The sequence below is a fragment of the Ascaphus truei genome, chromosome 7, assembly GCF_040206685.1.
Source record: "Ascaphus truei isolate aAscTru1 chromosome 7, aAscTru1.hap1, whole genome shotgun sequence".
Classification (NCBI taxonomy): domain Eukaryota; kingdom Metazoa; phylum Chordata; class Amphibia; order Anura; family Ascaphidae; genus Ascaphus; species Ascaphus truei.
In genome coordinates, this window is record NC_134489.1 from 89,447,338 (window position 1) to 89,591,516 (window position 144,179).

Sequence of the window (144,179 nt, forward strand, 5' to 3'; positions counted from 1 at the left end):
TGACATCGGGCACAGGTTTATGAGATTTTAGCTGTGGCCTCCTAAATGTGTCATATCTTTAATCCCATAAATATATCAATGACCGAGATTCTTCTTAATAATACGTGAACAAGAAGCCATGAACCCCCCCTCCCCCCCACCAGAAAAAATAATATACAGTATATACATATAGTGCAAACAAAAACTCATTGTTATTCTGTGCAGTTTTCAGGAAATTTGCCATTAAGAATTCATCAGGGGGAATGCAGTCCAGCAAAAAGTGGAAACAAAGGCCCCATCCTTGATTATTTAATAAAGAGCTACATTACACAAACACATTAATAAGATATACATTATTTTCTATACAACAGACTTTTATGAGCATCTTATTTGGTGTGTACAGACGCCACTCCATTATACAAGTAGCAGTATGCCTTTTCAAGTCATTCCGTTTTTTATTTTAATTACAATTAAACATGGTATTGTCATGTCAATGCCTCGCCCCAATATACCTGCCCAAAAAAACTAAATCACCTTCCCAGGACAATAGCGCCAGGCAGGACACAGGCTGAAGGGATATGCATCAAATTGGTGCAATTTGCACCAACATGTGGAGCAAATATTTGCATTTGCATCAATTTATGAGCAGCGATGTGTGTATGAATCGTCTTCTTCCATTTGGTGAAGATCTCTTTGAAGCGGAGAGGAATGCCACCTAAAACTGCCGCATTTATTTGGTACAAAGAGAGGGAAACGATACAAAATGAAGGTGCAACTATTGATACCTCAGAATATTGCGCTGTCTCCTCCCCATACGCCTCTTATAACCACTCTCTAAAATGCTCGTGGAGCACATTGGGACAAAAAATGGAGCAAAGCACATTGATACATTGAGGCAGTGTTAAACAATTTGAGTTCGTTTGGGAGCAATGCGCCAAAACACGATACATAACCCGTAAATTACCTCTGTAAGTGTACCCCCTTCTCCCTCTATTCTTAATACTGAGAAGCGATAGAAAGTAGTGTGAGTTGCATCCTGCATCTTATTTACGGAGCAGATTAAAGATGTTGGAAACACAAGTTCACGAACCATGCAAAATGTGCCAGGTTTTGTGTAAAGTTGGATGGGAGACGATTTAGAGATCGACTTGGTAAAGATAAGAGGAAGCCCAGAGTGACAAGGATGGGGACATTTTGACATAATCTAATATGGTACAATACTGTATGCCAAGTCACAATTACCAGTGGTAAATGTCATTATTGCCCAACTGCTATGTTATATACGTAAAGGAGGCACAATTGCTACAATAAACAGGAATGCAAACACAATAAAAGTGGCCACATCAAAAAGTGTAAAACAGTCAAATAATTCTACAGATCATCAATGGAGAACTGTATAAAATGTGCGTTGAACAATGCTAGTCGTTACAAAGTGGGCATTGACAACAAGCCCTCTAGTTACTCTTTTTGAACATATTGGTTGTCACATAAGAGAAGAAAGGTCCCCCCCAAAACACGTTTTTCAGTAATCTTGTTGGAGGGGGAGAGGACGTGGAATCAAGCCGTGAAAAGGGAGAGTAAAAATAAATAAAGATTTACACTGATACTTATTTTAGCTCTTCTGCAAAGTTCTTATTGGATTGGTGGTTTTCAACAAAACTGCATTTATCAAAGGCAAAGTCTAAGAGAAATTTAAGACTAATGTGAGAGGCTTGACGAGACGGAGCAGGAAGCTCATGTGGAATGGTTGCCACTGGCAACTGAGCAATGAACAGCAAGGCCTGTGTTCAGGAGATATAGTTATTTTCAGATTAGGCTAATTTGCTCATCTAATCAGATTTTACGCTTGTGTTATTGATCTGATTCGTTTCTCTTTCAGTCAGAGGTGAACTCTCACATTTGTAAAAGCATCAGGTGTATTTTAACAGAGTAACAGAAGTAAACAGATCCATCTAGAACTTGTGGTACCAAATTAACTACAAGAAAAAAAGGATAAATATATTGGGATGTTGCTGGATCTCTCCTGGAAACATTCTCTAGCCACTCAAAGTTTAGCAGCTGATGTAGCTCATATCATTTAAAAATATATAATATTTAAAATATATATTTTTCAAACAAACTCATTCAAATGAGTCTGCCTATATAAAACGTAGATACTGTATCATGTATCTGTGGATCTCAATGTAATGTTACATATTGCGTTCTGATAACATAATTCACTATCGTTGAATTATTGATAGCAAAAATACAAAAGTTATTAGTAGATGACTCAACTATAATAAGAAACAAAAAGACAAACATTGGAAAAATGGAAGAAAATTTTGAAATAGAAAGAATGTACTTTTCCATTTTGCTTCCAGAAAAAAAGTTACACATTGAAATCAATAAAGTAATTGAAGACTATGGGACTTATTCGCCTAGGTACAGGCTCTCACACCCGCTTTGGCTTCAATGCTCATTCAAGTCAGTGGGAGTTAACTCCAGAACGGGCACTTGATGAGTTGCCCCTAGATGTGATAAGTTGAACAGGAAATGTTGTTGTTTTTTAGAGCCATGGTTATGTAAAGTTTCTGTAACCAAATCAATCTGTATTTAGGACAAAGAGAAGCAAACAGCATAATTTGATTAATAATTCATATTTATGGTCAAGGAAGGAGTCTTAGGTCGCGCTTATAGTGCTGGCGATGGCAACGCGAAAGATGACGTCACCTATCGTCGTTGCCACCCGCGAAAGTTGCTATTTGTTTTTTTAGCAACGGTCGCCAGTGACGTCACTAAAGGGGGCGTGTCGCACAATTTGATTGGTTTAGAGACAGTCATATGTGGCAACTGTCTTTAAAAAATCAAATAGACCCGACTACCAATTTTCCAGACGCTCCGTTGCTCCGTCGCGCTTACTAATAAGCGCTGGCGACGAAGTAAATTGTTTTGATTTCGAGCGACATCACGGGCACTATAAGTGCAGCCTTAAGCCTCGTCCCCACTACTCGCGGCTGCGCGTGCTATGGCGCGAATAAGATATGGCCCTCTATGGAGCCGGCCCCAGTCACTACCTGCGGGTGCCTGACTTTTGTCTTTTTGCGACGCGGCCGAGCAATGGCCACATCACAGCGACGGTTCAGCCAATGAGGGCGAACCAGCCGCGTGACGTCATGGCCGCGCCCCCGCCATGCCTCCCCATCATGAGTGAGCTGAAGTCCTCAGGTGCGCTCACTGCAGCCGTAGCCTTAGGTACTTATTCTACATCAACCAAAGCAGCCAGCAGGGCCATTTTCGCCTGAATATCTCTAGTGAAGTCATATAGGATACGTCCCTTAGCTTTGTATGCAGTGGTTGCAGACCATGTTTTTTTGTCTTCCTCTAAATCAGGGGTCTCCAAAATATGGCCCATTTTATCCGGCCTGCAGCAACTTGAAATATATATATATTTTTGATCATTATATATTATTTCCCAGTGTAAGCATGGCATCCTTTCTTTGTTATTGTCACGTTTCTCTTTTGTTCTGAATCATATCATGCTGATTACCCCGAAAATATTCAAATAAAACTTATTTATTCATTTATAAAATATATTAATATATAAATATCTAAAAATTATAAAAAGATTTTTTTCCCCTTTGGCTCACGAAAATGTGTAGAATATACGATGTGTCCCTTGTACTGAAACGTTTGGAGACCACTGCTCTAAATCATCATAATAGGAAAGTGTAGGAGTCCAAATAGTCTAAAAGGGCTTATAGTGAAGTACTGTATACTAAATAACAATGTGCTTTACTATCTACTTGTTACTTATTTGCAAATCTGGGGATGTGTATCTGAGCATTATTTGCACAAGAGCTAAAGTCATTAGTCTTATACTGTACATTTTGTGTCCTACCGATTGTCAGATGTTTCGTGTCAAGCCCTGTCTCCTTCTAGCTCAACAAATAAAAGTAAACTTTCTGCCAAAACAGTTTTCCGTGGTTAATGTAACTTCAGAAAAAAAACCTTTAAAGAATGGCAATTTGTATAAAGTTATAAAGGGACAAGATTAGCACCAAGCTGGCGTGGGATGCAGCTGTATGTAATTCTAACCTAATAATCCTATTAGTATTTTCTCTGTCGGGACATGAAGTGATTTAGTGTTTTGTGTACATCTCTTCAACCTGCGCCCATCGCCCCAAATAATACCTCTTTCATCAGTGTTGGTATTTCTTATTCCAAAGAGGAAATCTGATTTAGAAGCATCAAAAACCAATTTATTCCCTACTGACTTTTTATATTTAGAAATTTAGAGAGTACTCTTCTTTACAAATGAAAGAAAAAAGGCAGGAGTGTTTAGCTAAGTATACATGGTAAAGTTTTAGTGGGATATGTATCAAGATGAGGCATGTTGCTCCATAACACAGACCAAACATAGAACAAAGTTGTTATCACCTGATGTGGCATATTTAAAGCTGCAGTTCAAGCTGGCGTTTAAAAAAAATCTTTTTCCCCCCAATTCAATGTGTGCATCAATACAATCTGCACACTGACAAGTAATTAGCTAAGTTGCCGATCAATCCGTTCTCCTGTGATCGATCGCCAAATCGAGGGTTATTTAATTCACTGTTAGGGCTCCACAAGAGTACCCAGGATGCAAAGTTCTGTGTGTAAGATCATGTGAGCAGGCAGTCACTAGATACAATTGGTGCACTGCTAGAGGAAGGGCAGGGCTCAAGAACAAGAGCCTGTCTCAGAAGAGGAAGGGGGTGTGACTTTGTAAATGGTTTCTATAGAAACAAAAATGCTTTGTTTTAATGCTACAAATATTTTCTCATATTACAGAACTGATTTATTAAAACAAAAAAAACCATGTAGGATATTGCTTGATCTGCAGCTTTAACTGACACCATGAGCAAGGGAAAACTGGTCATTTACAGGCACACCATTTCTGTAGATATATACTATTACAATATTGCATTGAGCAAATCCTCCGTGACTGGTAAAAAAACAAAAAACAATTGTTAAACACACCTTGATACATTGTCTGGATGCAGAAAAGTATTGTGACTATGTAAATATAGAACACCTTTTTTAAACAAAGAAATATAACATAGTTAATAATGTTTATGACAGTTGTAATGCAAAATGTTATATATCCTTAATATCACAATTACGTTTTCTTTTCTTTCTTAAGTTTGATGCATCAATGGGTGTTCAAAGTAGGCCATCCTGGTGGATAAACACAGGAAAAAAATAAATGTTAATAGATAAAAAGACGACTGATTTATGGAAGCTATTAATCCAGAATTTGTCATTTCCAATCATGTCACTGTGAATCCCCCCATTAACGTTATGTGGCCTGGTTCAGGGATTTAACTACACCTATTGTGTTGTTTATACTGTAGTTATACTTTCGAAGCTAACATATAAAATTTACCAAACTTAAATGATTAAACTCACATTGGAGCAAAAATGAAAATGTATCACATGTATAGGAGTAATTATAGTTTTATCCCTAATATCCAATGACGTGTGAGCCTAGTTCTTCGAACAGCTGGAAGCCTTTCAGTACGACAACAGGAGTTTGTTCCTTTATAATTGTAGGATCATTTTCCATTATCCAGGTACGTACTTTGCAAAGCCACTGAATTGATGAAGTAGCTGCATACAGTCTAAATAATCTTGGAAACCTACCAGTCAGCCATTTTCCTTTTTCCGAGTGCTTGTGTCTATTTATAGTTTGCCAGGGTTATATTTACAAGTGCGAAGTGCACACTCGTGATATGAAGCAGTCTTCAAGCATGGTGAGCTTCACAATTGGAAGGTATTTATTATGTAAGTGTCCTTTCTGCACTTTAAAGTAAATGCAGCAGAACTGAACAACGTGGCAGTATTCTGTCAAGGAAAATACAGTAACAAAAGGCAAGGTAAACAGTTTGAAGTGGCATGCTATGTGACACCATTTTGCACTATGTAAAGTTGTCACATTCCTGGACTCAATAAAGAATAGCATGAAACAGCTAATATTGATTCAGTTCAGTGTTCTTTTTTCCTTCTAATGGTGCAGAATTCATGTCACCACCACAGCTATAAAAAGTAAAGTGTAACTATGCAATTCTGACCATCTATTAAGCAGAGATTTCCCAAAAAACATGCTATACATGAAGGCCCGAAGGACACGGGGAAAAAAACATATTTAAATATAAAAATTCAAATGTATTTATGTGGGTAAAAAGTGGTACCTGAACTGCAAATAAAACGAAGTGGCAATGAGCTATGCCTGCAGAAATAGATTTGTGCTTTGAGATTTCCATGTCCTCGTGCTTGCGTATGCTGGATAATCTGCTATGTTTCTTCTGGAGCACGATGTTTGGGCACCAACAAGAAAGACAGTGGGACTACCTTCAGGTCTCCAGCATAGAGTATGTTACCCGGAAAAGCAGAGGCTTCCGATTCTTTATTCCCTCTTCTTAACCCTCCAGAAACGCAATGACAAAAAACACAATGTAGGGACGGAATCTCCTGCTGATTACTTTGAGTTACAGGCCAGTAGGAGTCAGCTATCAATGTTGCAGATCTGTCCACAAATTGCTTTTTGGGGTATTTTGCTATATTTTCTAGAAGGAGAATAACGTTTGGGGACTGATATTGTATATCGATTTTGAAAGTTGTCAACTATTTGTTGGCCTCCAAATTGTTCTAATGCTTGAACCCTTAATTTGCACAAAAACTCTGTTACGTTTGCAGGAGTCAAACGCTGTATATTTATACAAAATACTGTATATTTGTTCTGAAATTCACAGGGTTGATATTACTAGAGAGTTACTAGAGAGTTACTGGAGATGTGAAAATATCTACAACATCACAGTAATTTGCTTGGGTATCACCATCTGAACTCCAATAAGCATCTTAAGAGGACAGCCATATTTATGTTTTTATTTAAAAATGAAACCCACTTACATGTTAGAAAACAATGTTTCAAATTTATGATATATAACATATATATATATATATATATATATATATATATAATATATATATATATATATATATATATATATATATATATATATATATATATATATATATATATACAGTGTTCGACAAACCTATACATTTGCTCGCCCCGGGCGAGTGGATTTAACATCGTGGCGAGCTCCTATTGGCCCAAGCAGCACACGTGTGGTACTAGGTGGCGAGTAGATTTTGTTGTTCGGCGAGTAGATTTTTTGGTGATTTGTCGACCACTGTACCTATATATATATAGCGCCTCAGGAATGAAGAACATTCTCATACAAGATACAGTATACTGTATTTGATAAAGTTGGATGGACACTTCCAGTGAAGAGTCCGGGTGCAGGTAGTGAAGGAGAAACAGTATTTAACACTGGTAGTTGCTCACTGTTAGCCCTTATAGAGAGGCATGCAGTGATTACTATTGTTATAGATAGAACCCAAAATAAATTACCATTAAAAAAAAAACGATTTAAAAAAAAGATGCATAATGTTGAAATGAAACTCTTTGCTTCTGTCGATCTGAGAGCAGGTATAGTAACATTTCATACTGTGTCTCAGATTGCCTTCTGGCTGTATCCTCGTGGATGGTGCTTCGCTGCCTCAAATATGTCCAAACCTAAGCTCCTCATATTTCCTCCTAAATCTGGCCTATCTCCTTGTTCCGTCACAGTAAGCGGTAATGCCATCTATCCTGTCGCCCAAGACCGTTGCCTAGTAGTGACATTTAACTCCTCGCTTTCCTTCTCCATTCACATTCATGGCATGGCTAAAATGTGTTGCTTCTTCCTTCGTAATATTGCCAAAATCCGCCCTTTTCTCTGTCAATCAACTGCTAAAACTCTAATACATGCCCTTATTCTCTCCCATCTGGACTTTTGTAATATTCTGCTAACAGGCCTTCCTGCCTCACAACCTTTTCCTTTGCTATCTATCCAAAATTCTGCTGCTAAAATAATTTCACTTTCTTCCATAACAGTCCCATCTCGTTGTCTTCTTAAATTCCACTCCTGGCTTCCCATCAAGTTTTGGATAACCTACAAAGTTCTCCTTTTTGGCTTCAAGTCTCTCCACTCATCTGCTCTTCCCTACATATCAGCGTCGATCTCTCATTATTTTCCTGCTCTTCTTCTATGCTCTGCTCATGACTGTCACCATTCCACCCCCCGCTACGTCCACTGCTCTCTCTCGCCTTTTCCCCTCACTGTCCCTTATCTGTGGATCTCCCTCACACTCAGTATAAGCCAAGCACCTTCTATCCCCACCTCTTCAATGAACCATTTCAATAACCTAGACTCATGACTTCTGTCCCAAACCCACAGTCGCTCCTACCAACCATCATGGCCAAGCACTGCCATCTACTGCACTTACTTCCTCACCTGCTGTCTCTGTAAATCTGCCAACTTACTACTTAGATTGTAAGCTCTCAAGGGCAGGGATTTCCTTTCCTATTCTCTGATTTTGTTTAGTGCTCTTATTGTATTATAGTTCTTTGTATTGTATTGTTTCTTTTTTAAAGCACTGATTACACTGTGGGAGTTATATAAATAAACATATACATACATATATACAAACATACATAATACATGTTTATCTTCAGCTTTGCAAAAAAAAGTTCTGAAGCCAAAAGAAAAGGTTCATTTGAACTGCCCATTCTTATTTTGCTAAACACAAAACAAATAAACATATTGCTGCCACGTTTAGGATTTTAAAATGTATTTGTTTTATTTGATGCTACCTGTAACTTATTTAAAATATCTGTTTTGGATTTACATTTTGTATCAATGTATAATCTTCTTACCCCAAATAGTTTTTAATGGAAAGAGCGTGACATCCCTCATAATGAATGTCATTTATTTTCTACATAAGTGTGGTTCCTGCCATGATAACTACATTATGGTGGCAGCAGAGAGATTGCAAAGATATTTGTGAAAAGTCGAAAACAGGACCATGTTATGTTATGTTCTAAGGGAATGCTGCAGGGAAGGGAGGAAGCTGACAGAGACCATTTAAACAGGTGTCAAGAGTAAGAGCTATGGGAAGCCAAAGGTCACATTCCTGACTGAAACACTTCATTATGGAGAAAAGATGGATTTATGTCAGAACTAAAACAAGCCCACAACCTTTAAACATACTGTACATCTCCACACTAATGTATGAATTGTAAAACATCTGAAAAATTATATATTTAAAAATAAAAAAACACCTTTTAAATTGTATTAATTGGTTCAGGTTTGGGGGCTGTTTAAAACTTAGGTTTTATCAGTATATTGCGCACCTAATTTAAAATTATATGCAGTGTTAACAAGCAATTTAAAAAAAATGCTGTGTCTTTATATCGATAGTTTTGCATGTTTTGTGTCTGGACTGATGTTTTTTTGTGTGTAAATGAGTCACATTTTTCACATTATTCTTTATTAACTGCAACATGTAGAATATCCTTTTTTATTTCCTACTTGAACACCTTTATTAGAGAAGGAGTGAGATACTTTGTGGGTTATTATACCTTTTGATGCATCAACATATCAATTATACAAGGTTGTCGTGGGCACAGGGCCCTTGCAACCAACATGTGACTTAGGTGGCCGTCTAGGATGGCACATTTTCAGGGGCGACGGGAGTAGAGGAGGATGCGGCAGGATGGCGGGTGGTGGAACTGGAGTGGAGCAGGGCTGCAGGAGCAGAGGAGGACAGCGGGTGGTGGGAGAAGAGAAGGGCGGAGGAGGAAGAGGGCCAGGGAGGAGCATGACGCAGCAGTCCGACCGGGAAGTCTTCACTGACTTCCAGTGTCTGCCGCTGCTCCAGCGCAGACATCTTGAATTGAGTGGGGGAGTGGGAGAAAGAGAATGAGGAGGCGGGAATCAGAGAATGAAGAAGGGGAGTGAGAGAATGAGGAGGGGGGGACTGAGAGAGGACGAGGAGGCGGTGAAAGAGGATGAGCAGGGGTGGTAAGAGAGGATGAGGAGGGGGTGAAAGAGGATAAGCAGGGGTGGTAAGAGAGGATGAGGTGGGCTGGTGAGAGAGGATGAGGAGGGGGTGAGAGGATGAGGGGGGAGATTGAGTGGATGAGGAGGGGGTTGAGAGGATGACAAGGCGAGTGAGAGGATGAGGAGGAAGGGTGAGAGAGGATGAGTGGGGATGAGAGGGTGAAGGTGGGGTGATGAGACTGCAGAAGTCTATTATGCACAAGACAACCTTGTGTGATTGATATATTGGTCCATTAAAAGTAGTCTGGGAACAAGGGGACCTGCGGCACTCAAAATAAGAAGATGGGGGAAAACTGCTAGCAAAAATACAGAATGTATTATGCAGAGCGATGTGATACATGGAGAAAAGAGCACAACGTTTTGAGGTGAAAAAAAAGAGCGACTACCTGCAATAACCAGTGTCCTTAAATCCATTTAACCTAACATTGGAAACCCTCCTACTTCTCACAAAAGGCGCCAAAACGAATGCATTTATGATGTCACACTTGATTAGCATATTCACGCTACCAGGCCCCTGTAGCTGCAGTAAAAAAATATCACAGTAACAGAGTGCTTTCATGTTGATAATACAATTCATTATGCGTGCTGCACTCTATTGGATGTGTGCCCGCGGTTGCAGAAAGCATTCAATATAGTGATAAAGGTGCAGTACACTGTCAATGCCTGCAACTATGGGACGTCCTGGTGGGTTGACTAGATACTTATGAAGTTTGGGCAATAGGTATGGAACTGGTGTACATGGTGCTTTTTTGCTCGGGAAGTCGTGTTTGTTTATCTGTCAATTTGTTTTCAAAGGGTTGTTGTACCTTGGGTTTAATAATGGCCATTATTGTCTGTGTAGGGTCTCTCTCCGGTAAAGTGTAGCCATCTACTTTCTCAAGTTGTGTCTGTGCTTCTTTGATATACTTTGACTTTTCCCAAACAACCACAGCCCCACCTTTGCCCGCACTCTTGATTACAATTTAATCTTTTTTTTGTACATTTGTAATGGTTTCATAATTGTTTTTCGTCACATTATTTCTAGTTTTATCTGTCCATTTCAGTCTGGCAATAGCATGTTGTACAAGATTTAGAGATTGAGGAAGGGGGGATTGAAGTTGCTTGGGTTCCTGAGTGATACATCAAATGCCGGTCTAACTCTCTTCCCTCCACCTGTAGCAGTAATATCGTAAAAAACCGTAAATAGTTCAGACTGTAATAGGAAGGCGTCACCTTTAAGGGTTAATACAAAACCCAGTCCTATGTTTACTGTATACTTCTGTGTGGGCTTCCAGAACACCATCCAACCAGTAGCACTGCTCCTAAATTTTGCCAGTAGGTGAGTGCCAACCAGACCCTAGTTCTCCATTAAAAGTCATCCCAGCCCACAAAGTATCTTACTCTTTCTAGGTTCAATGTGGCTACCAGCAGCCATCAATTAACAGAGGAGCAAACCACCCTTTGTTGTGTCTCTGACACCAGAGAGGGTAACTTGTGCATTGCACTGGAGAACGACCAGTGAACAACCTGGCACCATTACTTGAATTCTTTACATCTATTTCAGGCCTTGCTGATTCCTTCAGGTAACTGCTTAACATTGCTAAAGGCCAAGAAAACACTGCGCTAAGGTAAATAACAACCCAGGATGCTCTGTCACTCCAGCAATATAAAGTCAGCAGCCTGTGGAATATATCTTATCGTAGTTTATCTCAGCTGAAGTTTTTTTTGTTTTGTGGTTAATCAAACTCAACCTGTATTCTATATGAAAATTCGAGCTAGTAACGATATGCTAAGCCCCAGAGTGCCTCTGGCACTCAGAAGGTGGAGTAAAAAGAAAAGAAAGTGACAGCCGCTCTTTACCAGAGCAAAGTAAAGACAAAAAGGCTCAAGTTCCTCCATGACAGGTTCACCAAGCCTGGTCCAGCCTCTCAAACACCATACAGTATAGTGTTTATACGGCAGATACCGGTACGAGGAATCGGGGTCTGGACATGTAAATGAACAGATGAGGTGACATTTTTTTAAACTTAAAACTTTTAGAGGGATTTATCTTAGGTCTTATCTTCTACAATTACTGTAAGTGTGGGCGAAGAGATCAGAGATCTATCAACAGATTTAGCTGTTTCATCTTTACGATATTTCAGTCTCATCTGGTTGCTCTTGCTCTGCAAAATCAAACTGTTAAACCTTACACAGTATATGTCACTGTATTACTCTATTGCAGGGGTGAAAAAGAGTAGAAAAGCCAGGCTGTGTGGTGCTCTAAAACGTAGACTCAGCAACTTCAATTGTATGTTGTATTGGTTGTATCCTTGAAGTATCCCACATATAAATGGTGACCACCTATAGCATAAACACCTAATTCCACTAGTTATCAATAAACCGGAAGAGTGTACCCAGATAGGTAACTACTCACACTAGCTAGTGTCCAGCCAATCATTGATTAGGAAAAACGGTGTATGATTGAGTAAATAAACTCACTTGTAGCAGATGGTCCTCCCGGGATTAACCTTCATTGGTGCGTGCATCCGGTACTCCATAGCAGTGTACACCTTGATAAAGAGCGGAAGCTCGAAACATGTCGGTGGGGGCCTGAGGGCTCATTTTTTTCTTGTTACCATGTACTGACGAAAAATAAACCTCTAACTTTTGGGACACACTCTCTAGCAAATTTATTTCATTTAGCTGTGCTCCAACTCTCCTTTCCGGATACCTGCTATTGCAGGGGTGGCCAGCTCTAGTTCAACACTCTAGGTATTAGGGATATCCGTGCTTCAGCATAGGCGGCTCAATCAATGGCTCAGTCTGACAGAGCCACTAATTGAGCCACCTGTGCTGAAGCAGGGATATCCTTAAAACCTGACCTGTTGGTTGCCCTTGAGGACTGGAGGTGGCCACTCCTGCTCTATTGCATTGATTATTTGGGCATTTTAACATTCTCAGTTGGAACATTTTGCAGTATTGAACGGGTTAAAACCATTCTGCTACTATTTACGGGTGAATGCAGCAGTGACTAGGTCAGTACTAAAGTGTCATTGTTTTGGATAAGTCAAATTGTTCATTTACTTTAGCTACATAATCCATCTTCATCCTTCTGAGCCCTGTCACTGTTGGACAGCTCCACAGGAACACATTGAAGTGAAATGAAGGTATCTTCCATAGCAAAGTGGCTTAGTGAAATATGCTCTCAGTAGTCAGTTCAGCAGCGTTCATCCGCTCTCTGCTCATTATCTTCTCAGAGAAGTCAGAAATAATTTCTTACCTGGAAGTCATAATATATCAGTGAACACCGCATATATATATAATATATCAGTGAACACCGCATATATATAATATATCAGTGAACACCGCAAAGCCTTTTTTACCATTTTATCAAAATGTTACTACCCACTTGACAAAAATGATTGGAATTCTAATACATTTCAGCTTCCCTAGCATCTGGTATACTTATGTACATGGTAAATACCTGGTGTATGGTGTATATCTGATATAATGGTATATATGGTGTATAGTTGGTGTATGGTGTGCTGTATATAAGTTTCTAATGGTGGCCAGTCTCAAAATTGTATTTTCATTTATATCGTCATTGTTTCCTATACATGTTGTAGTAAAGCTCAGTGCAGAGTATATGAGTACTTCAGTATTACTCTGCACTATCACACCTGGATTAACACGGCTATTTCTACTTATTTCATGTAGTAAAGATCAACATTTAAAAAGTAAATGAATTTCCCAGAAATATATTTGTGTATTAAAGGCCTCTTATATATTATTTAAAATATTTACGGCCCACAATCTGCTTTACCGAACTCTAACCATTATGAGCTTTTAGCTGTCAGCAGCTGCCCCACACTTGTGCCTTCTAATAATAATAATAGTACTAATTATATAGTATACTAAGCTTTCAAACCCCTATATGTTTCTTCTTCAAGTGTACTGTACTGTCACTTTTACAGTTTTACCAGGCATCATTGCTTGGAAAAAATGGAATAATATCATGCCGCACTATAAAACTGGCACACACTGCCAGTACACTGGCAGAAAGTCACCCCATTACCCAACACATTGCAAATAAGCATGTCACTGACCCCCTTACAGGGAGGGGATGAATATGAATACAGATGAATATAAACTATTGTGTGAAGGATGAAATTAAAATAAGTTAAACTTTATAGTAGTTTCAGTAAGTGAATTTACTCACACGTTACATTAACATAGACAAATTAGAGAATTAGAATGTGTGTTTAAAAAAACCTATTCTCTTTTACCCACAAGTTACTCTAAATTACTTTTCCATATAGTGGCAATGTGCTTAGGAAGTGTCTTATCATAGCATAACTGCAGTGTACCTATGTGCATTACACCAGATCAGTGTGTAACATAAATACCCCTTATTTTCATGCAAGCAAAAAAGAAATGCAACAGTTCTAAGTATATCACTTAGTATATACACAGTTGTAAATATTCCACTTGTGTTATTCTTTTAGGACATGGAAAATGTCTGCTGTCTGCTCCCGCAGAATGGATCTCTGTATGAAGAATTTGGCCCTGTGAAGAAAGGGTTGGAAATTCTGCAGTGATATAATGTTTGCTGTATTAGATTTACACTACTGGCTAAATGGAGTGGGTGGTTTACAGTAGGAAATATCATTCAATAGCTGGTGAGATAAATAATTACATACAAGCAGTAAGGAGGAAGAATGCAGGAGGATCACAGTGGTTAAACCACTGGCCTCTGAAGTGGTAGACCTTGGTTCTTTGTAGCATTGAACAAGTTATGTTTTCCCCCTTTGTTTGTGGTACAGACTATTTAAACAACTGAACGAGGGACTCAATGGCCTTAAGTAGTAATAAACATGAAAATAAATGATTTTGTTTAGAAGTGCTCAGATTACCTCAATCAATTGCACATCCGAAAGCAAAAGTGCTACCCTAAATATGTGGCAGCTGTGTAATGATGGCAGTGCTCAAGTATTGTTATCATTTTTATGAATGTGTGTATTGATATAATTAATGCCTATAGTGTTGCACAACCATCTCATGTCTGGTACCTTTAGAAAAACAGAAATAAAGTGATTAACATCATAAGTGACTTGCTCTGGGTCGCGAACCAGGGTCCCTCACTTCAAAGACTAGGGTTCTGTTCACAAGGCCACCAAGAATATTTTCATCTCCGCATGTGTGCAGCTAACATAATTCTGCCTGCTCTTTATGTTTACACGAACATGAAACATAATGCTGCACACTTCAATCTGGTCAATAACCACCTGGAAGCCCTTTCAGAGCTTTGCCTTTGATATGCAGTGTGAGACTAGCAATTAAATATAGATACTAATCCACAGTAAACAGGTCGACAATGACATACTGTACAGTACTGTACTGTATGCTCTGTTTGTAACTTCTGAGTGAACCCAGCACTGGAGAAAAGGGGACTTTAATATCCTGTAAATAAACTCAAACACCCATTCATCCTTTAATGGGAGTCTTCGGTCCCTGGACTTTTTAGCAGTCATTCATACCTAAGTTTCTACGTTCAGACTGGCTGTTCTGGTTAGAAAATAAATGCAGGCTTCGGTCTTCTTATTGCAGGACATGTAACTTCTTTTTTAAAAAAATCACAGAGATTGGGTTTTAGTCATGGGCGACATAAAACAAATACCTGTTCGCTGGGTCTTCTTGCAATCACAGGGCTTTTAATGAACAACGAAAACACTGATCACTTTTTTTGGTTTGTTCTTCATTGTTTCTCCTTCACGGATGAAAAGGCACCAGGCTTGGTCTGCTTCTATGTGAATGAAGCAGTTTGAGCTCAGTTGATTCCTCCCACCTATTAAATGAGCTTAGGTTGTGTGTTGTTCTACAGCTGGGACCCACTAAAAATCAAGCTATAAACAACAGAAAATAATACCTCTCAATGAAGGGAGTGGATCAGCGGGCACTGCTGGCAAAAATAGGTGCGGCTGGACTACGCTAAAAGATGCCTTTATTAAACCATAAGCAAAGTACAGATTAAAAAGGGAGAGTCCCCCCTCAGCGCTCTAACGCGTTTCACCCCTGTGGGGCTTTGACAAAGTCCCACAGGGGTGAAACGCGTTAGAGCGCTGAGGGGGGCTCTCCCTTTTTAATCTGTACTTTGCTTATGGTTTAATAAAGGCATCTTTTAGCGCAGTCCAGCCTCACCTATTTTTGCCAGCAGTGCCCGCTGATCCACTCCCTTCATTGAGAGGTTTTTTCCGTTCATCATCACTAGCAGCCTGGAGCACGCCGATCCGGACGGAGCAGTACCATTGGAGTAAGTGACTCCTTTATTATATATATTTTCTTCGAGACACCCCAGGTGAGCAGCCATACACGTGGGATATACATGTTTGAGGGGTCCGTTGTTGGTTGCAAGACTACTTCGGTCAGCCCTCCGTATACCGCTAGGCTACTCCCACACTAGAGGTTAAGTCAGGAGACTGTGCTTGAATTATTTTCTAAACTCCTCCTTGTGCGAAATCGTTTTGCAATTAGTATATGGACTGTATATTCCTGGACTGTACACTCTGCAGCACATGTGGAGTTGTGGGTGCTCATCCATTCCAACATTTTGTCTCTAACAGAAAATAATAGAATATTTGGAGAGCAGCACAAAGTCCAACTTTAACCACCCTAAGCGGTTTATTGTACAGTATATCATCCAAAGTAGCTGATTGGCCATTTTTTCGGACACAAATTCTCACTGACATCATATAGTCAATGAAGAATATAGATATAGAATAAGTCAAATCAGCTTCCAAAATACCTGGTGAGATTATTTTACAAGGTTAGTGTCATGAACGGCACACCTTTGAGCAGGTGACTTGTATATGTGTTAAGGGTTAATACACACCTATCTAGCTGACTCACTTTTCACCTCTCCAGGGTCAATCAAATGAGTAATATCCCTCTCAATCAGTCACAAATATAACCTTACCGCTGCCATCACCACATTAATGTCAAGTTGTACTTGCAGGGTTTTTGGTCCCTGTTTATTAGATAAAATGTGTAATTAGCACACAAAAATCTATTGTAGCAAAACGTGTCTGAAAATGCAATTACTCTCGTCAAAGCGTGCAAAGTTAAATTAGGGGCCCAAAGACAATACTTATAGCATTTTACATTTAATATACAAAAATAGTACAGTGCTTAGGTTACAGAAAAAAATATTATAAGAAACATATAGTACAACATATGCAAACAGTTTCATAAAATAAAAGGGTAAAGGCAGGATTCCTATACGTTACCACTTAAATATCTGATTCGGGCTGTTGGAGCATGAAAGATGAGAATTCACTTGTCCAGAGGTGGCTTGCCAGGGGGGCTGGGAGGCAAATACCTCCCGCCCCGCACTTCCCCCCTGGTCGATCCTCTTTGCAGGAATGCGGGCCGCAGATGCAGATTGAGCACGGCGAGCTGGTGTGGGCTAAGGTAAGGAGCTTTGCTCTGCCTGGGAGGTATGTGCGTCGCAGGGCCGGCCTTACCTTTGGTGGGGTCCAAGACGGCATGCCGGCAGCGGGGCCCCTCCTCCTGCAGTGTCATGACGTCAAGGCATAACAATGTCGAGTTGTCATGGTGTTGAATCACCATGACGTCACAGCGACGCTGCAGGTGGAAGGCCACTCCACATAAAGTAAGACCTCCCCAGCTGTATACACATGCATTTCTGCACACACGCACACACACCCCTTCTCCCGTAGCTGTGTGGTCCTGTGCAGGTTCGGGGACTCCCCAGCTCCCTCTTCCAGCTCTCCCCCCTCCTGTCGGCCGGCGCTGTAAGTTAACTTCTTTACCCGGCTGCCAGTCCTCGTTGCAGCTGTGCCCCGGCTCCCCCCAGCTGTGGGCCTCCCTCTCCCTGCCTCCAGTGCGAGCCGGGTCTCTCTGACCAGCATGAGAGAGGCGACAGTGAGGGAGGCCTGCAGCTGGGGAGAGCCGGGGCTCGACGGCAACGAGAGGACCGGCAGCCTGGCAAAGAAGTTCCAACTGCATTGTCCGGCCGGCTTTGACCCCAGATGTGGGCCTCCCTCATTGTCCCATGCAGGGCCTGTCTCTGACGTCGGTATGCGCACCGGCATGAGAGGCCCGGCGCGGGAGAGACAGGACCTAACAGTGGGCCTGGCCGGAGGCCCGCAGCAGCTGCGGGAGAGCTAGGGCACCAGAGACTTGAGACCATCCCCAAGGTAAGTGTGTTTTGTATGTAGTCAAAGAATGTTCAGTCCGCGCTCTTGCTTCCTATGGATGCAGAAAAGTAATTTCTCCCCTTTCCTCTTGCAGCTCCTGTGGTTCGAAGTGTCTCCCCCCACTCCAAAGATGGATCCCGGCGGAAGACTCCGTCGGCAGAACCAGGCAACCAAGAAAAAAAGCACAGGTGCGCACCAAGGTAAGGGTATAATAATATATAATGTAACAACAAGACTATAGAAACTTACATATAATTAAAACTTAGTTCATCTCCAGGTCTAGGCGATATCTTCATCTGTTAATGCTCCACCGTAGATCAGGTAAGGGGGCGATATCCAATTCCTTACAGATGACAGTCCCGCGTGCTGTGGCTGACTCTGAGGCACTCACTGCAGTTTCACTTCCGCGTGTATCGGCGTGGTGTATGATGCAGTGCGCCTGATGAAGTATACCAGTTATACGAAACGCGTCGCGAATTGTGTAACCAGCTTACCTTAATCTTAGTGGCTGGCATACACTCAAGTGTTTTCACTCAGGTCGCGATCCCTCAACGAACTGGCATCCTCGGACAGCTACGGGGGCCTTCTTTCCTACGCATGCGCACTGCATCATACACAACGCCGATACACGCGGAGGTGAAACTGCAGTGAGTGCCTCAGAGTCAGCCCCAGCACGCGGGACTGTCATCTGTAAGGAATTGGATGTCGCCCCCTTACCTGATCTACGGTGGAGCCTAACAGATGAAGATATCGCCTAGACCTGGAGATGAACTAAATTTTAATTATATGTAAGTTTCTATATTATTGTTGTTTCATTATATATTATTATACCCTTACCTTGGTGCGCACCTGTGCTTTTTTTCGTGTTTTGTATGTATTTGGGGGGTGGGGGGTTTGTATGTATCTGGGGGTGGCGTGGTTGTATGTATTTAGGGGGTGGGGGGTTATATGTATTTGAAGGGTGAGGGGTTTTGTATGTATTTTTTTGGGGGGGGCTAATTATTTTGGGGGAATTGTGTTTGTGTGGCTATGGGGGGGAGGAATGAGGGGGGATTGAGTGAGAGGGGGGTAATTCATGGGGGTGAGTGAGGAGAGAGGGGGTGTAAAAAAGGGTGTGATGGGGGATATGTGAGGAAGAGAGGGGTTAAGAGTGAGACAGGGGAGAGAAATACATGGGAAGAAGGGGGGAATAGAGGAGGGGGCTCACAAGGTGTGAAATGAGGGGGCTCGCAAGACCGCCGACATGTGGGCGGGGGGATGGGCGTCAAAACTCTAGTCCTGTATATATAACAAGTGTTGCTGAATTCACTAAGACTTTTTTTTATTCATAAATGGGTTACACTAGGAAAAATGTGTTATCTATGTGCTAACTCTAGCTATTGCACAGGAATGCGTTCAGGCACCAAAGGGGTTAACTTATGACATAAACACCCTCTAAATACAAAAAGCACAACATCCATATGTGTAAATATTAACCACAAAGTAGCCCAGGTGGCCAGCTAGTCCATTACTAGGGTCCATTACTAAGGGATTAATCCGGTAATATAGTGACAACAACTGTACAGGATTTGTAGTGACTTCTCTGCGGGGCACTGTAGCAATATCACAATATGAAATTAGAAAAAATGAAGATAACAGAAGTAATCATATTTATTTGAGTCAGGTTGGTTGTCTAGTCTTATCTTGCCTACAGTAAGTCTATAGTGGCCATTACCAATACAGACAAGACAGGTCTAACGCCAGCCGGGGCTTTCCGATGCAGCAGACGTTACAACCCACAATAACACAAGTTAACGCACCAAATAACACGTCAAATAACACCTTTTCTAGCCATTGTTTTAAATAGCTCTACTAATAAATAACATGTGAGCGTTAACGGTTAATGTCTGCTACATCTGTATGTGATAAAAATGTATGTAATCTTTTTAAAGTAAGCCAATATTCCCAGGAATCAGTATAGCAAATAGAAAATGAACGCTCATAAATAATGAATAAGTCGTGAAATGTTCATTTGCATGCTTACTGTACTTGCGTTAAAACTATATGTGAAATAATGGCCATTAAATACCGCTAATGCTAATTTTGTGATTTATCAACCTGTAGTGACTCTAGGTCATAGATTGTAAGCTCTCTGGGGCAGGAATTCCTTACTCCCAATAATACCTTGCTACCATCTATAACAGGGCGGGGCGCAATCTTTTACCCCTGCGCCCCCCTGCTGGCTTTCCCCCTCTCCCCGCCCCCCCCCCCCCCTTACCTTGATTCAGACGTTCTGACGTCAAAATGTCATGTTGCCATGACGTCACATTACCCCACAGCATCATTTGACGCCGCGTTGCCATGGCGACAGGTCACCAGGAGCGTCTGAATCAAGGTGAGAAAGGTTTACAGAGGCCCTGCAGCTCCCCCGGCATTAATTTAAATTTTTTTGTTAAGCGCGCGCCGGGCCCCACACCCCCCGCAGCAAATCTCGTGCCCCCCCCCCCCGGGGGGCGCGGCCCCCACTTTGTGGACCGCTGATAACATTCTGCACAGGGTTGGCTATTTAAAAAAAAAAAAAAGGACATGCGCACACGTGTATACATGAAGATAAAAGTTTATTTTCATAGATATTTTAAAGTTGTATCAACTCGTTTACAGACAAAATATGCAACAATATAACATAGCCAAAGCTTATTTACAATATATACAGGAGTTTAAACAAATAAATATATTTTTATCTCAAGTAAATAATACTACTGTATTACAGTTGATATATTTACAACACTTTATTTGTGCCCCGGCATAAATAGTCTATTTTAAAGCACTACATGAACTTATTTAAAACACAGAACAACAATGTCCCATTTTGTTTCTGTATAAGTAAGCGCAACACGCGCCATATACAGATTCATTATAATCTGTAAGTGGAAGGACACGAAACTATATGAAATTATTTTATTTTACTAAATGAGTAATAGGTGCATGAAACAACTTTCTGGAAATCACAGGCTTAAAATAGCTAGTGGTAGACGCAAGGAAACCTAGTGATGTCAGAAGTACAGAAACAAAGGTGTCAGATGTGGTACAGTCTGATTTCCGATAAACTCCCTGCTGCTGGAAGGAGGCTTCAGAACACTGCACATTGCTTTAGATATGATACCATTAAAGGATCAATTCTTGCTTATTTATTATTATTATTGTTTTTTTAACATATGTTTGAGGCACGGAGCCGAACCCCATTAATTTCTGCTCTGGGGACCCCCTGCTTCCCAAGATAGACCTTAAAAGGGGGGTGCTGGTATCTCAGCAAAATGTAAAGCTCCTGCATCACATGGGCCAATAGGAAGCCTCACCAGATGATGTCACGGCTTCCTATTGGCCAGCAGGGTGTGGGAGATTTGAAACTCTGCCATTACATGAACCCAGATGGCCGACCAGAGACCCCCTACGGAGGTAAGTATCCCGGAAGCAGGGGGTCCCCGTAGCTGAAATGAATGAAGTCCGGCTTCAGAGACCCCCTGCTTCAATCCTATGTTAAAAAACAACATCGCTCACCGCTTTAAGTAATTGCCGCTTTAAGTAATTGCTGCCTTTTCTAATGGAAAAGATTTGTTTTCCTTTTTTGTCATATAAATTCAGACACCTTCAATAATATGAATATCTAATTGCCGTAAACCAATGGTGCTACCTGCCCAGCAGTTTCACTGTACATGCTGCAGGAGAGGCCAGAAACCCAGGCCCTGGCAGTGAGGAGCTAAGTAAGGCTGCGTTTATAGTACTGGCTACAGCAACGGCTTGCAGCCGCAAAGCAACTCAATGTATTCAGTAGAGACCAGCCACAGTGGGCGCGACAGCGACGTGTGACATCACTGCAACCAAAATCTCTGTAGTCAAAAGAATTAGAGATTTACAGAGAGAGCCGTACCACGTGACTGGCAGTAGCCAATCACACAGCCCCTTGCCGCCAGCGACATCGCACACCAGTGTGAAACTTTTGCTACAGCGACGCGTGATGTCACGGGTAGCGTCGCTGTAGCCAGTACTATAAATGCAGCCTAAGGTTAAACAAGAATGCTCTAAGACTAAGGAAGCAGCTACTGGTAGTCAGGATGTGACAGATGGGATCCCCCTATTCAGCATACAGTAGCTGAGCTGTGAAGGGATTGGATGCCATATACAGTAGGCTTGCACTTTAATAACATTCATGTGAAAGCAGCAATACTGGCTATAAAGATTTGTTTGAATATGACCTAATGAGGGAGGTCCCTGGAGCTCATCTGTGGTCACCCTGGTTTGAGAGCAGCAAGCCCAGGGTGGACTGGAGGGTCCATTGGGCAAACAATATGCCCGTCGGGGTCAGGGCTCACTCAGACGGCCAAATACAAATTTGCAATGTCATCAGGGCAAGACGTTTCGGCTTTCTATTGGTAGCCCTGGCGGCCATGTTTGTAGTCCACTGCCATACTTGTAGTTTTTTGTGTCAAAGCCGGCACAAAAAAAACCTACAAACATCTCCAGAACTGGGGTGTCCCCAGGCAAGTATATACATCCAGAAATGTAAATACAAAAAGCGAGCAGCCGGGATTGCTACTGTAACCATCACCCAAGGGAAACTTAAAATGCCAAATAAGTTCCCTCTACTTGAGTGGATAACACATGGAAAGATATCATCTCTAATAGGAAAAGGGTCAGATTGAATATTTTAGTTTTATGAAACTACTTTGAGAAAACGTGAACATATTATTTTAATTTGCTGCTAAAGCTTATGGCTCCATCTAAATTAGCACATCTGTGGCCCTTATTTCCCTTAGATTGTAAGCTCTTCGGGGCAGGGTCTCCCTTTCCAAATGTTACTTTTATGTCTCAAGCACTTATTCCCATTACGTGTTATATTATAATGTTGTGTGTATCCCAGATGTGAAGCGCTATGTACATGGATGGCGCTATATAAATAAAGCTATACATGCATAGTGTGAAAAACCTGAAAAACCGTCAAACCACAGGCAACAAGATGTTATCAGCCTGCACTTGAAAGTTACTTCATCAGTAATGATGCAGAGATGGCTTCTCATGATGCTGAATAGAGGAGGTAGGATGGAATGTCTGCTGTTGGAAGTTCTTTCTGTGATAATACTTCTATATAGAATTCATCAGGAATTCAGCTAGGGATAATGCACACGCCACAAAGTCTTATTCTCACTGTCTTAACATTACATGAACTTCAGACCAATTGGATATGGCACAATCGGAACTTCTTGTCTCTCAGACGGGCCCTTACTTTAAAATAGCAACTCCCCCCCCTCCCCCCTGATATTATAATTTTTCTACCTTACATGAACTGGGAAGGCCCTTGGAGCTGATCAAAGTCGCTGAATTCCAGGTACTTCTCCCACCCCCCTCATATCTTAGTAAAGAGGGATTTGCATTTGGTTTACTTTCTGAAAAAAACTACAAGCATGGGGGTCATCAATAGAAAGCTGTGACATCATCTGCCAATGACATTGCGGCTTGACATTGGTGACCGGAGTGAGCCGTGACCGTGCGACCATTTTGTATTCTCGCCTGGTGGATAGAACCCTTCAACGCTCAGGAACCGGGTAATTACTGGAAGTCAGGGGACAACGGATTAACTCCAGGGGTCGTTGGGGTCGTACCCCCCCGGTTAATTCTACCTGCTGATTTACCATGTCAGTTTAAGAGTTAAAGGTGCAATCCCTACTAAGACCAAAAATTATCTAATTGTTAGGTTATTTACAAAATTGTATTTTGTGGGAACACATTTTAAATAATGCTATATATATATATATATATATATATATTTCCATATACCTTTATTGTTATTTAATGCTATTGGAAGGATGCTGTGACATTTATAAATGATAAGGCTTCTTAAATAAGCTTGTTTTTAAACTCTGTTGCACTTTGTTAAAGATTTACAATAGCAGTGATATGACATACTACAAACCATCTCATATTTAATTGGCAAAAGACACTGTATATTACAGACTGCTGAAAAAAATATAAAAAATAAATACTGTGTATCTTTTTTACAAAAAAAGATTTTATCTGTGTAGAAAAATATATACATTACATTTTGTTTCCCTTACAACATATTACATTTAAACTGCTCATTAGTTTGCAGCTAAGTGCAGTTTTTCTTAATGTAACTCAAAGCCTACAAAGTCAGGAAAAAAAGAAAGCACTAACATTTGTGTAATTATCAGTCCAGTATGATTCTACACGTTTTATTTCAATCCTTAAGAGCTGAAGGGACTGCAATTCATTGCTTTGAAATGGACTGTCCCTATAGCACGTCAGGATGACACCATATTTGCCCTGCTGGGACTGTCAGGTACTCATGGAAATGCCATAAATTATCCTATGAAAGGAATTCACATCAGATGTTCTAGTGCCTCATTGTGGGACCATAAATCTACCACTAAAACACATGTTTACTAAGCAGTGCTAAGCCATAAAGCACCTTATGGTCCATTCATTTAAATGCCCAATCCCGGGAAGCCAAGCAAAATTGGCTTCTTGGGTTTCTTCAGGAATTAAACACACCCACCATATTCTTTGGGGCCCCTGATTAGGGGAGAGTTTTGTATCCTCTACCATTATCCCACTCTATCCTTAGACAGCAAATGAAAATGAGGGAGAGAAGGGGTGGGGAGAGTTGTCTGTGTAAGCTCTTTATGAACAAAAAGGGACATAATAATCAGCATAATTATAACCTTTAAAAATAAATACTTAAATATGTCACTGCCACTAGTTACATTTGCTACGAGGAGGGACTGCCCATTTATATTGGGCTGCTAGGTGCCTTATAGCTTTATACTGTTTAGTAAATCTAGGCCTATTTATTTTGGTGTAAAACTCAGATCTTAATGGTCCTTTTGTGTGCTTTGAGGCTCCAACACTAATATTATACATATGTGTATCCATTTTATAAAAGTGTGTGTGTGTGTGTGTGTGTGTATGTTTAATATTTTTACATATTTCCTCATTTTAAAAACCTTAACCCCTATACTGCAAGGGAGGTCATTCATACATTGCTTCACAAAATCAAGGAATGACAGACTCTTCTGGCTAAAACCTGCAAGTCCAGGGACTGAAAGCTATTTTAAAATAGATTGTACAAGCCAGATCTCAGCCAGGTATCCTCAAAGCTAGAAATGATGCTCAGCATTAATCAACCCCACTGCAAGTCTGCTCACAATTCAGTAGATCTTATCCCAGGAGAAGACATGTGGGAAAGGACATCATTCTAAACACTGAATATGCATGCTTCTCTCCTATTGTATACATGCCTTCCAACCACATGTAATCCTGGTCTCAAAAACCTAGCACCTGTTTATTCCCTTCAGTACTCAAGAGAAATGAACTGAAGCCTCAGAAACCAAAATTAGCCGTCCAAAAATACACCTATACTTTTCAGAAAAAAATAAGCCCATAAAGAACATGCCCTGTACATGCTATAAATGTAAGAACATATCAGCGAACATATCAGCGTTACTTTCTTAATTATACCGTGCCTATGCTTTGACACTACTTGCCTTTCAAAATCAGATTTTTAGATGGTTATCATCGCACCTCATTTTGAATGAATGTGAATAACATTTTGCAATCGTGTTCTGTTCGGGAAACAGGTGATAATTAAACTATTTGCTTTAAATAGGCCCTATTGTCCTTATCTTCCAACCAAAAATAACACGTGCTGAATCTTTACCCTTTGCAGTTACCTTTAAACTTCTTGCCACTTTTTATTATTACCAACTCCAGTCCTCAAGGGCTCAACGACAGAGACACCGATTGAGCCACCTGTGCGGAAGCAGGCATATCCTGAAAACCTGACCTGTTGGTGGCCGTTGAAGACAGGAGTTGGCCGCCCATTGATCTAGTAGCAGGACCTTTGCTGAAAAAAATGACACATAGCATGTTGTAATAATTAGTTTGCCTATTCTTCCCTCTTAGTGCAGTAAGAATTGTGAGCACGCTGCATTTAAAGAGTTTGCCTGTTATATATCAAAAGCTCATGTACACACAACAATGTCTATGAACAACTAAGAAGTAATAGCTAATGACATATCATTGCTGTTTTAGTTACTAAACAAGGGCACTTCTTAAAAGAGCTTTAAATTGATTAAGTGATATTGAATGGAGTGGTCTGTTCAGGTAAAATGGTCCCATTTGAAGAACAAAAACAACCTACAAATAATATACAACAACATACAGCTTACATTATTCAGTGATTGACATAAATAGATCATATTCATATTGGCTTTCTGGCCTGTACTTGATATCACTTTAGACGCTGCTACGTTCCGAAAAGCCACAATAGGTACACACATGATAAAAGTGGAAAGCTGTTTGTTGAATGTCTTTCTGAATTATTAAGCGGAGATATAGTTGCGAAGATCGCATCCGTTTCATTCCAGGGTAATGCCAAGTTACAGATATTTCCCTCACAACATGAAGTGCAAATCTAGAAAAAAAAGGTAAATACTGTATTAGGTAAATGTAACTGTATTGAACGGAATAGCTTATATTCATTATGATACTCACACACCATTTAAAAGTCTTGCTTAAAGGAGAGGTTTATAATAGCAAACAAGTTATGAATGTAATTGTGATCCTGAGAAATAGATGTGCAAAACTTTCCAAAATGCAGACGCCACTTTTCTAACAAATCATTTTTTCCAAATTCGAAACATTTCACAGAACTTTAAAGGGACAAATCCCTCCGTGGAGCAAAGTGAACACTTGATTGACAAACACTTGCCCACTCAGAGACCCCTGAGAAATTCAACTGGCCGACCATGTGGGATTGCATCTTTTGAAAAGCTAAAAATGCCACAGAAGCCACAAATTTGCACCATCAAGTTGCAATTTTCGCTAACAAATCTCAGCTCAGTCACACGTGATTCGCCAGTATGCTAAGATCCCACCACCATCGAAAAAGCCCTTTATTAGGGCCCTTTATTAGGGCCTGAATGGCAGTTAGCATAGTAAGTGAATAGCAATGCATATTGAGTTAATGCTTGGCCAATAGCTTACAAATTCTGACTAAGTTGCAATTTTTTTCTCTCGAAAGTCTTTATTTTAGCCACCTTCAACGTTAAAAAATTACCCTTTTGTTTCCTGTAAAAAAAAAAATAATTACACAAAGATTGTAAAAACCCTCCAAAGCATTTAGTCACTTTGGTGACATTGACCTATATTTATCAATAAGCATACCACTCCCATTGGCTCATTTGTATCCTAAGATGGACTGCTTGCTGTAGACCAGCAGTTCTCAACTCCAGTGCTCAAGGCCATCCAACAGGTCAGGTTTCTTGAGGACTGTAGTTGGTAACCCCTAGTGTAGGGACTAACATGTAGCGCTTCCTCAAATACATAAGCTTCGGTTTTATTTTAGCTTTGGCCATTTACATTCACCTGGCCGCATTACCTCAACATACCCACCAGTAATAAAGTAATAGTGCCCCAGCACTCTTGGAGGGAGACCATGCAGACCAGAGAAATACAGTAGACACGTGCACAAAATCTTTGTGATAAAGCCGGGTACATTGCCAGTAAGTGCTAATATTCTTCTCCTGACCTTTTCTCCGCTCTGCTCTGATTCTCTGCATCCAGTTGTCAAGCAGTCCTCTAGTGGCACACACAGTTTCGTCACTGATATACTTTCTCCAGTGGAATGCATGATGTGCTGAGAGTAACAGTATCTTGTCTCTGTTAAAAATAATATATTAAAAAAAAAAAAGTTTAGATTCTGACAATCACAATAATTTTAATAATAATAATAATAATCTATATTAGCACCCACAAGTTATGTACAAATGGTCTTCCTGTATGCTACGTAAACTCATGTTATTCTCCCTGGGAGTTCTTTGACATTACATACAGTAAGAGGTGACCAGCGCATCAGAGACAGATTGAATCCTTTTCATAAAGTATAAATCTCCGCTTGGACCATTCACTATATAAGATATATATATACAGCATCCCTGGCAAGGGATAGGGAACTAGTACCTAGTGCTCTCTGGCACATCTTGATAAAGGGCATACTGCCTGAAACGCGTAGGTGTGGTATTTTTGAGCACTCTAGGGGTTATGCTGTATCCAGTTTAAGAATAAAGGACTAATTTCACTGTGAGCCTCCTCCTGGTTTTCTGGCAGTGCACTGCCCTTCTCCATTTCCTCTATTACACACTGCAAGGCTGATTATCATTGGGTTGAATAAACATGATTAACCCTCCTTTCATCAAGGTCCCCACTGTAAATAAAACGTTCAACAATTGATTACAAAATGTACACTGAATCGCTGAATTCTCACGTGATTAAACTTGCATTACCATTAATTCTACATCTTAGTGTGCCTGTATCTTTTAAAGGGCAATCCCTCCTTGAACCAAAGGGAACTATTTCCACTGACATGTTTAAGGGGTCTCACCTGGGAAATTAATGCCTTTTTTTTTTTTTACATAAATCTGACACCTGCGAGTATCCTTACATTATTATTTTTGTGGTCACTATGTCAAGGGGTCTGGCGCTCCAGGGTCCATGTCATGCCCAAGGAGTGCTTGTTCTTCAGGTTACATCGTGTCCTGCGTGCCTATGGAGCGCTGGAGGTGATATGCAGTGGAGGTAAATGGAAGAGGCCGCCTCCTCTGATTTATCAGGGCCGCCGCGGTCACATGACCACGCTTTACCAGGGGGAGACGCTCAAGGGGTTAAAGTAAGGGAGTGGTTTGATTTCCTCTGACTACCCTGAGTCACTGTGTTCTGCCAGAGTCTCCCTTCCTCTTAACTCTATTGGTTCTCTGATAAGGATAGGCTGGGATAAGGGTAAAGAAAACAATTCATTCACAAAAACTTCCACATTTAATAATAATAACTTTATTTCATGTAGTGCATTTCTCCTAATGGGACTCAAAACAATTCATAACTTCAGTACACATCACATAGGAATTATTACAGGCACAGTCTCTTCCCAGAACAGCTTACAATCTATGTTTTTGGTGCCTGAGGCACAGGGAGATAAAGTGATTTGCCCAAGTTCACAAGGAGGTTTCTCTGATTCAAACTCAGGGTCGTTGTTTTTAGAGACAGTGCCTTTACTCACTGAGCCACTCCCTCTTCCTTCTCAACGGCCACCAACAGGTCAGTCTTCGACTGAGCCACTGATTGAGCCACCTGTGCTGAAGCAGGGATATCCTTAAAAGCTGACCTGTTGACGACCCTTGAGGACTGGAGTGGGTCACCCCTGAGTTAGACTATTACATTTTTGTTTTGTGGTCGACTACGTGGATTTCACTGTTAACAGTAACCAAGATAGCCTCGCCGTGCTTCTGCAACTCCGTGCAATAATACATTCTACAACATCAAGACTAATAATACAATATTATACTAATTTTTCAAGACATATGAAATTTATTCAGGTCAATTGGTACATCAATAGGATGCAGTCACTCTTTCAGTATAAACAGGTTTAATTTCAACAATATCCACAAAGATGCCTCTCCTGACTCATGTGGTACAGTATTAGAATTGCACACAATGATAATTGATTGGTTAATTGTTGTAATTTGTGGCATGTGGCCTTTTTAGTTGCAGCAGAAGCTGAGAAACCTGATACAGGAAGGAATCAAGTCGGCTAAGGAGAAGGAAAATATTTTTAAACTTAGCAGGTGGGGTCTGAGCAGGAATCCGCTTGCGTGACCCTAACGATTTACCCAGACCTTTGAAGATGTCCTCTAATGATTAATTAAAAACTTCATAGGAGCAATATAAGAAAACTAGAATCCTTTCAAATCTGTGAAAACAAAACACCCATTCTGCTATTTCTTAATGAAGAGTTGCATATGAGCCTGAACTATGGCTAACAGTCTAATCTTGCAGGCTCTGTGTACATTACACTGATTAAAATGATCTTTGTTTAATAAATAGTGGCCAAAGTTCCTACTCCAGAACAAATATTGGGGGTGAGGGTGGTAAAATAGTTGGTAATTATTACAGATATCACCTTTCCTGTTGCTAGAACTGTTATCAGGCGTTTTAAAGTCCAGTTTTTAAAGCTGCCATTATATTTCCAGTACATACAGTACAGTATTTCACCAACAGAGCCTCAAACCCCGTACAATTCAACCAGAATATTAATGGTAAATCCCTAGAGGTAACTGCAGCACGTGGATCCAAAAGAAAATTCTACATATTTTTGTATAGAAATGTATATATTTTGCAGGTTAAAGATAAATACGAATTATTCAATGGGGAAGTAGTGCTAGATACATTTGACCACAACCGTTAGGAAGACATTGAATAAGCAAGATATGGAAGGTACCCCGTAAAGATATACAAATGTAGAAAAAGATAGAAAACCTAATCTATCTGTTAGGAAGATACATAATCTGAATGGGATTCATGAGTGTATAATAATGTCTTATAGTTTACTTTATGAGGTTCTCCTTTTCTCACTTCTAAATATCAACTCGATTTAGCGGTTTTACTTCAAGTACATTTTCAGTTTTCTGGGATCATTTAAAAAAATATATATATACACTGTATATATATCCTAATATATGCATCTTTACAAAAGTCTGATGGTTACAGATTTGTGTCTTACCACAGTCAGTGTGCTTGGCCACAGCTGGTAACATTTTATACATCATTTATGCATTGGGTTGACCTTCACATACATTATGCGTTATGGTCTTGAAAGACCATTTCTCCCATACAAAAGGATGTAATGGATTTGACCCATATTTCAACACAGTTGAGAAAAGCAAAAACCACATGCATTGCAGAAGCCTTTTACAAAGCAATTCCAAGGCACCACAGGCAGGAACCTAAGTGATCAAATATGTAATACTATTGCAGTTCGTTTTTGTCAGACTGTCCACGTGTCTTTCACCGTTACGCTAGGTACAAAGAAAAGGATTCTGATCATAAATATTGACTGAGTAAGAAAAACAGCAAACCTGTCATCATTTTGGCAAGCTCGGAGTGTGACAAGTGATTTGTACACCCCAAAAGAAAGTTTAGTAATGACATACATTTGCACTGACATGCTGCTCCTTATGAAGTAATATTTGATTACAATGATTTAAAGTGACACAGTATATGCGGTATGCTTGGTAGGCCTCTACTGCCAGTTATATCAGCATGTGTTATGATTTTCTATAGTGATTATTTTCCATACATAATGTTTTATATATATATATATATATATATATATATATATATATATATATATATACAGTGTTCGACAAATCACCCAAAAATCTACTTGCCGAACAAAAAATCTACTTGCCACCTAGCCCCACCCCTAGCCCCTGGCCCCACCCACTTTTAAAAAAATGAATAAATTCCTAGAAAGAACAACATTTGTTTTTGACATTAGTTTATTATTGTATTACATTATACTACAATTAGTCCTTGTTACGTGTGTGTGTGTGTATGAGTGTGTAAATGTTCCTGAACTCCATAACTAGTGCCTGGACGCCCCTGCATCACAATATCTAAAGCAGCAATCCCGCCTGGGATCTTACCTGATCCGCAGTCCCTCAATGTCCAGGTACCCTCATTCCCGCAATGCTATACATTGGAGGGGAGGTGTTCCCTACCTATCTTCTGGTTTAGGGGGGATTCCGATGTCTTCCGTGTGAAGCTCGAGAGTTAGATCTGGAAGAAAGCAGTATAGGTTATTTCGGTGTAGGTATAGGGCAGTTAAGATATATAGGGTAAATAAGAGATCCAGAGTGTGAGAGAGAGTGTGGGTGAGAGACAGAGAGAGAGAGACAGAGAGACACACAAACAGAGAGAGCGGCACACACACACACACACATACACAGAGAGAGAGAGAGAGAGAGAGAGAGAGAGAGAGAGAGAGAGAGAGAGACACACAGAGAGAGAGAGAGGGAGAGACACGCACAGAGAGAGAGAGAGGGAGACACAGAGAAAGAGAGACACACAGACAAAGAGAGACACACAGAGAAAGAGAGAGAAAGAGACAGACACAACACACACACACACAGAGAATGAGAGACAAAGACAGAGAGAGTGCGACAGAGAGAGGGCGACAAAGAGAGCGCGACAGAGAGAGGGAGAGGGCGACAGGGAAAGGGTGAGGGTGACACAGGGAGAGGGTGACAGGGAAAGGGTGAAGGGGACACAGGGAGAGGGTGAGGGTGACACATGGAGAGGGTGAGGGTGACAGAGGGAGAGGGTGACACAGGGAAAGGGTGACACAGGGAGAGGGAGACACACTCACAGACACACACACTCACTCACAGACACTCACTCACAGACACACAAACTCACAGACACACACACACACACACTCACTCACAGACACACACACTCACTCACAGACACTCACACACTCACTCAGACACACACTAACAGACACACACACTCACAGACACACACACACTCACACACACTCACGGACACACACACACTCACAGACACACAGACACAGACACACACACACACACACACACACACACACACACACACACACACACACACACACACACACACACACACACACACACACACAGTCACTCAGTCAGTCACACACACAGTCACTCAGTCTGTCACTCACACACACACACTCACCCGCAAGGCAGGGGGTCGCACATGGCAGCGGGGGCCTCCGCACTGCAGCATGGCCCTCCGCATGGCAGGAGGGCCTCTGCAACGGGCCGCCCCCCCTCCAGAGTCGGACACCGCCGCAGCATAGCACCCCCCCCCCCGCAGCACGCCCCCCCCCCCGAAGCGGCTGACGCCGCAGCACGCACCCCCCCCAGAAGCAGCCGACGCTGCAGCACGCCCCCCGAAGTGTCCGACGCCGCAGCACGCCCCCCGAAGTGTCCGACGCCGCAGCACGCCCCCCCCGAAGCGTCCGACACCGCAGCACGCCCCCGCCCCAAAGCGGACCCCCTTCAGAGGCGGACACAGCCGGGCAGCGATCTGGGGCAGGGGGGGGGGGAGATCAGGGGCAGGAGGGGGAGGAGATCGGGGGAAGGGGCTAACCCAGAGCTGCCTGCCGGCCCTCTTCCCCACATTAACCCAATAAAGGAGGGGGATTATTTATTTATTAAAAAAATTGGGCGCGAGCAGGGGAATTCATAGAGCCGCAGCACGGCTCGCCAGCGGCCTAAATCCACTCGCCACGGGCGTGTGGTTATAATTATTTGTCGAACACTGTATATATATATATATATATATATATATATATATATATGCCTTTCACGCCCCCCCCTCACGGCCTCCGGGCAACGCCGGGTATATCAGCTAGTATATATATATATATATATATATATATATATATACTGTTCCATGCACCATTACCTTTTTTTCTTCTATCATGTTGCTATGGGAACCATACAGCGCCAGCTCCTGCCTACATCCACGAAAACGCTTGCAAGAACCGCGCCCGGGAAGTGATGCAGATTAGAACGCAAACCGGATATATAACGGTGGAACACACATACGCCATGGACGAACAGGAGAAGCGGAAGTGGGGGGGGTGAGGGGTGGGATGAGGGGGGGGGAGGTGGAGTGGGGGTTGTATTTTGCAGGGCTTTTTAATATGGGGATTGGTTAGTTACGGTATTTAATTTTAGTTAGAGTGTATTACTGTAGCCCTGAGGCTGGTCCCGACTGGGACCGAAGTGTGTAGGCCTGTTTGCAGTATGTACGGGATACGTTTTCTTTTTGCATTGAATTCTGAGTGTCCACTGATATTTTCTTTGCATGCACCATTGCAACAGTTGCATTTTGTGACTTGTCATATTGCACTGCCCTTGAATGCTACTGCTTCAAAATTAACCATTGCATTTAACCACAACCACACATGCAATTTTATCATTAATAATACAAATTATACATAGCTAAAAAGTTTAATTGACAGTGTTTTGTTTATCAAACTATCATGTTTCGATTTCTTAAACACTGTTACAGTGAGATTGATGTAACAGAGGAAGGTTGCCCAAAAACGGCTCAACGTTTTTAGCACAGAGGCAGCTCTGCATTGTGAAGCATCGCTAATTTATGAGGAAATCCCCATGACTAGACAAGAAGATCACAATGTACAAATAATTGTCTGAATTGAGCAATTATGAGCACATTCACGCCTAAAACTATATTACCCCTTTCCACAGCATACAGTGTTTCCACTGCAGCCAGGGATTCTGGGTAATGACAGCCAAATGAGCACTCATAGTGTATGTATGCATGTATATCTTTATTGATATAGCGCCATTAATGTACATAGCGCTTCACAGCAGTAATACACGGGACAATCATATCAATAACAAATAACACATAGTGGGAAGGAGTGCTTCAGACATAAAAGTAACATTTAGGAAAAGGAGTCCCTGCGCCGAAGAGCTTACAATCTAATTGATAGGTAGGAAGAACGTACAGAGACAGTAGTAGGGCGTTCTGGTAAGTGAGTCCGCAGAGGGCCAAGGTTTATGTAACAGGTGTAAAGTATCAGCCACAGAGCTACTCATATGCTTCGTTAAGCAGTTGTGTTTTATGGTGGGTCTTAAAGGTGGGTCACTTTTGCTTCTTATCCCCTCTAACATGGATACGCTGTACGGTGGAGGTTTTTTTTTATCACTTTTGAACTCACCCCAACTTGTTTGTGCACCCGAATTGTGAATTGGGAAATACTTCGCATTGATCAGCTGCGTGGGTTGCAGTAAGAATGTTTTTTTATGGTGTTTGGAGAAGAGATATTCTTTCATTCCTTTTTTAACAAAATACACAGATTCCCAACAAGCTCTGACGAACCCCAACCATTACCACATAATATATATATACAGTGGTCAACAAATCACCAAAAAATCTACTCGCCGAACAAAATAATCTACTCACCACCTAGTACCACACGTGTGTTGCTTGGGCCAATAGGAGCTCGCCACGATGTTAAATCCACTCGCCCAGGGCGTGCAAATGTATAGGTTTATCGAACACTGTATATATATATATATATATATATATATATATATATATATATATATACATACATATGCATATAAGTGTCAAAAGGAGTGCTAGTGGGCGTGGCTAAATGTATACAACCAAAAAAAAACAAAAATGCCCAAAGCTACTTCCAATGTGACAAAAACACACAGTGCAATACCTATATATTCTCTTGTAAAACGGGTCATTTAGTTTAACCCTTTGGCCAAAGCGTCTTAAGCCTGCGGGCACTTACAAGGTATGACCGAAGCAGGTCCTAACACTCACCTGGGTTCACATTCTTATTTACCTGTATAATTACAGGAAGAATGATCACATTGGATCTGTCGTAATCTGGTATTCTTCCTGTAATTATACAGGTAAATAAGAATTGTAACCCAGGTGAGTGTTAGGACCTGCTATGGTCATGCCTTGTAAGTGCCCGCACGCTTAAGACGCTTTGGCCAAAGGGTTAAACTAAATGACCCTTTTTACAAGAGATATAAAGTTATTGCACTGTGTATTTTTGTCACATTGGAAGTAGCTTTGGGCATTTTTGTTTTTTGTTGTATTCCGTTTTTACAGAAATATGTTATGATGCTGTGTTACTCATCACTAGGACCACATGTAATATTTGGCAGGAAAAGAGGTCTGTATGGGCTGGGCTGCATTAATGCCTTGCAAGCCTGGCGCAGGGACCATTGGCCCTGAAGCGTTGTGGTGATGGAGTGACATTAAACCGTGACATTTTCTTTTGCAAAAAATACTTTGGAGAATGTTTTATTTTTTCAACATATGCTACTTTAAAGAGTGCCGGTCCACTGGATATTTTTTCAAAGATATATTCTTTACCAGTGCTAATGCTAATAAATATACATTCTCACAGTTGAATTTAATTTCTTACTGGAAGGAGTTTCACTCTTTGAATAGTAGATGCTGAAACAATGTTTCTTCGAAAATCCCAGACTTAAAATGATGTGAAGAGTGATAAGAAGCAGGTACCAAATGAATCATGGCAGCTGTCAAAGCTCAGAGAAAGAGGCGGTACAGGGTCATTTGGTAATACCACAAACGGAGGGTACTTAACTTAATGGAACGTTTTGACCTGACAATATGTGGTCTAAGGCAGTGGTGCTCAACTCCAGTCCTCAAGACCCCCAATAGGTCAGGTTTTAAGGATATCTCAGCTTCAACACAGGTGGCTCAATCAGTGGCTGAGGGGTAGAAATTGAACCCCAATATGCAAGTACCGTATATGATCTGATGTAATTGCATAATTAAAGTTGTGGGGTGAGGGTATGCAACATTTTGTCAGATTTGTATGTGCAAAATATTAATATCTAGTATGTCAAAAATGGAAATAATATGTAATATTCTTTGTAGCTTGCAATGAGACTGATGCGGTGAATAGATGTTTATTTACATTCACTTTTGATACAACATATAGTGGCGTGCAGAAGTAGTCACCCCCTTGCACATTTTTCACATGTTGTTGGCACCTGAGCGTGCTCCATAACACTTTCAAATTAGACTTTACATGTAGAATCTGCAAAAGTACTCTAAAGTGATACAGTTAGAAAATGCACATAGAATATAAAGGATATATATAAACGGATACAATCTGCAAATTGTAGTATAGCAGATATACCCTGCTCAAGCGAATGAAGAGGGACTAATACACCAAACAGTGTAGAGGGGTGGTGCTCACAGGGAGTAGAAAATAGACTAAGTGAGAGGAAAGGCAGAATCCCTATATTGTGGCACTAAGAGAGTACACCCTAATTAAAACTTAGTATTTATTATATATTCTTAAAATAAAACTGTTTGGAGTAACCATAAATGCAGGACAAAAAGTTAATAAAATAATAAAAGACCGGAGAGGTGGGGTAGTACATAGGGTAATTATATATAAACCCTATTGTCAGTCTGTTTAACCCTTTGATGGTCTATAAGTGTAGGAGAAGTGTCACACAGGTAAGTATACTAAGGATATTGTTATATCACTAGTCCCTTGCAATCAAATCCTAAAAAGAGGCTGAATGGGGATAACTATACACTTACAAGGAGTAAGAGGGGGGATAAATGAATCCTAGCTGTATAGATGAATATATGCAAGGGGACTAGTGATATAACAATATCCTTACTATACTTACCTGTGTGACACTTCTCCTACACTTATAGACTATCAAAGGGTTAAACAGACTGACAATAGGGTTTATATATAATTACCCTATGTACTACCCCACCTCTCCGGTCTTTTATTATTTTATTAACTTTTTGTCCTGCATTTATGGTTACTCCAAACAGTTTCATTTTAAGAATATATAATAAATACTAAGTTTTAATTAGGGTGTACTCTCTTAGTGCCACAATATAGGGATTCTGCCTTTCCTCTCACTTAGAATATAAAGGAGTAAGATTTACAGAGAAACAACGATTAATCTAAGTACTCAACCCCTTTGCTACTGCAGCACTAAATCAGCCCAGGTACAAATGAATTGTTTGAAAGGTCACAACATTAGTGAAATGGTTTCAGTCTGTGTGTAATCAAAATGGTTTAACTTGTAGACCATTTCCCTCAGGTATATAAAATCTTTCAAGCTTCAATTCCCTTAGTGATCCAACAAAGCAACCACGAAGACCAAGGAGCTTTCGAAACAAGTCAGGGATAAAGTGGTAGAGAGGCACAAAGTAGGAGAAAGGTACAAGATATTTCCAAAGGCGCTGATTATCCCCTCAGCACAGTGAAGTGGAAGATGCATCATACCATCCAGACACTACACAGATCTGGTCACCATCGCAAACTGAGCAGCCGGGCAAGCAGGAAACTGTTTCAAGATGTCATTCTGAAGCCAACAATGACATTGAGAGATCTGCAAAGTTCTGTGTCTGAGATGGGAGTCTGTGTTCACACATCAACAATAAGACGGTCTCTACACAAAGCTGGCCTGTATGGACGGTTGGCAAGAAAGAAGCCATTACTCAAAAAAAGCTCATCTTAAATCATGCATGGAGTTTGCGAAAAAGCATATACATGATACTGCAGACACGTGGAAAATAGTTTTGTGGTCATGTAAATGTTTGGTCTAAATTACAAGCGTTATGTCTGTTGCAAGACAACGCTGCATATCACCCAGTCAACGCCATCCCAACTGCCAAGCAAGGTGGTGGCAACATCATGTTATGGAGATGCTTTTCTTCAGCAGGGACTGGGAAGATTGTTAGGATAGAGGGAAGAATGGATGGTGCAAAGTACAGGCGAATTCTTGAGGAAAACCTGTTTGAGTTCAGCCAAGACTCTGACACTGGGGAGGAAATTCACTTTTCAGCAGGACAATGACCCTGAAGCACAAAGTCAAGACCAGACTTGAGTGGTTGAACAAGAAGATAAAATAATGTTCTTAAGTGGCCAGGTCAGTGGCGGAAGCCCCATTAGGCCCGGGGCTAGGTTGGCAAAATTTTGGGGCGACAAATTTCCTCCCCCATACACATAGGCCACGCTCTCGGGCCTATCGGGCCTAATGGGAAGTTCCTTACCTGCTACCGCCTCTGCCTTCTTTCTGCAGCGTCAAATGACGCTGCGACGTCACCCAGCATCTCGTTGCCATAGCAACATGACGTCGCGGCGGAATAACGTCATGCAGACGCATTGCCATGGCAACGAAATGCCATGTAATGTCGCGTTGGTGACGTCCGCAGCGTTATTTGACACAGCGATTTCGAAGAAGGCGGAGGGCGGCAGCACGGAGGGGGCGGCACCAGGTTTGTGCCATGGGGCGGCGGATCTGGAAATCCGTCGCTGGGCCCAGTCAAAGTCCTGACTTGAACCCAATCGAATATTTATGGCGAGACTTGAAGATTGCCGTCCATCGACCATCCCCAATAAACTTATCAGAACTGGATCAATTTTCCTGATGAAAAAGTGGGGAAAATGTCACCATCCTACTGTGCAAAGCTAGTAGAGACCGATCCAAAAAGACTCATAGCAGTAATTACTGCAAAGGGTACTTGCTACCCAGTACTGACTTAAGGGGCTGAATACTTATGCAACCAGTACATTTCATTTCGTACATTTCATTTGCTGACATTTAAAGCTGCAGTTCAGTCAATATCCTGCATGTTTGTTTTTTTTAATAAATCAGTTCTGTAGTAAGTTTTAAAAAAACAACTTTGAAAGACCAATTTTCTTGTATTCTATTTTAACAGCCATTTGCTAAGGCACTGCCCCTTCATGTCCTGTCACAAGCTCTGGCACACCCCTTTGTCAGCCCTGCCCTCCCTCTAGCACATGTCAGTGCAGGAGTGCTCATGAATATTCATGAGCTTCCACTGCCAGTCAAGCAGATTATAAACAAATGCCAGCTTTTAATATGTCACCAAATTTCGACCTATCAATACATGGAAAACGAATTGAGCTGCAGCTATACTGTTCTTTAGGTAATTAGAGATTGCACACATGAAACTATTGAAGTAAAAAAATAAATGTAACAAAAAAAAAAAGACTGAATTGCAGCTTTAACCTCCTCCTCATATAAGTGTTCAGTTTAATCACTACAGATTTGCAGCTTAGAATAAAAACATTTTGATTGAAAATCTCTGCATAAATTATTTGTAATTCAACACAATGGGACATTATTGGTAGGGGGTGAATACTTCTGCAAAACACTGTAAATCTATTGAATATGATGTTTTCATTTCTTGCATCCAAACAATATGCTATCGCTACACAGACAATGCCTTTATTTTTGCTGCCACATCCATCAATAAATACGTATATCCTTCAGATATTTCCACTTTTTTGTCAAAATGGAAATCAAAATGTATATTTCTTTAAAGCATTTGGGCGTATGTTCACTAAGCGGTGATATACTATCAGAAAGTTTCCAGAACCAGAAAACACTTTATGGTGGCATTATGTGCCTTCTGCAGGGCATATATGTGCCACGATGTTCGCCTAAATAACTATATTATAGGTATAGTTCAGGGGTAGCCAACTCCAGTCCTGAAGAGCCACCAACAGGTCAGGTTTTCAGGATCTCTACGCCAGCACAGACAGGTAGGGTACTTGTGCTGAAGCATGGATATCTTGAAAACCTGACCTGTTGGTGGCTCTTGAGGACTGAAGATGGCCACCCCTGGTATAGTTATTCACAAATACTGAAAGGGGCTTTTGCTTTTTAACGTATACCCACCTGCACGGTTTCTGCCAGAAGACAGAGACAGAAAAAGCGAAGTATGGAATTTTCTTATCTTTTATTACCACTTAACACAAGCTAAGGTAAGAGAGGTCAAAACCCTACAAAACAGGAGATTCCCCAGTGCCAGCAGGGATGTTCATAAATCTAGACTTCAGAGATAAGATCATTCGTGGTTGGAATGAAAACCTTACACTTACCCAAGGGCCATATTTTGTCTATAACAAAAAACACAAAATCTCCAAAATGTAGCTACTATTCTCAGATTTTGACAGACAGCATGCTTTTGTTTTATGCATCAACCATATTTTTTTTTACAGCATGAATTGCAGGTTTTCAGGTGCACTGCAAAAGAAAATACACCATACAGCAAAGATAAAAAAAATCACCAAGCTTAACTGTCCATTATAGTGACATAAATGAAAATCGTTTAAAAGACAAAGAGGGGCGATCCGCTGACAAAGTGTCTGAGCGCTACGAAACGCGTAGACTTGTGCTTGGTAGTGTTGTCTGAGATTGTGATGTTACCGGGGCCAAACGAGTGCACGGCCAGGATGAGTACGGTGGAAGACACGTGGCACGTGTCTGAGCCACAGGAGCAGGAGTAAAGAAAATAGAAACACGCCAGCACCCCTTCTATAGCAGGGTATCTGATAAGCTCTGTTTTATCTCAGGGCTGTGAGTTTAATACTTACTTTTCGAATAATCACTGTTGGATCCCCTGCGCGTTTCCTGCCTGTCTTTCAAAGGGTTTCTGTACCAAGCTGGTCAGTCTGGAGATTAAGCTGCAAGCGACCCTGGAACACCTCATCACGAACGTGGACACTCTCCTTGGATTGACAATCAGTGAACTTTATGTGGGGCTATATACTTTTTCTAAGTATTATATATCTTGCACTTCCAGTTTTATATGTTATGATTCTTAGCTTTATGTAACATCGCTGGGATTTAACTCACGTGCAAGTTTTTGAGACATTTCAAAATATGAGAATTACTATTCACATAGATTTTGCCTTATTGAATTTATCTATTGTCATTATACAGATAGTGAGAAGCACTTTTCTTCTTTTTTTGTACACACATAAATTAAAATGCTTTAGAAGTTGAGTCTGAATGATATCATGGAATCTGTCACAAGCAGCTGTGCTCATAGTCAGGCAAAGTCATCTACTTTCGTGTCTTCCAAGGATCATTTCTATTGTATGTATATTTATTTAACATTTAGGAACCACAAAGTAATATTTATTTTGTGCCTCTTTTGTGTTTTATAATCGAGATGGGAAAGTGTTCACCATCACACAACCCAGGGGTTCCTGTCCTGGAATTAGGTCCAACTTCTGACCGGAGGAGGGTGCTGCAGACCAGTGCAGCACCGCAGGCCTCCTCGCCCCAAGTGTAATGGGGGGAGGGGGGAGAGAGAGAGAAAGGAGATTGTAAGGGGAGGAAGAGAGAGAGAGGGGGGAGTGTAAGGGGGGAAGAGAGAGAGAGAGAGAGAGAGAGAGAGAGAGAGAGAGAGAGAGAGAGAGAGAGAGAGAGGAGTGTAAGAGGAGTGTAAGAGGAGGGAGAGAGAAGAGTGTAAGGGGGAAAAGAAAGATGGGGGAAAAGAAAGAGGGGGGAGAGAGGGACGGGGGGAAGAGGGGGTTTGGGTTCCCCAGAATGTCACAATATAATTCCAGGGTTCCTTAACCAAAAACAGGTTGAAAATCAGTGGACTAAGCAAGCATAGTTTTTGAGTGCAGATGACCCCAAGAACATTTGCTGCTAGTCAGACCAGAGGCGACTGGCTGCAATGAATAACTGGCCCATCTGAAATCAGAAAGGATACACGCATTCATGTAAGCCCTCCAACAGGTGAAACAAAATGTGTGATGTACTGTACATGTACAGTGCTAAATCTGTCATTAGAGTTTTCATCCACTATTCTAGACCAGCGCCTTGTACTGCAAAACAGCAATGGATTGCATGAGCAGACAGCATTCAGGGTTAGTGCATGGTCTATCTCCCTGCAAACACACCCACATCCTTATCAAACCATGTCCAGCGTTCTCCCTCGGCAGCAAAGCCCTTTGGAACACAGAAGAACAGTATTTTATTTGCATTTTGTGAAACATATGTCCATCAGACTTAACGCAAATTGTGCCGTTTCCGCATTCATATTATCTCATTTACTATGATAAATAGCTGTCAGGACACACCATGTGATTGTCACTTACACCAAAAAATACTTAAATGTGCGGTCTGGGGGGTGAACATATATAATGTATATAGCATTAATATATTAAATAAAGTGAAAGCACTCGGCCATGTGAAAGTTTCTCTACCGTCTTTAAAATGTGTCCCACAGTTTGGAAAACATCATTTCAATACATTCAGATCAGCACTGCTTGGACTTGGACAATTATTTATTTATAAAATATTTTACCAGGAAGTAATGCATTGAGAGTTACCTCTCGTTTTCAAGTATGTCCTGGGCACAGAGTTAAGACAAATAATACATGTTTACAAATACAGTTACATAAATGAGCAGGGTATACATTATATACAAGACATTGCATGCACAGTTAAAGATAATATATATTATGGGCGAATGAAACAGTTACAGACCAGATTAAAATGTGATACAGCCTTAGATTTGAAAGAACTTAAACTGGTGGTGGATGTGAGAGTCTCTGGTAGGTTGTTCCAGTTTTGGGGTGCACGGTAAGAGAAGGAGGAGCGGCCGGATACTTTGTTGAGCCTTGGGACCATGAACAGTCTTTTGGAGTCTGATCTCAGGTGATAGGTGCTGCATGTGGTAGGGGTGAGGAGCTTGTTCAGGTAGCTGGGTAGCTTGCCCATAAAGAATTTGAAGGCAAGACAGGAAAGGTGAACTTCCAACTACACTGACATTCCTTGGATTTAGGGCCATATTGATTAAACGGTGCTATGCCATAAGACATCTTACGGCCCTTTCCCTTGTACAGGCTATAAAGTGTCCTATGGCACATCACTGCTTACTTAATATGGGTATTAAAGCCGCCGTTTTTTTTAGCACGCCATTTTCTTTGTTTTTCTTATTTTAATATATCTGTTTTTGCCTAATCCAGTACTATTTTTTATTTAAAAATCTAATGCTCCGTTCAGGAGATATAAGTGTTTGAAATATTAGGTGTCGGTTAAAATGGAAGTCTCCCAAGATCCCAGTGCAGATTAAAGAGACAGATTTCTATTACTTAACCAACGAGAAACGTGCTGGATTTTCAGCCTTAATACTCTTCACCCACTAAGTATCAATGTAGACTGGGAATGATGTCACTTTCTGCATTGATACAGTATATTATGGATTTCTGCCTGATATATCTGGCTATTTGCATTTTTTGGTAGAGACCTCACCTATATTATCACTTATGTTTGCTAGCTTATCTTTTAGATATTTCTTTTTTAACTAATATGGTAGATTTTTCTTCCCATCCATCGTTCATTCTTTCTCTACATTCTCATCTACTGTATACCTATTTGGGCTTTCGTCCCCGGATTTCTACTTTCTACTTATTTACTGGTTCATTCATGGTGATTCAAAATAGGTTCATGTATCTCTGTGGTCTTATCCACATTTAGTTACATGTAGACTCTTTTGTGACCCACCCAGCAGTTAGTGTTACTATGTATTGTATATACCCTGAGCTAAGACTCTTTGTCTCATCATAGTCATTGATGTTTTTTCATGATGTATTATATGTATGCGTTGGTAGGTCATTATATATGCATATTATGATTAAATGAAATGTGTTAATTTTATCATGTCTATTGCAGCTACATTAGTATCAGGACTTTGCTTGCAGTTTTATTCATGTTTCATTCTGATTGCACGCTTTGTTTCTCTTGCTTTTCTCGCTGGAATCATGTATACACGCAACGGATTTCTATGTTTTATGGGTTACGTTTGCACAGGCCCGTATTCCCGGATTCCTGGTCATCCCTTACGCATGATGTCCTTCACCAGAGTCATAATCCTGTTACATCGGCTACTGCTGAATGTATGTACGGGGCGGTACCTCCGGCGGCAAACACTACATATCAGCTGTCAATTGCGTTTGACCTCTATTCGTTGATAAAGCACCCGTGTTTGGTGCGAAACGCGTCCGAGCATTTGTTGTTCTTTTTACTATATTGCATTGGCCTAATAAATATTTTCTTTTACTTCACGTTCAGTCTGGCTGCTATCTGCTTTTTGGTGCTGTGCTCCATTTTTCTTTTGTTACCCGACAGACTAAACCAGGGCAACCTCAGGAACAAAAGAGTGACAAACCATGATTTTTAACACCAAAAAAAGGTGGATAAAAAGAGCTGGACATGTTAACGGGATACTAGATACCAACATTATATTAGTTACATTAGTAACATTATATTAGTTTAACTCATATAGGCTTCTGGGAGGATTGCTGCTTTCAGGCACTGTGCAAAACAAAAATAACGTACAAATCCGTGTCGTTTAAAAGAATACAAATGAATGGAAGGCATCCCATTTCAAGCAGAAAGATCAGATACATTTTATTTTATATGGAATTAAGTAAGTGTCAACATTTTCCACACGCACAAAGTGCATCTTCAACAAAATAAAGGTTTATAGTATTTTGTATCGTGCAGCACTTTACACCGTAAAACCATAACCGAGGAGCCCTCATCTCCAGTCCTCAAGAGCCCCCAACAGGTCAGGTTTTAAGGATATCCCGGCTTCAGCACAGGTGGCTCGACTGAGCCTCGGACTGAGCCACCTGTGTTGAAGCAGGGACTGATTGAGCCCCCTGTGCTGAAGCAGGGACTGATTGAGCCCCCTGTGCTGGAGCTGGGACTGATTGAGCCCCTTGCCCTGAATCTGGGATATTCTGAAAATGTGTTTGGGGGTATTGTGGACTGGAGTGGCGCATCCCTGATCTACCCTATAAAGAACATTGTGTACAGAAAAAATAGGCAGCAGAAGATACTTGCCCACTCATTCCTTTCTGCTGTTGACTCACACATTTTTCTTTTGGCTTAGATCCATGGGGACAAAAAGCCTAATATCACTCTTTATGACCTCAGCAGAAAGTGCCCACATTTTGGACTTCTGCAGTGATTGAGGGAGAGGAGGGGGGGGGGACAAACTTTTAGACTAGGGTTAATTTGAAGAAATTATACACCTTCAACAGTATCCAATAAAAGTTTTTTGTGCATCTGCAGAGTCATTCAGAGTAAATCCAATGAAATGTAAGAAACGTACTATCTGATCAGAGACGTTAAATGGATATCAGAATATTTTGTTGCACAGATAAAAGACAGATAAGAACTTCGCTTCATCAGTTCCCATCTCCAATGCCGGTTATTTAAGTAATCCTCAGGGCAAAGGTTTAAACAAGTATTTTTGTCTCTTAACGCAACAAACAAAAATGCACGATTTTGTATCTTTTTTTGTATCATGTCTGTTCAAATATCAATGTAAAATGTTGTGCTAATAATTCTGCCCCGCAGTATTCAGCGGGGAGGTACTGTAACTCTTCTTCCCCTTTACAGCATTATTTTGTTATTTCAAAATCTAATGCTACATTCAGGCATCACTATAGTGAGTAGAAAATAATATACTTTTAACCAGGGCTAGCAAGCTCGTCCTCAAGGGTCACCAATAGGTCAGGTTTTTAGGCTATCCCTGCATCAGCACAGGTGGCTCAGTCAACGACTGAGCCACTGATTGAGCCACCTGTGCTGAAGCAGGGATATCCTGAATACCTGACCTGTTGGTGTCGCTTGAGGACTGGAGTTGGCCACACCTGCTTTAAAGCATGTCCTCCAGCAGTGGCTACGCCTGTGCAGCTCTGAGTACATGTTGTATACTTGCAATGTTGAAAAATGAATCAACTATCAATGTATCAAGTACAGACATAAAGTAGGTGGAACAGCTAGCATACTATTTAGTGGTATATCATACTGTAGCTGCCAGGTTCAGCTTTTGTCACTGACTATCGGCACTTACTAAATTATGCAAAAATAAGATATATGGAACTTTATGGATACAGAAATTGCAATTGCATTCAAGAGATAGCTACTGTATTATGTAAATCAAACGTCTAGCTTTGGGAGTGTCCAAGTTCCGGGTTTATTTACAAGTAAATTCACAACAAAGATTCAAACATCGAACATTCTTCAAACAAAATTTCTACGATCAAGAAGAATCCAGAGGTCAGTTAATCAGTACTATCACTAACGAGGGTTATTTTCCTCCAGGTTCATCCATATCCACAAAGCTAATGACATGAAAAAACAACAATTCTGTACAATGTAATTTCTTCTTGTATAGTGCTGACAGTGTATGCAGTGCTGTACATAGAATTTTTGCAGACACAGTCCCTGCCCGTAGAGCTTACAATCTATGTTTTGGAGCCTGAGGCACAGGGAGATAAAGTAACTTGCCTTAGGTCACAAAGAGCTGACACAGGGATTTGAACCAGTCTCCCTTGCTTCAAACTCAATGTCATTGTTTACAGTCAGTTACTCACTGAGCCTTCAGCCCACCTGATGATCAGAGGCTTAACACCATGTTAAGTTAGCAGTGCCTTGCATTAACTTCAAATAACATAGCGTTAAGCCTGTCTTACCTAAAGGTGGAGAGAAAGAGAGAGATACCTGTGCACAAAAAGAAACACACCTGAAATGCCTGGGAAACGCCTCTCGTTCTCGCAAAACCTATATTTCAGAGACTCGATGGGAGTAACGCCACCTTTAGCTATAACCTAACTAACGTCTCGCCAAATCCCTGCATTAACTATAACGGAGCTCTGTGGATAAGCGTTTTAGGGGGAACGCCTCTTGTGCATATCATTAGCACTAACGGCTGTAGTTATCGCAATGCCCTTTCCCTCCGAAAACAGCATTTAACACTGCTTAATTGAGCGTTGACATACAAGTTAACACTTAACAAGGCTTTAAGGCAGGTTAGCGCCTCGTTCAGTTAATAATGTTCATCAGTGGATCTGGATTTAAGATAGATGAGACCGAATCTACAGTGGCAAAGAGAAACTCAGGCGCTGCTGCTAATTATACAGTATTCTATAGCTTCATTTAGCAATGGGGTTAACATGCATTCTGTCCCAATGTTTAACGGGTTAAAGAAGAACGCACCTCTTGGGCAGTAGACATCTGGGGCCCATCGATTGCACTCATAATTGTCTGATGCTTTTTCACAGGTGAAACATTTAAATCCTCCAGGATAGGGAGTCGCTACAAAAGAAATACAACAAAATATTAACTGATACATATCAGCTGCGAAATGTCTGTTATATTTCCTGCAATGTGTCAGAATAATGCTTATTTCATCATCGAGATATAAAAAATGATATTTGGAAAAAAAGGAATAGAAACCACAGTAAAAATATGAATTTTCTTTACCAAATATCTAGTATTAAATATTTACAATGTACAGTATGTGATTCAGGGATGCTACACGCTACACGTGTCACTGATAGAATCTGTTGAACCAATGCTCCTTTGAGCAGTAACAGCATTCGAATGTAATCAACATAATATTTCTTTCCTCATATAGCTTTGATAATGTACACAATGCTGTACTGTACATGTCATTTTTCCCTGCCCCATGGAGCTCACAGCCTGGTTTTTGGAGACAGGGAGACAGAGTGATTTACCCATGGTGAGGAAGAGCTGACAGGTTCCCTTGCATTAAATGCAGTGACTTTACACTGAGCTACACTTACAGCACAAAACATGCATCTTAAAGTGCTGCAGTTGGTTTTAGTGCATGCATGTGTAATTGTGTTAATAACTACATGTGATCGAGAACAAATACATTGCTTGCAGGACTTTAAATTTGTTTGAACAAATACTGCAGCAGTTTTGAACTAGAGAAACCTTAAAGCTGCAGTTGTCTTTTTTTTTTTTATTATTATTATTTTTACTTCAATAGTTTCATGTGGGCAATCTCTAACTAACTAAAAAACTGCATAGCTGCCGGTCAATACGTTGTCCGTCTATTGATCGGCAAAGTTTGGCGACATCTTTAAATATGGGGAATGTAAATCGTTGCTATAGGAACAAGCATGCTTGTTAAAATAGAATACAAGAAAATTGGTCTTTCAAAGTTATTTTTTTTTAAACAGAAAATGCTAAAAGTATTTTTTCTTACTACAGAACTGATTTATTAAAAAAAAACACACATGCAGGATATTGCCTGAACTGCAGCTTTAATACATAACCACCAAAATACATCTTATGGATTGTCCCTGCATAGTAACTATAGGCTGTTACAGTATGTTCTTTAACATGTTATTTACACTACATATATGTAAACAGATTGCAAAGAATTGATGTATAAATTAAAACAATAGCAATTTAAACAGATGCTGTGTAAACCATTTACCAGGTGAGTCCATCCTACATGGTTAGTTTCCTTTATAAGAAAGTAGAGTTGTGTTTTGTCTGATACAACAATCAATACACAACATTTGTAAATAAATACCCACTGAGCATATATAAAACAAAAGAAACCAGATGATGTATTAATAGCAGAATGAATCTGGGTATTTTGCTGCATAATAGAAGATACCTTAACAGAGGTGTAAGTATCACATGTCTTAAACCTTCAAATACATTTATGCCATATCGAGTAAGCATGTTCAGAGTAGGAAGGGCTCTCGGGAAAACAGCCTTGGCCATTGCTGTGTGAATACGGGCTGTTGTATACTGTTAACTGATACTGCATCTGATACAGCATAAAGAAAAAAGATTGTGGCGTTTCCTGAGAGATGTATGGAATTTTCTCCCCTATTACTTCAAAGCAATTCTGCAGGGAAGAAAACTTAGGAACAGTTGTTGCTGCAGCTGTGCGTCTTATTTGGCTTATGATCACAGAAGTGTTAAGCCTGGGTTTTGGCCTATGCAATCATAACCCTATTAATGTTTTAAGCTGTTTGGGATCCTCAGAGTAACCATATCTACAAAACTCAAACAATACTTTGATAAAAGACTTAAAACCAGCAATACTTAGTTAAACTAGCAGAACAGGTTGCACTGCGTTTTAAATTATCAATTATTTTTTTTAATTACAGGATTGAAGCCGGGGGTCTCTAGAGCTGAACTGTGTTAATTTCAGCTCCGGGGACCCCCTGCATCCAGAGATACTAGGTGCTGCCGGTATCTCTTTGACGTTTAAATGTCTCGGTCACGCGAGCCAATAGGAAGCCGCACCACATGACGTCACAGCTTCCTATTGGCCAATGAGACATTTAAAGCCGCCATTATGTTAGGCACACAATTTCTCTGATTGCAGAGATACCGGCACCACTACATAGGTAAGTATCACTGGAAGTAGGGGTTCCCCGTAGCTGAACTGAACACAGTTCAGCTCCAGAGACCCCTACATCAATCCTGTAATAATTTTTTTTTTTTTTTAAACATGTGAAACGCAATGCAGCCTGTTCTGCTGCTTTAAACAGTCATAACAAAGCTGTTACAGACTCGTGTTTGGAAGCAAACAGTCATCCTAAATGAGACAAAGGGAATTACCTGATTTAAAAAAAATAAAATGATATAGTATAAAACCAAACATATCTTACTTGAAGGATAGAGGTAGACTATGTCTTTCACTGTAAAATCTCTTGCGTGAACTGTTTTCAAGCAGTTGGCAATGAGGCTCAGCAGTAGGACCCAGGCCACTGCAGGCCAACGATCCATTGCAGATTGGGATCCGAATCATACAGCCATGAGTGAATCCTTCCTACAGCCTGATGGACAACTGACCTAAAAAGAAGAAGAAATAAGAAAAAAATGTGTTGGCAACTTTAACACAAAAATATTCTTTCGTATATAATACTCGGATTCAAACTATTTTTTTTTCACACCAAAGAAAGTGGCATTACATCTTAACCTAGAGCAGTGGTGCGCAAACTGGGGTGCGGGAGATTTTTCTGGGGGGGCGCGGGCGGTTGCAGAGGTCCCGCGCTCTTCCCCACGGCATTTAAATGAAATGCCGGGGGGATGGCGTGAGGCCCCTGCAACTCACTTACTTTGATTCGGAAAGGCTGCTACGTCACGTCGGTATGGCAATGCGCCGGCAAATTACGCAGCGATGCAATGTGACGTCACATGAGCGCCGCCATGGCAACGCGCCATCAAATGACGCTGCGGGGTCACGTCACGCCGACACAAGAGGTGAGGGGGCGCGAGCACGGGGGGGGGGGAGAAGGCAAGGGGAGCGCAACTTTAATAGTTTGTGCACCTCTGCCCTAGAGGAGCATACCGTATAATGGGTTGCACATCTTTTAAGTATTAAGAGGTTCAAAAATAGTATTAAAGCAGCAATCCCCTCCAGAAGCCTATATGAGCGGAACTCATATAATGTTAGTATTTTATCCACTTGTGCATGTCCTGCTCTTTCAAACAAGCTGCATTTAAAAAAAAACAGGATTTTCTTCACCCTTAGCTTCTGTGGATACCATGGTAACCTTTAGATTACACTGGGCTCTGGAGAGAGCTTCATTTTAACTTCTCTTATATAAGAACTCTTATCTCCTGGATAATCAGATTTGAAATTAAATGCACAAAAAATGGGGATTAGCACAGACTGTTGCAAGTTTAAGGTATCAAAAAGATTTGACATGTATAGAGATACGTTCCAATATTATATTCATTATTTATTTGCGCAATAGGATCCACACTCCCAGAAATGTTGTAAGATATAAATGAGTAAAGAATACCACAAACCAGCTCACAACAAACAAGACAAACGTTACTCACAGATTTGGGGAGAGATTGCACTTTGATGAAAACTGTAATATTTTTAAATCAGACACAAAGTAAGATTGCATGTGAAGCTTCTTTTTGTTGTTGTTTTTAAACAACAACATTTCATAGGTGTTTGTCTTCTAAAGAGAATAAAAGTAACTTCACCCCATCATGCGGTCCTTACATTTTCATGAGTAAAAAAGCAACGCTGAAAATAGTCCGATTTTCTAACCAAAAATACTTAACCGATCTCATTATGTTGCCTGCTCCCAACACCTATCACTTGAAGTGAGACTAATAATGACGTACAGTACATTGCTGAGCTCAGACAGTAAATGCAGTGCCAAAAGGTCATTACGGAGCAAAGAAAGTGTGTTTTGATGCCTTGCACTGTTTGTTGGTGTACAGTTGTGGGAAATGTAAGAAACAGTTTGTTACATCTAGTGGACATTAAAGGCACCTTGAACTTGGCTGATTCCTTTATGCAGGGTGAATGAAGAAAACAGAAATCACAGAGGTGCTTAATTGTAATGTTGCTCGTCTCTGAATAGGAAGCGGAGCTGCAGGGCTGAGGTAGGGGTTTAAGATCACTGACCAGAGCCAGGGGACAGAGTCCTGTTAGAGTAGTCTTGATTCAGGCAGGCGGCAAAGGTGCAAGTCCGGATACAGGCTGGGGTCAAGGCAGGCGGCACAGGAGCGGTGGTCAGGGTCACAGGCTGAGGTCGGCAACAGGGAATCCAAAAGAACAGGGAGGGCTCAGGAACAGGACAGGCTCAGGAATCAGAATACAAGGGGCCCAGGCACACAGGGAAACGCATACAATTCCCAGGCAGGGGCTGGAAGTCACTGACAGCTATTTAAGCCCTGGAACAGGTGCAGCCAATATAGCAGGCTGCCAGTGATCAAAATATCCACAGCAGCCAGGTAAGGGCAGGTACCAGCCAAAGCCTGGACTGGAACCCTTACATTAATGTGATATATTTGATTAAAATCTGTGTCGTGTAACTCCTCCCTAACTCCTCCATTTGACGACCAATTCACAAGCTGACGCACATGGAGTAAAAAATCTGGAGCAATGTGCTTAATACAATGAAGCGCAAAAGAAAATGGCACTATTTGTGCCGGTTGTGCTCCAGGTTGCCTTCCTATAAAGGTCCATTACGCCTAATGGTTATATCGCTGCCGGTGAAGAGAGCAATCCCAGTCCCGATACCACTGTCTGCTCCTTGTAACTTTGTCTAAGTCGCATCAACCACCTTTTCCTCAAGCAGCGAAATTAGATTGTTAGCTCTACAGGACAGGGAGATGCTGGTGCAAATTCAATGTACCAGCATGCTTTACCCTACCCCCATCGCCACAAAAATCCTAGATTTCGACCACAAACCCCCAACAATTAGGCAAAACATGTTATCAATAAAAACAGCTGCGTGGCAGCTGTGATTTCAAAATGCATGCGGATTAACACTGAAAAAACGCTAAAGGACTTGTTCACTTCTGTGTTAGGGTGTGATCCTTCCATACCAAGAACTACAACATAATAGATTATTTACAGCTCGGTGATGAACAGCTTGGCTATAATGGTATTTTACTTGGCACATTATCACAGTATGTTTTTTCCTAATTACTCCACCCAAAAAGTCTTGTCAAAATACACTCATAGAAAAACACCATGTTTTTTTTATATGATGGAGTTGTTTCAAAGCTCAACTATCTACTTCTATAGCTATAAACAAGTGTTTCTCAACCAGAGTAATGTGTCACCCAAGGGTGCCTAAAATCAACATGAAGAGTTCCTCATGTGAAAGCAAAAGATCATATCTTGTTGCTGTATTGCTGATGTAATAGTGTTCCATATATATTAATAGCAAAATACAAATGTATAATTACATTTAATGCACTGTAGCTGTTAATGTAAAATGTACTATAAATTAGGAAAAAATCATTTCAGTTTAGGAGTATATCCAATAGAGGAAAAAAGCAGAGCACAGCAGTGAAAAAATTATGTGTCTGGAGCATAAGCGGAGGCTAAAAAAACAATTTATTAGTGGGTGAACACATGGAGGACGGCGTGGGGGAACCTCCGATGCATTTCGCACTGAACAGCGCTTGGTCAAAGAGTGGGTAGAACAAGCCATAACTGCCCTCCTAGCCATTCACTGGCTGCATTATCCTCCCACCTGGATATGCATATTAGTCCCCATATCTCTGTGCCAGGAAGACAGAAGATTGTCTTAACTCAACTCATATATTCACACCAATGTGCTTGTCCTCACCCAATCAGTATACAGCTTTATTCACCTGCTGAAATCCTCCATTACTTTGTAGCACTGACTATTGGAACTTTGTTGTATATTACCTTCTCATTTCAGTTTAGTTTTATAAAAATGGAGAAAAAACAGCCCACAACTCTGTGTATAAAGGTAAGTATTGCGCGAACATCAAGACAATTCTATAATGCATTTCATGTGACATAGACATGGGTTACCACAGCAGGAATCTGTGTCCACAGACGCGGTAATTTCTTACCGTCGTCGTCTGTTAAACGGGATCTTGATGAGATGAGGCAAGTAGATCAAATTTTTCATCCAGATTGTTGCGTTGTCGGCACCATCCAGAGGACACAGCACTCGCACAGCAGCAGCACCGGAGCGTCTCCTCGGTCTCAGCAGCGGCGCACAGACAACACCAACAAAGAATTATTGTTCCGGATCAGAGCCCAGTCCTCCTTAGTGCTTTCAGAGCCAAGATTAAGCCGCAAGCGCCGGTGGTATGGCAATAGAAATAGAGTCCAGTGCCGAAAAGCATCCAGCCAAGTCTTCCCCAGCGTTTTCAGCGGCGACTAATGACGTCACTGAGAAGCAACACGAGTAGTGACCATACGGAGGTGGCCAGGGAGCCGAAAATAAGCCGCAAGCGCCGGTGACAACGGCAATAGGAATAAAATCCAATATGGAAATAAAAACATCCTTCGTGATCATGTCTCTCTGCTGTATTGCTGATGTAACATGCAGTGTTCCATGTAAATTAATAGCAAAATACACATGTATCATTACATTTAATGCACTGTAGCTGTCAATGTAAATATAAAATGTACTAGTAATTAGGAAAAAATCATTTCAGTTTAGTTTTATGTATGCTTTCATGAATTTAACTAATACTGTAAAGTGACTGAGGGATTTAACAACTGGATTGTATAAATAAGGGTTTCTTATGGGAAAAATAAAGATGATAAAATGCACGCAACAGACTTGTAGTTACTTACATTTCTATATAAAAAGCTGAAAAACACGCAAAATTCAAGACTCATATACTAACGACTATCCCCATACTAATATCACTGGAACAGCGACACAATGAATCCACTCTGCCATAAAATACATTCTGTAACATTTGTTTAATAATCCAAGGCATCATTGATTTTCACATTTAGCCCAAACAACCTAACAATATATTACTAATAGTAAATATCCTGGGAAACACACTTTATATGCTATTTGTCATGGGCTAGTAACCGATACTTAGAGGAGATAGCTCATCTACAATTCTAGTGACTCACTGAATACACCTGTGATGTAAATGAATCACACCCACATCAATAGATCTTCAAAACTCAGGATAACAGGAAAGGGAAAATAAAGGATTATGTAAAAAAAAGAAGTGTTTTGGGAGACACTAGATGTATTTGAAAACAAGACCTGCTATGTATCAAGGCAAACGCAGTGCAATTCTGGAGCAAAGAAATTGCAAAAGGTGCATCAAAGAAAAAACGCCTATTGATTTCAGTGGGATTTATTTCTTTGATACAGGTTTGCACCAAGTTTGCTTTGATACACAAAACCCCAAAATGTATATCTCAATGTTTCCTTCCTGGTAAGATATATCATAAACAAGAAGAGTAAGTAAAACTGAATCTTAGATAAATAAGTGTTGCCCCTTAAAATATCATCACTGTAAGTATCTTCACTGCTATAGACCAGTTTTTAACTGCACTAAATTACATAAACTTATGCTTAGTTTATTAATCCATTCAGGGTATATTCCACAGAACATGTGTATGCATTTAGCATAGGGACCTGCTACTGAGACTTACCTGACGTTGGTTAGCATGCTTGGCATTATTTGATCAAAGGATGTAAGCAAAAGTCTCCTTTGTCTGACAGACTTAGGTTTCACTATGTATATTTATTGCCCATTTATTGTTAGCCCAATGGGAGAATCGCAGGGATTCACTTTCTGTTCCTTCAAATATCAAGGTTATATACATTCATTTTTTTTTAATATTTGCATTTGCCGAAATGTACTTTGGTGGTAAAAACGTCTAATTTAGGTACCCCAAGTTCAGAGGTGGAGCTGCTGGTCATCACGGATGTTCATGTGGCTAAGGGTTTGTACTGTATATGAATTTAAAAAAAGAGGCTTTGCAAATCTATGTTTAACAATAATCGGTAAAAAAATGTGTATATAATGTTGCCCCAATACACAAGGATGTAGTGATGAGTTGCTACGTGTGAGGCTTTGTATATGAATGCTGTCCAGTCCCATATAGCAACATACAGGAAGTATAAACAAAGTGTTCGTTAGCAAAATAAAGTGAAAGCCGTCATGAACCTCACCTGTTTGATTATTTCATAATTCAATATTTATTTAATGGATATACAAAAAAAAACTGATTATATGAAATATGTAATACCCCCTGCTTTGGTTAGGGACTAATTGGAGACTCATACATACTGTAACTGAGGATAGAATGTGTCTTAGGCCGAGTCCATGGTCCCTGCTGGCGTGCTGAGGCGCGCTGAGGCGCAGGGAAAGAGGGGGGTTTCCCTGGCCTTGCGGTTGCTTGCCGCACGCGCTGTCAGCAGCCGTCAGGGGGTGGACCGGGGGTGGGCCGGGGGCGTGCGCGTCACTGGCCGGGGGCGGGCCAGTGACGTCACGGAGCTGGTTCGCCCTCATTGGGCGAACCGCTCACGTGACCGGCCTGTCTCGCCGGCAAGCGGGGGAATTTAAAATTCCCCTAAGACCTGCGCTTCCGCAAGCGCGCAGAAGCGCAGGTGAGCCCCTACTAAAGCCGCTCTAATTGCGGCTGTAGGGGCTCAGTGTGTTCCCTTAGCTTGTTGCGGTGTATGCTGCTACTGGGACGACGCAGACCGAGTTGAAGAGAGCCACCTTAGGAACCACGAGGGGCCCGTGGAGATCAAGGTGGAGGAAGAGAGCTAAAGAACAGATTCTCTCCCCCTGAATGAACAAGAAAATATCCTGTAAGTAGGGAATTTCCTCTTCAGGTTGGGGCAATTGAGTCAGTACTGTATACTGCGCAATGGTGTGTTTTCTTTATCTGTCATTGCAGACAACATAAGGGAACACGCCTAGAGGAAAATCTACCTCACATTGTTGATGAATCATTCTACTACCAGGACTGACTTTTCAAACAGGACTGTCTTTCGATATGGTACTGTAATTATCATCACCACACTTTGCGCCGGGGACATTTTTTGTATTTGTATGGTATTGGATTTGAACAATCCATTGTTTATTGCCCCCTTGGCTGCATATGTAATCACATTGTAATCACACAATTGTTGTTATCACACCAATTAGTCTATCACTTGGATCAAGCGCTGGTAGAGAGTTTTTTTTTAGTTAGTTTTGTATTCATGTAGGGGCTCAGTGCTGAGCGGGAGCGAGCGTCAGCATGCTTCCGCAAGCAAGCGTCAAACATGTCCGGGGCCTTAGAATGTCCAATTTTAAGACACACTGAAAATATTATTTAACAGTACTATTTCTTTGCAAAAAAAAAATGTCTGCAGTCTTTGACAATAAAGGATTTGATCAGCATATAAAAGTAAAAGTAAATTATTTTGATTATTATTATTATTATTATTGTACAGTATGTATAGCTTTATATATAAATATATAGCTCCATCCATGTACATCGCGGTTGTTCAGTAGTAACACACATGACATAATAGGAATAAGCGCTCCATACAGTACATAAGAGTAAATATTAGGAAAAGGAGTCCTTGCCTGAAGAGCTTACAATCAAAGTGGTAATTAGGGAAAACTTACAGAGATAGTAGGGGGGCGGGTGTTATGGTAAGTGCGTTTACAAGGGGTCATGGTAAAAGCAGAGGAGATGTATAGTGTCAGCTATCGGAGCTAACCAAATGCTTCATTACAGAGGTTTGTTTTAAGATGGGCCTTAAACGTGGAGAGAAGGAGCCAGTCGGATATTGAGGGAAAGGGCATTCCAGAGGTGTGGGGCAGTAACTGAGAGAGGTGCGAGGCAGGAGAGGGCTTTAGATACAAAAGGGGGTAGACAGAAGACATCCTTGAGCAGAACGCAAGGGTCAGGATGGTGTATAGCGAAAAATTAGGGCTGAGATGGCAGAGGAGTGTACAGCCTTAAAAGTGAGGAGGAGAATTTTGTAAGTAATACAGTATAGTATTTAATCACAAGCCAGGAGAGGGATTTCAACAGGAGACGCTGAGACAGATTTTAGAGAGAGTAAAGTCATTCAAGCAGCAGCGTTTCGGATAGATTGTAGGGGAGACAGGTGAGAGGCAGCAAGGCCGGACAGTAGAAGGTTACAATAGTCTACGGGAGAGAATGAGGGCGTGTTAGTTTTAGCAGTAAAGCGACAGAGGAAAGGGCGTATCTTTGCAATGTTAGGGAGGTAAAAACAACGGGCTTTAACTACATTGTGAATGTGAGAGGAGAATGTGAGGGAGGAGTCAAATGTTACCCCTAGGCAGCGGGCTTGTGCTACTGGGTGTATGACAGTTCTGCCAACAGTATCTTTTAATATTGTGGCACCAACATATTCTGCAGTGCAGTACAATGTAGGAGGCAGGACAATAAACATTACATACTAACAATAATACATAAAATTTAAATGAAATGTTATATATATATATATATTTTTTTTTTTCTGGTGTATATATGTGTATTATATATACACAGATACACATTATATATGTGTCTATATATGCAAATCTGCACAACCAGAAGAACCCTATGTATGATCTCCATAAGCTTGTATACACCGTAAGCTATTGTTTGTCCAAAAAAACGGTATTGTACGACCTATTCCCCCCCCTCCCCCATTTTTATTACATATATCAGTTTAGATAAACTGAGATAATAGGAAAAATGTCCAAGCAGTTTACATGAAAGACATATGACAGAATAAATGGGGCTGCATTTTGAACTTAATCAGTGTCACATACTCCTGCAACGCAATGCTTAATGGCAATCTCCATGGTAAAGGAGGTTTCAAAAGTACCTGCTTTTACTAGCAAATAAGTACTGTCGAAGTCTATTGCCAGGTGCCCTAGCCTAAAGCTATCAGTGATCCTAATAGATGTGGTATTACCATCTGGGATACAATTGACTAGATCCTGCTAATGGACTTCTTGAGCAATTTAGTTCTTTATGTTATTTGGAGGTGTGGGTCAGATTTAACAATTAGCTGTGCCCATTCACTTCTCACATAACAAACACTCAAGGGGGTTATTAAGGAAAGCAACGGAGAGTTAATGGCCACTGAAAACAGCACTGCATTTTTTAAATGATTTTCAATGACTTGAGATCTGAATCAGTCTACTTTACTGGATGGTTTTCAGTATTAGGATACACAGGCAAAACAGCTCAATGGAAGGTGAGTGTATCCCGTTTACAGTTCACCTGGCTCCAGATCACTAAAGAGACTCCGCCAGTTCACTTTTTTTTTTTACATTTTAACTAGTTCAAAACACCTCTGAAACTATCCTGCCTCCTACATGAAAAGAGAGACGTCTTTCAATTTGTTTTCATGTCCAAAAGTAATTTTAAACCCTAAAGTAGCTTGAAGTGTTTGGTTATTCTGGGATAAGGTGGCATCTACCCACAGTCCTACAGTATTTTGCAAGTAAGCTTAACAATATGATTGCACCGTGAGATTTAAAACTACTATTGTCAACGCATGATAACCTAATTTCTAAGGATGGGCAGGTTCGCGGGTTCAAAATCGCAACTTTGAAAACTGTGAACTTCATTCGGATGTTTGAGTCAAAAAAGATTAAAAGGACCCCGATATGCATTGTGCAGCTGGAAGAAAAGGAGGGAGAGGGGGAATGTGAGAGAAACGTTCAAATACATAAAGAGTTTCAACAAAACCCATGAGGGAAGCCCGTTTCGGAGAAAGAGAAATATTAGAACAAGAGATATCATACAGCTCTGAAACTGGAGGGTGGCAGGCTCAGGGGAAATGGGAGAAGGGGTGCGTCTTCGGTGGATCCATGGAATAACCTCCCAACAGAGGTGTAAAGGTATTACCCCAAGGGAATTAAAAAAATGTTTTGGGTAGCTATCATAAATACAAAAGAAAATGAAGGATTAAATAGGGTCTGACGTTGTACAGCAGGTAAAAGAACGAGCACAGCAGGTGGGCAAAGTGGCTCTTATCAAATGTTCAAATCTGAGTAAAATCCGAGCCATATTTTTATTTCATTTTTATATCCAAAACAAAGCCAGTTGAGTTCCAGCAAAACCAAAGCAAAACACCAGTGAATGTGCTCACTCATACTAATTACTCATTATAAACTCACTTATGTGGTTTATTGAATCGCTGATTTCTAACGGACCCAAAAAACGAGCTCTATGGAAAATAATTTATTATGGGTTAAAAAAATGAATACGGTTGCTGTTTCTTGCCAGTAAATTACGGCCGGTGTATGGCTCAATGTTTTACATTTGTATTCTGTTTTGTGGTATTACTCCTGTTCTAATAAAATGTATCTACCAACTTACCAGCCTCAGCTTCCCACTGGGAAAGAGGGTTGGGACGGGAGCGGGTTTCTGTCTCTCCTGCTCACACTAGAAAATGATTCAAGTGGACGAGCTGCCTGATATCCAATTTATATGAAGAGTATAGTCAGGTGCTCTTTTATATCAAAGGCAGTTCAGTGAATTAGAAAGTATGAGAATCATGATGCCGAGATCCTCGTTAATGTATAATCCTTGTTGCTGAATCTGCATCTTTAATTAAAAAGCACACATCACGTTGCTCGTTATGGGATTAACTCTCTGCTCTTTGAGAGCTGTAAAAACAACTACCAGGAACACCAGGCAGTGATACAATTGCTCACTCGGCAGACTTGGCTCAGTGGCGACATGGTGTCTTTGTTGCCAAGAGCTCAGTCAGCGGGAGCATATAATTCCTAAGAACAAAGACTGATGAGTTTGTTTCATAGGCAACTAGTGCCCATAATAATACCAAAGAACTTTATCTGTGCAATAGGGGACTGCAATGTAAAACACAAAAGCTGCTGTACAAAACAGCAACTATGTATTAATCATTTTAAAATGCATTCAAATGCTGTATTTTCCATAAACCATGCTGAATGATTTTGCTTATCCATTGTAATTTAAAGTACGTATGCATGAAGAGCCATTTTCATTTCATAATCTTTGGTAAAGCTTGTTGATGCATTCAAATGTCTTCCATATTCCACACATAATGGCAAAGACTTTTGATTTACTGTGTAGCCATACTGTTTGCATTAAAAAGTATTATATTCTTCTTAAATGGTATAAATCTGATTCACTTTCCCCATAACTGCTAATGACATTTCCTAATGAAAGTAGATTTTTACTGATGGCAATGAAACATGACCAGCAACATACCCATAGTAGAAGAGGCTATTAATTATTAGCACAAGGTTGTTTCATAACCTTGAAAAATGTTCTGACATATTGGTTTCATTGGATGGCTGCCCCGTTTACTGGAAGATATTGCTAGCACTGCATAGATCTCTACATGTGCATACCACAAACCTACAACTAACTTAGGGACGCCATATAGGATAGTCAAGTAAGTGCTTGTGAGGAAGTAGTCTCGCCTCACTCATTCACTGCGTCAGGCTATGGCCCCAGTGCCTGCGCTGCACGCGCGCCTGCGAGGCTGGCGGCGCGTGCAGCTGAATTCCCCGGTCTGCAGAGAGCTGCAGGGGGAAAGACAGGGGGGGGAAGGAGTGACGGGGGCGCGGTGGTGACATCACCCGGCAGGTTCGCCCTCATTGGCTGAACCGCAAGGGGGCATGGCCTAGCGCTCCATCAATAGTTCCCCTCACAATTTTCTTGCAGGTTGGAAAAACTAACCGGGCAACGCCCCCGCCCCCCCCCTTGCAGCGGGCCCGGCCCCATTGAGTGGCGGCTATTTTCCCTGCAGCGTCCGCTACAGCGGGCGCTGCAGTAGCCAGCGGGGACCTGGCCTAAAATGGATTATATTCATTCATTTAAGTCACATTTATTCCATGACTATGCGATTTTGGGTCCGGAACCTCATACTGTCACTTGTGGAACATTTAGCCTAGACAACCTTTTCCGCCATCCAATTTGTGATCGATAGCAATTCCTAATCTATTAGGATATGTAAACTTAATCAATCCATAAGAAATCACATACAGTAAGAAAATACATCATTAGGTTCTGACCTCCGGTAAGAGTGAATGGGCCTTTATTATTCAGTGCTACGTTGATGTTAACACTACTTTGTGTAATTCTGTCATATATAACAGAAACAGTCATTTCATAAAAGGCCTAACAAGTCCATGTATTGATGTATACATTCACAATCTATGTAAGAGGAGAAAAAAAAAGCACTAAATAAATCTAAAAAGGCTTTGCAAAGTAACAGGTTGCGGCAAATATATATATGAAAAAAAGAAAGAAGATGTGGGAGATAAAAAGAAATGACCTGTGTGCCATTCCAATAACAAATCTGATATGAAATATACTATATAAAATGCTAAATATAGTAATCGATACATAGGATTGTCCGAGGACATTGTCAGTAATAAAATATTGCCGATGAATTTAATGAATTAGGAGGTCTTTCTAAGATTTTGTTTTAAGGCTTCTTTGTAAAGAGTTCTTCCTTTGGAGCCGTGGGAAAGATCCCCATATTCTAGTTTCTGACAGCTGTGTATGCTTCACTCGATCATGTCTTGTTGTCCTTTTGGACCTTCAGCCGCTAAGGCTAAAACTTCACAAGCCTGCTTCAATTAAGGACGCATAATTAAGAGTCAAACACAATCAGCGCACAAATCCATCTTCGGAATGGGGACAACTCATGTCTAGTTTTTAATTACATTTACATTTTAGTCATCGACTACAGATTATTAATATTTCAAAAGAATCTTCACACTTTTATATATTTTTTTATTTAAAGAAAATAGAAAACGTTTGGGTAAGAAGTTCTCACTTGCTAGAATGCATTATACATTTTGAAGTCTGCTTTGATAGGTCCAAGAAATTTGTTGCTCCGCTTTCTTACATTTGATGCAGCTTTCTAGACCAGTGCTTTTCCACTAGGGTTCCTAGGAATCCTTGGGGTTCCCCGGGCGTGCCTAAATGGTTCCCTGCAATTTCCAGGTAATTTGAAAAATGTACCAAATCCAGAAGAATTTACAATGCATCGAATCTCAGACACGCTATTAGAGAGGGTTGGGGTTCCTTACAATGCATCTGACCTCAGAGGCACTATTAGAGACGACAGAAAACACAGAAACACAGTGCACAACGCTCATAGTGCATTAAAATAAATATTATTCAGATTACACAGTACAGGTGAGTATTATGCGTACATCTAAGAAGAAAAAAAACAGCATGTCAGGGGTTAAAGTTACCCATGCGCCAACCGGATCTCCAAGCAGGATATCGTCAGATATTATACAGCTTGATGCCTCTGGGTCTTTCAATCCATGAACAATGTCAGCAGTTTCCTCAATAATCCTACTAGTGTGGGTGGAAGTCCCAGCAGACTCGTTATTAACGAAGGTGAGGATTCCGTTGGTGAGAATGGTCACTCACAGTGGTTTGCTGCACACTTGCAGCCCTCCGATTTTCCGTCTCCAGATCTATGACGTCACTCTGCGGCGACATCACGTCGCGATTTTCTCACTAGTAGGGAAATCGAAAAAGCAGTAAAGTAGGATGAAATGTCCAACTGAGATATCACATCAAAAGTTCTTTCCAATGCGTTTCGAGACCATAAGGTTTCTTCATCAGGGAATAACATGTACTAGTTCGTAAGGCATTGAAATACCCCACGCTCAAACCTGATTGGCCCGCGGCTCGAGTCCACCAGCCAATCCAGGATGAGCGGGGAGGAGTCAATAACCCCATAACCTTACACACTGTGCCGTGTCAAGCAACAATCTCAACATACAATCTTTATTAAAGCCAAAAACATTAAATAAAAACCCTAAATAGCATATTCAATGTGCTAAACGGGAATAGCTAGAATGGAAAAGAAAAAGGAGGTTAAAAACATAGTTTAAACAAAACTAAAATACAAAAATACTCAAATGTATCTGTGACTTGAGGAGATGATACTGTCTCCTGATTAATTTGTGTTCAATATCAATATATATATATATTTCTGTCCATTTTTATAATTAGATATTTTAGATTTTCGTGCTTTTTTTCAAATTTCAAAAAAAATTATTCCAAATTTTTTATATGTATTTTTATTTAATAAGTGTTTTTCATTTAAGTTCGTTTTTTGTTTAAACTATGTTTTTAACCTCCTTTTTCTTTTCCATTCTAGCTATTCCCGTTTAGCACATTGAATATGCTATTTAGGGTTTTTATTTAATGTTTTTGGCTTTAATAAAGATTGTATGTTGAGATTGTTGCTTGACACGGCACAGTGTGTAAAGTTATGGGGTTATTGACTCCTCCCCGCTCTTCCTGGATTGGCTGGATTGGCTGGAGGACTCGAGCCGCGGACCAATCAGGTTTGAGCGTGGGGTATTTCAATACCTTACGAACTAGTACATGTTACCCTGATGAAGAAACCTTATGGTTTCGAAACGCGTTGGAAAGAACTTTTGATGTGATATCTCAGTTGGACATTTCATCCTACTTTACTGCTGGTTCGATTCCCCTACTGGTGAGAAAATCGCGACGTGTATTGCGGTGTCGCCGCAGAGTGACGTCATAAATCTGGAGACAGAGAATCGGAGGGCTGCAAGTGTGCAGCAAACCACTGTAAGTGACCATTCTCACCAACGGAATCCTCACCTTTGTTAATAACGAGTCTGCTGGGACTTCCACCCACACTAGTAGGATTATTGAGGAAACTGCTGACATTGTTCGTGGATTGAAAGACCTAGAGGCATCAAGCTGTATAACATCTGACGATATCCTGCTTGGAGATCCGGTTGGCGCATGGGTAACATTAACCCCTGACATGCTGGTTTTTTTCTTCTTTAATGTACGCATAATACTCACCTGTACTGTGTAATCTGAATAATATTTCTTTTAATGCACTATGAGCGTTGTGCACTGTGTATTTGTGTTTTCTGTCTAGCTTTAAGGGGTGTTTTGAGCCACCCCTGTTTCCACGGCTGCAGACGCTCTTATTTCAGTGTTCACAAGGTCACGTGATATATATTTTTTATTATCATCACTTTATCACAATACACACTAGGTTGATTGTAGCTGCGCACTTTATGCACTTTGTTTCAGCTATTAGAGAGTGTTGAGGTTCCTTACAATGTATCTGATCTCAGACACGAAACTACAGAGGGATGGGGTTCCTTACAATGCATCTGATCTCAGACGTGCTATTAGAGAGGGTTGGGGTTCCTTACAATGCATCTGATTTCAGACACACAATTAGAGAGGGTTGAGGTTCCTTACAGTGTATCTGATCTCAGCCACACTATTAGACAGGGTTGGGTTCCTTACAATGCATCTGATCTCAGACGCGCTATTAGAAAGGGTTGGGGTTCTTCAGAATGTCACACTATAATTATAGGGTTCCTGCACCACTACCGCCATCGCTGACCTCCTGCTTGCTTACCGACTACGGATACTCTAACAGGACTCTGTCCCTGGGCACTGGTCGGTTAATTTGCATCCTTACCTCAGCCCTGCGGGTCTGTTTCTGATCAGAGACGAGCACCATCACAGCATCTAATCTCAGACGCGCTATTAGAGAGAGTTGGGGTTCCTTACAATACATCTGATCTCAGACACGCTATTAGAGAGGGTTAGGGATCCTTGCAATGCATCTGATCTCAGACGTGCTTTTAGAGAGGGTTGGGGTTCCTTACAAGCATCTGATCTCCGACGCGCTATTAGAGAGGCTCGGGTTCCTTACAATGCATCTGATATCAGACGTTCTATTGGAAAGGATTGGGGTTCTTCAGAATGTCACAATATAATTATAGGGTTCCTTAACCAAAACTTTAAAAAAAAAAAACATAGAGATTACACCACCCCAATCTTGCTAACAATAGAATAACACATTTTGAGCAGACACTGAAATTTCCTTCATTATGCAATGTGAACTGATTACCTTGTTGCTGTCGGAGGGTTGGCGGCACCTTAGTGTCACTGGACCTCCGGCATTTGTGGTCATGTCATCACTCCAGAAGTATTTTGCCATGATGTAACTAGTACATCAAAAGTGCCTCTGGCGTGCCGACACCTGCGCCTTACCAGGAACAGATGGAGCCGGCGTTATTGCACCCGCTGCCGGGAGCCAGCACATGCGATAACGCATAAGCCATGCCCCTTTTTTCCACACAGCGAACTCAAACGCAATGGTGTCTGCTCCTGCTGGCGTGGTGTATGTCATGGTGCAATGCGCTAGCAGGAGTAATAGCGGCTGCTACATTTATATGTCATAAGGGCATTCTAAAGGTGCTGCCCTAATAGGGCCAAACTGAACTAAGTTTAGGAAAGTTTCAGGTAGGGATTTACATCCATCATCTCTGCCTCATCCCTTCCCTACCATTGTCCCCTGTCCTAATTGTACTCGTATGTGGAGTGAGTGTGAATAAATCTAGGCTGGTACAAAGAAGATTAATAAACCCTGCCTCCTCTATTAACAGCACCTGTGCTAAATTTAAATAGAACATTTTCAGATTTTCAAGAACAATTTAAATATGTTTATACTTGTCTAAATTTGATCACCTATTTTAACCCATGAAAATTCTCACGCCCATTAGTTCACTTTGGTCCTAAGTGGGGCTGCACCTTTAACCTTCCAAATAACTGGTAATTGACACTCCCCAAATCATAAGCATGCTAATGCATGCAATGCAAAAAACGTTAATATTGCTTAGTGCTTAATGCTTCCCATTCATTTAAATGGAGCACCAAGCTTTCATGACAAGGACATTCAGCTTCTCAGCATACATCATATGGGGCACGAGTACCAATTTTACAATAACATAACTATTTTGCACCATGCAACACAAACATTTATGATTCATCAGACTGCACACATACAGTGTTTATAGTCAGAAGTCCTCCGTCCTGATATGTAAAACTACGCAAATATCCAGTGGGACCATGCTAAGAATTAAGGCTGCGCTTATAGTGCCGGCAACGTCGCGTCAAAACTAATGCATTGTCGCTATCGTCGGCGCTTATAGTGCACGCGATGGCGACAAAGCGACGGAGCGACAGTGCTACCAGAAATCTGATAGTCACTGATATTTGATTTTTTCGGCGACGGTCTCCCCTTGCGGCCAATCGGGATTTTCTCCATACCTCTGCCCTCCCCTTTTATGACATTGTTTGCCTTGTAGCCAGCGACGTCGCCTAAATTTGAAATACAACTCATCGCAATGGCGACGGGTGACGTCATCGGTCGCGTCGCCGTTGCCGGCTGTATAAGCGCAACCTAAGACTGAATGCGACGTCCCACGCAGCACACTTATGTTCTGCCAGCAAGAGAAGAATGACAACCCCAGACACAGAAAATATGTATCCCCTCCTAATCTTCTAGTACAGAAGGCTGTGGTACAACAAAGCAATGGATTCTATGGATTACAGAGGAAATGTCTACAGAAGGTTTACCCTAATGTATATTTAGTGAGGTTGTTGTCCTGTTGAATAGAATAGCCTGTTACTGGACTGGCTATATAACCATTTGTAAATCTACATTATTCAGTTTCTAGTGGGATCTAAAGTACACATAGACTGGCCTGTAAAGTTCTGCTGACAGAGGACGACCCTCACAGGATGTATACCGTCTGGAACTTTAAGCACAGCAGTATATGATGGACGACTGCAATATTGATCAATAGTCCCAATAAAGTGGTATGTTCTGAAAGTGAAATTATTCCATAGGTTGTATTTTGGGAAAGTTATATAGATATAAAATGTTGCTTCCAATGACAAAAAAAATACACGCACTGGTGATAGTACATTAAAGATATGGTGGTGTAGGTTAGAGATTTTTTATAAATTCACCTTTATCTATTAAAAAAAAGTTCAGACAAAAATAAATAAATAAAAATGTGATACTCAACACAAAGGGGCTTATGCAGTAAGCGTTCATAAGCTACTTATCAAGCACTTATCGCCCAAAATGCCTACTGCTATTCAGTAAGTGGAGATAAGTGGGTGATAAAAGACTGAATCGCCCCCAAAAATTGCTCATAAAAAAAATCACTGAGGCAGCGGTGATAAGCCACTTATCGCCGCTTTTCGGCATGCTCATAAACTCGCGCAATTCTAGTAGCAGTGATTAGACTATGAACGCCTATCGCCGCTGTAGAATGGTGATTTTATCACAAAATCCTCACGCCAGAATAAGAGAAGCGGCGAGATGGGACTTAGAAAAAAAATGCGTTTTTCCTGCATAGGATTGATGCCGGGAATCTCTGGAGCTGATATCCATTAATATTAGCACCAGAGACCCCTGGCATGAATCCTATGCAATAAAAATGCATTTACAGTAAACTTAATTACCATAGCGGATAGCCTCAGGGACCCCCTACTTCCCGAGATACAGGCCCTGTTATGGGGTGCCGGTATCTCCTATGCATTTAAATGTCTGCGTCACGTGACCGTGGGAATAAAATGCATAGGAGATACTGGCACCCCATAACGGGGCCTGTATCTCGGGAAGTAGGGGGTCCCTGAGGCTGAAACCAATGAGGTTCAGCTCAGGAGACCGTAAGTAGAGGGAGCCGTCTGTAAAGCTCAAAGGCAGTCCACCTAATGGCAAAAGCCTATTGTAGACATAAATGGAGAGTGGAGGAGCATGAAGGAGGGGAGAGGGTGTTGGAGAGATAACTGCTAGCAAGTCTGTAACAGAATAAGTGTCAGCTGCATAATGTGCAGTATTGTAGGATTCGGCATGGAGTGTGCTGATACTCATGATGAAGCCGTCCTCCGTTGCTCTCACTCTCTCTCCCCGTGTCACGTGTGTCGGAAGGGTAAGTGACATCACTCCCCGGCGCAGGCACGATCCAAAGAAGCAGAGAAAAAGTGAAAGATCAATGCAGCAGCCTCTCCAAGGTACTCGGACTCACCAGGGAAATGTTAAAAGACAATGCTTTATTGGGTTACATAAAAAAGGGGGGACACTCAGGACATACAAAAACGGGGGAAACTCCTCCCACGCATTTCGGGCGCTTCGTCCGAAACGTTGCTTCTTTTTTCTGTGATTACCTCCTGATGCCTGTGTTACTTCATTAAATTGTATTTTTTGAATTTGTGAGTGCTCCAGATTCTTTGATATTGGGTATTTATCTATTTTTTGTTGCTGGATGGTGATCCTGGCCGCACTGTGAGCACCACAACTGATCAGATAAGTTTTTTCCTTTTCCTTTTTCCCTTTGAGTGCCCTGAACATTCTTGCTATTGTTATATATATACATATATATATATATATATATATATATATAGCAAATGGAAATATTACTGTATGCTCATTTGCATGTCTTAGACAGGTTTGCAACCCCGCCTTTCACCATTATCACCCAGCACACAGCACTTCCACTGCAGCAAGGGATTCTGGGAAATGACATGCAAACAAGCACACAGTGCCACTTTTTGCTTCAAAACCATTCAACATAGTTTCCCTATAGGCTTAAGCTTGCTGCATGGTCACAGCTTTGAGCACAGCCAGGGTTAAGATGCATAGCCAGCAAACCCACCCACAGACAGACTGTTTCGACCTTAATGGGTCTCCTCAGTGTGGGGTTGGTTATGCCAGCTATGCAAAAAAGAAGCAAGGGACAGGGTTTACCATACTCAGTTCAAATATATTTATATATATATACAGTGTGTACTAGAAACCCTAATTAACTGTAGTACATGCAAGCTTGCATACAGGATTCTTGTTTTGCAGAAAACTAAGACTGACCAAACGTATGAATAGTGAAGCACTGCTGCTTGTTTATCCATTGTTAAAAACTCTGGTCAATCATTACTGCTGCAAAGAAGATGCACGCAGATCATCTCAATTAATCACTGTCACAACGCGCCTGGCAAATATCTGTATGCAATAATGGCCACAGCTGTCATACTAACTTCAGAGATTTCTGATCCTCAGTCACGCCTGTTTACACCTAGATCATTTTAAAAATGTCACACTTATTTCTTTCAAATCTAAATAACTCTAAATGTAATCATCTGATGCTAATTTAAGATCCAAGCGTCCCTAAATGGCTCAATAATAATATAATTCACATACCAAAGGTAAAGAAGTCAAATATTTTTAGAGGTCACACTGGTCTCACAAAAACATTCTTATATTGCCCATATCTTACCAAGTACCATTTAAATAAATACATGTTATTATGTTGAGCAGGGGTGCGCAAACCTTTTATGTTGCGCCTCAACCCCCCCCCCCCCCCCTCTTATCTGCTCTCCGACATCTCCTCATCACTCGCCATTTGACGTTGCGGCGTCTTTTGGCTCTGCGTTGTCATGACAACGCGTCATCGCGATCAGAAGATGATGGAGGAGAAGCTGGAGAGAAGGTAAGAGGCCGTTACAGAGGCCCCGCACTCTTCCCCGGTAATCAATTTAAATGTTGTGGGGAAGAGAGCAGGGCCTCTCTGTAAGCTTGAGGCTTGGTTTGGCACCCCCCTTAGAAAATGTTGTCCCCCCAGTTTGCGCACCCTGATCTAGGGTAACAATGGCCTGTAAGATCACTGGGAGATTATTAACCTAAACAGGTGAAATCTCAAGGTGTGAAGTATATTAGTCTCATACTTAGCTAGAATTGTGATTTCCATTTGTAGACTTTAGAGCAAGGGTGCGCAAACTTTCGGCGCTGCGCTGCCAGCACTCCTCCCGTGTTCGCGCCTCCCTCTTACCTTCCTAGAGCGTCAAATGACGTTGCAGGGTCATGTGACGTCACGTTGCTAAGGCAACACGCGTGTGATGTTGCTATGGAGACGTGCCAGACGCCGGTTGATTCGCAGTAAGTTGAGGTTGCAGAGGCCTCATGCGATCCCCCAGCATTTAATTTTAATGCCTTGGGGAAGAGCGCGGGGCCTCTGCCACCGCCCGCGCACACCCAGAAAAATCTCAGGGGCACCCCTGCTTTAGAGCATCCAATATTAGTTACCCTGCCGCTGCAGAAATGTTTTCTATACATCATTTCATCACTTAATTTTCCTGAGGAGCATAGAGAGCACACTATCCAAACAAGCTAAGATGCAGAGCTTCCAACCTGGGAGCGACAACCTAGCAATTTGTGATGCCCAAGGTTGATCTAACCAAAGCCCAGAAACTGTATTAATTAATAAAGTTGCATTACAGGTTGAATTTTTATTTTAATAGATGCAGCAGTTGCTTCGCTTTAAAGAAATGTAATTACCTTAGCATCCGATCGATCTGTTCTCCGGTGATCGATCGGCAAAGATCCCGCTTCCCAGGGTTCACAATATGGCCGCCTATTTTAAAAGAGGAAGTGCTGTGCTTTTGTAAAGGAAGCTTAATACATTAAAACTCATTAAAAAAGGGCATAAAGAGTGAGTGTATGTATGTGTGTGGAGGGGTGCGGGAGGGGGATAAAACATATGTTGTAAGTTTTATCTAAAACTAGACAGCTGATTTATATAAAAAAAACACATATAGGATTTGAATGTAATTTGCTTCCTTGTCTCAGTTTCCATCGGGGTAACTAATGAATGTGTTTATGGGTTAATCTGCACTAATCGACTGGCCATAGCCATATCATTATTACAGGATGCAGTCTTTTCCCTTTAATAACACACTTCTGATCCTCTATATCAGGGGCAGCCAACTCCAATCCTCAAGGGCCACCAACAGGGCAGGTTTTAAGGATATCCCTACTTCAGCCCAGGTGGCTCAATCACTCAGTCACTGATTGAGCCACCTGTGCTGAAAACCTGACCTGTTGGTAGCCCTTAAGGACTGGAGTTGGCCATCCTTGCTCTATATTATATACAATGCAAAGGAGAAGGGGGGAAGCCTAGGCACATCTGTCTTTGAATAGGGAACACGTAGCTTATTGTGAGCGTGGGCAGATAATATTATCTCCCTGTGTTTTGCGCATGCAAACAATTGAGTGTATGCTTTAAAGTGCACTGATTGTAGCTTGAACTGATTATAGCTGATTAGAGCATTTTCACAGGAAAAATAAACATGAACATGATTTTCCCTTCTGTTCCAGAGGGAGGATATAAAAGTGAGTGAGGAGGCTAAGTCAGCGAAAACTCAGTCACAAAACAAACAAACAGTATTATATTCAGCCCTTTTTGCTAGCTGCACCAGAAGGTTACTTTCCACTCTTGTTATACTGTTGGTATTAAGTAATTCCTCCTATTTTAATATTATGATTGACAACATTTGAAATAACCAGTTTTAATGCAAATAAACAGCTACATTTGCTTATCATTGCAACATTTTATCATACAGTAGATCTTAATTTTTCAGTCTGTCAGCCTTCCGTGCTGCTTTACCCTGGTATTCTGAGGTCCGACAGCTGTAGCGAAAACCCGCAGCAAACACACACATAGGCCGACTATTCAAAAGTTCTTTAAATGTACAAACGTTTGTTTTTTTACATGTTTGCAGGTACCCAGTGCAGAATCGTTAGGGGAATTTGATACATTAGAAGCTGGGATTCTACAACGGACAAAGGAGAAAGGCAGCGCCAGTAACCAGGGTACTGTACGTGAACGCTCTCCCGGCAGAAATGGCTGCAAGGACACAGAGCAAGAACAAAAAGAGAAACAGCGCAAAAAACCTCATGGTGTAGTATATTAAAAAGTGTTCATAGTGTTAAACAGGTAAATATTGCACGTACATCAACGAAAATATAAATCAGCATGACATGTATAGGGACATGTTACCACTACAGCAGACTGCAACCGTGGATCAAGTTGTATCAGCCCAGCAGCCGGATCGGATCTCTCCTTGTACTCTCAAGTGGCAGTCTTTGTACACCCTCCACTCGAGTTAGTCAAGGCCCCTCACTGTATGGTGAGGGTACAGCCGCCGCTGTCGCAGAGGGAAAGGCTCCCTTGCCGGTTCCTGGTATCGGTTCACCGCACTTGTGCTGGTGACGTCATCAGATGGAGTTTCTCACGTCGCGTCTTTTGCGGGTAAAAGATGAAGACAGCCAAAGAATGTCCCGTATAGAGTCAGTGTTGGCAATACAAATAAACCTTAGTAGGTGGTGATAGGAACGCGCCCTCTTCCTTCCAACGCGTTTCGTATATGAATATACTTCGCCAGGGAATGTAAGCAGGGATATCCTGAAAACCTGAGCTGTTGGTGGCCCTTGAGAACTGGAGTTGATCACCAATGATCAATGTCTGAGCCACTGATTGAGCCACCTGTGCTGAAGCAGGGATATCCTGAAAACCTGAGCTGTTGGTGGCCCTTGAGGACTGGAGTTGATCACCAATGGTCAATGTCTGAGCCACTGATTGAGCCACCTGTGCTGAAGCAGGGATATCCTGAAAACCTGACCTGTTCATGACCCTTGAGGACTGGAGTTGGTCACCAATGGTCAATGACTGAGCCACTGATTCAGCCACCTGTGCTGAAGCAGTGATATCCTGACAACCTGACCCGTTGGTGGCCCTTGAGGAATGGCGTTGGCCGCCCTTGTGTTAAAATAATGAACAAATGAAATGTAAAACAACCCCAAGCTCCTGCTTCCCTTATCATGTGTCAGTTAGTCAGTAAGTTAGTTAGTTTAACGGGCGATTGCACCAGAATAGGGCTTCTCATTTTGAAGCATGACGAGTGTATACCTACATAATAAAACTTAACAAAGAGAAACTCCAGGAAATCGTCTATAGTAAATATATCTCGATTTCCACGACTTGCAAGCAGCAAAGAGTTTCTGTAGTGAGAACACGGAAACATGTGAGTGGGGAAAGTGTAATGTTTCACATGGATAAATCACAATGATATCATCCCATTCGCATGTACTGGCAGGTAATGGAATATTTCCATTTTTATTTAGCACGTAAATAAATGAAGGAATATTTACAAATATGATCAACTCCTGTGACAAGCAGAATGACTTTGCATAGCAGACATTACATCTACAAGTGATATATTTATATTTTACTGGTACAGAACAGAATTGTAGGAAAAATAAAGAGTGTGCATGTTTTTGTTGTTTAACTGCACTGCAGATCTTCAACAATTATGCACCCTCCCAAAGCAGCAGTCTCCTGAGAGGTTGGAAAGCTTGTAACATATCAACTACTTGTTGGTCCAATAAAAGGTGTCAAAACCCCTACTCGCTCTCTCCTTCCTTTGCTACAGAATGGAAGAAAGGACCGACACTGCGACCCCGCGACCCCCTTCTTTGCGTGTCCTTTTAACAAAATATGCCAGAAAGTGCTACAACACCTCTACTGTCAGAGGTGTACGCAATACAATGCAAAGCTCCTTTGGCAGTGAAGAGGTTAAAAGCAGCATTACACATTTCATAAAAATGTGGCACTCTATTAATACTGATGCAACATTTCTGATGCACGTGCTTTAAATAAACCCATCTTCCCAGTTGAAGGTCAGAGACCGCCGCCTTGATGTTAGCACAGCATATTGCTTGCCACTCCTTTCTCCAAGTGAAAGTGAGATGTCAAATGAAGTAAGGGTCTCCGCAGCATTCTTGGGGGGATCTTGGCAGGCTCTCTAGGATTACTGTAATAGGACTAACTGATGTTGTAACGAAAACCGGGGAGGTCCCCTTTATCAATTTTAAACTATATTTTATTTCTTGATATCGCCTTTCCATCTTTCTGTGTGTTTTTGCCTTTCATTTTTATGCATTTGGTCCAGGGGTCTCCAAACTACAGCCCGGGGGCACAAGATTTTATTTGGCCCGCAGGAACTTGAAATATATATAATTTTGCTCATTATATATAATTTCCCAGTGTAAGCATGGCATCCTTTCTTTGTTATTGTCACGTTTCTCTTTTGTTCTGATTCATAATCATGCTGATTACCCCAAAAAGATCCAAATAAAACTTATTCATTCATTTATAAAATATATTAATATATAAAAATTATAAAAAGATTTTTTTTCTTTGGCCCGCGAAAATGTGTAGAATTTACAGTACGATGTGTCCCTCGTATTGAAAAGTTTGGAGACCACTGATTTGGACTAATGAAACGCCTGGAATTTTGAAGGCTTCTGGTCGTTTTTTAAATGACTTGTTTCCTCTTATGGAAGTAATATTAGGCATCTAGAACTGATGTTATGATTTCCAATGAGAAAGTGAAATATAATATCTATCTGCTAAACGGTAAATTGTAATGCAGGTGAATGGGCTTTTTCTTTTGACAGTGTAAACTTACGCTGTTGCATAAGGCCTCGGCCAAGCTCCCCGCTGGCGTGCTGAGGCGCGCTGAGGCTCAGGGAAAGCGGGTCCTTTCCCTGGCTTTAGACAGCGCGCCGTCAGGGGGCGTGTCGGGGGCGGGCCAGTGACGTCACGGAGCTGGTTCGCCCTCATTGGGCGAACCGCTCACGTGACCGGCCCTGCGCTCCGGCAAGAGCTGAAATGTAAAAATCTTATAAGATCTACGCTTCCGCGCGCTTGCGGAAGCGTAGGCGAGCCCCTACTAAAGCCGCTCTAATTGCGGCTGTAGGGGCTCAGTGCTGAGCGGAAGTGCGCCTCAGCGCGCCTCCGCCAGCAAGCAGCAACCCTGGACGAGGCCTAAGGCTGCGTCCATGCTCGGCCGCGCGGCACGATCAAACGCATGGAGGTCTATGCTTACGTTCAGAGTACGCGCGCACGTGCAAGGGAGCGTCGACGCGACTGTGTTTTCGCGAGACCACGTTTTTTGTCTTTGTCTCGCGACGGCCAGGTCCCATGAGCGGTTCGCCCAATGAGGGCGAACCAGCTCCGTGAAGTTATCGGCCACGCCTCTGACGCCTCCCTGTCACGAGGATCTGTCGTCCACAGATCGCACGACTGAGAGGCGCACGCAGGTCCATGCGCTCCGTCGCGCCTGCACCATGGACTCGGCCATCCCATGTTATTCCCTGCTTCAACTATTCTAATGATAGTACATTCAATTAATATGTATGTAAAATTATTTAAGCTTTTGTCACTATTACACTAAATATCAAAAACCATACAGAGTATGTGAACTATGTGCCATTAAAGTAAAGGTGAAAATGTATTTGGAGTCCACGACCTACTCTTTGATCATAAAATTAAATCCTTTGTCTTACTTACGGTACCTCAGAATTCGGTATCCCCAAGGTATTAACAAATCAAAGGTTTTATAAGCCATCTCGGTACATTACCTTCTCTTACTTATTTTGAGGAGCTTTTCCTACATTCCAGTTACCCCCAAAATCTCAACTTTGTATAAAGACTTTATTCTTCATGAGCAAGCTCTTCGGGGCACGCACTCATTTTCCTATTATTTTATGTCTGAAGCGCTTATTCCCACCATGTGTTATAATATGATGTCACGTGTATTACTGCTGTAAAGTGCTATGTACCTGGATGGAGTGATAGGAATAAAGATATACATACATACATACTGTACGAGTCACAAAATACATGAAACAATGGGGATCTGATTTAAACTCTGAATTACATTCAGATGACCGGACAGACATTTTAAAAGCCATTACCAAAAGCTCAATATGTACTACTGTAAGAGAGAATGCATTTACAGCCATGCTCAGATGGGACCTTACTCCAGAGAAATTAACCCATATATTTCCCAGTATATCCCCTTTGTGTGCAAGAGGTTGGGGGTCTACGAGATCTTATATTCACCTGTGGTAGACTTTTCCGTACATACTGTAGTCCTCCTTTGGAAAATACAAATCACAAACTGACCCAAAGAATCCTTGATATTTCCATTACTTTTGATCCATGGATATTTCTATTAAATAAACCTTTACAAGACACAGACAATCACACCCAAAAATTGATTTCCCAGGTAGCTATAGTCAAAAGATGTACTAGTGCATGTCTCTGTTTTAAACATGACTGTCCTTCAATCATTCAAATTGAAGATGGAATTTGGCATATTTTTTCAATGGAAAAGCTCACAAGCTTCTTTAATGATTCTTTCTCTAAATGTTTAAATACCTGGGAACCATGAATCTATTATATGAATGTCAAGACTAAATGTAGAATCTACTCTACTATAATCTTGTGTTTAGCCTTAGGACTCCTAAATAACACCTGGGAGACTTTTAGACGCATTGTTTCAAATAAAACCCCTGCGCGGGACACTGTGACTACTCGCTCATTGTTTATGATTAAACTAGAATGGAATAATACTCTTGGAGACATCCTTATATATGTATGCTATTCCTTCACTCCCCGCCCCCGTTCTCTTCTGTACCCAACCCTCAATGAAAATAATAAAGATTAAGTAATACAAAATTTAAAAAAAAGTTAAGGTGAAGAGGACAAACTCCTTATGTAAGCAAGTTAAGCAAGGAATAATCAGAGACTAAAAAGTCTTTGTGGTTACTTAATTATAGATCTCTGCAGCATACCTGTAGCTGCTTGTATGCTGCAAGGTAATTAAATGGTTTCGTACTAGTACAATATTCATTTATTTTTTGATGGCACAGCAAGCAGACCTTTTGAAATTGAAGTACTTATGGGATCAGCTGTGACTAACCAAATCAAAGCAAATCGCCACTATTTATTAATTTTCGAGAAAATATGACTCAACCTAAAATGTAGCCCAACCGACGAGTTTATAATGCACCAGGAACCGAGAATACTTCCAAAGAATGCTAGTCACTGCTAAACAATGTATGTATGTCTTTATTTATATAGCGCCATTAATGTACAAAGCGCTTCACGGCAGTAATACACGTGACAACCATATAAATAACAAATAATACAAATAACAAATCATGGGAATAAGTGCTTCAGACATAAAGCATTTAGGAAAAGGAGTCCCTGCTCCAAAGAGCTTGCAATCTAATGCTCAGCACTCTAGCAGACCAAGGGTTAATATGTTATACTATACATTATGTTGGTGTCTTGAATAATACACTATACTGTACGTGTACAAGTCACAAAGCTAACTGATATAGAATGTGACGGAAATGCAATAATAACACATTTTCGGTTCCGTTTTGCAGATTGTTACCTGCTGCGCTGTGAACTTTAAATGAACTCTGTTCTTGTATTGCTACAGCTAACTCATGAATACTCAGAGACACAAAGCCAGGAATTAGGTACCTACAGATAAAGCTTAGCATGGAACGTGCAGAACGTGCATTTGTTTGCCTTGAATTAGAGCAAATAATTATTATAGCAATGCTGGCAGACAGAAAAACTGTGCTGCAAACTGCTACTGTATATCTTTCACTGCACTAACAGAACAACTATTTCCCAGGGCTGTAAATGAACCTTCCCCAGAAAACATCATATGAACATTCCTCAGAATCAAAGCTCATCTTTTCTTATTCGGAGTGCAATACAATTTGTTATACAGAGTAACACTGCTCACATATAAACAAACTTAAACTTAAATTACTTTTTGGAAAATAAAGGGTACCATTTAAGATGTATATACTGTGTTCAGAAACGGGACAGTTTTTATTTTTCCTCATATTTTACAGAAAAATCCCGACATTTCCATGAAAATGTGAGCAATTGTAGGTCTGTCACAGTAGATTATTACATTTAAGAATCATTTGATAATCTGATAAATATTCTTTGGAATTGTTGACGGAACGATGACCTCATCAAGGGCATAGTTACACATTGGTGTTTAGTGAAGAAGGTAAGCACGTTAGAAAGTGCTTGAGATGGAGCAAGAATTATGGTCCAAAACACTGACATAGAATGCATCCTGATAAAGGATGGTCGCTAGGAGGAGTGAAAAAAAACAAATTCGAAAAACAACGTATCGTTCAGGAGTGGGAGCCGCTGGATCAGCGCGTTATCGATTATGCAATCAGATAATGGCGTTCTCGTCTTCGGACGCGCGTTTCAGCAGAACGAGGACATTTACAACACACACTTTGAACTCAATCTTTATAGTAATCTCAGTGTTTCAGATTAGATTACAACAGTTTAACACATTTATGAGCTCGAAGGAAAACCTCCTATTTATCTTTTAATGAACATGAATGAACCTACCGTGGTGTACCTGGTACTTGTTGACATAATACAGTGACATCAATTTAGTTAACATTAATTGATAGTCTACATTGTGCTTCTTATTTTTTTTATTTTTTTTAAATGTAATGACATTTAATATGTAACACAAACCACCGGTATAAGGACCACACCCACTACATCAAAAATGGATAACATGCAATAATAAAACAGGCAAAAACAGAGGGAACAATGGAGGGGGGAGAGGGCAGCAAACAAGGTAAGTCCTTCTGACTTTGCTATATACTCACCATTTTGGTTGTTCACTAATACCCTATTGAACTGTTTGTGTGGGGGTTATTCAGTCTCTTTGTGCGACTTGACGTTTTTATTGTGGGTCTGGGGGACAGGGAAGTACCCCTCTGTTCCATTGGAGAGAGGGGGAACGGGCCTGACGAAGGGGTGTTCCCCGAAACGTTACGTTGCCCCCCTGCTGCTTCCCCATTGTTTGTACCCACCTATGTGTTGTCTTGACCCTACTGTGTTTGTACCTTATTCACTGCCCTCTCCCCCCTCCACCACCCCCTCCACCCCCGCCCGCCCCATTTTTTTTTTGTTTCAATTTATTTTTATTGTTTTAGAGAGACATAACAAATATATAGTCTTGGAATACATATGATGTTTTAACAGTGTCACTTGTCCATACAACAAAGAGCATTAACAGTTCGTCATCTGAAATAAAATAATTGATATAACACGCGTCTCTCATGATCTTAACAAAGGAAAGAGAAGAACGTAGAAAAGAAGAAAAAGAATGGTGGGAGGTGTGGAAGGGGGGGGGGGTAGGACGAGCCCATTTGTCTGGTATTTCTGTATTTATTTATATGGGGTCCCTAGTTTCCTGGCCATATTTCCCAAATTTTGTGAAATTTGTCAGTTTTCTGGTTCAACTGTGCTGTGAGGAGCTCCATCATCTTTATTTCCCTTAGTCTCCGTAAGACAGTCTGCCTAGAAGGCGCATTTACCTTTTTCCAGGCAGCCGCAATAACACAGCGGGCAGCTGTCATTACATGAGTGATCATCTTACTTTCTGCCGTTCCTAATTCATCTATTGGTTTGGCCAGCACCATGGTCAGCGGTTCCACCTCAACCTCCACCCCCAAGTACTCTCTGATCAATCTTTGTATCATGACCCAGAATACCTGAATTTTTGGGCAACTCCACCAAATATGAACCATATCTCCTTTTTGCCCGCATCCCCTCCAGCACAAATCCGGGAACCCGGTGAAGATCTTAGCCAGCCTGCTCGGGGTTAGGTACCAATGAAATAGAATTTTATAAATATTCTCTTTGATAGTGGTACAGATTGACGTTTTTGCAGCTACCTCCCAAATGTCCTCCCAGTCTTCTCTATCGATCTCTGTATTCAAATCTCTTATACATGTACTGTACTGCAATCGTCATATACGTGCATAACTGATGTAAATAAGGCATGTGTAACAGGCTCTATAGTCTCCCCACTTGCGCACAGCTTCGGTACAGGTAGGGAGCCCGTATTGCTGTTCAGGACGTGCTGACAGGCGCATGCGCGAGCTGCCGTTTGCCTATTGGGCGATATGTACTTACTCGCGAGTGTACTTAAAGTGAGTGTCCTTAAACCGGGGTATGCCTGTATATATATATATATGTGTGTGTGTGTGTATGTGTTCTTCACCAGAATAATTGTACTGAAAGCCCCTGGGGGCGAGCGATTAGAAGAGGGACAAGATGGGGCCGTGGATGCTCTCTCGTTCCCCCTTTAGGAATGGAGGGTTAGGTGACTGGTTGGCTAGCTGTTGTAGGAGTTTGGCGGTAAAGGTGTAGGGAGGTTGCCAGGCAACGTTAGGGCAGGTGTCATGGGATTGGCCACTATATTGTTGCTGGGCGAGTGGGCAGGATAAGCCGATTGGTTGGGAGTGTGACAGGTGAAGATTTGAGCGGGAAGATGGAGGTTTAAATAAAGGTCCTTTAAGTGGTTTATTTGTTGCAGGACACGGTTTCAGAAAGAGTTCGTTTTGACCTGTTTATTCAAGAATTGTTAACAGTTTTGGTCGTGTTTAGGTTCCTGGCTGGGAGGCGGAGCCAATGGGTATTTAAGTAATATGTGTCTCTGGCTGGGAGGCGAGAGGTTAATTTATCCTATGAATGGTTTTATGTTTAGGTAAGTTATGATGCTTTAATAAAATGTGCTGAGGCCTTCCCACCACTGTACTATTTATGCGTCCTGTGTGAGTTATTTAAACAATTAAAGGGCAGTGCATCATACAGTTCCCATGTATGTTACATTACTTTTTTATACATTTTTGCATGTATACTGTAACACAACAATGAACCTTGTACAGTGTCCAATTGCTTTATAAACAAAATGTTTGCTCTCTTGCATTTATGCACAATATTTATTGAATGCCACTTTTGCCACACACTGACCTACAACATCGTCTGCAAGTGCTGTTACGAAAGGCCCAATAAAACATCACGGGCCATATTTCCTAAGCGGAGCTATGCCACAACACACCTTCCAGCACTGGAACGCACCTTATAAGCCAGACAAATGAATGGACTTTAAGGTCTTTTCCAGCACTGAAAGGTATCTTATTGGGATAGCACCCCCTCAATAAATATGGATTCCTGTCTCTCCTGTAATTTCTTCACAGAAAGAGCAGGGGATCCAGAGTTTTCTGCTTTAAAAAAAGTGGCACATTATGAGGGCTCGCTTGCATATCATTACCCAGAATCCCTGGCTGCAGCGGAAGCACTGTATGCTAAGGCCGCATCCATAGTGCGAGCGACGGCGCGTGTGAAGGCGCGCATGGCGCAAACAAAATGCAGTAGATCTATGGGGAAGGCCATAGCGCGTGCGTGCGCATGTTTTTGAAAAGACATTTGTATTTTCGCGCGACCACGTCACGTGAGCGGTTCAGCCAATGAGGGAGAACCAGCCTTGTGACGTCATGGCCATGCCTCCCCGTCTCGTGGACCAAGCCTAAGGCCTTGGCCATGTTTGGCGCTTGCTCGCTCTCGCTTGCTGCCGCTCGCTCTACCAGGAGCTTTTTGCTGTCCTGACAGAGGAGACAGCAAGCGCTTGGGAGGCGGGTATCACTGTGTGTGTGTGTCACTTGGTAGCTGTCAGTGTTTGTGTCACTGGGGAACGTGTGTGTGTGTGTGTGTGTGTGTGTGTGTGTGTGTGTGTGTGTGTGTGTGTGTGTGTGTGTGTGTGTGTGTGTGTGTGTGTGTGTATATTATATAATATTTTAAAAATTAAAAAAAAAGACATGTTGTGAGAATAAATTATTTATTAACATTGTGCAACTTTGATAAATATATTCACGCACGCACGCACACACACACGCGCACGCACACACGCACACACGCATACACATGCATACACACACACACATGCATACACATACACACACACACACACACATGCATACACACACACACATGCATACACATACACACATACACACATGCACACACATATACATACACACACACACACATGCACACACACACACACACACATATGCATACACACACACACATGCATACACATACACACACAATGCACACACACATGCACACACATATACATACACACATGCATACACATGCATACACACACACACATACATACACACACACACACGCACATGCACACACACACACACACACACACGCACGCACACACACACACATGCATACACACATGCATGCACACACGCATACACATACGCATACACACACACACAGGAGACATGGATCGGCAGAAGGGGGACAATGTTCGGGCAGAAGGGGGACAGACCGTCGGGGGGCGGGCCGGTGGCGAGCGCGTCACTGGCCGGGGGCGGGCCAGTGACGTCACGGAGCTGGTTCGCCCTCATTGGGCGAACCGCTCACGTGACCGGCCTGTCTCGCCGGCAAGCGGGGGAATTTTAAATTCCCCCAAGACCTGCGCTTCCGCAAGCGCGCGGAAGCGCAGGTGAGCCCCTACTAAAGCCGCTCTAATTGCGGCTGTAGGGGCTCAGTGCTGAGCAGGAGCGCGCCTCAGCGCGCTTCCGCCAGCAAGCAGGTAACATGTCCGGGGCCTAAGCCATAAAGGGGAATGGCAGGGTTGCAGACCTGTCTGAGACACATGAGCTCACAAGTGTTATTTTTATTTGCTGCTTATCTAAGAGAGTTAAATGGTTTGTTGTTTACTAGTTGGAAAATAATTCGGAACCCCTAATCCAGGCCTGCACAACATACGGCCCGCCTGGACTCTCTGTGCGGCCCGCGATGACTCCCTGACTTCCCCCCCCCCCCTCGAGCCGGCTCTGCAGACAGAGGAGGGAAGGAGCGCATTGTGACACGCTCCCCCCGCACCTGCTCTGCAGACAGAGGAGGGAAGGAGCGCATTGTGACACGATCCCCCCGCACCCGATCTGCAGACAGAGGAGGGAAGGAGCGCATTGTGACACGCTCCCCCGCACCTGCTCTGCAGACAGGAGGGAAGGAGCGCATTGTGACACGCTCCCCCTGCACCCGCTCTGCCGAAACAAATGGGAAGGAGCGCCAGAATTGTGACGCGCCACCCCATCCCCAACCCGCTCTGCCGATACATGGAGTGCCAGCAGTTTGATGCGATCCCCCTCCCTTCCTCCCCCCCCCCCGCGCTTCTTACCTTCTTGCCGCTAACGCTAACACCTCATGGGGCCAGCTTCCACCGCCGTGATCGGGAGCGGGGGGGAAGATGATGAGGGGGGGATATGATGAGGGGGGATATGATGAGGGGGGGAGATGATGAGGGGGGGAGATGATGAGGGGCGGGGGGGTGATGATGAGGGGCGGGGGGAGATGATGAGGGGTGCGGGGGGGGGGAGATGATGAGGGGTGGGGGGGAGATGATGAGGGGTGCGGGTGGGGGGGGAGATGATGAGGGGTGCGGGTGGGTTGGGGGAGATGATGAGGGGTGCGGGTGGGGGGGGGAGATGATGAGGGGTGCGGGTGGGGGGGGAGATGATGAGGGGTGCGGGTGGGTGATGTGAGGTGCGGGGGGGAAATGATGATGTGAGGTGCAGGGGGGGAGAGTGATGTGAGGTGCAGGGGGGAGAGTGATGTGAGGTGCAGGGGGGAGAGTAATGTAAGGTGCGGGGGGGAGAGTGATGTGAGGTGCAGGGGGGAGAATGATGTGAGCTGCAGGGGGGAGAGTGATGTGAGGTGCAGGGGGAGAGTGATGTGAGGTGCAGGGGGGGAGAGTGATGCGAGGTGCAGGGGGGGAGTGATGTGAGGTGCAGGGGGAGAGTGATGTGAGGTGCAGGGGGAGAGTGATGTGAGGTGCAGGGGGGAGAATGATGTGAGGTGCAGGGGGGAGAATGATGTGAGGTGCAGGGGGGTGGGATGTGTGTGGTGTGCAGGGGGTTATTGTGTGTTTGATGTGGAGGGGGAGTATTATGTGTGTGGGTGAGGGGGAGAGATGGGGGTATGAGAGATAGATGGGGAGTATCGCAAAGGTTGATAGTGAGGGGTTCTGGGGGAGATATGAGGATGAGGATGAAGGGTGCTGGTGGAGATATGAGGATGTTGCTGTGAGGTGCTGGGGGAGATATATGAGGATGATGATGATGAGAGGTGCTGGAGGAGAGATGATGATGATGATGATGATGATGATGATTTTACCCGTGCGGCCCAAATTTTTTTTCCTTGGAGCAGTTTGGCCCTTCTCACTTTACGAGTTGTGCAGGCCTGCCCTAATCTTTAAAAGAATACACGTTGGTGGGAATAAGAGATAGAGCCTCAGCGCATGAAGTCATCCTGACAATTAATTCATGCTTCAACATTTTAAGAAAGAGCTTGGGGAGAACTATTTTTATACAACAAAGAAAGTGTGAATAGAAATGTATTTTGACGCATTGCTCATTTTGTCTGTGTCAAAGGTAACAAAGTGCTTCTTACATTAGACGCAAATTGTTAGCCAGGAAAGTTGGTGCCACCTCAGACCGTATTTTTGTGATGCAAAAACAAGATAAAAAAGTGACTCAAGGAGATGCATAGTCTAATAATCTGTGTGCTATGTAACTGCTCACTGAGACTCCCCAAACCGCAAGCTGACACATGGTGCAAAACTTGGAGCAAAAATCCTGATGCATTGATGCAGGAAGATGCAAGAGGAAAATGATGCAATTTGCATCGATTTTGCTACAATTTACCACGGTACATTATCCCCTTTGTGTTAACCTCATTGCTTCATCGTGCGCCCAATGAGAGGTTAGAGGTGCTGTAAAACACTCAAGGACGTAGCACTGATTCCAGAAACTTCTCAGTAAAATTGCAGTGCTACAGTAACATATATAAAAGCCTATAAACACTATAAACAACTCCGCCCAGTACATGAGAGCCCTAAACATACAGCAATAATCTTAGACCAATCAAGGAGTAATATTCAATGTTGACATGGTTTTTAAGACCCAGTGGCCACAATAGTAACATGACAGGTAGATGCAGCTCATTAGCTCAAGTCAAATCTTTCTAATGCAAATGTTCAGGTTCTAGGGCTGGGCACTAGTTTCCCATAAACAACAATGGGTTTTCCCAGCCCTGCGGGCCACAACACCATCTTATTAGTACAGCCAGACTATCATTTAAAGTTTGGCGTTCTGCTAGTGTCTGTCAAACATATGATGAAAAAATAACTTACAAGATGATAATTAAGGGGTAATTTTAACTAAGTATGATCTTTAGGAAATCATCTAATTAATTTTCCTTTGTTTTGACCCCTCTTTAAAAAAAAAAAAAAAAAAGATTAAATATCTAGAATTATATATTTTAGGTAGAGATGGTATATATCAGGTTAATTAAAAACTGTTACCTATCATAACACATGAGCATCAACAAAGCGTGATAGCGTGAAGAAAATAAATACTTTGGAATGACAAAGTGTAGCGTCATAGAGAACTTAGCAATGTAGACTAGATACCGAATAAGTAATGGAATACATTGTCTTTCAAAGTAGATTTGCTTTAATTTACTAACCCACGGTCACAAAAGCAAAGTTGGTCAATTACCCACATCATTTTCTCGAATGAGAACTGGGTACCTGGTCTGCAAAAATAAGAGTGTACGTTATTAATAATTCCAAATTCATTTAGTTGTACCACTGTAGAAATGATTGACCAAAACACTGGTAACTCATTTAGGGGAGAAGTTAATCTACTGACATTTTCTGTGCTTCAGCAGAGTAATATGCAGCCGTTTCACAAGGCAAGGTTAGACCTTTCTGATGTTTTTTATGTTCCATTGATGTGGAACAGCTGAAAATAAACTGCTGCTGGTTCTCACATCCCTGAGGCCAGCGTCTATGAAACATGTTTTTGTGCCCACAGAGTCAAGACAATCACTCAAATCTTTCAAATATTTTACTTCCGTCAATTAAACCTACTGTATGATTAAAAAGTCGACAAGAAGCGAATGAATGGTTACGTTGCTATAAATCAAACACATGATATCTTACTGAAGAATTCAGATTGTACTGTGGTTCTGATCTTGGATAAGTGATATATAGTCCAGATATGTGTATGGCATTTGTATACTTTTGTGACAAGCTCAAAACACAATATACTTGTTTAAATGCAGATTAATATCAATTTAAGAGAATATTATATTGGCATATACATATACACACATCCAGTATATATATATATATATATATATATATATATATATATATATATATATATATATATATATATATACACACGTAAAATGTAGTTTTTTGAGAGAGGGTGGGCAGGTAGACTATTTAAGATATATAGCAGGCAGATCTATACAATTCACCAGTTTTATTTTAACAAACTTACGCTTATTATAGTGATCCCATCTTATTTATCACAACACGGTGCAATGTAAGCACACAGCTGTAATAAGAAGTCTATCAAATACAAATGGGAAACAGAACTGGTGAACAAAAATGCAAAGCAGTGCTCACTGAGTTTCAACTTTCTCAGACGTAGGGTTTGGTTTGTCATTGTACCTTGCTTCTATTTACTTTAGGCAAATTAAGCATTATGTCAATAATTAATGTTAACCAAAAGAATGGGAAGCAATAACACGGCATCTCTCTTCATTTACCTCTCATGACTAAGTGATAATGAAAATCAATGGGTTTAATGAAAAGCCATTGGTATGTATACTATACATATTTAAATAGCTTTCTAAATAGGCTAAACGTGTAATTAGATAAACTGATGTAATCTCTATTCCAGGTACAATTGTTATGCAGCTGACATGTCAAAGTTTCCAAACAAGGTTTGAAAGCCGCCACAAACTTACAGATGTCACATAAAGATAGATAATTGGCTGCATGGACCATATGAGTACTGTACTTGTCTACACTGCTATTTGAATGCATGACCATCTAGTGAGGCATAGAAGCCATAATCTCTTATGCTAGCGTGAATAAGATCATACAAAACAACAAGTGCCTATGCAATATATATATTGTAACACCATATATTGTAACTATATATATATATATGTAACACCGCCGGAAGAAGAGATCAGTGTATCTCGAAAGCTCGCACAAATAAAAGCATTTGGTTAGCCACAGAACGGCAGTGTCTATTCGTTTTTTATTTTGTATATTTATATATATATATATATATATATATATATATATATATATATACTAGCTTTTGTACCAGGCTACACCCGGGGAGCTGCCGGCACACCTCCCCCCCCCCCCCCCATGCCCCAACCCCTGCTACCGGCACATCTCCCCGCGCTGCTGCCGCATCTCCCCTCGCTGCCGGCACATCTCCCCGCCCCCGCTGCTGCCGCATCTCCCCTCGCTGCCGGCACATCTCCCCGCCCCTCCCCACCGCCCCCCCTGCTGGTACATCTCCCCCTGCTGCTGGCACATCTCCCCGCGCTGCTGGCGCATCTCCCCTCGCTGCTGGCACATCTCCCCTCGCTGCTGGCACATCTCCCACACATTTCACATCACACACAGCCCGGATCCAGCCAAGGACACGCCCCCTCCCTTAGTAGCCCCGCGCCCCTTCACCCCTCCCCCCCCCCGCTCCTGCTCTAATATTTTTGCAGGACACCCGATGGAAACTTATATATTATGCAGCTCTAGTAAAAATACTCACTAGTTAATGTTTTTTTCAAGTCAGTGGCTGTTAACGCCGGGTTGGGGTTTGATACCGCGCATCTGTCACCTTTTTTTTAAAAGCATTTAGAGAAAAGCATTTAAGTGTCTGTATTGGAAATGTTATATTGTAATAGAAAACGAATTGCAAGGTGGAGATTCTGAAACCAATTCTGATAAAAAAAAAATCACAAAACCAATATTATTGGACATCTTTGACCTGAAAATATTAATTGAACTGGCGCAGATGGATAAAGCACAAACATGCCCTATTGTTTGAGATAATATGAAACTGCAGTGAAGCTCACAAAGCTGCGCGGGATCACACAGGTGCGCGGGATCACACAGGTGCGCGGGATCACACGGGTGTGCGGGATCACACAGGTGCGTGGGATCACAAAGCTGCGCGGGATCACACAGGTGCGCGGGATCACACAGGTGCGCGGGATCACACAGGTGCGCAAAATCACAAAGGTGTGCGGGATCACACAGGTGCGCGGGATCACACAGGTGCGCGGGATCACACAGGTGCGCAAAATCACACAGGTGTGCGGGATCACACAGGTGCGCGGGATCACACAGGTGCGCGGGATCACACAGGTGCGCGGGATCACACAGGTGCGCAGAATCACACAGGTGTGCGGGATCACACAGGTGTGCGGGATCACACAGGTGCGCAGGATCACAAAGGTGTGCGGGATCACACATGTGCGTGGGATCACAAAGGTGTGCGGGATCACACAGGTGCGCGGGATCACAAAGCTGCGCGGGATCACAAAGGTGTGCGGGATCACACAGCTGCGCGGGATCACAAAGCTGCGCGGGATCACACAGGTCAGCATCTAGGTCATATAGAAAGGACAGCAGACATGTTTCTGAAAACACCCACCATTCTGAGCTATGTATGTCTTATAGAGCCGTTTTTGAAACAAGATTTTAAGACCACACATGACTGAACTACTTGAATGTTGTCCCAGCTACAGTACAATAAGCACATTTTTCTGCCTCTTTTCTCCCAATGTTCATTTTATTAAGAAAAGACATTTCAGAGACTTTCGAAGTCCTGAAGCAGAATTCTAGAAATGCAATACTCTTAGCACCACTATCAACATCCGCATGCCTATCTGGTGGTATGAGGGTAGTTGAATGCTTAATTTAGATAAAAACATTTTTCATTGTCAATCACCCTTTCTTTTACTCAATCCCTATTTGCCTGAGATTATATGGAATGTGTTAGACTAGAGCAGGGGTGTGCAAACTTTTCAGTTCGTGCCCCCCTGTCTGCGCTTCCCCTTGCCTGCGCCCCCCTCCTTACCTGCTCTCGGGCTCTGCGCGTCATATGACGTCATGTGACGCGTTGCCACTTTACTGCGAGTCATTTGATGCTGTGTTGCCATGGCGACGCGTCACCGAAGAGCCAGCTGAGAGCAGGTACGAGAAGTTGCAGAGGCCTTACGCCTATTTAATTTACATGCCTGGGGGAAGAGGAGCATGGGGGCTCTGCAACCACCCGCTCCCCCCTAGAAAATCCTGCACCCCACTGGGGTGCATTGCTGGACTACAGTTTACATCAGTCTTCGACTGAACCACTGATAGAGCCACCTGTGCTGAAGCAGGGATATCCTGAAAACCTGAACTGTTGGTAGCTTTTGAGGACTGGAGTTGGCTACCCTTAGTTTACATGATAATATATCGTAGAAACAAAATTTCTAATTAATTTCAAAATCTCCAAATAAAATCGACGCAGACCACGTAGAAAAAATATTTATAAGGGAGCCTAGCAATTGTGAATTAATTATAACTTTGAAAAAAAAAATGTATTTAATTTCTTTGTCATCTAACAATGTGATGACATTTTTTTTTTCTACAATAATAAAAGCCACAGCAGCTGCAATCAGAAAGGGCAGAAAGACTGAAGTAAAGATCCTGACACACAAAAGACCCATAAATCATATACATAAGCAAGCGATAAAATCACTTGATGAAGACATGCATTTGCAATTCATGATGGGGGAAATAAAGCACCACGTGTGCGGTTATTGTGTATGTTGAATATTTGCATGTTGCAGACAAGATAACACGGCAGTCTACTAAACAGAGCCACACACACAGCAGGTAGCAAGCTGATACTATCTTTGATGGAAATTCTTCCACGCACTAAATCGCCCCAATTCCGATACTTGTATGAGAGAACGAGCTTCAGAATCCAAATCAATGTATTCATAACTCAGAAAGCACCACAGTGACGCGGACTAAAGTGGCCCTATATTATAATCCGTTTCTGTTTGCCAGTTAGGAAGGTGATGCGTTTCCTGGAGTTTTCTTTATGTGCATTCAATTACTGTCCCCGTATTTTCCTTGCACAATTTGCTTGTCTCTCATTTATTTTTATTTTTATGAAAGTGTAAGATTTGTATAATATTTATGCAGATACGGTGACATAAAAGAGCCTTTGTTGTCTAAAATGAATCACTGCAAAACAGATCGCTTTATTATGATCTCAACTAAAAAACCCACACAAGTAAAAGCATTGCAACCCCTACTGACTATATCATCTTCTCAGAAGTATACAAAGCGAAAAAGATAACACAGAAAAATGTTCATAGTTTTCAATCTGTTAATCTTGGGGGGGGGGGGGACAGTCCTGCTTCAAATTAACTAGCATTTAAAAAAAGGTACAGTGAGTTTTCAGTCAGCAAAAAGTGTGAACCGACACTGCAATATTACTGTACTTTGTCCATTCATTGATTGCCATAACACTTTAGATGAGACTTTCCTACATGTATATAACATCTCAGCAACACATTCTTTCCTGTAGTGTGGTCTGAGAGACTAGGATGTGATTTTAATATGTACCGAAGAGAAGGAGTGGCTCAGTGAGTAAAAGCACTGACTATAAACAATGACACTGAGCTTGAATCAGGGGAACCTGGTTCAACTCTCTATACACTCTAATTTAATTGTGAAGCACTTTGTGTCCCATTGGGAGAGAAGTGCTATATGAAATAAAGTTATTATTATTATTATTATTACAGTCTCTTTCAGTGCACCTTGTTCTGTACCAGGTGCTCGTGAAGCTCACCCCCCAAAAATACATTTCAAATAGAAGATCAAAAAATAAATAAGTAAACAATGCCTATTCTGTTAAAAAAGAATATGTTTCCCCTTTCTCCAGTTAAAGTGAATTCTAGCACAGCTACTAATTAATAATTAATAATTAACATATAACAGAGAGTTATCATTAAAAGATATTAGATTTTAAAAAATGTAAATACTCCAAAGCTTTTGTTTACAATAGAAGTGTTAAAAATATGTATTCTTGTCCAAAATATTTTATAGGTGTCAATCAATTACATTTAAAACATTAAACATGCTACCATGCTTAGTTTACTTTTGTGCTAGAAGGGATTGCCCCTTAAACAAGCCTTGTGCTGCCACTTATTGAATCCCACAACACTAAATGAAAACCAAATTCTAGTTTCAGATTTGGACTGATGACAGCCAGGTAACAGTATTATATTAGTATTTACGTGTTTTTACAAAGGGTGATCCTTAATCCAGCGAGGTGCATCTCTTCTCCAATTCTTCCTCTTGACACTTCAATACAAAAGCAAAAGCTAATAAAGCATTGCAGCGCTGGTCAGTGTAGGACTGGGCATACTGTATTAATAGGAGAACTATTCAAGTTTTACTTTATCATTTCGTCACTGTAGAGGTAAAAGTTATTAACTTTGAGTACTGCGGAAAAGGCGATGAAATGTTCCTTTTGACATTATTTAAAAATCATACTTAATGAGTTTATGTTTTGGTAACTCTGAACTATGACGAAATAGTCACCTAATGAGTTTTTCAATAGAAATAGCAAGAAATTCCAAGTCAGGAAGTGCTTTCAGTGAATTTTTGCTAAAAATGCACTTAATGAGTTTTACCTCTACGACGACGATTTATACAATGGGAGGTTATCATGTAGATCTCAGTATGTTTGCATCTCTGCAAAACTGCTTAAAACATCTATAAACCACCCCCACATGTTTGTATTCCTATGTTTACAACCTGTACTGTATGTGGCAGTTAAACTGAATGATAATTTTTCTGATGACCTGAAAGCTCATTTTGCATTACTTTCCGTATTTGTTATGACTGAATTTTTTTTTTTACATCCCGTTTAAATGTTTTCAAATTCAAGCGATGCTCAAAAAATATCTGTTTATAATTTTAAGGCTTCTAAAATACGACTGGCTTTGCTGCCTAAACATTGGAGGCATAACACTGATAAATTCAAGTGCTGAACAAGTATTTTGTGCTGTGAGATCTAACATTTAGCACAAAATACATCAGCAATTTTCCACTTAACATTTCATTTTGAGTTCGGATTCAAAATCCGAATTTGATGAACTCCTACATTTGTTTTGAAAGTTTGAGTCAAACTTGACAGCGAACTTCAGAATGTACACAAAATTTGAGACAAGACATGAGAAAGTGTTTTTTTTTTTTCAGTTTGTTTTTCTAATGAAGTTGGCAAACGTCAGAAAGTTAGAAAAAGTTCTCCCAAATTGCGAAAAAAGATTTTACGTTATTTTCCATGGCTTTTTACAAATCCAAAAACAATTAAGTTCTGGCAAAAATACAAAATTACAACCAAAATGAAACTACAAGTAAAAATGTCCACCCTTATTAATTGTGTGTGTAAAAAAAAAACTCATTACCTTAAATCAAACACACAGTAAAATATTTTGCATTAAGAAAAACTAAAATATGCTACTACTGTAATTACATCTGCTTTGTAACTGTCTGTAAGCAATACAAGACACAACTCAGGGATGTACAGTAAGTGCATCTTACTTGTCAGAATCTCATCACTTTGACAAATCAATAATTGTGTTTTAGTCAATAAGTCAGATGACACATGGGGTCTGCAAAGGTGTCTAGTAATTAATATCTTGGAAGGAAAGTCTAAACTATTCTTATGACACATTCAGGTTGAATAATCTGCCAGGAATGTAAACCAGTCACTAAATAAAATATGTACACAAAAAAAAGCCATCAACCTGAAGGCACACGTTTCATTTACATAAATATCATCAGAAGTAAGAGATTAGGTAATATATTAAAGCAGGTTGATAAGAGTTTCCTTTACACAAGTGAAATCATAATAGAAAAGATAATCTCTACAAAACAAAATGCAAAGGTACTTTGATTTTAAAGTGCAAAAAAATTAAGCATTTACTGCAGTAACATCCCTTAAAGTGTCATTCCAAACTGGTATCGGGAAAAATGCCTGTAAGGAACTAATCCATTATTGGGATTGAAAAAACTGAACATTGAGTTTGTATTTTTTAATTGCATGAGCTCAACAAGGGCCTCCAAATCTGTACAATGCACTGAAGGTCCCTCTGGCCATTTGAAGGAGGTAGCACATATGTTTTGGTTTGTCATTTAACAGCATCCATAAGAAATATGATAATGTTGTAAGACAGATTTTCTAATAACAATACCAAAGACAAATAACTATCGCCGGTCCCATATGTTCAAACATGTTCCCATGCCTCTTTGTCAAGCCCAAAGACCTGGAATAAATGATCCATAAAGCCTTGAATAGGCAGCATGTTATTCTGTATTCTATCTCCCACACAACACTAGTCACGTGACACTGCTGATGAGAAACCTGTCTCACTGTCAATCACATCTGCTGCAGCTTTAAAGTTTAGAAAGCAGACCTGCAGCATTTCCATATCTGATAGCCACAGTCTGGGTTTTTTTTCTAATAATAATATTTGCATTTAAGTTTTGTAAAGTTTAGTCTGCTATGGACCACTCTCAGGCAAGTCTCCAGTTAGTACAGAGACTCCCCATAATCAGCCTGCTTTTGTACTATCTACACGCAAGAAGTTTTACACTTACCCTGGGAATCCATGGGAACACTTTGCTGCTAAAACTGCAGTCCAATAATGAGTTGTGCACAACGTATCTCCCGCACTGTGTATTGTAATTAGAAATGCACTGCACACAGTGTCTGCAGCACAGGGCTTCCCAGCTCTGCATGCAGCAATGGTGACAACATGGGCTTCAGCTACTGTGGCCAGCAAGAAGTCCAGCGCAACACAACCAATCACCACACAGTGGGCGTGGTTTATTTGATAATCCCACGTTCCTATTGGTCCAAAGACAATACTTATCTGCCCTTTTGCCTTCCCTCTGTGATCTGGCACAGTGCTGGGAGGGCTCAGTGTGACAATGTAGCAATTTCATGTGCAGCTTTGCATTGCCTATTCGCAGCGCTTGCACGTTACGATTATCCCATTGCTTCTGAAATACAAAAATGCAGAGCAATGTAAAGTAGCAGAGCCTGCTTCCCCATACAACTGGTGCAATAACTGACCCACATTTACCAACTAAAAAAATACACATGAAGATAAATAGTTTTTCTTATTTGACATGTGCACTTGTTGCACTAGTTTTTCACCCTCATTTTATTCTCTGAGTAAGATGGGGTGTTGGGGGGAAATCTGCTGCCATTCGGTTTAGTTTTCGAATTTGTGGTGGAAAAAAGAAAAAATCGCAAATGTGGTGTCACTTTTTTCTCCATTTTATTTGTCCACACGTGTACATTTCTCCATGCGAACTTGTGGGTTTTTGCTAATTTTCACTTTCACTTGTATTCCCATTTTTTCAAAACCAAGTGGCATCTTTTTCCCAAACTCTAACGCTTTTTGGCATAACATTTTCCATCTCCAATTACAAATTGTACTGTGTATACAGACGTTGCATAAATCATTGTCTTTTTGTTAAATGGGTTGGACAGTATTAATTTATTGCTAAATAAAGTAGCTATGCTAATTCATTTAACTGAAGCATCCTACACAATGGCACATGATTGATTAAGTAATGTCTGAGAGATTGTGTAATGCTTTATGTTGCATTAAATAAATGTAAACCCAGCACTTTCTGAACCAGAACACCATAAAATATATTATGACTTTGCCATCCATGCACTCAGCAGCACCTTACAATAAAAGCATATGAACAGTTTGAAATACATGACACGTATCACTACTATAAAAAACGATTCCATTCTACACTGGTCATAACCAGTGGCGGATTTCCCATAAGTCTCAGGGCGGCAACATTTTGGAGTGGCAAATTTTCATTATTTTCTCTTTTTTTCTCGTGAACAGAGGCCGCACGCTCTTCCCCACTAAATGCCGGGTGAGAGCTTGGGGCCTCTGTAAAGGTCTCTTACCTTCTCCTTCGCGTTGCCATGACAACATGACGTCACATGGCATTGCATTGTCATGGAAACGCGTCGTCACGTGACTTTGAGTGTCAGTTGCCACTGCGACGCTGCAGAAGGAGGAGGGGAGCGCTGCAGGAGGAGGCGGCCTGGGCGGCAAAAAGAGATAGTTTTGGTACCGGTGTTCCCTCACGGACATTTAAACATCTACTGTTGGAACTACGATCATTCACCCAGTAGCCCAAGCACGCTGCCTTGGGGTCACACTCGACTCCTCTCTCACATTTGCCCCTCACATTCAAAACATTTCTAAAACCTGTCGCTTTTTCCTCCGCAATATAACAAAGATACGCCCTTTCCTCTGTTGCTCGACTGCTAAAACTCTGACTCAGGCCCTCATTCTCTCCCGTCTTGATTACTGTAACCTCCTGCTGTCCGGCCTTCCTGCCTCTCACCTGTCTCCCCTACAATCTATCCTTAACGCTGCTGCCAGAATCACTCTACTCTTTCCTAGATCTGTCTCAGCATCTCCCCTCATGAAATCCCTCTCCTGGCTTCCGATCAAATCCCGCATCTCACATTCCATTCTTCTCCTCACTTTTAAAGCTTTACACTCTTCTGCCCCTCCTTACATCTCAGCCCTAATTTCTCGCTATGCACCATCCCGACTCTTGCGTTCTTCTCAAGGATGTCTTCTTTCTACCCCCTTTGTATCTAAAGCCCTCTCCCTCCTTAAACCTTTTTCATTGACTGCCCCTCACCTCTGGAATGCCCTTCCCCTCAGTACCCGACTAGCACCCTCTCTATCCACCTTTAAGACCCACCTTAAGACACACTTGCTTAAAGAAGCATATGAATAGGACTGTGGCTATTCTGAACACATGGCACATAAAGCTTGGCCCCCTGCAGATGCACTTACCAGAACTCCCTCCTACTGTCTCTGTACGTTCTCCCTACCTACCAATTAGACTGTAAGCTCCTCGGAGCAGGGACTCCTCTTCCTTAATGTTACTTTTATGTCTAAAGCACTTATTCCCATGATCTGTTATTTATATTATCTGTTATTTATTGGATTACCACGTGAATTACTGCTGTGAAGCGCTATGTACATTAATGGCGCTATATAAATAAAGACATACAATAATAGGGTGTCACAATGTCATCTCTCCGATGATGTTGCGGCTTCCTATTGGTCCGTCAGATTTGGTGGCCTTATGATTTCCCCAGAGGGCAGGTAAATATCTTGTGAGCTCTTCTCACATACATCCTGCTGACAGCAGAAATGTTATTTATGGTTCATTCATTATGTCATTTTTAGATTCTACTATTTTTGTTAACTTTTTTTGTCAGCCCAGCCCCACCCCAACTGCCTTTATCAGTTTACAAAGGGCTGTTATATTATTAACCTTAGCTATTGTCTGTGGCAGAAAAAAAAAACAATTTTTATTAGAAAAACATGTACAACAGTACTATACCAACATCTGTGAAAGAAGAGTTCTTACACATAACCTACAGTCTGAAAAGGAAGATACGTCTATTGTTTATCAATCAAGTATTTTATTTAAGGGTAAAAGGGGACGATAGACAGCAGTCTAATAGTGTTAAATTTATGCAATTGCAGGGTGCACGGAACAAAAGGGGACCCTCATTCCCCTGTATAGTACTAACAAATCTACGTAAGTACCAGCACTCACTGTCTAATAGCTAAATGATGAAAACAGTTGTAATGCAGAATAAACATTTAATAATAAAACGAACCAGAAATAAATCAAATGTGTTTGCAGAAACCGGTATCACAAATGGGCATGTCACAAAGTGAGGGGTAGGGGGGGGAAGGAAAAGGGGAAAAAACATGAAACACAAGGAATATACACAAAAAACGGAGAACGGAAAGTATGCTAGGGGGGCGACGTTTCGAGGGACTACCTCTTCATCTGGCCCATTCGCCCTGGTCCAAAAGGTCCCAGAGGTACTTCCCTAAGCCTCCCTTCCCCTATAACTGATCAAATCAGACACCCCTGAAAATAGATAGCAAACATACAGTGTAGGCTAAATACAGCTAAACAGCTAATAGCAGGGCAGCAAGAATCCACTAAAGTCAATGCCAGTAGTTCAAGTACCACAAGAAACTGTGGGCAATGGTACAGTAAAGGCTGAACACAGCTTGCAAGAAAGCAGCTTGCAAAGAAGCACCAGGAGTCCACAACAGTCAATGAAAGGTTAATGGGAATAGCAAATGAAGACAGTAATCAAACCCTCTGTGACTCTGCTCTTTGTGCTTGTGTGGAGTGCTTCTCACATTTGACTTATTTCTGGTTCGTTTTATTATTAAATGTTTATTCTGCAATACAACTGATTTCATCATTTAGCTATTAGACAGTGAGTGCTGGTACTTAAGTATTTTATTTACTTTTACCCCACCCCGTCTTAATCAAGTGTAGCACCTTAACCCCCACCCCAAGTGAGTTTTGGTCTGCTACTAGTGTCTTTCATGCGATGCTGTGCATACCTGTCAGGTAATAGGAGGGCTGAGTGCTCCGTGATGATGTGGGGAGGATCAGGACAGGTTTACAGGGTAGCATATTCGTTGGCAGCGCCTCCAGTCAGCGAGGATCTTGTGGTAGTAGGATGGTCTATGCTGACACCTTTCCATTTTCCAAGACAGTGAATTACACTTGGATGTGGTCCTACGGTATTTATTGCTTCGATTAGTTGTTACTGCAGTGCCTTCCTTTCTTGCTTCCCCTGGAAGGTTATTTTAAGGCTTGAGGCCCATCTAACTTCCCTTCTGATGCACCTCCTGTATACCCTTATGGGACACAGGGTAGCTGTTGCTCACTCCACAGGGGGAGGAAAGAGACACCACCACTTTTAGGAGAGTACCAGTTTATATACCCTGGGGTTTGGCTTGTAACCCTGCCCTATAACAGGTCTGGTCTGATACTGACAGGTGTCACATCTGCACATGTGACCCAGCCAGTAACCCCCCCCCCCCCCTGGCTGACACTCTCTGGTTGTTGTTAGGCCCCCCTTGGATATACTACTGTATCCAAGACTGCAATAGCACACTAGGCCTTCAGGGAGGAATTAACCCTTCCAGTGCCTGACCCTAGCAGGACTTATAGGGCCCAGAGGAAGAAATAGCGTCCGGAGGCTAGGCTACACAAGGAACCAATAAAGTTAAGGGACTCACAAGGCTACACAAGGAACCAATAAAGTTAAGGTGGACTCTGGTTCTAAAAACAATTGACTAACGGATTCCTCATACCCGTGAACCACAGACGTCTTTGGATGAGACGGCCATAGCTTTATTCACTTTTAACAATAACATAAACCTTGCCAGCTAATAAAAAACAAATTTCACAAATGCTTTATTAGATTTTGACAATAAAAGGTTATAACATGTTTAAGTATCAGTAACATTATGTACACATGTGTGGGTTGAAGAAGGGGGGGGGATACAGAAACATAAAAAGGAGGAAAAAGGGGGGGTTATTGGGGGAAGTGGTTTAGATAGGAATTGAGCACATCAATCGTCATAACATTATATATTTGCATGGTTATGAGGCTATTTATTACTCGTATTGCTGTGATAATGGCAGGAGGGGATTGCCTAGTAAATATGTAAGAATTGCGCTATTAATGTAACTGGTCATCCTTTCCATTTCCATGATGTACATGGAATAGGGTAGCACTGGTGTTGGGGAGCCCAGATATCACCATACATATAAAAAAAATATGAAAACACAATAGTGCAGATAATCTCTCAGCGGGGGTTAAATCCTGCCGACGATCTATGAGATGGGAACTCACATTCAATCAGCAGAATAAAGGCATTTTCAGGACACTCTGTGTGCTGGGTTGAAGTATATCCCCGGTGAATACTGGGTGGATGGATCTCAGTGTGTGTTTGATGTCTGCTGGTCCGTCAGTTGATGCAGTAATCTCAGTGAAAGCAGAGGCAAACCATAGTGCGATCCGTGAACTATATACGTTGTTTGGCCACGATGTACATGACCTGATTTTTGACCACGAGAATGCAGGAGGCTCCTGTTTTCCCCCAGAATTGAGCAATGACGTGTCTATCAAGGTTTTTGCAAAACGCGTAGGTGCAATTTTTACCTCGATTTTATCTTATATGATCTATTAAATATATTTTTTTATTGGAGTCCCCTCTTGATCTCTCTTTTTTGTGTGATGGTAGTACTCCGCATTTCAGTCTCTTCTTTTTCCTGGATCCCAGCACAGCAGAAGTTGCACACCCAGTACCCCCAAGCGGATCACAAGGACGGATCGTGGGCACCTTGGACAATATGTGAGTTCCCCACTTCTATATGTAGCAATGTGCTATATACCCATATCTAGTGTGATACTCTGCTATATTTCTCTGACCTAGTATTGTAAGTCCTGGTAATGGCAGGCAATGCTAGGGTTAATCCCCACTCACATGGCCTAGCACGTGAGCCTCATCTTCCCTAAGTTAGTTTGTTGCAGTTTTCAGGCACCTGCCTGGAAACGGTTGGAGTCACATGTCAGGGGTGTAGGCTTGCACTGGTGGTACCTGCCCAGCTATTGGGTCATAGGAGCTAGCCACACCCTTGGTATAAAAGGGGGCTGCCACTCAAATGTAGGTTGTTCTGTTCCAGCCCTAGTCTTTGGGGGTAAGGGATGTCCAGACCAGCCTGGGGCCTCAAGCCCCTAGGAGGCCTTGTCCTGTCCTGCCCAGGGAAGTACCCCTGGGAGTGGTACCAGGGATGGTACCCCTGGGCTGGGAGCCATGCAGAGAGGAGAGAAGGCAAGCTGCGAGTTGGCACCCACCCTGGGTTATGTTGGGTCCAGGGGGGGTGTACCTCTCTTGCCAGAGATGGACTGTGCTGTATATCTGCTGTTAACCCCAAATAAACATGTTGTACTAAGGCTGGCACTCCAGAATCTTCATTTTGTCTATGGATGTTCCTGTGGGGAGGAATCCCTGTCTATGGCAGGATCCCTGCAGGTGGAGGCGCTGCACACAAAAAAAGGTAATCCTGTACCCCAAAGCTCCCTACCACCACGGATACTCAGCCTTCTGAGAACCAACAGGTGAGTGCCACTGCACCATAATACCCTAATACCAGCAAATCTCCCTATGGGGGGTGGGAGGGGAGGGAGTTGATAGAGGTGTTACATATACAACCTTGTCTCAAGTATTATGTTCTTCAGCTCATATTATATGGGAGACGTTTATTGCGTCCTTTGATGTGGTGGTCTTTTTAGACTCCATCAGGCATTTTTCTTCCAAAAGACGCTAGCTTTTATATACTGCACTCTCTATGAAGGAGGTTCTGAACTTTATGAAGCTTATATAAGCAGTGACAGAGTATATACTGGGTCTGAACACCATATCATCTTGGACTCATCCTTCTGCTACTGCAGCATGCCAGAAGTCCAGTGCAACACAACCAATCACCAAAACATGGGTGTGGCTTATTTGGTACTCCCACATTCCTATTGGTCCAAAGACAATACTTATCTGTCCTTTTGCTTTCCCTCTGTGATCTTTTTTGGAGTTCACTATAAGTAGGCCTAGAGATGGTCAAATCTGTAAAAAAAAAATCCATTTGTAGTTTTTTTTCACCAAATTTGTGGAAAAAATTGGAAACAGTGCAATTTGCTTTCTATTTTATTTGTTCGCAAACCTTTGTCTTCCCACAAAATTTATCCATGTGAACTTGTGGATTTTTGATCATTTTTGCATTTACCAGTTTCCACATTTTTAAAAAACCAAGTGGCATCTTTTTCCCGAACCCTAACCCTTTTTTGGTGTAAAATTTGCCTATCTCCAACTATGAGCAGATACAAATTGTACTGTGTATACAGACGTTGCTAAAATTGTGGAAATAATAATGTCTTTTTGTTAAATGGGTTGGATTGTATTCATTTATTGCTAGATAAAATCGCTTTGCTAATTCATTTAACTCTGAAGCATCATACACAATGGCACGTGGTTGATTAAGTAATATCTGAGAGATTGTGTAATGCTTTATGTTGCATTAAATAAATGTAAACCCAGCACTTTCTGAATCAGAACACCATAAAATATATAATTACTTTGGCTTATTTGATATGGCGCCATTCATGCACTCAGCACCCTACAATAAAAGCATATGAACAGTTTAAAATAAATGGCACGTATCACTACGATTCCATTCTACACTGCTCCCTGATCTTTAAAAGGAAATAAAAAATACTGAAAAGTGTCAGATTGAGGTTGGAGCGTATAAATTACCTAAATGAGTCCTGTTCAACATATGACTGGAATTAATTGACTTTGGTCCAATAAGGCATTGCCCCTTAAAGTAGCCAGTGTTTTAAAAGAAAGAGTAAATTGGGAAATATCTTGTGTCCTATATTTTGAGACACTGTGTAGAGGTAACGTTGTGTGGCCCAAAAAAACGTATTTTAAATGTTAGTGATAGCATTGTTTGGTAAAGGAGGAAAGGCCTTGTGTTTCAGGCAGTGGCCTCTGAGTGATATAATAGATGGTTTGGGGCCTGTTGCGAATTTAGTACGGACCGTATCTCCCTTTCTCTTAATTCCTTGTATAGAATAGCATGGTGATATATAAAGAGAAATAATATAAAAACAGAAAGAAAAAGAAAAAAGTTATAGGAAAGAGAGATCTTCAAATGGTTGTCACAAAAAGTGGTCGATTTATTCAAACATAAATTGATAATTTATTAAAGAATCTATCACAAAGGACACAAAAATACGTGAATTTACCGTAAATTAATCTAAATAGGTCAATCTACATATAAATTCAATAAACGATAAATCAGTCAAGTTTGGGTAGTGTGGACTCCGTAAGGTTCCACGCAGAGACCCAAATAGTACCGGGTACAGCGTCAGTCTCAGAAGTCAAAACCTATAATAAAAAGTCACGGAGAAGCTTAGGAGAACGCAGCATCTAATAGTACATAAATCTGAATAATGCATATAAATATAATTATAGGTACAAAAATCACTAAGAAATAAAAGATAGAATGAATGGGTATTCATATATAGTATATAATGATGAAAACAAATCAATAGATTATAATCATAGAGCAACCCAATGTCTGGATCACAACATCCAATAGGTGCTCTGCACAACTACAGTATGTGCACATGGAGAGAAGACAGTACCACTCAGGGCTATTTGCCCACACATGGCCGTGTGAGTAGCTTATACTGTATAATAATCTCATTGTCTTCTCTCCATGTGCACATATTTGCGCAGAGCACCTATTGGATGTTCTGATCCAGATGTTGGGTTGCTCTATGATTATAATCTTTATAATCCCCCACAACCCCCCCCAGCCACCCCATCCCCAATCGCATATCGGGGCAATTACTGGGTGTTTGTGGTGCATACATGCTGGTAACAAGAGGGCTGAGTTGTCCGTGGTGACTTAGATCACACACCAGGCCGGAGGTATATTGCAAAATGGGAACAGGTTTATTACTACTCTTATTGCAGTAATACAGGTACTCAGCAGTCCCCTGCCGGATCACAGTCTCTTCTCTCAGATATCACCGGAGATAGTCCCTGAACATTCACTACGGGCCCAGGGCACCCGTAGCCGTCCAAGCTCTTCCCCACTTCCCTAGCAGAGGTATAGTCACTCTACTCCTCCCTGGAGGGAAGAGCGCAAGGGAAGGCCCCAATCTCAGGCTCGTAGTGACCTGCCTTCCTCATGGGGAAGGACAACCAACTAAGTTTAGGGCGGTCCTGCCCTTAAGTACAGTCAGAGGGTGGGCATCCCGTTGGCCCAGCCACAACAGGATATGCCACCCCCTGCTGTCACTCAAGCGCAGCACCAAAGGATGCAGGGGGAAAACCCCATGATAACTACTGGCAGACCTGTGAATACCAGGGTTTACTGCCAGCCCATTGGGTAGATTTAGTAGCCAGGGGGTACCCCGCTACAATCTATTGAGTTGTTTTCATCATTATCTACTATATATGAATACCCATTAATACTATCTTTTATTTCTTATCTGCGCTCCCCGCACTTTATCCTACTACTTCCATGAGGATCTAAGGAGGATCCTCTTTTGGATCGAGCAGCAGACTATTACTGTATTGTATCACAAGTGATCCGTTCTTTTCTTATATACCGACACCACCCTTACACCACAAAGGGAGCGCCCCAGCTATCCATCCACAAAAAATCACCAAGAAAGACTCTCTCTCTAGAATAGAAATATGGTCTAATCAAAAGAATTGGCCCAATATTTAACACGTTTCGGATTTCTTGCAATTGGACGCAGTGCAACTACTTTATAAAGTTCTTCAACTACTAGGAAAAAGTTGTTCATAAAAAGCGAAACATGTTGCTCCCTGAATGTAGGCATTGCAGGATCACTGTGAACCGCATCTCTACTATATGCCTGGGTATCTGCCAAGTGCAACAAAAAAGTCTGTCATTTTAAATCTGTTGTGTCAAAGTTGATGTAATATACAAAAGCACCTTGTTTTTCTGACATGCATAGTTTTTGTATTACTGTGTGGAAATGTTTTGTTATTATTACAAAGCAGTTGTCTCTCAACTGTAGTGAGATAATTCTGGCAGCTAAGTCACCACACTCACGGTTACCAAGATAAATGTCTGCCGCTTGTAATTAACACCACATTTTATGTAGTGCTGCTGTTTGTGTTTGAACACGAAGAGAAAACGTATACTTGCTCTGCACTGCTGCTTACACGGACAGGGTTCGTTTGAGCTTTTCAGTGGTGCGTGGCGTCTCTGTGCGGGATCCCCCCAACTTCACAATTTCAATAATAAAGAGTAAAAGAGAGATAATCGCACCCGTACTGTTCATAGAGTCCTCAGTAGAGATTGGCAATTTTGGGGCGAATTCGTATCCGCCTCGGTTCGGCTGGTTCCTTTGGTCCATGAATTTCCGCGGATCACTTTCCAAAAATGCGCAATTTCAGATTTTTGTTCTTTTAGAGACAGAGCAACCTGGTGCCAGAATTTTTTTTTTAACAATTCTGCAAACAGTTTCTTAATGCGTTTGTGGATTGTTAGCACAGTGACGAGTGGGTGGGTGATTATGACTGACTGTGGGTTATCTCTCCTTTACTCTTTATTATTGAACATGAAGAGACACAATTTGTGCAGAGTAGAGGGTGATTACCACAAAGGGGTTTATTCTATATCCTCCGAAATGGCCAATCGGGCAGTTTACAGCCTAAATTCCCCATTGATTTCCCCAATTGTCTGCGTTGGCAGATATAACATAAGCCCCTAAGGATGCGTTACTGTATTCTGCTTTTCCTTAAGTAGCAAACACTTTACCCCAGTACTTTCAGTACTATTACAGTTTGCATTCCTGCTATCCAAACAATTAGTAAGGGGCAATGCCACTCATGAGCAAAGTATATAATGATATAGGACAGGAGTGGTCAACTCCAGTCCTCAAGGGCCACCAACAGACCAGGTATTAGGGATATCCCAGCTTCAGCACAGGCCTTCGACTGAGTCACTGATTGAGTCAGCTGTGCTGAAGCAGGGATATCCTGAAACCCTGACCTGCTGGTGGCTCTTAAGGACTGGAGTTGGCCGCCCCTGACATAGTATATCAAATAAAAAAATAGCTCTACAAAAAACACAGCATTGTGGTATTACAATGTGGGATGCAATGGTTATCTCCATTGGCTGATACTAATATGTCTAATATGCATTTACCATGACCCCTTGCAGACACACTTATCATAACACCCTCCTACTGTCTCTGTAAATCCCCCCTTACTTACTACTTAGATTGTAAGCTCTTCGGGGCAGGGACTCCTTTCCCTAATATCTACTTGTATGTACGAAGAGCTTATTCCTATTACGTCACGTGTGTTATTGCTGTAAAGCGCTACGTACATGGATGGCGCTATATAAATATAGATACACATACCTTATTGTATTTGCTTTCTCCCTTTTTCATCTACATTATGGGTCATACTTACTATTTATTTATTTATAAAATGTTTTACCAGGAAGTAATACATTGAGAGTTACCTCTCGTTTTCAAGTATGTCCTGGGCACAGAGTTCTGATGACAAATACATGGTTACATTAAGTGAGCAGTCTTCTGCCATAAGTGGTTACATTAAGTGAGCAGTCTTCTGCCATAAGTGGTTACATTAAGTGAGCAGTCTTCTGCCATAAGTCACCTTCCAGGAATGGAACACACCGTGCAGCCCATTCCAGTCACCAGGCTGGTGGGTGTCTTCCAGCATCAGGTGTCTCCTGACTACAGATGGCTCAGTAAATATGGAGAAAATTGTTTAGGATGAGGGTATTTTAGAGAATTGCTTTATAACTCTGCTCTGGTCACTATGACGGTGCATGATTCACAATGTACTTTGAACCTGATAAGCTGAAAATGCCAAGTAAATAAATGCGTGTAGCTCCCTAGACAAGTAGGTCTGACACAGGATGAAACTGACATCTTCGCTCAGTCTTGGTGTTTCAAGACTCCTACTCTAAAGTTACATCGTTTCCCAAGATGTACTTGTTATTCTTACCGATGAGATTTCAAAAGTGTAGAACGGTGCAGGTGTACCTTATGTTAAACAGTGAACCATGGCGGCACCTGCTCTCATTCAGGAACGTTTGCTGCTTTCAGATTCTGCATTATCCCATAAAGGTTTAGTTACTTTTTTTTCTTCACTCAAAACAATGACACAATTCAGCCGACTGGGCTTGGTAGAAAAACAAACAAACAAATACTGCAAAAATGGTGACATTTGGAAGCATTGATGTGTTTCAAATCGAAACAGAGAGACATTAGGTTTAACAATACCCCACGATGCTTGGAAAAGGCATTTATAGCCACATACTAATGTTTTACGCACTGTTACTACTCAAAGTACGGACAGAATAAACCACACACACACATTTATTTTATTTTTTTGGGTGGGGGTGGGCTACATTTTGAACGGTTACTGCCATGGTTCCATTCCATCATAAATAACTGTGTTTTACTCTAAATATTTGTAGAGTTTGTAGAGGTTTTACAGAAAAGGGTGCGCATATATCTGATTATCTTTATTTTCTAAAGCTTGGCCGAAATTGGATCATGCAACAGGACAATGATCCCAAGCACACCAGCAAATCTACAACACAATGGCTGAAAAAGAAAAGAATCAAGGTGTTGCAATGGCTCAGTCAAAGTCCAGACCTCAACCCGATTGAAATGCTGTGGCAGGACCTTAAGAGAGCTGTGCATAAACAAATGCCCACAAACCTCAATGAACTGAAGCAACGTTGTAAAGAAGAGTGGGCCAAAATTCCTTCACAGTGATGTGAAAGACTGATAAAGTCATACAGAAAACGATTACTTCAAGTTATTGCTGCTAAAGGTGGTTGTACAAGCTATTGAATCATAAGGTGTACTTGGTTTTTCACACATGGCTTCTCCATTTTGGCTTTATTTTTGTTAAATAAATCATGACACGGTGTAATATGTCATGTGTTGTTGTTCATCTGAGGTTGTATTTACCTCATTTTAAGACCTGCTAAGGAACAGATGATTGGTATTATGTCCTGATATGTAAAACCATAGAATTCAAAGAGGGTGTACTTTCTTTTTCACGACTGTATGTCTAATTATCTTTATTTTCTATGTAGGAGTTTGTACTGAAACTGAGCACCAGTATTTTTAATTTGCAGAAACTAGCACTGCCTTTTTATCTACAAAACCTGTAAAACCCCTGTTATTATTATTATTATTTTTAAACTTACCGTTCCACTTGCCTTGGAGAGCAAATTTATTTTTCAAAACGCCCTGTTTTTAAGAGCACAAACATGATATACACCAAAGTGCTTTCTCACAATGTTGAACAGGTTTAAAATCACATTAAATCAAGCATAGCAACACTTATTTATAAGCCTTAGTCATTTTAAAAAGAATTCTTGTTTGGTATACATTGAGCAAGTTAGTATACACAGAACTGTACATGACTTGCTAAAATGGTACATACATCAAATGACAAGTACTTAAATCAAGTGCAATTTGACAGATATTACATTTGACAATAAGACATCTTTTCTATGTGAAATAACTTGTATTATATAATATTGAGAAAAGGAAAAAAAAAACAAGCAAGAAAAATAAGCCTTCTTCTTAATAAAATGCATTTCTGGATCAGTGAAGGCTATAAAAGCATTCCTGCTATAAGGAACGGATTTAAAAGAAGATTTAATAGGATAAAGAGTTTTGAATTTTTTCCAGGAGCTGGTTCTTATCAAAGAGGAAAAGGATGACCAAAGGAAAGCTTGGATGCCTAATTATTAACTGCTGGTAGAATCCATTAGTTTATTTACTAGAGTGAAGGCTAATAAGGAAACTAATGAGTGCTTTAAATAGAGGCAGTGATCTTAGCACAGTCAGGCATAAAATCAGAAAGGAACCTGCTCTTCTGCGGGATTAGCTTGCCAAAACAATTTTTAAAGCTAGGTGTGAATCTCATCCCTAGCATACAGTCAGTTTTTAATTACTAAGTGATGTTTTTACATACAATACTGTAGTGCCAAGCATCCAGTATTTATTTATTTTTACTTATTTTTTTATTGAGTTTCATCTTTTGCATGGGAGAAGGGAGGGAGTAAGGGATACAAAAAAAGTCAAGTTGGGTGGGGAAGGGTGGATGAACCTGTCTTCACACTCAAGTAATTACAACACCTGCACCTGTGTTCAGAACTTCAAGCATCAATACAGTAGATATATTAAAAAATGAAATGACTGGTCTTCTCAGGCAGGAGAGTACAAATTGGGTTATAACTCGTCTCATTTGGTCGTAGGGAGTCCCATGGCAACGCCTTACAGAATTAGCAAGGGTGGGGAAGCCATTGTGCCTCCTTTAAAGCAGCAGTCCAAGATGCCGTATTAAATAATAAGAACATTACCTTTAATATGTGCATCAATACAATCCACACAATGATAAGTAATTAACTAAGTTGCTGAGCGATCCGTTCTCCTGTGATCGATCAGCGAAGATTCGGCTCGGGGGTACACTAAATGGACGTCAGTGCAGCAGAAGAGGACCAAAGATGCAAAGTTCTGTGGGGAAGATCATGTGACCAAGCAGTCACTAGATACAATTGGTGCATTGCTAGAGAGAGGGCAGGGCTCAAAAAAGGGGTGTGCCAGAGCCTGTTTTAGAAGAGGAAAGGGATGTGACTTTGAAAATGGTTGCTATAGAAACAAAAAGCGCGAGTTCTAGACCCAAATCTCTCTCTCATTGTTGAATAAACTTTGCTTTCTCTACTATCATGGAACAAGTAAGCAATTTTTGCTCTCACTGTTCACCTCCCCCCCCCCTTGTTTTCAGCTTCTGCCTGTCAGTTTCTTATTTTCAGCTGCCTGTAGTTTGCACACACACACTGTGCCTGTGTGATATGTTACAATGTTGCATTTCTTGCCTCTGGGCATGTAATCAGTGAGTTGCTACTGCAGCCTCTGAGATCCTTCTCAGAATGGGCTATTCTGCCCTCCCCCCTGTTTTGTTCACAGATAGTCTGTCCCAAGACTATTCCCTTTACCCACATTGCTCCTCACTTCCTTTTCCACCCTGGAGACATTGAGTAAAGCACCCATCTCTGTTACTCTCCTATGGCAAGGCCATCTCTTTCTACCCGTTTCTAACTACAAATCACTACTACACACCATCCACAAGAGCCTGTATTTACTGCTGCTTTTCCAATAAAGTGAAGGAAATATTATAGGACTTGGAGTGATTTGGAAAGGGGGCTGAGTTAATGCTATCGGGGGCCATTCACACATCACACGTGACCCTGGCTTCAGAATATCTACACTTCTTCCAATCGAGAGTAAGCTATAGAACAAGGAGACGGTCCCCTTGTTGTCAGAATTATAATAAAGTGTTTAAAAAATAGTTAACTATCTACTTGTGTTTTGACTTGTTTCAAACGTGATGTAGAGAAATGTCTAAGCTGTAATTATTTATAAAAGAGTTTATTGGGAAGTCCATAGTTTTTATGCAAGTCCTGAAAGGACCTGAAATGTTAGTCCTTGTAAAGGTCCCTACATCTCATTATTCCCAACTCCCTCTATAGGGGGATTGAGCCTAGATGTTCACTACTTGAGAACTCAGGTTTACCCCATAATGGGGTTAGTGGGGAAAGGATTGATGAGAAACCACCTGTCTTATGTGTTTTATCCCACACTCCCAATGAGTGGGAGATAACAGATGGGGATCATGTTTAGAACATCTTTTGGAAGCTGGGATCAGCATTTACTTGTGCTTCACTATTCTCGATGTCCACCCATGGCTTCTGGCATTCCCTTAGTGACCAATATATTAGAGTGCTATGTCTAGGTGCACTGTAGTATCTCCATACGGCAGGTAGAGGTAAGCCACCCTCTAGTGACGTACAATGCATTATTGCTAGTTTGATTCAAGATTTTTTTATTGCCCCACACAAACCTAGACGCACTCTTTTGCACATCACTATTTGTTTGGTGGGGTGTGATATGAGTAGCACCTGGAAAAGGTACATGAGCCTCAGGAGAATTCTTTTTCACCAAAGGGATTTTTCCCATCCATGATATTGGGCAAGATTGCTACGTTTTGAGGTCCTCTTTTATTTTTTTAATCAGTGGGGGATACTTCTGGTCATATAGATTTTTATATTGCTTTATGTAGACTCCCAGATATTTCAAACTCTTCTCCTTCCAGTTTGTCTTAATGTCTTGCTTCAGTTTGGCTTGCGAGGCAGCCAAAATGTTTAGACTAAGGGCCTCAGATTTGGTGTTGTTTATTGTAACGTGTCAATTTAGCAAAGTCCTCTATTTCTTTAAAATGTTCTGGTAGCGACATAACATGGGCAGAATTTAGGGACTTTACCTTCCTTTTGTATAACCGTTTTTGAGGCCTTCAACATTTCCTTGGATGGCTGAGAGAACATTAAGGAGTTTGTTAAATAAAATCATTAGATATGGTATAAGTGTGGGGGCAAAAGTTTCATAATAAATGTTAGTGTAACCGTCAAGGCATGTTGATGTTGAGGTCTTTAGGGACTTAATACTACGTTTGGGCTATTTCCACATGGGTTATGACTGAGTTTCTCCAGTATCCTAGCGGAGTCCGCATCTAATGTTGGCAGTAGTGTCTTGTCTAGATATTGCTTTAATATTCTTTATACTCACTGCTTATTTCCATAGGGTCATGGTTTACAGAACCTTAGCTCTTTTTGATTGTGTAGATATTGTGGCTATTAATCTTAATTCTAAGATTAGATGCCAGGAGATGGTCAGCCTTGTTGCACTTATCGTAATACAATTGACGCATCCAACTCATTGCTTTCTCAGTTCTCTCAATAAGGCAATGTCTTCATTCTAGCCCAATACCATGTAGCTGACTCTTGGAGCTGGCTTTAACAGATACAACTTTTCTTTAACTTGTCATTTAGAATTGAGGAACTGTATTTATTCTGTTTTCCTATTTTTACTATGAAAAGCTACACTTATCACAATCATGCCTATGATAAGGTGGAGTTTCTTGTGGTGCATGATGTTCGGGTTGTGTTTTAAAAGAATTGTGTCTAGTTTTCATTAGGGGCATACAATGATGCTAAGGATATGTCTATTGCCCCTGTCCTGCCCACCAGAATCAGTAATCTGCCATCTTTTTCTGATATCTGTTTTTCTAACTTGAAAGACACTCTTGAGTTGATCAGCATGGCTATGCCGCTTTTTTCCATCTAGCTGGGGAGGGTAGGATATATGAAAAGTTCCTGTTTTTAAGTCTAGGGCCATCTTTTTCTGTCAAGGTGTGTTTCTTGGAGCATGATTACTAGAGATGGGCAAATTTGTTTTGCGAATCCGCATTTTTTTTTTCTATCACTGACAATCGAGCAGCGGATTACAAATCCATGACTGGTTTCTACAAATGAGAGACGAGAAAGACAAAAGAGAGATGAGAGAGAGACGAGAGAAAGAGATGAGAGAGAGAGACGAGAGAGAGTAGAGAGAGAGAGTAGAGAGAGAGAGTAGAGAGAGAAAATGTGACGAGAGAGTGTGTGATGAGAGAGAGTATGTGACGAGACAGAGAGTGTAACAAGACATAGTGTGACGAGAGAGAGTGTGATGAAAGAGAGTGTGACGAGAGAGAGAGAGTGACGAGAGAGAGAGTGACGAGAGATTGAGTGACGACAGAGAGAAATACAGAGAGAAATACAGAGATAGATAGACTTTCAATTGAGTAGTGTTTACAATTATATATTTATACCCTCCAATTAATTAAGGGAAAGATGACTGTAGTTTTAGAAGTTGCCATTCTAGCTTGAAGTGTGGCGGCGACAAGCCTTGACTCTTGCTGTCCGTCTCTCAGTAGTTGTGCTTGCAGTTTAAGAGCCTTAATTTCTGCCACGGTTTCTATTTGAAACTCTCTGGCTTCCTCTGCTCTGTTCTCTAGTTCAGTTGTTCTGTCAGTGATTGCAGTCAGATCAGTTCTGATGTCCCCAATGGCTTCCTGCAGATCATTTTGAAAGGTCTGCTTCAGGTCTTGAAACAGTCCTCTCATGTCCCTTACTGTTGTTGGCCTTACCTCTGGGTCTGATTCAGAGCCCGAGCTTTCCCAATCACGTGGGTTCTGCCATCTTGGAGGGAAGTCATGGGCGCCTTCTTCTTCTGAAAGTAGTGAGAAACCTCACTCTTCAGTGCTTTTTCCCCTTTAGAGGCCTATCAGAGGGTTTTGCCTGGCTGCTGATGCCGGTTTAGGTTGAAACAGCCGTGTTTATACTGTCACTAGCCGCTTCCGTTATCTGGCTAGGTGCAGATCTCTTTCCTCAGGCGACTATATTGTTATTCCCTATCTAATATCAAGTGTGGATTTTTCTGAGTATTGTAATCTCATGTTGCCTATCCTGTTAATTTCATGCACAGTTACTCACATACAGTATACTGGTAATGTCACCTTTACTTAGAGGAAGTACTGTAAAACACACGGGATTCGGAAAGATGCCTCCAAACATATAAACAAACAACAACAAAGCATTTTGCATAAAAAGAAATATCACTGGATAGCACCAGATACCATCTCACCAACCCCATGTTAATAGGCTGTGTACAGGTTGAATTTGAAATATTTTCTACTTTTTGCGGTTTCAGGTCGTATCACTTCTGAATGTGGGTTACATTGTACCCCACAAGTCATGTACATTAGTGTGGATTTATACGATATAGGCCCTACTTGCGCTCCAATACCACCTGTTATAAGTCATAAGTACTCCTTTTCTGTGTGAATTTCCTGAAAGTGATGCAGCATTACACAAACCTTCAAGTTATTAAATTAGAAGTTTCATCTTCATTTAACATTACGTCTGTTTTCTCTTGTAATGCAATTTGTTTGTATCATATGTGATAAATACAGTACTTGTAGTTCCTGTGGTTTCTTGAAAACATGGGTTTTTTTTCACAGTACCAGGTGCAATGTGCAATTATAAGTATACAGGCTTCAAGAACATGGCAGAATGCAACTATTATGAAATCTTTGTGAATGCCAAGAAATACATGTCAAGAAATGTATAATTACTATCCAGCTTGGGACCTTATTCTACGGGCTGTTTTCAGCCCAACATTTATTTCAATAGGGAATTTTGGCTGAAAACAGTCGGATCGTCCGCTTTGGTGGCACATATAGAATAAGCCCCTTAAAGAGGCAGTCCCAGTCTTTTTTTTCCTTCTCTCTTTTATTAATACAGTTTTGAAGCAGGGGGTCTCCGGAGCTGAACCCCATTAATTTCAGCTCCAGGGACCCCCTGCTTCTGGAGATACCGACCTCGGAAGGGGGTGCCGTTATCTCCTGCAGCGCTCTGCAGATTTCAGCTTCTTCGTCACATGGGCCAATAGGAAGCCGCACCTGATGATGTCACAGCTTCCTATTGGCCCACAGAATGTATACATATTTGGAGTAAGATATTGGCCCACAGAGCCCGGGAGCTTTGAAATGCAGATATATAGTGAACCCCAGAGTGACTACCGGCACTCCCTATGGAGATAAGTATCTTCAGAAGCAGGGGGTCCCTGGAGCATTAATAAACGGTGTTCAGCTCCGGAGACCCCCTGTTTCGATTCTGTATTAAAAAAATTCTCTTTGAAGAATTATTCCTATAAGTAGGACTGAATAACCAATAATGCATGTTAAGGGACAATGTTCTTTTGGGAATAAACCCCTTAGCCCACCTCAGTGGAAATGCTCTTGCATACAGTTTCTATCTACAGCATGTGTTGCTTTCTCAGTAATTCATGCAGGGGGTCCGATTTTCTGTGTTTATTCTTTTGTGAAATCAGCATTTATTTTTTTCTTCAACCAGTGTTTTCATTTTATTTTAAATCTGTGTTATCAGCGTTAACAACAGACAAACATTGAGACACGTTTGAATTGAGTGTTTATCTGGTATTGTTGTTACTTTTCATACTTCCTTTTGGTTGCCATTGTATCCTATCTGTGGCTGGGTCGCTACAAAAGGTCTAAATAAAGGAGAAATTATACTTTACTTTCGGCTTTTATTGGTTTAACTGAAAGTGCAAAATTATCAGTCGGGGGTGTTTTTACTGCGTTTTTCGGTAACCACCGCAATCATTAATTACACCATTCAATATTGCATAGTTCTGCATTGTTTTGCAGTGCTGTGTGTTGCTTCTATTCCAGTGTTAAGTGTTTTCATTGGACCACCCACTTCTGAGAAATAGAATCATGGAGAAATTAAAACACACGCAAGTGTAAAAATGCAGCTTTTAATAACAGTGTTATTTCAGCAGCAGTTTGTAGCAACATGTTATGTCTAAACTTAGTCACCTTAATGAGCCAAATAACCATGGCATATACAACTGGCTAAGCAGGTTATTTAATTTGGACACGTCAAAAAAATTCTTACAGAATAACATAAAACTGAAAAAAAGAACTGCTGCTCTTTTCATGGAAATATTTATTAAACATATGACCTATATTATGTAACCATTATTTATTGATAATAAACAAGTGTCCCAGCCCTCACTGTCTCTGTGGAAAAAAAGCTCAAATACAGGAGTATGTCCAAAATGTCAAATGATTTAATTTAAACACAAGAAAAATAACGACTTGTAGTAATGCAACACTTAGGCAAAAAGAGTTCCAAGGAAGGGGAGTGGGAGGAGGGGCACAAGGGAACAGAGTGAAAAGCACAATAAACATAAGGAGGGGCGGGGTGGAACAAAATGGAGAAGGATATGCAAGGGGGCAACGATCGTTTCGAGGCTTACACCTCTTCTTCAAGCCCGTTCCCTGTTGTCCAAGGGACCCAGAGGTACTTCCCTATATCCTCTCTCCCCAAAGCAAAATGCAGGCCTGTTCTACACCTTAAGTCAGAAGCTGTTTATCAATAAAACTTATTAGAGCAAATGAAACAGTCGACTGTAAGCATTACCCCCCCCCCCCCCGCCCTAATGTTTATTGTGCTTTTCACTCTGTTCCCCTGTGTCCCGCCTCCCACTCCCCTTCCTTGGAACGCTTTTTGCCTAAGTGTTGCATTACTCCAAGTGGTTATTTTTCTTGTGTACCCTGCACTACTATTAGTTAAATTCTTTTGAGTGCTGTCTATCATTTGTTTTATTGCCATTATATATTCATGTTACATATATTATCTCAAATGACATATTATCTTAAATGTCTTTCTTTTATACATATGAAGTCATTTTCCGCATAGAGATGATATGGTCTATTCATCAAAGTATCCTGGTATTAAAAAAGGATCCAAATTGAAAGTATTTATTATTATTGTTTATTTTTAAAGAAGTATACTCTAGGGAAGGGGGAAGAGAAATACCAAATGCTTTAAAGTTAGACAGTTTATCAACTGCAGGACAAGGGGCGTTATTTACCAAGTCATCTGTCAATGCACCAAAAAATACGTTGGCAAGACTATACGTGAGTTCCGCCAGCGTATTTTGGAACACCTTGGGGCTATACGCAATCATTTGGACACCCCTCTAGCCAACCACATACATCATGTGCATGACGGTGACATCACTAATCTCCGCTTTATGGGTATTGAAAGTGTCCCCCCCAATCCAAGAGGGGGTGACTGGAACCGCCTGATACTACAAAAGGAGTCCAAATGGATTTATCTATTGGGCACACTGGCACCCAGAGGGATCAATGAGGGCTTTTTATTTTCACCTTTTATTTAAATTGTTTGTAACATCAACCCATTGATCCTATCCCACTGTGATCTTAGATGGCTAATGGAACTGTTTGAATTATCCCTCCCCCATCAACATCCTTTTTCCCTTCGCCTTCCTCCTTCCCCTCCCCCCTCCTTCCCCCAGTTCCTTTCCCTTCACCCCCCCCCCCCCTCCAGTCAGTGTGACTATGTATTTATCAGCATCTTCATCATTACTGATTACTGGTATCTCTGTAATAACATTACACACAGTCTATTTGTCAGATATTTTTATTGCACAGGATCACTGTCCACTGGTTGAGTCTGTGTTACTTAGGAACTTGCTGATTACCTGCAAGACATTAAAGTGGTTATACACAGCTGTTCTGCATAACACTTTGGTCACTAAACACTATTTATACCTGGTCTGTAGCTCTCCACGTCACCACCTTTGAAAAAGCGCCTCAGTGAAACGTGCGTCAGGTGGGAGGCGGCTACAGGACTGACGTCATGACGCTCACATGCCGGTTAGAGGGTGAGAGGCACTGCTAAGTGCCGGTTTGCTTGCTAGGAGGTACCTCGAGTGGTTAATTGGTAATGTATACACTTAACCAAGGGATTGTATACTCTATGAGCATTTTTGTGTAAGCTACAGCATCACTGAGCCCTATTGGCATTTATGCTGGCACTGGAGCTATAATCTAGCTGCACGTGTGTGTACTATCGCACGGCTCTGTATACTCACAGAAGGTACCGTATATACTCTAATATGGGGGAACAAACTTAATGGTATTTTACCATCTGCAGGATTAATCAGCTTCCACAACCATGATGTTGGTTTTGTGGATATAACGCTGCTGCAGTGAGGGTGTTTTGAACTGTGTGTATATTTTCACCCCTCCTTGTTTTGTTCTGCCTTATAACAGCAGCTGATTTACGTCTGCTGTTTGCATCAAACCATCCCCTCTTTTATGTTTGTTTGTTGTCACACTGCAGTATATTCGTTGCTTTATATCGCACATTTTATTAAGGGGCTATAACTGGATACGGACTAGATCCGTGCCCCAGAGCCAGTTATCACACTTTGTGAGCTCTTGTGCCCAATATACACTACTGTCATCACTTAGGCAGTGAGTCAACATCCATCTACTATATACCCAGTATCTTCAAGAGGTATATACATGTGTAAGATCAGTCCCATGTTACCTGTTTTATTTACACAGGCTTTTTAAACTTTTTTATTGCTGCACTAGGAGGTTTACTCTCATATATGGGTTTCTTCTCTGCCATTAGTCAGTCTGGTTAGATTTTGATCAACCACCTAGTTTGCAGTTTAAGGACTAATTAATGTTGTCTGTTTTTTGTGTTTTGTCACCAATGTCAGTTGGATTTTTGGTTCTAATGTTTTGACAATTATTTTAACTAGTTGAATTAAAAGATTACATTTTAAATCATTCATCTTTACACTATCACATACAACGAGTGCTGTCAAAAAGGGTGCTTTTGTTTTCTAGTATTAATATTATTTTTAAAGAACAAACATATTCCGCAGCGCCGTATAATGGGGCAACAGAGTGATATACATGACAAACAGAATGACATACCAAATAAGGACAAACAAGCGCAAACAGATACAGAAGGTAACGAGGGCCCTGCTCGTGAGAGCGTACACCCTAGAGGGAATAAGGGGCAATGTTGAAACAAAAGGTAAAGTGGCTGCACATTGAGGGATGGAGTATGGTCCAGCCACACAGCTGATCCCATCAAGGTGTGTGGATGTTAGGGGTGTCAGAAGGCATTGAGTTTGGTCCAGCCACACAGCTGGTTCCAATAGGGTTGGGGGGGTGGTGTATATTAGTGGTATGCCAGATAGGCTTCCTTAAAAAAAGTGAGTTTTCAGGGAACGTGTGAAAGCTTTGAAATCTGCGTGAGAGTGATGGTGCATGCAGGCCCGCCAACAGGGGACAGCCGTCTGTCCAATAGGAACGCTCTGTCTCCTGCTCCGGTCACTTGGTTTCCCGGCGGCTCACACACACTGCTTACCTGCTCTGGTGCTATGGAATGGATTCCTGCTGTCCCCCGCCGGCTGAAGACACCTCTGATGCTGCCACCGCCACAGGACCGCTGTTGCTATTCCTAGATGTCGTCAGAAAAGTAAGTAATAAGATTATTTCCAGCTATCCTGACATTACCCGGCGCCGGCCCCACTTCTCAGTTGCCGGGTCCAGGTAATGTCCGGGTAGCTGGAAATGTGCCGGATAACGCTGGGTACTCGGTACACCCCTAGTTGAGAGCATTGTAAGTCATATTTTGTTAGGATTTTGAATTTTGTTCCAGAGGATATGGGAAGCCAGTGTAGTGATTTACATAGTGGAGCAGTAGATTTGGATTGGTGAGTGAGGTAGATTAGTGTGGCAGCAGCATTTTTGATGGATTGGAGTTGGGACATGCGGATGAGGGGAATGCCAATTAGGAGAAGGCTACAGTAGTCGAGGTGGGACAAGATGAGAGTGAATTTGAGTTGTTGTGAGTGAGAAAAGTGTGTAGTCTATCAACATTTTAGAGGGCTAGACAACAGGACTTTGTAAAGGGTTGAATTAAGGACACGGCAGAGTCAAAAATAACCACAAGGCAGCGGGTTTCTGGTGTTGATGGGATTGTGGTATAATTAACAGTTAGGAAGCGAATTGGTGTAGGGATGACACTGGAACGGGAAAGATTAGTGATTCTGTTTTGGACATGTTAAGCTTCAGGTAATGGTGGGACATCCAGGAGGAGATTGCGTAGAGACAGTTGGTGATACGGGACAAGAGAGAGGGGAAGAGAGGTAAATGTGCATATCAGCATAGAGATGATACTGAAAGCCAAAAGATTGTGTCAGTTCACCAACAGAAGAGGTATAAAGTGAGAAGAGCAGATGACCAAAGAGTGAGCCTTACTAACTGAGAGGGAGTGAAGAGGAGGAGACACCAGAGAAGGAAACACGGAGGGAAATATTGGATAGGTAGGACATTAACAAGGGGAGGCCGATGGAGTGAAGAGTGTGCAGGAGAAGCGGGTAATCAACAGTGTCAAAGGCAACAGGTAGAATTAATTCACTTTTATCTTTAAATAAATCTCTCACAGTTTTTTGCACAAATTTTCAATGGGGAGAATTTTCATAATTAGCCCCACGCCACCTCTCCCCCCATGTGTAAACAAAAAAGAACAAATGGATTTGATGTCAAAAAGGGCGACTTGTGATGAACAGCGAGTTCTTACTTTTACATTTAAGCAAACACCCAAAAGAATGGCGGACAGCACTCACATATGAATTAAATGCCAGAATTACTGTTCAGTTTGCATCATACAGCATTAAGTATTTTCCTTTATTTCTAAGTTACTTTTGAATGCCCTAAGTGCTAAAAAAAAAACATTTGGGAATGTGTCTCTACATCACAATGCAATCGTCAAAACGGCAAAGCAATCTGAACCTTGCGACGTTGTATAAATGGAGAATATTTATCTTTTCACCATTCAATTTCCAATTAAACTAATTAAATTAATTGGACAGCAGACCATTTCAGATATTGGTTTCAGAGTGCAATGTTCAATGGTCCCATGAATTTAAAGTAAGGACCACTAGAGAATTAGAAGGAGAAAATAGATTTTTTATAAATCGATATTGTTTAATCTCATAATGAAACTGAATTCTGTTCATGCATACGTTGGCATGTATTTTCTGGAGTTTTGTCTATACAAGTGTAGCCTGGAGCTCCCGTGGCTCCTGGAGACCCCCCTCCCCTTGAGCAGCTCGGTCGCGGGTGCCGACAGACCCGACGGCTGCTTCCAAGGGTGGGGGCTGGAGCAGGGAGCAGCGCGGCTTCTCCTGCCTGCGGCCGGTTGCCGGGGACGCGATCGGGCGGTTGCTAAGGCCGCGATCGCGTCTCTAAGGTCCCGGCGGCCGGCCAAGCAGGGCGCCGCCATTGAGGATACTGTTGCGCATGCGCAGGGATGCGTAGGCGCAGGGACAGCCCCCGAGACAGGGATAGCTCGCGCGAGAGCAGGGAGAGCTGAGGGAAGGTCGAGGCAGCCCGGGAAAGCTTGCGCAAGCGCAGTGAAGGTAGGGAAAAGCCCGCGAACCCCTAGCCTACCAGGGAAGGCTCTGAGCTGGGACTATATATCCCAAGAGCCTTTGCGAGCCCCATGTGACACCAGGGAGCCAATAGGGCTTAGGAGACCCCTGGGAAAAGAGATACATTTGGCGGGCTTGCAGCACGTTAGATCAGTCAGAGACCGGAGCAGCCCAGGGAAGGAGGTAGGGTACAGGAGTCCAGGACTCCCTGTACTAGGCCAGCACCCCCAGGGCTCGAGATAGCTCAGCTCCCCAGTAAGGTGAGTGTTGCCAGGGGCAGCCCTCGGGTTAGGGACCCTGCCACTTACATTAGTGGGAGCTGGGAAAGGAAGGTTACAGAGAGTTGGAGTCAGGGAGCTGTGAGGGAAGTAAGGTGCGGGGAGCGAGAGCAGCTCCTGCACCCCATAGGTACCCACACCCCAGGTAGGCCCCAACTCCCCACTAGGTTAGTGGGTAATTGCTGAGGGAGGCCCAAGATAGGGACGCTGCCCTTAGTGTAGTGCTGCATTGTCAGAGTCACGGCTGTCAGTGCTGTGAGGTCTGACAGGCAGGCACCTTGTTGCGCAGCACGTTGACTGCCAACCTCCAGTGAGCTACAGCTTGCTGTGGTAGGCGCTGGGACTAGTCAGAGAGTAGTGGGTCTGGAGAAGGGCTATAGCTGTTCTAGTCACCTTGAGGTAGCGCTAGGGGTAGGATGCCTGAAGGGATAAACTGGTAACTGAGAGCAGGAATTCTGGAGAGGATCTGCACTAGGCTAGCCAACAGTAGGTAGACGCCCAAGTACTGCATGGAAGAGTACTCTAGTCCATTCCAGATCACTTACCGAAGGGACTTGGGTAGTTGGGGGAGTGAGACAGGTCATTACCCCTGCAGGCCCTAGGAGTTCCCCAAGCCACTACAGGTTGCTGTACTACAGGGACAGGCCCTAGGTTAGGGTTCCTGTCACGTTAGTACCATTTAGATTAGACAGGGACACAGCAGACGCTGCGGTTCCTGTGAAGCGGTTCGCACGAGCAAGGAGTTCGGTTGGATCAGACGGATTCATCACACGTCTGACCCTTTGAGAAGTTTGTTGCTGACCCGAGCACCGGAGTGCTCGGCAGGTATTATACCATCACATGTGCACCAACAGGCCTAGAGGTTCTTAGTGACTGCGCAGTCACCCATTGACTATCTCTGTAGGAGTACGGGACATTGGGTGGGGTTCTTGGGACACTGGGTGGGATCACCTAGTGTTTGGGAATCGTCCTGCGAGACGTCACTGTTAGTGTCTCACCGTGAGAGAGACACAGGTTATCATTATTATTCGTTAGTAAAGTCCTTAGTTATATAAAGCACTGTGTATGGTATTATTGATTGTCCTGCGAGGAACCACTCCCCCTCTGGTGGGAGCCATCGCAGGTGGAGGCGCTGTACCGAGAAGATGTTGTAAGTGATCACCCCTAGTATAATTGCCCCAGGTTCCCCGTGGCGGAAGCTCAGCCCTCCTGCGAGCCAACAGGTATACGCACCACACCTGAGTAACAATATATGTTTCCTGCACTCACACAGTAGAATCTGCGATTGGGTGGGGGAATACCCGTTACATTTGGAGGCGCTGCTGAGATAGACCTGGGGTGCCCGGTATATTTTTTTTTCTAAATTGTGCTATTTTTGTTCGCCATGAAGAAGTCACGTGCTGATTTCCCGCTCGCGCGGGAAAATGTTGCAAACTGTCCGAGCTTGGCGGGAAACCCTAAGCCCCGCCCCCGCCAACTGAATAACTCTGTGCCGAGCCAGAGTCACTCAATGAAAGATTGTGCTGCCCCTCCTTCAGATTCCACCAGGGGGAGCAAGCACTGTGAGCCTTCATCCGTAACTGCTGTCTCCATCAAAGAAAGTACTGGGGGCAAAGAAAATTGCTCGCCGTCATATGGACTCTGGCCGACGAAGGCCGGGGCCGTATCCTTTTTGTTGTGTCCGTGTATGATAGAATCGTTGAGTCCGTTGGGTAGTATGAACTTTGCGATTTTGGCGTGCCTGATAAGAGGGCAGCTGGAAGACGCAAACGAGGATGGGTGCCGGGAATGTTTCTGTAACCACGGTGACTGCTCCTTTTGTAAATTGGCCTGGGGACGCATGTGTGGCTGCTGCAGGATACCGACTCTGCAACCCGTGCCGTTGGCGGTTACAGGACAGCCCGAGGAAGAGGGCACTGTGGCCGACATAAATGAAATAGACTCTGGGTTTTCTGATGATAGTGATACAGAGGAGATAGGGGAATCACAGGGTAAGGTGTCCCCCCTAGAAGAAAGCTGTCCAGCCGTGCGAGAGGACCAGTATCTACCACCTACCGTTCAGTTGAAGAGAACAGTCAGCTCTGTCGTGGTGTCAGGTGAAGCACCGCAGATACCTGACAGTGTTCCACAAGAAGAGAAAACCATTGCAAGCCAGCAGAGTGGTAAGGAACTCCCTTGCCCCCCACAGGCTCCGATGGAGGTGGCCGTGAAAAAGGTCAGAGTTACGGCTCCTGAACCGAGTGTGAGCCCGTGCGCTCCGACTCAAATGGTCCCAGGACCGGGATCCAACGCTCCCGAGTTTCAAGCCAGTAAGTGGACTGTCCCAGAAGTGCCGGGGACAGGTCCCGATACAGCCGAGGTGGGAACTGACAGCGTCCCCGAGGACCTGTTGGCTACCGTGAATCACCACAGTGGTAAGGTATCTACCCTTTACCCCCTGCCAGGTGAAACAGAGACTTTGAGGAAAGAGACATTGTCCATTGCTCGCTTCCCAGCGGAAGCCTCGCAAGTACGTAGGGACAAGGACTGTGTGGCGAGGGATTTAGTAAAAATTGCCTCCCTTAAGCCCAAAAGGGAGCGTGCCATTCGCCAAGTAGTGGACCGCGGAAAGGGTCCTGGCCGCCTGGTCTACCGCATCCATGCCGCGGGTGACCGGGTAAAGGTCTGCTTCAGAGACATGGTGCTACTCCTTCCACCAGGGGGAGGAAGTAGCGAGGAACCAGTGACTGTTGCCCTCCGGTGTGCTCTTCAAGAAATTTTTCTGGGGGAGGCTCACGGACGCAACAGTGAGGTACCCCCACTTGATCAGTTAGGGGCACCCCACGAATGGTCTCAGCAAACAGCTGACGCTCAGCTGGCCTCGGGTATGGTATGTGAACTGTATTGTAACCTGATGTCTAAAGTCACCAGTGATAGGTTGTACATATGCCCTGCATTTTCATTGTATAACTGTGTACCAGGTTATGTCTGCCATCCAAGCGAGGTCGTTGGAGTTTCACCAGGGGGAGAGTGTAGCCTGGAGCTCCCGTGGCTCCTGGAGACCCCCCTCCCCTTGAGCAGCTCGGTCGCGGGTGCCGACAGACCCGACGGCTGCTTCCAAGGGTGGGGGCTGGAGCAGGGAGCAGCGCGGCTTCTCCTGCCTGCGGCCGGTTGCCGGGGACGCGATCGGGCGGTTGCTAAGGCCGCGATCGCGTCTCTAAGGTCCCGGCGGCCGGCCAAGCAGGGCGCCGCCATTGAGGATACTGTTGCGCATGCGCAGGGATGCGTAGGCGCAGGGACAGCCCCCGAGACAGGGATAGCTCGCGCGAGAGCAGGGAGAGCTGAGGGAAGGTCGAGGCAGCCCGGGAAAGCTTGCGCAAGCGCAGTGAAGGTAGGGAAAAGCCCGCGAACCCCTAGCCTACCAGGGAAGGCTCTGAGCTGGGACTATATATCCCAAGAGCCTTTGCGAGCCCCATGTGACACCAGGGAGCCAATAGGGCTTAGGAGACCCCTGGGAAAAGAGATACATTTGGCGGGCTTGCAGCACGTTAGATCAGTCAGAGACCGGAGCAGCCCAGGGAAGGAGGTAGGGTACAGGAGTCCAGGACTCCCTGTACTAGGCCAGCACCCCCAGGGCTCGAGATAGCTCAGCTCCCCAGTAAGGTGAGTGTTGCCAGGGGCAGCCCTCGGGTTAGGGACCCTGCCACTTACATTAGTGGGAGCTGGGAAAGGAAGGTTACAGAGAGTTGGAGTCAGGGAGCTGTGAGGGAAGTAAGGTGCGGGGAGCGAGAGCAGCTCCTGCACCCCATAGGTACCCACACCCCAGGTAGGCCCCAACTCCCCACTAGGTTAGTGGGTAATTGCTGAGGGAGGCCCAAGATAGGGACGCTGCCCTTAGTGTAGTGCTGCATTGTCAGAGTCACGGCTGTCAGTGCTGTGAGGTCTGACAGGCAGGCACCTTGTTGCGCAGCACGTTGACTGCCAACCTCCAGTGAGCTACAGCTTGCTGTGGTAGGCGCTGGGACTAGTCAGAGAGTAGTGGGTCTGGAGAAGGGCTATAGCTGTTCTAGTCACCTTGAGGTAGCGCTAGGGGTAGGATGCCTGAAGGGATAAACTGGTAACTGAGAGCAGGAATTCTGGAGAGGATCTGCACTAGGCTAGCCAACAGTAGGTAGACGCCCAAGTACTGCATGGAAGAGTACTCTAGTCCATTCCAGATCACTTACCGAAGGGACTTGGGTAGTTGGGGGAGTGAGACAGGTCATTACCCCTGCAGGCCCTAGGAGTTCCCCAAGCCACTACAGGTTGCTGTACTACAGGGACAGGCCCTAGGTTAGGGTTCCTGTCACGTTAGTACCATTTAGATTAGACAGGGACACAGCAGACGCTGCGGTTCCTGTGAAGCGGTTCGCACGAGCAAGGAGTTCGGTTGGATCAGACGGATTCATCACACGTCTGACCCTTTGAGAAGTTTGTTGCTGACCCGAGCACCGGAGTGCTCGGCAGGTATTATACCATCACATGTGCACCAACAGGCCTAGAGGTTCTTAGTGACTGCGCAGTCACCCATTGACTATCTCTGTAGGAGTACGGGACATTGGGTGGGGTTCTTGGGACACTGGGTGGGATCACCTAGTGTTTGGGAATCGTCCTGCGAGACGTCACTGTTAGTGTCTCACCGTGAGAGAGACACAGGTTATCATTATTAGTCGTTAGTAAAGTCCTTCGTTATATAAAGCACTGTGTATGGTATTATTGATTGTCCTGCGAGGAACCACTCCCCCTCTGGTGGGAGCCATCGCAGGTGGAGGCGCTGTACCGAGAAGATGTTGTAAGTGATCACCCCTAGTATAATTGCCCCAGGTTCCCCGTGGCGGAAGCTCAGCCCTCCTGCGAGCCAACAGGTATACGCACCACACCTGAGTAACAATATATGTTTCCTGCACTCACACAGTAGAATCTGCGATTGGGTGGGGGAATACCCGTTACACAAGTATAAGATATGATATATGGGTCTTAAAGCTCTTGCTTCTAAGCAAATGCTTTATTTAAGCAAGAAGAACTGCCTACTAATCCACGTTTTGAAATCTGGCACAGTAGGAGCCGGAGGTGGTTGTTGTTGGCGCCCACATTTAGGCCATTTATCTTTGGACCACCAGTAGAACCTCTGTGCTTGTCGTGTGTTCCTATAGTATCGCTTATTTTAAATTACAGGGTTATTTCCTTGATTATATTAGTGGGTTTACTGTACTTACATCTCAAAACGAATGCCAAACACAACACTAACTACATTTAGGAATCTGCACTACACAATTCATGGATAGGTATTGCAGTTAATTGGGGGTTAAATAATGTGTTAACTAAGGACTCGGATTGAGTAAATAGTTGAACACAAGTTGTCTGCGGGTCTTTCCTCAGTTGAACTAATAGGAATATTGTTAATAAAATAAAGATTGCTATAGTTTTGTAACTAAGTCTGACACTTGATTCTAGTTGTGTACAGGACGTGCAGTGCAGGTTTCAGTGAAGGTGTAACAACAAGATCTAAGTTCAGTTCTTGCCCAGCTATTAACTCCTTAGATCAATAGATTTGTGCCAACCTACTGTTTCTCAATCATACTACTTTTTATTAATGATCAGTTCTAGGATTGAAAGCAGTGGCAGATTTCCCATTGGGCCCAAGGTGGCAAAATGTTGGGGTGGCAGAATTTGGGGGTGGCATGCAAAATAAGCACTTGCCACACGTGCGCATACGCGCTCAGTGCTTGCCGTTCGTACGCATGCGCGATTGGTGCATGCCAGTCACTTGTGCGCATGAGCGGCTGGCAACTGCTGATCGCGCATGCGCGGGCTTCAACGTGATGTTACAGAGCGTCGCGTTGCCATGGGACTGCACGGCGCTGGAGGATGAGGGCGGAATCAGATAATTGCCTAAAGGCGGCATTTTTTTAAATCCGCCACTAATTGAAAGAAAGAAAAAGCAATGCACACAAGCGCACCACGGATTAATATAAAATAATATTATTATATATTTTAATATTAGGTCAAAAGACCACAAATAGACACAAAAAAAATCACAATTACATAAACACATATGATATTTAAAAATGTGTGTACGGTCACTCCTAAAATAAGGATACTAACCAAACAAAGCTTCTATGAAGCATATTTACAAAAATACAATAAAAAAACTATATTAAATCAAGAATAACCCAACTAAACATCAACTGATGAAGTTCTAAGGGAAAACTGATTTAGAACCATAATGAAGGGAACCCGTACTGACCATAAGTAGAAGCGGGTGCCATGTGTGTATGCGAATTGTCCGGACTGCACAAACACACTGCAAGAAAGTACCTCCGCAGGCGCTTCCTGGTTGTCTTGTTCCAGCCAATGGGTACGTGCGCTGAGCTGCCTCTCAGGACCTTTCCACGTTTCGCAACACTGTGCTTCATCAGGAGTTCACGATAGAGGCGGCTCGCATTGTAACGCGCAATGTGCTAATCAGTAAACCTACGTGACTGTGTGCTACAACATACACAAACACCCCGTGAAACCTATAAACAAACAATTTACATAAATATAATATTAACTAACAGCCATAGAATTCAATGTGGCCATTATGTATAGTGCAAAAAATCTTTAAGTGCATAAAATACCATTAAAGTGTAAATCTAATTTTTGCTGTTGTCATGAACTTTGTCTTCTTAATGTTCAGGCGCAGTCCAACCTTCTCACTTTCTTCTTTGACTTTCATGATCAGATGTTCGAGATCCTTCTTGTTTTCAGCCAGCATGGTGGTATCGTCGGCGTATCGGAGGTTGTTGATGTTTCTGCCACCTATTTTCACGCCAATCTTGGACTCATCCAGCCCTCCTCGTCGCATGACAGCTTCTGCGTGCATGTTGAAAGCTGCTCGTGACAGGATGCATCCGTGGTGTGTGCCCTTTCCGATCTTGAGCCAATCCGTGTCTCCGTATGGCGTTCGGACTGTAGCTTCTTGATCTTGATCTTTTGATAGAGTGATCTTATAAGTTTGGTCAGGTGTGGTGGTGTGCCCATTTCCTTCAGGCAGGTCAAGAGCTTGTTGTGCTCAATTACATCGAACGCCTTTGAATAATCAATGAAACACATGTAGAGATCTTTCTGATACTCCCTGTTTTTTTCCTTAATCCATTGAAGGTTGTCAATGTGACCACGAGTGCCTCTGCCTTTCCTGAAGCCAGCTTGCACATCTGGCATTTCCCTATCGACAGTATCAAAGCTATGGCGCTTCCCTGGCACTTAAGTGGGGGGGAGGGTTGGATGATATACAGTACTTTGTAAGGGCCCGGGCGGGAGGATTTGGAGGGGGGAGGGAAGGCAGGTGGGGCCTGCAGCCTGCTGTACCGGGCGGCAGCAGAGGAGGAACCGGGACGGTAGGGCTGAGGCCTGATGCCCCAGGCATCGCACGTGTGTGTGGGGGGGGGCGCAGCCTGTACCCATGTTTGCCGATAGCAGGGCCCAGAGGGGGGGGTGAGTTGGATGACTGACTGACACTCGGGTGGGTGACTGACACTCGGGTGGGTGGGTGACTGACACTCGGGTGGGTGGGTGACTGACACTCGTGTGGGTGGGTGACTGACACTCGTGTGTGTGGGTGACTGACACTCGGGTGGGTGGGTGATTGACACTCTTGAAGTACAAGAGAGAAATACATAAGGTTGCGCTCAGGGTGCCAGCGTTGCGATGTGTGCGAGCTTACTTGCGCACGCACGATCAGGACTTTTACCTGTAGTCCTATGGTAGTATCTGAAGTGCCTGTGGTGCTTTAGCACGTCAACGCTGCTACATTTTGGCCCGACAAGTAGATTTGTGTTTCGGGCTGCAGTCGCGTGACGTCAGCATCACGTGAGCTGGTTCAGCCAATGAGGGCGATCCAGCTTCGTGACACGTTTGCCACGCCACCGCCACACCCCTTATTGCCTCCCAAATCTCCTGCAGCCTTTGTGCACACATCGCTGGGGCTGCAGGAGCGCACACATTTGCCGGCACCCTGAGCGCAGCCTAAGAGGGAAAAGAATGGCGAGAGAGAGAGAGAGGCATGAGGGGGAAAGGGGAATGAAAAGAGAAAATGATGCTGGGAAAATAAACCTCAGGTTGTTAGAGAGAGAGTGACAGGGGAAAACATATGGGTTATTAAATAAAGAGCATGGCATGTGTGAGAGAAGGAGGAGGAAAAAAGACACGAGGGGGAAATAAGATAAATACATGAGGGGAGAACAGAGAGAATGATATGAGCAGTGTAAGAAGATAGAGTTGGTGGGGGGGGGGGAGAAAGTAATGCTGGGGGGTGGAGAGAGACATGCTCAGAGGTTGGGAGAGCGAGACATGCTGGGGGGGGAGAGTGTAATGGAGTTCTTACCACAAACAAGGCGTGACTGCAAGGCCGAGGTGGGGATTTGATATAACACCAACCCACAGCCGCATGGGCGCGTCTGGAGTGTAGAATGGTCAAGGAAAGATGATGATGAGGAGGAGGGGGAGAGGATGATGAGGGGAAGAGGACGAGGATGAGGGGGAGAGAGAGGATGAGGAGGAGAGATGATGAGGAGGGGAAGGATGATGAGAGAGAGGATCAGGGACAGGATGGGGGTGGGAGAAAAAAATCGCAATCAGAATGAATATTAATGGGGCCTGAATTTTTTTTTTGCCCGGGGGCCCGCACATGTTTAGCTACGACACTGCTCGGGGTCTCAGGTCACCACGGATCGTCTCTAAAGAAATCCACGGGTTCAGGTAATCTAAAAAATAAAGAATACCCCAAAAATCCAAGCAGCACCGACTGCTGCTTTCACACCCTACTAGACAAACGTAACCTATACAAGCAACCCTCTTCTAGTCTTACCTTTCCATGTTCCCTTACCTTTAAAAATATGTATTGATTGTGTTTAAAAGGAATGGTGTAGAGACAGCTTTTTTAAATTCCACACACCTTTCAAGTGCTGGAAATGCAAGACCACACAGCTATAAAGCTGACACAAATCGCATTATCAGTTAATCTTCAGGTTTTGGATTGGGTGAAGCCGTATTATTTACACTTAGTGTAATTCTTAACTTTGTTTATTTGTCAACATCATTTGGGTCTTGATGGGCTCTTATACACAATTGAATTGCTTGAAAGCATTTCTGGTAGTATTCATTAAAGAAGTTCCTGCAAGTTGAAACTTTTTTTTATAGAGTTTGTTACTTGCAAATCTGTGATATGCAAATATGGTATGTAAGCAAGAAAAAAAGGTTAGCTCATGTTGCTGTTATAATTAGGGAGACTTATTAGTCTCTTCGGTTCTTAGAATAAAAAATAATATATGCAACTAAACAATAATATCTATGCATTATTTGGGACAAAGTTGATTGATCTGTTTGTGAGATATGATGCAATTAGGTTGTCACCAGAAACTGAAAAAGTTAATTGTCTGTTAAATAAGGGCGAGGAAGACACATTTCCTACAGAGTTTCTCTGCATATACTGTATGTTTATAAAACATAAAAAGATATTCTGGACCGGGAAAATGAGATTGCTACTGTCTCTGTGCGTTCTTCGTACTTACCAATTAGATTGTAAGCTCTTCGGGACAGGGACTCCTTTTCCTAAATGTTACTTTTATGTCTGAAACACTTCTTCCCATTAGGTGTTATTTGTATTATTGATTATTTATATGATTGTCACGTGCAGTACTGCTGTGAAGCGCTGTGTACATTAATGGCGCTATATAAATAAAGATATACAGCAGGGCCCCGGGTATACGGCGGGTTCCGTTCCAGAGGCCCGCCGTATAGTGAAAATCACCAGAAAGCAGATCCGGCGATTTTCAGTGCTGCGCATGCGCAAACCGGCATTTTCGCCGTTCTGCACATGTGCGACCTGCGGTCTGCGCGCGCAACCGGCAGTTTGCGCATGTGCGATTTTAAATTCAACATGGCGTCCCCCTTCACGGTGCCGCCGTATCAGCGGATCGCCGAAAAGCGGAGCGCCAAGAAGCGGGGCCCTGCTGTACATACATACATACATTGTACCTTTAACAACCGTGACCAGAAACAATAACGCTATCTGAGGGAAAAGTAACATTAAAAATATGACCTCCTTCTGTTATTGATCTAGCTACCAGGTAAGCTGTTAAGTTATGTCCTTCAGTTGTTTGTTAAATATGCTGTTCTATGTTTCCACTTAAAACCTAGACAACAGCACGTGATAATAATACCGCCCTTCACGGTGTTGCTGAACAGGTCAGAGGTCGTTATGCTCAGGTGAAGTACGGAAATTGTTAAATAATGTTGGCATTCCCACCATTGGAAACCTCATTTAAAAACATGCTGGAAACAGCAAGCAATGCACAGTGCTACAGGTGACGTTCTCACAGCACTTGACCTCTCCCTCTCACGCATTGTGCTATGAACTTCTCCCAATTGATAAGCAGAAATGCTTACTTAGTATATCTACATTCAATATTTATTGTGACACTGAACAAAAACATATTGCAACAGGAAGACTTTGATAAACGGTTTACATGGGGCCTCATTCATTAATGCTTTTACTAAATATGCTGCGAAACAACATTCCACTGACCCGCTCAAGCAAAGGGAAGATGGCTTTACACAAGGGATGGGCAAACTCCAGTCCTCAAGGGCCACCAGCAGGTCAGGTTTTCTGGATGTCCATGCTTCAGCACAGGTGACTCAGTCTTTGACTGATGATTGAGCCACCTGTGCTGAAGCAGAGATATCCTGAACCTGACCTGTTGATTGGTGGCCCTTGAGGACTGGAGTTGCCCAACCCTGCTTTAGACGTATACACAATTAGAAAAAGGGAATATGGACTACGCTAAGAAACTGAAAAGGTAAATGCATACAAAATACATTAATAGCAAAAGTAAATATGATTATGTTCATTAGAAAAATATATATGTATTACCAAAAAAGACATTCAAATGTATACTGTATCCAGGCTCCTTGTTCTCTTGTCCCAGTTGTTGTATTTTTGTTCATAGACTATTCCTATCTGCATCTGTTGTCCTGTAATAGGCTCAACTAAGGTCAGTTTGTTTCCAGCCCCATTCTTTAATCTCCTTTTGCATGACTTGGGCCTCATTTTCCGAATAAATTATTTATACTGCAATTGTGCTTGATTCTCAGATACTGTACTACCAGGAATGCCTCGTTTCAGCGCTTTTGGATGGACTCGTCTATTTGACCTTGAGCTTGATATTAGGTATGTAACCCATTCCTGAGGAAATCCTAAGGGAAGAAACGCGTAGAGTGAAGGTGATTCACAGCCAGCCCGCCAAACCGGAACCCCCGAAGTCTCACTGACGTCACATCCGCCCTGCTGGAACGCAGGAGTGAAACGCACGCCGAGAAGAGGGAAGGAAAAACTGCACCAAGACACCGGAGGCGAGATCCATTGCGTATCTAAATGCTTTTAAATAGCATACATCATGTGAGTGTATTGTTATATTTTTAACCACTTGAATACAGTTTTTAAACAGATCGCGCTATGTTGGCTTTTCTGTGTTTAACCATTTAAGGAATACATTCCCACACCAAGGTTCCAGCCAGCTTATCATCACTGCAGAGATACACCCAAAGATACCTTTACATACACAGTATCATCCTCACACTTGTGAGTATAAAAAACAGCAGACTTAAAGAAGAATACCTACTTATTTGTCACAATACTGCACCATCAGTTTTATTTTTTATATTTCCACATGTTTGCGCTTCCCTTTGATCACCACGTCGTCATATTCACCTGGGATTGAGAGAGCAGTCCTGCACTGGGTCACAGCAGCATTCAAGGATTTGTTTGTATCACTTATATTTATTCAATTTATGGTTTATATGTTAATATTGGATTAACACGTGTTTAAAGCTGATAATAGAGCGCCACGTTTGAGATATTACGTTTTGCATAGGTATGTAACCCTCCCTGCCCGTCTCCTAGGGGGATTACATCGGTGTGTTATGTATGGCTGTCCGCATGGGTTACCTTGACTCAAAGGCTGGATATAGGCGGCTGAGCGATGAGGTAGCAAGTTTGTAGAATAATGGGCACCAGGAACTTTTGTAATACAAATGTCATTTATTTGTATCCCTGAACACAGGGACCGCTCATACACATTTTGACAACTGTGCACTAAATGTTATATCAGACACACATGAATATGGTTCTTCCATTAGTGCTCACTGTTAACACTCAAATGGAGGTACATTTACTTAGTTGTTCTACGTAGGTGTGAGACCCGGCCTCCCTTGTTGCTTCGGGATGTCATTGGTACTACTCTGATTTCACTGGGGCCCCTACCGGAGTCCTGTGGGGTTTTCTTACGTGAACCTATACCTTTGGCCAGTTTGGGAACTGCCACTTCAATACAGACTGGTGAGGAATATTAGTGCAGATCCATGGTTAGGGCTGATCCATCGACGCCCGGGAGCCCTCTTTCCTGGGGCCCTCTGTGGGGTGTCGTATTTGTTTTACTGTAATATTCAGGACTTCATTCCTTCTTTTGGGGATCCTTACTTAAAGGGTGGGGATCCTTACTTAAAGGGTACTTAAAGGCTACAACATAATAAACAGGGGGACCTGGTCTGTGCTATTACTTTATATACATTACTTATCTACTGTCCCAGATGCTCCTCTCCTCTTGTCCTCCTGGAACCTAACCTTCTCGAACTTTCACCTCGCCTTATATAATCTCTGTGGGGCCACATACACACTAACCGTACTAGTAACCCTTTAGAGGTGGAGGTTACAGGTAATTAATACACTACTAGATTTAAATATAGGCCACAGATAAGGGGAGCATTTGTTTACACCCAGCTTTGTTTTTAACTTTTTTTATGAAATGATCACCTCTGATATGAATTTTGATGTCCTTTTTTTTGTTAATAAAATGTGTGCATTTTTCTAAGAAATATACATCGTATTTAATTTTTCTATCAATGTGACTGAATTTAACGGTTGCAGAGGTCCCGCGCTCTTCCCGAAGGCATTTAAACTAAATTCCAGGTGATCGTGCAAGGCCTCTGCAACCTCTACTTACCCGATTCAGCCGGCTTTGGGACGCGTGACAATGGCAACGCGGTGTCAAATGACGCAGCGGGGTTATGTGACGTTACGGTTGCCATGGTAACGTGATGTCAAATGACGCCGCGGGTCATGCGACGTCACACGACCCCACGGCGTCATTTGACGCCGCACCGAGGTAAGGGGGGGGGGCAACAACAGGTGAGAGCAGGCAAGGGGGGCGCAGCAAGAAACGTTTGCGCACCCCTGCACTAAACCATGCTAGTACGCATATTCTGGTATCTCCGTTCAGCTGTTAAATGAGCTCTGTCCATGCCTTCTCACCCCAGCGTTACTAGTCTATTACGTGACTAGTAACATTACTAGTCTAGTTACACATGATGACAACTTGACCAGTCAGAAACCAGGAGAGGCAGCAAGAGAATGAACAAAGGTAGGAGTTAGGTCTAATGCAGGAGTATAGTGCAGCACGCATGCGCTGAAACACCGCTATGGCACTTATTTTAGCAGTGTTCTGGCAGTTCTGTAGCCACCCTGCCTGCTTCCCCAGGCCCCATCTGTGGAACGTGGGTGCAGATGCGTGGAGCTTGCCAGTGACCTACCAGGTGGCGGAAAGGGCCCCCGTGTCTGGACTCCAAGTTAGGCCCAAATTCCGGTATCAGCAGTCTGGGTGGGCCCTCCATCACGCCTGGGCACTGACAAACTCCGCACCCATGTTCCCCAGATAGGGCCTGTGGAGGGTTTCAGGGAGTAAAAGAGAAGGGAGAGAGAATAAGATAAAGAAATGGGGAGGGGGAGAGAAAGTAAAAGAGGAGGGACAGTGGGAAAGAGAAAGTAGAAGTGGAGGGAGAGAATGTAAAAGACTATGGAGGGGGTGAGAGAAAGTAAAAGAGGAGGGAGGAGTGAGAGTAAAAGGGAAGGAGGGTAAGAGAGTAAAAGAGGAAGGAGGGAGTGAGAGTAAAATTGGGGGTTAAAGTTTAAAGGAGGGATGGGGAGTAAAAGAGAGAGTGGGGAAAGAGTAAAAGAAGAAGGAGGAGAGTTAAAGGTAGGGAGTAAGAGAAAGAAATAGACGAAGAGTAAAAGAGGGAGAGGTAGAGTAAAAGAGAGAGGAGCAGGGAGAGTGAAAGAGAGAGAAGAGAGGAGAGTGAGAGAAGCGGGGTAGAGTGAGAGGGGGAAAGAGTGAGGTGAGAAGGGGAGAAACATAAGAGAGAGAAAGGGGTAGCAGAGAGAGAGAAGGAGGGAAGTAAGAAAGAAAATGGGACGTGTAAGGGAGAAGCTGATGAGGAGGGAACAATGTGGGGGAGAAACTGGTGAGGAAGAGAGCATGTGGGGAGGTGGTGAGGAGGGGAGCATGTGGGGGTAAAGCTGGAGGCTGGTAAGGAGGGTAGCATGTGGGGGAGAAGCTGGAGAGGAGGGTAGCATGTGGGGGAGAAGCTGGAGAGGAGGGTGCATGTGGGAGAGAAGCTGGTGAGGAGGGGATCATGTGGGGGAGAAGCTGGAGACTGGAGAGGAGGGGAGCATGTGGGGGGAGAAGCTGGTGAAGAGAGGAGCATGTGGGGGAGAAGCTGGAGAGGAGGGGAGAATATTGAGGAGAAGCTGGAGAGGGGAGAACATGGGGGAGAAGCTGGAGAGGAGGGGAGAATATTGAGGAGAAGCTGGAGGGGAGAAAATTGGGGAGAAGCTGGAGAGGGGAGAAAATGGGGGAGAAGCTGGTGAGGAAGAGTACTTGTGGGAGAGAAGCTGGTGAAGAGGGGCGCACGTGGTGAGGAGGGGAGCATATGGGGAGAAGCTGGAGGTTGGAGGGAAGCATGAGGGGGGAGAAGCTGGTGGAGAGGAGCATGTGGGGGAGAAGCTGGAGAGGAGGGGAGAAAATCGAGGAGAATCTGGAGAGGAGGGTAGAAAATGGGGGAGAAGCTGGAGAGGAGGGGAGCAGGTGGGGAGAAAAACTGGTGAGGAGGGGAGCATGTGGGGGAGATGCTAGAGAGGCGGGGAGAATATGGTTGAGAAGCTGGAGAGGGGGGGAGTATACAGGGGCATTTTTTTAATTGTCGTGTTTAAGATGGAGTTTTGGGGGGAAAAGATAGTTCCTGCACTTGTTTTTTAGAACTCTAGCACTGGTCTAATGTGGCTGTTATTTGTAGGACCAACTTTTTTAATCGTTATGTGAAGAAATGAGTGATTACAAGAAGTTTATAACATACATTAGAAAAGCGAATGCCTATTTAGATGGAAACAACCAAAACAATGTGAATTCATAGCTTTCTTCCCGTGAAACATGACAAACTCTATTTGCATTATCTTCCTACCCGTATCAAATGTAAACCAGACAATGAGAATATTGAAGTTGCTGAATGCAGAAGCACAGCGCTAGTGATGGTTACACGCCTTATCTGAGGCTTTAATCACTCAAACAGGCTTCTGCTTCATTTTTCCCTTCAAAGAGCAGAAAGATTTCACATAATAGCCAGGCACTTAAAGCTTTCAATTAAATCACATCTCGCAAATTCTTTCATGTAAACCCGAAAGATAAAAGTATTGCCAAATCACAAGAAGACTCGATATAATAATCACTTTGATAACCAAAGCGTGACTTGTAATTTTGTGTGTATATGTGCAGTGTTGATAAATGTAATTCTACGAGCCCCTTTACAAAATACCCTTTCCCTTCATTAGCTACAGGCAGTAGTGTAATTACTTTTCTTAATCCCATATAATTGTGTGTATCACAGGATTTCAATACCCTCCTATCTAATCTTGTGCTTCAGGCAAGGCAAGTAAGACGAATTTGGAGTTTGCACACAATTAACCTTAATGAGTATACAACTGGAGTACTCATAATACTGTTTTTGATGGGACTACAATACTTTCAAACTAGACTTGCAAGTTAAACAAGTAATAGAAGCAAAAAAGGAGCGTTTCTTGTTTAAAGAATTAACCTGGTTCATTCCATAACGTGTGATAATGATTACAGCACAACTCACATTACGGTGAAGAGACCTCAATTCCACACACCAGAGGTGGCTGCTCCTGACTTATATTTATAAAGCACGTTGAACTAGAACAGGGGTGCGCAAACGTTTCCGTCTGCACCCCCCGCCTGATCTCCCCCCCTGCTTGCGCCCTCCCCCCTTCCCTTTTCTCCAGCGGTTTCTGACGTGGCAACGCGACATCATGTGACCCCGCGTCGCCACAAGCTGCCGGAGACCAGGTAAGGCCGGGCTCACACAGGGGACTTTGCGACGCTGCGTCCGCGTGTGCGCGCCTCTGTCTGCTGGGTGATGTGTGATCATCCCCAGCAGACGGAACGATGCGACATCCCCCCCCCCCCCAGCACACATCTGCCCCGAAACCCGTGTTTGCAAAGGCCGGGTATGGAAGTGTGTGTGTCCGTGTCCCCAAAGCTAGTTTTATTTTATTTATTTATTTATTTTAGTTTACCCCCGTCCCCACAATTTCAGCAGCCAATCAATGTAAAACGTCTGGGCATTGATTGGCTGCTGAAATTGACGTCACGCTGCTGCAGCCGGAGATCACAGATGGAAAAGACTCCCGCTACTGCAGCAGCGTCGACGCCGTACTTTGCAGCCAATGGTAGTTTCAATACTGAACACTACCATTGGCCGCCAGGCATCTGTGACGAGCGCGCATGTCGTGTAGCGTGCTCTGTGAGCGGGGCCTAAGGAACATACACAGGCCTCGTGCGCGCTCCCCCAGCATTTAATTTCAATGCTTTGAGGAAGAGCGTGGGGCCATTGTAAGTACCGCACCCCTTTCAGAAATGTCGCCCTCCCCAGTTTGCGCACCCTGAACTTGAAAGCCCCTTTATGGTATTAATAAGAAGCTGTCCAAACACGGTAACAAGTTAAATTGAAATTTGTAACAATATACAAACATATACACAATAAGCAATCAGTTTGGGTCTGCTTTTCCCCTGCAGCTGATACATGTTCCTGTCTCCTCCGGACCACTAGCTGTGTCTTCCAGTGATGGCTTCTCTGGAGTATCAGCTGTCCAGGGACAGATTACCCAAAAGGCACAGTAGGCACATGCATAGGGGCAGCCAAGGTTAGGGGTAGTGGTTGCTTAAGACCCTCGGGGCCCCTAGGAACCAAGATTTTGGGGGGCCATTTCTTATATTTTGTGTTAAATATAAAAATCTTTAGATTTACAAGCGCTAAGGGCGTTTCATTCCCAAACCCTTTCCATGTCTGCGCTTCACCTTTTCTCACCTACACTTCTCCCATCACCCTAACATCCCCATCATCTACCCACCTCTCATCCCATTACTCTCACCTACACTGCTCCCATCCCCATCATCCCATCACTCTCACCTACACTGCTCCCATCTCTCTAGCATCCCCCTCATCCCATCACTCTCACCTACACTGCTCCCATCCCCCTCATCCCATCACTCACCTACACTGCTCCCACCCTCTAACATCCCCTTCATCCCATCACTCATCTACACTGCTCCCATCCCCCTCATCCCATCACTCACCTACACTGCTCCCACCCTCTAACATCCCCCTCATCCCATCACTCATCTACACTGCAACCATCACCCTAACATTCTCAATCCCATCACTAACCTACACTGCTCTCATCACCCTAACATCCCCCTCATCCCATCACTCACCTACACTTCTCCCATCCCGCTACCATCCCCTCATCCCATCACTCACCTGCACTGCTCCTATCCCCCTAATATCCCCTCATCCCATCACTCACCTACACTGCTCCCATCCCCCTAACATCCCCTTAAACTCATCTACACTGCAACATCACCCTACTATTCTCAATCCCATCGCTCACCTACACTGCTCCCATCCCCATAACATCCCCTTAAACTCATCTACACTGCAACATCACCCTAACATTCTCAATCCCATCGCTCACCTACACTGCTCCCATCCCCCTAATATCCCCCTCATCCCATCACTCACCTACACTGCAACCATCACCCTAACATTCTCAATCCCATCGCTCACCTACACTGCTCTCATCGCCCTAACATCTCACTCATCCCATCACTCTCACCTACACTGCTCCCATCCCTCTAACCCCCCCTCATCCCATCCCTCACCTACACTGCTCTCATCTCCCTAACATCCCCCTCATCCCATCACTCACCTACACTGCTCCCATCTCCCTAACATCCCCCTCATCCCATAACTCACCTACACTGCTCCCATCTCCCTCCTAACATCCCCCTCATCCCATCACTCTCACCTACACTGCTTAGTGCTCCCATCCCCCTAACATCCCCTCATCCCATCCCTCACATACATTGCTCTCATCGCCCTAACATCTCCCTCATCCCATCAGTCTCACCTACACTGCTTCCACCTCCCTAACATCTCCCTCATCCTATCACTCTCACCTACACTGCTTAGTGCTCCCATCCCCCTAACATCCCCTCATCCCATCACTCACCTACACTGCTTCCATCCCCCTAACATCCACTCATCCCATCACTCACCTACACTTCTCCCATCCCCCTAACATCCCCTCATACCGTCCCTCACATACATTGCTCTCATCGCCCTAACATCTCCCTCATCCCATCACTCACCTACACTGCTCCCATCTCCCTAACACCCCCCTCATCCCATAACTCACCCACACTGCTCCCATCTCCCTCCTAACATCCCCTTCAGCCCATCACCCACCTACACTGCTCCCATCTCCCTCCTAACATCCCCCTCATCCCATTACTCACCTACACTGCTCCCATCTCCCTAACACCCCCCTCATCCCATAACTCACCTGCACTGCTCCCATCTCCCTCCTAACACCCCCCTCATCCCATCACTCACCTACACTGCTCCCATCTCCCTCCTAACATCCCCCTCATCCCATTACTCACCTACACTGCTCCCATCTCCCTAACACCCCCCTCATCCCATCACTCACCTACACTGCTCCCATCTCCCTCCTAACATCCCCCTCATCCCATCACTTACCTACACTGCTCCCATCTCCCTAACACCCCCCTCATCCCATCACTCACCTACAGTGCTCCCATCTCCCTAACATTCTCAATCCCATCACTCACATACACTGCAACCATCACCCTAACATTCTCAATCCCATCACTCACCTACACTGCAACCATCACCCTAACATTCTCCATACCTCATCCCATAACTTTCACCCGAAATACCCCCTCAATTTAAAAACATATTTCATGTCTTATCTTTGTTATGTATTTATATTGACCCCATGCCTTTCTGTCTGCCCGTTGACCCCCTGCCTGCCCCTGTTGACCCCCTGCCTGCCTGCCCCTGCTGACCCCTCCCTTCCTACCCCTGTTGACCACCTGGTTAAATACCATCGGAATATCATTTTATAGATATTCTCTTTTGTTGTACAAATAGAGATCTTGGAGGCATTGTCCCATATGTCACTCCAATCACCAGTCGTAATTTCTACCTGTAGGTCAGCCTCCCATTTTCTCATATAATTATGTCTAGAAAGTTCCCCAACAGGAACCAATTCTTGATAAGTAATAGTGATAAGTCCTTTCTGATATTTCCTGCTCCTACATAGCTGCTAAAAAATGGTAGTATTTTGGAAGTCAAAGTTGGGGGATATGTGGTGAACAGAGAGCTTAATGTGAAGCCGGTATCCGAGTTTAATGAATGGAATCTGATTAAGCAATATGATGTTAATTGCTCATTTTTATGTTTGCTTTAAAATATAACACATCTTAAAATATGTGTTTATATTATGGGATAACACAATTAATTTCCTGAGAAAGCTTATGTATATTTTGGGTTTAACGCACCTTTTTCATTCTATCGGAGTATAGTGAATTTAGACCAATGTGTTTTGCTTTTATTAGAGTCTTATAACGAGCTACACAACAGTGGCGAAATCTACTGTTAGAGTTTGCAGCCAAGTCATGTCAGCAACGGGTGCTTGCTCCTCTCCTACAGTGAAGAGATTAAAGCCGCAGTACGCACTTACTTTAAAAGATCTCTTCTTGCTCTCAAAATATTAAGTGCTGGGAGGTTAAAATGAAGCTCTCCCTGTAGCCCAGTGCAGTCTAAATGTTACCATGGTAACATCAGAAGACTTTTTTTAATTCTCTTTTTAAAACATGATTGCTCACACCTTTTTTAACCCTGTGAGTGCCGGAGGAACCCCTCCATCACTTGCAATCACGTGACCGCTTGCGATCGCTCCGTCACTGATCACTGAATGGAAGGGGAGGAGCAGGGCGTTTAAGATGTAGCTACTACGTCATGGGGTCCCCGAAGTGCCTGTGATTTGGTAGCTACGCAATTGGGCACCCAAGGGGGTTAAAGAGCAGGACAAGCTCATCTTACTACATATTTCTGAAACCGTCATATGTGGCTGTGTCTGTATGTGTCTCCCTGTGTCCGTCCCTGTGTCCCTAGCGGCAATCACATTGGACCTTGGGCCAGGCCAATGAGATGGCTCCCTTGGCCCGCCCGCCCCTGCACACCTCTCATTGGCCTGAGGCGGATTGACGGGCCAAAGGAGACACACACACACACTCACACTCACACTCACACTCACGCACTCACCTCGGATCTGCGCCAGTCCCACTCTCCACCACCTCTCACTCCCGTCGTGTGTGTGTGCGTGTGTGCCTCCCTCACTGCAAACCCCCCGCACCCCCTCACCGCAAACTCCCCGCCCCCCTTCACCGCCCCCCCTCACCGCAAACCTCCCCTCACCCCCTTACCGCAAACCTCAGCCTCCCCGGCGCCAAGCCTCCTCCACCTCACCACTCACACGCCGCCAGCAAAACTCCCGCCGCCTCTCACACGCCGCCTGCCACTCAGCTCTTCTCATCGGGGCCCCATATTACCACCGGGAGCGCCAGCAAGCAGTTAACCCCCTGCGGCCGAGCCGGGAGCACCGGGGGCGCAAGGAGGTAACCTCCCCCGCCCCACCGCACACAACCCCCTCCCCCCCCCCCCCCCGCGGCCGAGCCGGGAGCACTGGGGGCGCAAGGAGGTAACCTCCCCTGCCCCACCGCACACAACCCTTCCCCCCCCCCCCCCGCGGCCGAGCCGGAAGCACCGGGGGCGCAAGGAGGTAACCTCCCCCCACCACACACAACCCCCCCCCCGCGGCCGGGAGCACCGGGTGGCGCAAGCAGGTAACCTAACCCCCCCCTGCGGCCGGGAGCACCAGGTGGCGCAAGGAGGTAACCCCCCCCCCCCGCGGCCGGGAGCACCGGGTGGCGCAAGGAGGTAACCCCCCTCAAAACCCCTCCACACAACCCGGCCCCCACACACACAACCCCCCTCCCCCCCCCCCCCCCACACACAACCCCCCCCCCCCACAGCCGGGAGCACCGGCTGCCGCAAGGAGGTACACACACACACACACACTGACTGGCTGACACACACTGAATGGCGCACGCACACACACTCACTCACAAACACACAAGCACTGACTGACTACCACGCACACACACACAACCCCTTACTGACGCACACACACACACAGAGTGACTGACGTGCACACACACACACCGGCTGGCTGCCACGCGCACGCACACACCCCATGACTGACGCACGCACACACCCCATGACTGACGCACGCACACACACCCTGACTGACGTAACCACACACCCCTGACTGACGCACACACACAACCTGACTGACGCACGCACACACACCCCTGACTGACGCACACACACACCCTGACTGACGCACGCACACACACCCTAACTGACGCACGCACACACACCCTGACTGACGCACGCACACACACCCTGACTGACGCACGCACACACACCCTGACTGACGCACGCTCACTCACCCTGACTGACGCACGCACACAAACCCTGACTGACGCACGCACACAAACCCTGACTGACGCACGCACACAAACCCTGACAAGCGCACGCACACAAACCCTGACAGGCGCACGCACACAAACCCTGACAGGCGCACGCACACAAACCCTGACAGGCGCACGCACACAAACCCTGACAGGCGCACGCACACAAACCCTGACAGGCGCACGCACACAAACCCTGACAGGCGCACGCACACAAACCCTGACAGGCGCGCACACACACCCTGACAGGCGCGCACACACACCCTGACTGACGCACGCACACAACCCCTGACAGCACTGACTGTGTGTGTGTGTGTGCGTCAGTCAGTCTGTGTGTGTGTGTGTGTTTGTGTTTCTGCGTCAAACTCACTGACACGCGCGCACACACACACAAACACTGACTGACGCACACACAATGACTGACGCACTCACTGCATGAAGCTGTAAAGGGGGACAAACAGAGCTGTAAAGGAGGGAGGGGGGGGCTGGATTGATGTGAATGGGGGACAAACAGAGAGAGGGGGGAGGAAAGAGGAGACAGAGAGGAGCGGGAACATTACATCTCGGGCAATGCCGGGTCTCTCAGCTAGTATATTATATAAGTTAAACTCCTATAGGCTTCTGGGTGGCTGCTTAAGGTCAGAAAAGATTCATAACTCACTGTAAAGTTATTCAAACCATGACAATAACCTTCCCAGGGCAATAACCTTCACGGTCATTTACAACATCTCCAGATAGCTGCACAGGCCTGCAGCAAAGAGGGAGACGCAACCAATTATACCGGGAAACTGCTGTAAATACAATATTTCAAATATTTTCATTAAATATGCTCCTGTTGGAAACCTAACAAAATAAAGAAATATATCCAGAGTTTTACAGGCAGTTAAGAATCCCTGAAGCCAGCAGGTGGCTTTTTTAGTGAGTTAGTATGCATATTCAATATGCATTACCATAATTGATGTTAGTATTCAATTAAAGCCCACAAAAGGTGCGAAAAAGTCAATTACAGTCTTTTTTTTGTTTTACTGGAAGACTGTTATGACAGTTCGGAAACTTGAGCTTTACGTTAATGGTTTCACATGATTAGTGATTATCTTTGTACAAAGGTCTGGGGGCTCAGCTCGTTTCAGACAGCCTATAATTCGGCTGTCCGAGCCCACTTTAACATAATTTACCTGTGCTGGCTGCATTAGGAGGAGATTTACAATGCATTGTGGCAGGAGGAGTTGCCAGTCAATCAAAGGAGTAGAACAATTGCCCAACGATAGTGAATTCCACACTAGATCCCCTAGAGCAGGGATGCTCAACTCCAGCCCCCCCAACAGGTCAGGTTTTCAGGATATCCCTGCTTCAGCACAGGTGGCTCTCGACTGAGCCACTGATTGAGGCACCTGTGCTGATGCAGGGATATCCTGAAAACCTGACCTGTTGGGGGGGCCTTGAGGACTGGAGTTGAGCACCCCTGCCCTAGGCCACACATGCACATTTTTTTTATAATGGTGATGACAGGTGGAGATTTACAGTTCTGCAGAATGGCTTTAGTTCTAATTATCTCATACTTTACATTAAAACCTTTGTTCAGTCACTCTGGGGTAATGCTGATGCGCCCCCCTCTTTGGGGTCAAAAATACTACAATGATGAACGGCTGCTGTCTAACAGGCATTGTCATTCGGACATACATTGAGCAGCCAAGAGATTCTTATCACTGAATCTGTGTCTACCTAGCCTCCAGTATATCATGGGGATCCTGAGTCACACAATCCCTATAAAAATGATTTTATTACTAATTATTTACTAAGTGCATTGGTACAATTGTACATTCATTTAATTTGGTTCTGGTTCCAAAGTTTGGTTTGAAAACCCCTGAATAAAACTACATTGGGCTTTGATTTATCGCTCGTTCATGTACAGCACATGTACAGTACAGTATCATGTATTGTTCATGTACAGAAAATACAGCAAAATAACATATCATTGGTGGCACTCCTCTAGCTGCTTTACCTATGTAACGGGTTTCCCCCCCCAATCTCACATTGGCCCGGGTACTCTAGCAACCAACCCCCATTACGTGTTCGTGTTTGGTGGTACACCTGTAGGCAACAGGACTCCTGAGTCTCCCGCTTGATGGTATTAGGGGATGTCATCAGGACAGGTAGCTGAGGTAGTGGGTGCGAGTTCAACTTACATCATGTGCAGCGCCTCCACCTCATCAGGATCTGTGCTTCCGCAGGGAGATGGTCCTGGTGAGGAACTCCTTCTTGGTGGTGACTGCCACTGCTGAGTAATCTCACACTCACACAGTGGGGGTTTCATTAACAAGGTCATCTTTATTGTAGATTGGGATGTAGCAGACTGCCCTATGCAGCTGCCGGCTCTAGCCGCACATCTCTTGGTGCTGTCCCTTTGCCAGGTACGCCCTCCCGTATTGAAGTGGGATTCCGTCTTCTCCTAGGGAGATCCTCTCTGTGCCAGGTCCCTGGACACAGAGTGATTTAGACAGGCTGATTGGTCAACCTGGACCGCTAGTTACTGCACTAGGGTCACAAAGTGTTCCTACAATCCCTTATGCAGGAAAATACAACTTCCCAACAACTTCCCACCGCTGCTGGAACCAAACTCTAACTAACTGTGTTGTGCCTTATATACTTCAGGAGGTAGGCGCATCCCTGATGTCACTATCCAGGGACTCATTGATACAGCCACTCCCCTCCATACATAGGGCACCTCACCATGGTGTGAGGGAAAACCTCCATAACTACTGCTGGCATACCTGTACTTACCAGGACTTACTGCCAACAGAGAGGAAAGTAGTATACCATTATTATGCATGGCTATATACTCCCCCTGGTGAATCCCCACCGTCCCAGCTGGGGCCTAAATTTGGTGTACCTTGCTCCAGGAAACACTATAAAACACACAAATTAAGCGTCAAACATTATCACCTTTACATAATAATGCAAGAACCTTTCGCTCACTGACCAGCAGGGAG

At 42.8% G+C, this 144,179-nt stretch overlaps 1 protein-coding gene across 2 annotated transcripts; it reads right to left on the minus strand.

Moving 5' to 3' along the window:
* Window positions 1-20,701: 20,701 nt before the first annotated feature.
* LYPD6 (LY6/PLAUR domain containing 6) lies at window positions 20,702-93,574 on the minus strand. Of its 2 annotated transcripts, none has more exons than XM_075609416.1 (5): window positions 93,419-93,574; window positions 49,854-50,037; window positions 47,407-47,505; window positions 27,705-27,835; window positions 20,702-26,588 (listed from the first exon to the last, which is right to left on the minus strand). In XM_075609416.1, exons 2-5 carry the CDS (start codon window positions 49,969-49,971, stop codon window positions 26,421-26,423), a joined length of 516 nt encoding a protein of 171 aa, XP_075465531.1. In that variant the 5' UTR covers window positions 49,972-50,037; window positions 93,419-93,574; the 3' UTR covers window positions 20,702-26,420. The 2 variants fall into 2 exon arrangements, with proteins under 2 accessions (XP_075465531.1, XP_075465532.1); XM_075609417.1 differs by lacking the exon at window positions 93,419-93,574 and adding an exon at window positions 59,810-59,929.
* Between the last annotated feature and the right edge of the window lie 50,605 nt (window positions 93,575-144,179).

What these genes read in the sequence shown, in the direction of transcription:
- LYPD6 (XM_075609416.1), bottom strand. Translation starts at nt 49,971, where the DNA reads ATGGATCGTTGGCCTGCAGTGGCCTGGGTCCTACTGCTGAGCCTCATT. An exon ending in AGATGTCTACTGCCCAAGAG is followed by an intron (nt 27,836 to 47,406) that starts GTGCGTTCTTCT and finishes TATTTTTAACAG; the next exon opens with AGACAAGATACTGTTACTCT. An exon ending in CAGAGCAGAGCGGAGAAAAG is followed by an intron (nt 26,589 to 27,704) that starts GTCAGGAGAAGA and finishes TTTTTTTTCTAG; the next exon opens with ATTTGCACTTCATGTTGTGA.